Genomic DNA, 144,179 nt, shown 5'->3' with positions numbered 1-144,179 from the left:
CTGAGGCTTAAATGGGAAGTTGAAACTTGTGACTCAAGACCAACTGTGTAAGATGGTTGAAAAGATCAGGAATTTTGAAAGATAAATTCTAAACCCAGTGAACAAATAATGAGTCATAAGACAAAAACTTCAGGTTTTATGACTTTTACTGCAACAAACTAGAAGCAACAATGCCTAAACACTATTTTTATAGGGAGCGTATCCCTTAAACTACAAATAGAATGTTGCCCTTTTACTTTTAAGACAATCAAAAATCACACTCCATGGTTTTGTCGCTGAAGTTGTCACTCAATTCTCCTGGAACCAGCCCAATGTGATTCTTCGTTCCTGTGTTTACTTCCATTCTGTTCCTTTGCCTGATTGGCAATCCTTAACCCCAGAAGTGTATTTTGCAGTGATGGTTCTCCTGATGATATTCAGGTCCTGATAAACCAAGTGACTCTTCCAAATCCTGAAGTGGCGTTAGGTTTTTTTCTGCAAATCTTCATCTAATATCCTGTAAAAGGAATTTACAAATGGAAATTGAGATCTGGCAATTCTAGTTTCCATCCAACACACTCTCCCTCCATTCTCAGTCTGCTGTATGTAATATTCATCCTCCTAATTCTCTAAAGGTGCTGATTCAGGCTGACTGACAGATCCCTGCTTCCCGTTTTGGAGAGGCCTGAAAATCTCCATGCAGGCTGCCAGACAGAAATATGTCTATGTTACTGAACTCAAAATGTGTGCAACATACAGACTGGATTCACTTCCTTTCTCTTCAGCTGCTGCAAGTCACCAATGTCCCCTCAGAATGAGGAAAGAAATGGAAAGATAAAGTAGACTTGGAGCGGCTGCTGCCTCTTGTGGGGCATTCCAGAACGAGAGGTCATACATAGTCTTACGGTAAGCGGTAGCAAATTCAAAAGTTTTAATTTAAAAAAAATAAATACATTTAGAGTACCCAATTATTTTTTTTTCAATTAAGGGGTAATTTAGTGTGACCAATCCACCTACTCCGCACATCTTTGGGTTGTGGGGGTGATGTTGCCCAGAGGAGGAACTTTTAGTCTGAAAACCATTGATCAACCTCAACAGTGTGACATCACAAAGGGGCTCATCCTCTAAATCAGCCAATAGGAATCAATCCACTCCGCGGTGACGTCATTGCATGAGCGCGCACACGCCAGCGCGCGCACACGCGATCCCCCGCCCCCATCCTCTGTTCCCTCTTCCCCCAACACATTCTCGAGACGGTTTCCAGGGAACCGGCTGACAGTTCCGGCCGTCGGTGATTTCCCCTCCCCTGACCCGGTACTGCGCATGTCTCAGGGAGAGGGGACGCGGCGCATGCGCAGGGATGCTTACTTCCGCTGACCTGCCCGCTCAGGTGTTGACCAATGGGAAGACCTGGAGGACCGGAAAGATTCTGCCTCTCCACCAATCAGAGCTCTCCCATTGTCTCAATGCGGAAGCCGGACATGGAGGTTTTTGCCGAACAAAGCTGTTGTTCCTCCAACCCTGAATGAGCTGGAGCTTCACACAGACTCCTGTCACCAACATCTGTGAGTAAAACACTTTCTTTTCTCATTCTGACCGTCAATTGGTAACTTGCAGCAACTGAATGGAAAGGAAGTGAATCCAGGGAGGGTACAGACTCTGGAAAGGTTGGCCCAGGTCTCTCTCTCTCACTCTTAAAGACATTGACATCCTTTCCTCCCTCAGCTTGACACATTTATTTGTCTGGCTAAAAGGATGGTCTCTTTCCCAATGTTCACAATTAAAGGGCTGGTTTCTCCAGGAGATGGCTGACATTAAAGGGGCCAGTAAACAGGCCAAATCCAACCCAGCCAATTACTTCCCTGTCGGAATACTCTCCATCATCAGCATAGTGATGGAAGGAGTCATCAAATGTCCTATTAAGTGGCACTTATTCTACAATAACCTGCTCCTGGACGCTCAGTTTGGGTTCTGCCAGGGTCACTCAGCTCCTGACCTCATTACAGCCTTGGTTCAAACTTGGACGTAAGAGCTGAATGCCAGAAGTGAGGTGAGAGTGACTACCCTTGTCATGAAGGCAGCATTTGACTGAGTATAGCATCAAGGAGCCCCAGCTAAACTGGAGTCAATGGGATTCAGGGGATAACTCTCCACTGGTTGGAGTCATACCTGGCACAAAGGAAGATGGTTGCGGTGATTGGAGGTCAATCATCTCAGCTCCAGGACATCACTGCAGGAGTTCCTCAGGGCAGTATCCTAGGCCCAACCATCTTCAGCTGCTTCATTAATTATCTCCCATCATAAGATGAGAAGTGGTGATGTTTGCGGATGACTGCACAATGTTTAGCACCATTCTCAACTCCTCAGATAATGAAGCAGTCCATGTCCAAATTTAGTAAGACCTGGACAATATCCAGACTTGGGCAGATAAGTGGCAAGTTACATTCGTGCTACACAAGTGCAAGGCAATGACCATTTCCGACAAGAGAGGATCTAACCACCACCCCTTGACATTCAGTGGCATTCCCATCGCTGAAACCCGCCACAACCAACATCAAACCTTCCACATTCAAACCTTCCACCACCGACAAATATTAGCAGCCGTGTATACCATTTCCAAGATACACTGCGGTAACTCCTAAAGGTTCCTCAGACAGCACCTTCCAAATCCACAACCACTACCATCTAGAAGGACAAGAGCAGCAGATACCTGGGAACCTCACCACCTGGAGGTTCACTTCCAAGTTACACACCACCCTTACTTGGAAATATATTGCCATTCCTTCACTGTCTCTGGGGCAACATCTTGGAACTCCCTCCTTAACAACACAGGGGATGTAGGGCAGCATGGTGGAGCAGTGGTTAGCGCTGCTGCCTCACGGCGCCGAGGTCCCAGGTTCGATCCAGGCTCTGGGTCACTGTCCGTCTGTAGTTTGCACACTCTCCCCGTGTTTGCATGGGTTTCACCCCCACAACCCAAAGATGTGCAGGGTAGGTGGATTGGCCTCACTAAATTGCCCCTCAATTGGAAAAAATGAATTGGGTACTTTAAATTTATAAAAAACAAATTTTAAAAAAACAGCACGGGATGTACCAACACCTCAAGGACTGCAGCAGTTCAAGAAGGCAGCTCACCACTACTTCGGAAGGGCAACTGGGGATGGGCAATAAATGCTGGCCTGACCAGCATTGTCCACATCCTGTAAATTAATTTTTAAAAATTTACTATCAGACAGAGATATGTCTAGTGTTGTTATGTGGTATGTATTATATATATTATTGGTTCTGTAATAAAATACATGTATTATTATTTCTATTTTTGTAATATAGTACTGTACCTACATTATATATTTCCAGTCATACAGTCATTGCAGCACTGACAGAATCCATTTGGGAACTCAAGTCAATGCTGACTCTCTGTACAGCAATCCAGTCAGTCCCATTCCCCCTCGATATCCCTGTTCCCCTGCAAGTTTATTTTCTTCAAGTGACCATCCTATTTTATTTTAAATTATTGATCAACTGGACTTCCACAACCCTTGTGGGCAGTGAGTTCCCTGTCATGACCACTCCATGACTAAATAAAATTCTTCCTCAGAATTTCCCTATCTCTAATCAGTAAATGTAATTGTATGGAGATTCTCTACTCTTGTGCAGGTTTTAGTGAGTTTAGATTTGTTGATCAGCACCTTCAGGAACATTGTGAGGGAAAGTAAGTGAATACAGTCTGTTTATTACACACATTTTTCATCCAGTAATATAGACATATATCTGTCTGGCAGCCTGCATGAAGATTTTCAGGTCTCTGTGTCCAGGACAGGAAGCTCGGATCTGTGAATCAGCCTGAATCAGCGCCTTCAGGAGAATTGGGAGGGTGAATATTAGATACAGCAGAGTGAGAATGGAGGGAGAGTGTGTGGGATTGAAATTTAGAGCATTTCAGGGAAAGAGAGAGGAAAGAATGTTCGATATTATCTAGAATTGTCTGTTCTGAATTTCTATCCTGCACTGACAACGATTACTATTTCTGTTTGCAGGAAGTTAGAACGAGAGGAGTTTCAGGCCGATATCTCAAACTAAATATCATGTCAAGAACTGACTGAGTCACTCAATTCTTGGGAACTGAAGATCATCGGCCTTTGAATCTAGAAGGAGAAATGTTTGTCTATTCTGTCTGCTTCAAGATATTTTAAACATCAGTGTGTCTGGAAAAGCACTGAGACACACACACACACCCGTGTGAGACTATTACAGAGCACTGACTGTGGAAAGAGCTTTAACCAATGACACAGCCTGAAAAAATACTACACCGTTCACATCAGGGAGAGACTGTATAGGTGTTCTGTGTGTGGATGAGGCTTCAACTGATCGTCCAACGCGGTGAGATCACCCGGACCATGGAGAGACCATGGAAATGTGAGGATTGTGGGAAGGGATTCAAAGGCCCGTATGGGCTGGAAAGGCATCAATGCAGTCACACTGGAGAGAAGCCGTTCACCTGCTCTGACTGTGGGAAGGGATTCACTCAGTTATCCAGACTGCAGAGCCACCAGAGAGTTCACACTGGAGAAAGGCCTTTCACCTGCTCTCAGTGTGAAAAGAGATTCACTCAGATTGGCAACCTGCGGAGACACGAACGAGTTCACACTGTGGAGAGGCCGTTCACCTGCTCTGACTGTGGGAAGGGATTCACTCAGTTATCCAGACTGCAGAGCCACCAGAGTGTTCACACTGGAGAGAGGCCTTTCACCTGCTCTCAGTGTGAAAAGGGATTCACTGACATTAGCAACCTGCGGAGACATGAACGAGTTCACACTGGAGAGAGGCCTTTCACCTGCTCTCAGTGTGAAAAGGGATTCACTGATAGTGGCAGCCTGTGGAGACACGAACGCATTCACACTGGAGAGAGACCTTTCACCTGCTCTCAGTGTGAAAAGGGATTCACTGACATTGGCAGCCTGCGGAGACACGAACGAGTTCACACTGGGGAGAGGCCGTTCACCTGCTCTGACTGTGGGAAGGGATTCACTCAGTTATCCAGACTGCAGAGCCACCAGAGTGTTCACACTGGAGAGAGGCCTTTCACCTGCTCTCAGTGTGAAAAGGGATTCACTGACATTAGCAACCTGCGGAGACATGAACGAGTTCACACTGGAGAGAGGCCTTTCACCTGCTCTCAGTGTGAAAAGGGATTCACTGATAGTGGCAGCCTGCGGAGACACGAACGCATTCACACTGGAGAGAGGCCTTTCACCTGCTCTCAGTGTGAAAAGGGATTCACTGATAGTGGCAGCCTGTGGAGACACGAACGCATTCACACTGGAGAGAGACCTTTCACCTGCTCTCAGTGTGAAAAGGGATTCACTGACATTGGCAGCCTGCGGAGACACGAACGGGTTCACACTGGAGAGAGACCGTTCACCTGCTCTCAGTGTGAAAAGGGATTCATTGACATTGGCATCCTTCGGAGACACGAACGAGTTCACACTGGCGAGAGGCCTTTCACCTGCTCTCAGTGTGAAAAGGGATTCACTGACATTGGCAACCTGCGGAGACACGAACGAGTTCACACCGGGGAGAGGCCATTCATCTGCACTGTGTGTGATATGGGTTTCACTCAATTATCCAGCCTGCTGAAACACCATGTCACTCACACCAAGAGCAGGCCCTTTAAATGCTCTGACTGCTGGAGGGGTTTCAAAAGCTCACAGCGACTGATGTCCCACCAGCGCGTTCACTCTGAGGAGAGACCGTTCAGCTGCTCTCACTGCACAAAGAGCTTTAGAACCTCATCCAACCTGATGAAACACGAGCGAGGCCACACCGGGGAGAGATAGTTCACCTCTCCGACTGGGAAAAGATTCACTCGGTCATCACTTGCTGAACCACAATGTCACTCACACCAATGAGAGACCCTTTAAATGCTCTGACTATGGGAGTGGGTTTAAAAGCTCTCGGGTACTGATGTCAGACCAGCGCATTCACACTGAGGAGAGACCGTTCAGCTGCTCTCCCTGCACAAAGAGGTTTCAAACATCATCCACATTGCGGAGACACCAGTGAGTTCACACTGGAAAGAAGCCATTCACCTCTCACTGTGGGGAGGGATTCACTCAGTCGTCCAACATGCTGAGACACCAAAGGGTTCACAAGTGATGATGGTTAGATTCTGCTGTTATTCCTGCTGTTAATCACATCCAGGACTGAACCTGGAATGGGTGGAGAGATTTGTCTTCTCATCAACTCCTCCTGCTGCTAGGATGTGGCGATCCTGGCGAACTACTGCTCCCCGGACCTGGAATACCCGACTGTGAAGTGCCATCCAAACTACCTTCCATGGAGTTCACTTCTACCATCATCACGGCGGTTTACATCCCACCCCAGGCGGAAGTGAAGAAGGCACATCAAATAAAACATCAAAACATAATAAAGAGAGTTAAACAAAAACATTAAAAAATATTAGGAAATGAATAGATGGTTCAGAATTTCTTAAAGCATGAAAACAGAACAAACTTTAGTCATGAAACTTTATTCTTAAAGAAATTCTTATCAATGGTCTAACCCCTTATTGGTTTCAAATTCTCAGCTGAGGCTTCCTAATTTATTCAATTCTAGAAACTGAATTGAAGAATTTTACTGCACCAATTCTTAAAGGTACCAATAAAGCAATAAATCTGTAATCTATCAATGAGCCTCTTCCTTTGACCTAATGGAATCTTTAATTTTTCTTGTTACTGGAGCCCACTGGAGGCAAAGTCATGAGACTGCCAAGTCCAGCAGAAAGAAACCCTCCAACCCTCCCTCTTCACCAAGTGTCAGAATGAACAAAATGCAGTCCTGGATGTAATTGAAGCTGAAACAATAACAGCAGAATCCAACCCCTGGAATCAATTGTGAACTTGTTGGTGTCTCAGCAGGTATGAGGAAACACTGAATCCCTTCCCACACTGAGAGCAGGTGAATGACTTCTCCTCAGTGTGAACTCATTGGTGTGACTTCAGGCTGGATGATTGAGTGAATCCCTTCCCACACTGAGAGCAGGTGAACGGTCTCTCCCCAGTGTGAACTCGCAGGTGGGACGTCAAGGTAGATAATTGATTGAATCCCTTCCCACACTCAGAGCAGCTGAATGTCTTCTCCCCAGTGTGGATGATTCACAGAATCCCTTCCCACACTGAGAGCAGATGAACGGCCTCTCCCCAGTGTGAACCCACTTGTGCCTCTGCAGGCTGGATAATTGAGTGAATCCCTTCGCACACTGTGAAAAGTTCAATGGCCTCTCCCCAGTGTGAACCCTCTGGTGTGTTTGCAGGGTAAATGACTGACTGAATCCTTTCCCACACAGAGCAGCTGAATGGTGCCTCCCAGTGTGAATGCGCCAATGAGCTTCCAGTGCAGATGGTGCTTTGAATCCATTCCCACAGTCCCAGCATTTCCACTGTTTCTCCATGTTTTGGGTCTCCTTGTGTCTCCCTAGGTCAGACAATTGAAGCCTTACCCACACAGAGAACATTTGTACAGTCTTCCCCCGCCGCTGTGAATAGTGCGGTGTTTTTTCAGGCTGTGTAACTGATTAAAGCTCTTTCCATAGTCAGTGCACTGGAACATTCTCACTCGGGTGGGTGTTCTCCAAGGGATCAAGTGACTGTCAGATCAAGAGGTGATGTTTGAGATTTCTGTCTGTAATTACTCCTCTTCTAATATCCTGTAAAAACAATTTACAAAAGTTATCACTGTCTGTACAGGATAGAAACTCAGAACAGACAATTCTGGTTCCTATGGAACATTCTTTCCACTCATTCCCCACATGCCGTAAATCTGCATCCCACACACTCTCCCTCCATTCTCACTCGGCTGTATCTAATATTCACCCAATTCTCCTGAAGGTACTGATTCAGGCTGATTGACAGATTCATGTTCACGGTTTCCTGTCCTGGACACAGCGACCATAACAAATATGAGCTGCAGTCGGCCATTTGACCCACTGAACTTTGGCTCAACCCTGTATTGAGCCCAATCGCCGATTTAGCTCAGCACCATTTCCCCACATTATCCCCCATATCCCTTGGTGACTTCAACATCTCTCAACCTATCAATCTCAATCTGGAAAATATTTGATGACTGAGGCTCCACAGTCCTCTGGAGTAGAGAATTCCAAAGCTTCACCACATCCTCAAGTGAAGAATTCACTCCTCATCTTAACTTTTCAGTCCATTTTCCTACCTGTTCCCCGTGACCCTCAACTCTCTCATCAATCAGAAATCTATCTAGTTTCACAGCGCCGAGGACCCAGGTTCGATCTGTGTGGAGTTTACACAAAATCCCCGTGTCTGCGTGGGTCTTATTTCCACAACCCAAAGATGTGCAGGGTAAGTGGATTGGCCATACTAAATTGGCCCTTAATTGGAAAAAACATTATTTGGGTACTTTAAATTTAAAAAAAGATGTTTTGGTGAGGGGGGTGGGGGGGAGGTGTCACAATCAAAATCAATTACTAGCCACATGTACCTTGTCATGTTGGGGTCAATGTCCACCCCTTCACTTTTCATCCCAGTCCCAGGAGGTTGGAGACTGGGCTCTGGAGAAGTAATGGTGGCCGCAGCTCCCACAATTCCCCCGTGCTGAAGAAACTGCTCTATCCACCGCACGGGCGAGCGGATGACCGGAACTGCACATGTCCAAGAGAGAGAGGCCCTCAATTGAAAAAAAAAAGACTGGGCACTTTAAATTCCAAAAAATATTTCTGTCCAATTTCCTTGAATATATTCAATGAACCCAGACTCCACTGGTTCCTGTGGGAAAATAATTCCAGAGATTAACAACACTCTGAGGGAAGAGATGACTGGAATTATATAACGTAGCTACAGATTACAAAACTAGAAATAATAATCAATGTACTTTACACAACCATAAATAATGTATCTAATCTGTACCATATAACAACACTGGACATTTCTTGATCTGATATTAATTTGCTGTTCCCTTAATGGTCAGCCATCTCTGGGAAACCAGCCCTTTAATTGTGAACGTGAGGAAAGAGACCATCCTTTTAGCCAGACAAATAAATGTGTGAAGCTGAGGGAGCAAAGGATGTCAATGTCTTTAAGAGAGAGAGACCTGGGCCAAGCTTTGCAGAGTCTGCACCCTCCCTGGATTCACTTCCTTTCCCTTCAGTTGTTGCAAGTGACCAATTGAAGGTGAGAATGAGAAAAGAAATGGAAAGGGGGAGAAAAGAAAGTGTTTTACTCACAGATGTTGGAGACAGCAGGCAGTTTCAGTCCGTGTGAAGCTCAATTGTCATTCACACAAAACCCGCGCTCTGATTGGCTTAAGGACCAGAGTCTTTCCGGTCCTCCCAGTTTCTCATTGGCGAACACCTGAGCAGGAAGGTCAGAGGGTGGGCTCTCCTCTGCGCTGCGCAGTTCCCTGTCTCCCTTGGACATGCGCAGGTGGAGATGGAGAACACCGAGCGGCTTCTCGCTCTGGCCGGAAGCGTCAGCCGGTTGCCTGGAAACCTTGTCTGCTGATGTGCAGGGGGTGGGGAAACAACGACTGGGGGCGGGGCTCGTCTGCTCCCGCCGGGCCTGCGCACTGGAACCCGGAAACGTCTCCGCGGAGCAGTGATTCAGGCAGGGCTCCGTGGGACGTCACAATGACTCAGATGGGCGTTCCCAGCACACAGTCTCCCATTGGGAGCAACATCCCTGGTCACAGAAACAAAATATTGCGGATTGGACAACAGCTCAGCGTAAGGAGGTCAAATCCCTGTCCGCCCCCTCATTGTCTCCATGAGTGACATTGGCCAATAGGAACTTGTGGAGGATTGGATTGGCGCTGATCCTCCATCCAATCAGAATTTGGGGCCTGTGTCACTGGCTGCACGGAGTTTCCTTCACTGTCTGCCCAGCAAACCTGCTGCTCCTCTCGCTTCACACAGACTGAAACCTCCTCTAAACCCTGTAAGTAAAACACTTTCTTTTCTCCCCATTACATTTATGTTCTCATTCTCACCTTCACATGGTGACTTGTTTAAATCCTCAGGCCCAGATGAGATGTTTCCCAGGCTGCTGTGGGCCGCAAGAGAGGAGATTGCAGAGGCTCTGAGAATAATTTTCAAATCTCTGGTCACAGGAGCGGTGCCAGATGACTGGAGGACAGATAATGTGGTTCCATTATTCAAGAAGAGTAGGGAAAATCCAGGAGATTACAGACCAGTGAGTTTAACGTGAGTGTTAACACGTGGCTAAAGGAGTGGTGCGGGAAAGAGGGATTCCATTTCATGGGGCATTGGCATCAGTACTGGGGCAGGAGGGACCTGTACCGTTGGGACGGTCTTCACCTGAACCATTCTGGGACCAGTGTTCTAGCGAATAGGATAAATAGGTTGGTCACAAGGACTTTAAACTAGCAAGTTGGGGGGAAGGGAAGGGTAAAGCTATGGACAGTATAATGGAGTCTTACAACACCAGGTTAAAGTCCAACAGGTTTGTTTCGATGTCACTAGCTTTCGGAGTGCTGCTCCTTCCTCAGGTGAATGAAGAGGTCTTCATTCACCTGAGGAAGGAGCAGCGCTCCGAAAGCTAGTGACATCGAAACAAACCTGTTGGACTTTAACCTGGTGTTGTAAGACTTCGTACTGTGCTCACCCCAGTCCAACGCCGGCATCTCCACATTATGTCAGTATAATGGTTAATGGAGATCAAGGCAGCAGGTTACGTGACAGGTTATTATGTAGAGATATGGGTTCAAAGACGAGGAAAATTAGGAGAAAGGGTAAGAGGAAAAATAAATTGCGAAAAGTTACTGATCAAGGTGTTAGGATTCATAACAAAGACATAAAAAACAGCATAAGTGTACTTTACCTGAATGCTCGTAGTATACGAAATAAGGTAAATGAGTTGATGGCGCAAATCATCGTGAATGACTATGATTTAGTGGCCATTACTGAAACATGGTTAAAAGATGGTCACGACTGGGAGTTAAATATCCAAGGGTATCAGACTATACGAAAGGATAGAATGGACGGTAAGGGCGGTGGTGTAGCTTTGTTGTTTAAGGATGGCATCCGGGCAATAGTAAGGGATGATATTGGTGCCATGGAGGGCAAGGTTGAATCAATTTTGGTGGAAATCAGGAATAGTAAGGCGAAAAGGTCACTGAAAGGAGAAGTCTATAGGCCACCAAATAGTAACAGGATGGTAGGGCAGGCAATAAGCAAATAAATAACGGATGCATGTAGAAATGGTACAGCGGTTATCTTGGGAGATTTTAATCTGCATATCGATTGGTTTAACCAGGTTGGTAAAGGCAGCCTTGAGGAGGAGTTTATAGAATGTGCCCGGGATAATTTCCTGGAACAGTATGTAATGGAACCTACAAGGGAACAAGCGGTCCTAGATCTGGTCCTGTGTAATGAGGCAGGATTGATTAATGATCTCATAGTTCAGGATCCTCTTGGAAGGAGCGACCACAATATGGTGGAATTTGAAATACAGCTGGAGGATGACAAGGTAAAATCAAACACTAGTGTTTTGTGCTTAAACAAAGGCGATTACAATGGGATGAGAAAAGAACTAGCTAAGGTAGACTAGGAGCAAAGAGTTCATGGTGAAGCAGTTGAGGAACAGTGGAGAACCTTCCGAGCGATCTTTCACAGTGTTCAGAAAAGGTTCATACCGACAAAAAAGAAAGACGGTAGAAAGGGGAAAAATCGACCTTGGATATCGAAGGAGGTGAGGGAGAGTATCAAATTGAAGGAAAAAACATACAAAGTGGCAAAAATTAGTGGGAGACTAGTGGACTGGGAAGTTTTTAGGGGACAACAGAAAGCTACTAAAAAAGCCATAAAGAAGAGTAAGGTAGACTATGAAAGTAAACTGGCTCAGAACATAAAAGCAGATAGTAAAAGCTTCTACAAATGTATAAGACAAAAAAGAGTGGCTAAGGTAAATATTGGTCCTTTGGAAGATGAGAAGGGAGATTTAATAATAGGAGACGGGGAAATGGCTGAGGAGCTGAACAGGTTTTTTGGGTCAGTCTTCACAGTGGAGGACACAAATAACATGCCAGTGACTGATGGAAATAAGCATATGATAGGTGAGGACCTTGAAATGATTGTAATCACTAAGGAGGCAGTATTGGGCAAGCTAATGGGGCTAAAGGTAGACCAGTCTCCTGGCCCTGATGGGATGCATCCCAGAGTGTTAAAAGAGATGGCTAGGGAAATTGTAAACGCACTAGTGATAATTTATCAAAATTCACTAGACTCTGGGGTGGTCCCAGAGGATTGGAAAGTAGCAAACGTGACACCACTGTTTAAAAAAGGAGGTCGGCAGAAAGCGGGTAATTATAGGCCGGTAAGCCTAACTTCGGTTGGAGGGAAAATGCTAGAATCTATTATTAAGGAGGAAATAGCGGGGCACCTGGAGGGAAATTGTCCCATTGGGCAGACGCAGCATGGGTTCACAAAGGGTAGGTCGTGTCTGACTAATTTGGTAGAATTTTTTGAGGCCGTTACCAGTGCAGTAGGTAACGGGGAGCCAATGGATGTGGTATATCTGGATTTCCAGAAAGCTTTTGACAAGGTGCCACACAAAAGGTTGCTGCATAAACTAAAGATGCATGGCATTGAGGGTAAAGTGGTAGCATGGGTAGAGGATTGGTTAACTAACAGAAAGCAGAGAGTGGGGATATGGGTGTTTCTCTGGTTGGCAACCTGTAACTAGTGGGGTCCCTCAAGGATCAGTGTTGGGCCTGCAGTTGTTCACAATTTACATAGACGATTTGGAGTTGGGGACCAAGTGCAATGTGTCAAAGTTTGCAGACGACACTAAGATGAGTGGTAAAGCAAAAAGTGCAGAGGATACCTGAAGTCTGCAGAAGGATTTGGATAGGTTAGGTGAATGGGCTAGGGTCTGGCAGATCAAATTCAATGTTGCCAAGTGTGAGGCTATCCATTTTGGGAGGGATAACAGCAGAATGGATTATTATTTAAATGGTAAGATGTTAAAACATGCTGCTGTGCAGAGGGACCTGGGTGTGCTGGTGCACGAGTCACAAAAAGTTGGTGTGCAGGTGCAACAGGTGATTAAGAAGGCTAATCGAGTTTTGTCTTTCATTGCTAGAGGGATGGAGTTCAAGACTAGTGAGGTTATGCTGCAATTGTATAGGGTGTTGGTGAGGCCACATCTGGAGTATTGTGTTAGTTTTGGTCTCCTTACCTGAGAAAGGACATATTGGCACTGGAGGGAGTGCAGAGGAGATTCACTAGGTTGATCCCAGAGTTGAGGGGATAAGATTATGACGAGAGGTTGAGTAGACTGGGACTGTACTCATTGGAATTTAGAAGGATGCGGGGGGATCTTATTGAGACATATAAAATTATGAAGGGAATAGATAGGATAGATGCGGGCAGGTTGTTTCCACTGGTCGGGGAAAGCAGAACTAGGGGGCATAGCCTCAAAATAAGGGGAGGTAGATTTAGGACGGAGTGTAGGAGGAACTTCTTCACCCAAAGGGTTGTGAATCTCTGGAATTCCTTGCCCAGTGAAGCAGTTGAGCTCCTTCTTTAAACGTTTTTAAGAAAAAGATAGGTGCCTTTCTAAAGAATAAAGGGATTCGGGGATATGGTGTACGGGCCAGAGAGTGGAGCTGAGTCCACAAAGATCAGCCGTGATCTCATTAAATGGCGGAGCAGGCTCGAGGGGCCAGATGGCCTACTCCTGTTCCTAATTCTTATGTTCTTATGAGTGGTCAGGAAATAAATATTCTGAGGGACAGAATTAATCTCTGTTGCTGAGGCAAGAATTAATCAAGGATAGTCAGCATGGCTTTGTCAAAGGGAGATTATGTCTTATAAAGACCGACCCAAACAAAGGCTGTAACAGGTTTCTGAGCAGCAATAGCAGTGCCTCTGGTTCTGCACCAGAACAAGGAGATGGAGCAGAGGCTGTGGACAGGGCACGTTCTGCACAATGTCCTCTGCCAAATTGGAGACTTGGAGTCAGACCTCTACATGCTGCTTGACAGTGAAGGGACTGACTGTCTGACAAGCCTGCCAATCCACTCAGCATCTCAATGTTCACCCTCATCCGTGCCTTTAAAATCCTCATCTGAGTCCACCCATAGCAGAACCCATCTCTGACCTCACCATCCAATGAACTGGCAAGCAAACTATATTTCACCCTGACCTGGATCCAGTTCCAGTGTTTCACCACAGCTGATCCCAACTCTATCGTGGCTGCTAAGTTTGTGCAGTGTCATATCTGAGCTGGTGGCAGAGAGGGACAGATCAAATGGCTATGTGTCTTCATGAAGTGCTAAGCTGTTGCACTCTCTTTTCATCTTTGACCTGCTGTGGCTGAACAGGCAGCATTTTCACGATGGGCCGAAGGGCATCTTTCTGTGCTGTAAAACTCTCTGATTCTTAAGTTTTGAGTCTCTGAAAGCAGGAAATGAGAAGGAGAAAGTTGGTTTGAAGGAAGACGGTGGAGGGTTGGAAAGGAAGAGATCTATGGTCTACATTGTGTGGTGTTTGCTCGTTCTCCCCGTGTCTGCGTGGGTTTCCTCCGGGTGCTCCAGTTTCCTCCCACAGTCCAACGATGTGCAGGATAGGTGGATTGGCCATGAACAATTGCCTCTTAGTGTCCAAAAGGTAGGTGGGTTAAAGGGGATAGAGAGGGGGAGTGGACCTGGGTAGCATGCTCTATCGGAGGGTCGGTGCAGAAGGATTCTGTGGATTCTATTTCATTTGCATTTTCCGAGGAGGTGACTAGGTGTGTAGTTGAGGGGAGTGCAGTTGATAATAATATCTTTTGTCACAAGTAGGCTTACATTAACACTGCAATGAAGTTACTGTGAAAATCCCCCAGTCGCCGCATTCCGGTGCCTGTTTGGGTACATGAAAATGAAAATCGCTTATTGTCACAAGTAGGCTTCAAATGAAGTTACTGTGAAAAGCCCCTGGTCGCCACAATCCGGCGCCTGTTCGGGGAGGCTGGTACGGGAATTGAACCGTGCTGCTGGCCTTCCTTGGTCTGCTTTAAAAGTCAGCTCTTTAGCCCTGTGATCAGCCAGCCCCTGTATGTACATGGAGGGAGAATTCAGAATGTCCAATTCACCTAAGAAGCACGTCTTTCAGGACTTGTGGGAGGAACCCAGAGCACCCGGAAGAAACCCACACAGACACGGAGAGAACGTGCAGACTCCACACAGACAGTGACCCAAGTCGGGAATCGAACCTGGAATCATGGAACTATGGAGCAACAGTGCTACCCACTGTGCCGCCCACATGTAGCCCATATCGACTTCAGTAAGGTTTGTGACCAGGTCTGACATGGGGGACTGGTCAAGATGGGATCCAGGGCAAATTGATACCAAAATTGGCTTCCTGGCAGCAGGCAGAGGGTGATGGTCAAAGATTGTCTTTGTGACTGGAAGCCTGTGTCCAGTGGTGTTCCACTGCGATCGGTGTTGGGGTCCATGTTGTTCGGAGCGTACATCAAGATCTGGATGTGAATGTTGGAGATCTGATAAGTTAGCAGATGACACAAAAATTGGGGGTGTGGGAAATGGTGAGGAACGCCTCAGATTACAGGATAATATGGACGGGCTGGTTAGATGGCAGAACAGTGGCAAATTGAATTTAATCCTGAAAAGTGCAACAGGTCAAATTTGAGTAATCTCTCCTAACTCAGCAACTGGAGCTGTGTATATAGTTAATGTTAAATAAAATAAGTTTTGTTTTCTCTACAACTCGGTGTTATACTCTTCATTGTCCCGTATTAAATACCCATATCCCTGCACTCTCCTGCCACTCAACCAATTTCCTAACCGTGTCAATAATTTGCCCTCAACTCCAAGGGCTTCCACCTTAGCCAACAGTCTCTTGTGTGGGACTTTATCAAATGCCTTCTGGGAGTCCGTATAAATGACATCCATAAACATTCCCCTGTCCTCTACCCTAGTCACCTCCTCAAAAAATTCAGTAAAATAAGCTGTCCCTGATCGAACAAAGTTTTTAAAAGTGTTCAGTTACCCCATCCCTAATTATACACTGCAGCAGTTTCCCCATCATAGATTTTCATAATAATCTTTATTAGTGTCACAAGTAGGCTTACATTAACACTGAGGGAGAAGACAGACTGTCCGATTCACCTATAAGGACGTCTTTTGGGACTTGTGGGAGGACCAAGATAAAACCTACGCAGACACAGGGAGAACGTGCAGACTCCACACAGACAGTGACCTAAGCCGGGAATCGAACCTGGGTCCCTGGTGCTGTGTAGCAACAGTGCTAACCATTGTGCTACCATGCCGTGTTCGGTTCGTGGTCTGTAATTCCCTGTTTTTCCCCTTTCACCCATCTTAAAAAATGAATCCCTTCCCACACTAAGAGCAGGTGAATGGCCTCTCCCCAGTGTGAACTCGCTGGTGTATCCGCACTTCAAAAAGTGCAATTCTCCAATCCAGAGGGACTACTCCTGAATCTAGGGAACTCTGGACGATTATCGTTGGGGCATCTACAATGTGCTCCCCGACTTCCTTTAACACCCTCGGATGGAAACCGTCAGGTCCTGGGGATTTGTCACTCTTTAGTTCCATTAGTTTCCTAGTTAGTGATGGTATAGTTATGTTAATTGTATTAAGTACCTGTCCTCTATCGACTATTAATTTTTTGGGGACTTCTGGCAAGTTATCCTCCTTTTCAACTGTAAATACTGAGGCAAAGTAATTGTTCAACGTGTCTGCCATTCCCCCATTATCACTGACAATATCTCCATTTCCAGCTTTTACTGGGCCTACATTGCTCTTCACCACCCGCTTTCCCGTTACATAACTAAACATTTCTTCTCATTGATATTGATGTCGCTTGCAAGTTTCCTTTCATAATCCCTTTTAGTTGCGCTTACAAGCTGCTTTATGACCCTTTGCTGGTCCTTGTACCTATCCCATTCACCCGGATCTGTACTATGTCTTGTACATTTGTGCGCCCTTTCTTTTAGTTTTAAGCTGTCCCTAATCTCTTTATTTGTCCGTGGCTGTTTTCTTTTTGTGAAGTGGAAACTTTTCCTCTCAGGGGTATATACTTGCTCTGTATATTGTTAAATGTTTCTTTAAACATTCTCCACTGATCTTCAGTTGTTTGACCCATTAACAGATCTCCCCAGTTTACCGAGGACAGTCTCTGTCTCATCCCGTTAACGTCAGCCTTACCCAAGCCTAAAACTCTACTGTCTGTAACTTGCTTTTCACTTTAAAACACTACACTGAATTCAATCATGTTGTGATCACTATTTGATAAATGTTCATGCACAGTTAGGCTACTCATTAAATTGGGCTCATTACTCATAATTAAATCTAATATTGCCTGTCGCCTTGTTACATCTGGAACATATTGCAGCAGGAAACTATCTCGGACACATTCCAGAAATTCACTCCCTTTCTGACAGTTGCTTGTCTGCCTCTCCCAATCTGTGTCAGTTATAATCCCCCATTAATACTACTCTGCCTTTGCTACACACTTGCCTAATTTCTGCCTTTATACAATCTAGCGCCTCAGAACTGCCACCAGGGGGTCGATACACAACACCCATTACAGTTTTAGATTTTTTTGTTCCTCAGTTCCACCCATATGGGGCGGGATTCTCCATCCCGTCGGCCAATGGGGTTTCCCATTGTGGGCACCCCCATGTCGTCGGGAAGTCCGCGGGCGTGAGTGCACTGCTGGTGAAGCAGAGGATCCCGACGACGGAGAATCCAGCCCATGGTCTCCGCTGGATACTTCCCCCTCATTATCCTCCTTCACCATTAAGGTGATAGTATTTCTAATCAGTAAGGCTACTTCACCCCCTCTGCCATATTCTCTGTCCCTCCTGTAAACTTTATAACCGGTATATTTTGTACCCAGTCCAGACCGTCCTGATACTTGTTTTTGGAACTGTATTGAGTTCTCCTGAGGCCTTCCCCTCCCCCTCCATTTATTAGTTTAAAGTCGTTCTGACCTCCCTATTTATCCTTTCCACGTGGACACTGGTTCCAGATCGGTTCAGGTGGAGACCGTCCCAACGGTACAGATCCCTCCTGTCCCAATACTGATGCCAGTGCTCCATGAAATGGAACCCCTCGTTCCCGCACCACTCCTTTAGCCACGTCTTTACTTCCCTAATTTTCCTCATTCCTACACCAAATTACACGTGGCTCGGCAAATAATCCAGAGATTATAAGCCTTGAGGACCTGTTCTTTAATTTTGTTCCTAGTTCCTGATATTCCCCAAACAGGTCCTCTTTCCGAGTCTTGCTGATGTTGTTTGTCCCAACGTGGACCCCAACAACTGGATCCTCCCCTCCCTCTCCAATATCCTTTCAAGCCGGTTAGAGATGCCCCTCACCCTGGCACCGGGCAGGCAACATACCATGTGGGACTCTCGGTCCTGCTTCCAAAGGATGTTCTCAGTTCCCGTAATTATAGAATCCCCGACAACTACCACTTCTTCCCCCCTCTTGGATGGCCTCCTGTACCAGGGTGCAGTGGTTAGCCAGCTCATCCTTCCTACAGTCACTGCTCCGATACCCTGCCCCTCCGAGTCCACTCCCTGGAGACTCGGCAGTGAATCCCTGAGGTAAGGTTTTTGTCCTCACAGCTCCGAAACTCCATCCCTCCGAATCCGCTCCCTGGAGAGTAGGTCTGGGGAATAGGTATTGGAGACAGGTATTGGGGAATGAGAGGTAGGAATGTTCCATAGAAACTAGAATTCTCTGTTCTGAATTTCTATCCTGTACTGAGTGTTGACTTTTGTCAACTCCTTTTACAGATATTGCAAGAGGAGGAATTACAGACAGAAATCTCAATTGTCACATCTTGGTCTTACAGAGTCACCTTGGGACCTGAATATCATCGGCCCTTGAATCTAGAAGGAGAAATGTTTGCCCAATCTGTCGGCATGAAAAGATGTTAAACATCAGTGTGACTGGAAAAGCACCGAGACACACACACCCGAGTGAGAGTGTTCCAGAGCACTGACTGTGGAAAGAGCTTTAACCAGTTACACAGCCTGAAAAAGACATCACACCATTCACAGTGGGGAGAGACCGTACACGTGTTCTGTGTGGAGTGGACGAGGCTTCAACTGATTGTCCAACCTGGAGAGACACGAGGAGACCCAAAACATGGAGAAACCGTGGAAATGTGGGGACTGTGGGAAAGGATACAGATTCCCATCTCAGCTGGAGACTCATCGACGAATTCATACTGGGGAGAGGCCATTCACCTGCCCTGTGTGTGAGAAGGGATTCACTCTGTTCTCCAGCCTTAAGACACACCAGCAAATTCACACTGGGGGGTGGCCATTCACCTGCTCTCAGTGTGGGAAAGGATTCACTCAGTTACCCAATTTGCAGGCACATCAGCGAGTTCACACTGGGGAGAGGCCATTCACCTGCTCTCTGTGCAGGAAGGGATTCACTCAGTTATCCAACCTGCAGAGTCACCAGCGAGTTCACTCTGGGGAGAGACCGTTCATCTGCTCCCAGTGTGGGAAGGGATTCAGTAAATCATCCAACTTGCGGACACATCAGCGAGTTCACGCTGGGGAGAGGCCGTTCACCTGCTCTCTGTGTGGGAAGGGTTTCACTCAGTTATCCCACCTGCAGAGTCACCAGCAAGTTCACTCTGGGGAGAGACCTTTCATCTGCTCCCAGTGTGGGAAGGGATTCACTCAGTTCTCCAACCTGCGGACACACCAGCGAGTTCATACTGGGGAGAGGCCATTCACCTGCTCTCAGTGTGGGAATCGATTCACTCAGTTATCCAGCCTACAGAATCACCAGCGAATTCACACTGGGGAAAGACCATTCACCTGCTCCCAGTGTGGGAAGGGATTCAGTGATTCATCCAACCTGCGGATACATCTGCGGGTTCATAGTGGAGAGAAGGCAATCACGTTCTCTGAGTAAGGGAAGGCAATTAGTGTTCCATCCCGCCTGCAGACAGACCAGTGAGTTCACCCCGGGGAGTGAGCATTCACCTGCACTCAATGTGGGAGGGAATGTGGTGTTTCCTTGTACCTGCCGAGACACCAACAAGTTCAAAGTGATTACAGGGGCTATTGCTGTTATTGTTTCTGCTCTCGGTTACATCCGGGACTGCATTTTGTTCATTCTGTCAGTTGGTCACTGGGGAGGGTCGGAGGGTTTTGTTCTGCTCGACTTGGCAGTCCCATGGCTTTGCCTCCAGAGGGCTGACGCTCTTTGAGCCTTGTTGCGACTACCTTGGTTCAAATTTCACAAGGATCACAGAGTGAAGGGGTGTTTGGAAGTGAGAAGATATTCAGTTTGCATTTCTGTTTGGATCCCTCTAAATCCTGCCACATTACCATGAAGATGGGCATTGGTGGTTCCATGTTTTTGTTTAATTTATCTGGGTGAACATCCAATCAGGGTATGAGGGGCAAGTTGTCTGAGGTAGACTGGGAAACTGCATTAAATGGTATGGTGGGAGACAGGCAATAGCTAATATTTTAAGGCATTATTATTCATCTACGGGGGGTGTGGGGGGGGGGGGGGGTCAGTTAGCTCAGTTGGCTGGATGGCTGGTTCATGATGCGGAGTGACTCCAATAGCTGGGGTGCAACTGTCGTACTGGCTGAGGTTATCCATGAAGGGTCCACCTTCTCAACATTGCCCCTCGCCTGAGGTGTGGTGACCCTCAGATTAAACCACCAGTCATCTCGCTCTCGCTCCCTCTCTCTCTGATATCTTCAGTCTGGATAGGCCCAGTGGACCAGGCTATTCTGGGTCTGGATATTTTATTCTAATTGAATTCTCCCTTAAGCTTTGAAAATGGGAAAGTAACATGGTCAATCAGAACCATCAGGAAAGATCAGCTTTATGAACATCCAATGTGGCAAAAGATAAGAATGATTGTGGCCAATTACAGATGGAACCAGCATCATTCACTGGTAATGTTCCACCGTGTACCAAACAATACCCATCAACCCGTCCTCAACCGAAGCGATTTTACCCACAGTAGAGCAACTGGAGGAAAGAGGGATGTTAATTAAAACACGCAGTTCGTCAAATAGTCCAGTTTGGCAAATGGTACAGGGCGTCTGACCATTGACTACTGAAAGGCAAACCTATATCAATCTGGTCTCCACCTGTGTTCCAGTTAAAGTCTGGAATGTTTAGATGGGATGAATAAATTGATCACTTTCTCCTGGAAATATTTACATCCTGGCCCATGAATTTTGTTTTAAAGAAATCCACATTTGAAAGCCCGGCCACGACATGAAATATCAGCACCATAACAGGGGAGATAAGACAGACAGACACTCACTTTGATCTTCAGCGCATCTGAGAGTTAAGAATATGTGACATGATTTTGGGATACCGGTGTGGGTGTGCAGATGTGATTTGTTACATGTGAAAAATAACAAGCCTAAATTCATGGTGAAATGGACTGAAGACCGGGTCCCAAACACACACAGCTACTGGAGACACAGCAGGAGATGAAATGGTTAATGTGGCCAGGGGATTGAGACACCATTGTGACATCATCAAGACATTGACACACACTCCAGAGAGAAACTGACTTTAAAACAATCAGGATAGAATTAAACACACTGGACATGGGCAAAGAGGGAGTGAAATTAAAGTGATAATGGGACAATGAAGGGCTTGGGAGAAATAATGCTGAGTAAGAACTGTCCACAATTTGGCCGTGGGGTAGAGAGGGAGTTGGAAAATCTTTCACATCCATGTTTGATCTGTTGTTTGAAGCATCTATCCTTATGCACCAGTAACCTAGAACTCACCGCACAAGAAGAAATTATCGAGTAGATGTTACCCCAGGCGGAGCCAGAACTGGACAATAATGGAGTTAAATTGAGTGAGGGTTTGTGGAGAGAGTTTTGTAAATTCTTAATAGGATGTGGGAGTCGCTGGACCAGAATTTATTACCCTTGAACTGAGGGGCTGCTCGGACATTTCAGATTTTAACCGGGTCTCCCCTATTTCTAGTCTCTGCCACAAGGGGGAACATCCTCTCCGCATTCTCTCTGTCAATTCCACTCATGATCTCATGTGCTTCAATACGATCATCTCTCATTCTTCTCAACTGCAATGGATACAGGCCCAACCTGTCAAACCTTTCCTCAGAGGATAACCCCCTCATTCCAGAATCTGGGAGTCAACCTCCTCTGAACTGCTTCTAATGCAATTATCTCATTTGTGAATAAGGAGACCCAAACTGTACACAGTGCTCTAAATATGGGGCGGGATTCTCCATCCTGAGGCGCCCCCACCAACAGTGACCAATGGGGTTTCCCATTGTTGCCAGCTCGTCGTCTGGAAATCCCCGGGCGTGGGTGCGCTGCCGGCGCAACAGAGAATCTCGCCAGTGGAGAATCCAGCCCATGGCGTCACCAAGGCCCTGTACAACTGCAGCAAAACATCCCAACTTTTATATTCCAGTCCCTTTGCAATAAACAACAATATTCCATTCACCTTCCTCATCACTTGCTGTACCGGCTGTAAGGGCCCTTCCTTTTCATAACCTTATTTCCCCTTTCTTTTATTTTTGCCGTTACATTTTTGGTCCATGGATGATTAATGGACAAGTCATTTTAAGGCAAGCAGCCTGTATCTTTAATTCAAGCAGAAGAATCCAGGAGTCTGTGCTGGTTTAAACTGGAGCTGCAGACCTTTAGGCACCAGTGTAAGAATTGGGGTTGGGACTCGGTTTGATTGATTCGCTGGTGGCCAATGAATTGGCCCAAAAGGCTGTGCTCCGAGGTAACAGGTGGTGATTGGATCCTATCACACTGGGATGTTTTTCAGAGTCCCAAGCTTGCAGTTTGATTCTAGCAACACGAGGCAGAACTGACTAACTCTCTCTCCAGAAGGCAGCTGTGAGTGCTATCTCTCTTCCCAGATAGCCTGTGGGTGCTGTATTCCTGAAACCATGGAGACCCAAATACAAACCACAAACTGCAAGAAAAGTTTGAACAGAGATGAGGTGCCTCTCCAGAAAAGTGTGAGTACTGCATTTCTAAACTACAGAGCACCTGAACAAATTAATCTACAGAGATCAGTACAGGCTGTAAACTAAAGACTTTAATCTGCAGGTTTGCTGTGAAGAAAAGTGCACTAAAAACCATCATCTGAAAAAAATAATTTATTTCACTTTTGATTTTATCCCTTTCCACCCCTCTGTGTTTGTCTGTCTATGTGTGTGTATATATAGAGGCTGGGGGCAGGTTAAAGTGGGAATTAGGAATTGGCTTATAGTTAATCAGTTGTGTTTGCTGCATATTTTATTATTGTTCTTGTTATAAATAAACAGTAATCGTATTTACATTTGCAACAATGGTGACTGATTATTGGGCAGCCAAGGGCCAAAGACATAGGGTATTTTTATAAGAATTATTGGTTAATTCGCTTGTGCTGTGACTCCGGGGCACGTGGGGCTGGAATTGACCGCGCACTATCCCAGGGTGTCGTAACACGGCAAACTAACTTGTGATTCCTGTACCAGGACACCCAGATCCCTCTGTACCTCAGAGTTCTGTAATCTCTCTCCATTTAAATAATGTTTTATTTAATCCTTCCTGCCAAAGTGGACACGTTCACATTTTCCCAAGTTATACTCCATCTGTCAATTTGCTCCCACTCACTTAATCTATTTGTTGCACTTTGCATTCTCTTGAAGAGCACTTGGCAAATTAATTTCCAATCCCTCTTTGTGTCATCAGCAAATTTAACCCCATCCAACTCATTAATATAGATTGTAAATAGTTGAGGGCCCAGCACTGATCCTTGTGACATTCCACTTGTCACATCTTACCAACCCAAACATGACCCATTTATACCCACTCTCTGCTTCCTGTGAGCTAACCAATCCTCTATATGTTGGCCTCTAGTCTACACCATGAGCTCCTTTGTTGTGCAGTGACCTTTGATGTGGCACCTTGGGAAATACTTTCTGAAAGCCCCGATGCTTCGTTTGTGTGGCTGCCGGAAAGTCCTGGAAGAAGGAAATCCTCACTCCCTCATGGAGCCAGGTCCCACCTCACCTTACCTGTCTCCAGGACCGACTGGTGATCTTTCAAGTTGTGGAAATGAATGATTACAGGTCTGGGTTGGAAACTATCCCTCGGCGTCAAAGACAGGATCCAGAACCTAACGGGAACCTTACCCTCTACACCTATTCCGGCAGGCCGACGACTCGGATGTTCTTTCTCTGACCCTCAGTTCTCCAAGTCTTCCAGGAGTCCACCACAGCACTCGGCCGGTTTTCCAAGAATTGAGGAGATGCCGAGGAGGCATCTTGCTCAACGTTCAAGATTCTCTCCTCCGGATCATCGAGCCTCTTCATGGTGTTTTGCAGCTCGGCCTCATGAGCTCACAGCTATTGAGTCAGCACACTCAGCCTCTGGTCAGTAACACGGAGAATATCGGCAGTCATCATTTTCACCGCCTCCGAGAGAGTCCCGGAGAGCGCGGGGTCGAGGGTCCTCCTGAGGGTCAGGCCCCATGTTGAAAAGGTGGCTCCACCCCCACTGAATCCGCCTGCACTCTTTTATCAACGGATTCCTTGATGCTTTTCAGCATAATCTTACCAAACGTAATCCCGAAACGTTCCAGGGACATGACAACAAATATTAATTCAAGGATTAGGTAGATGAGTGCCGGGCAATCAGGATAAATGATGGATTATAGGCGAGTGACACTAGAACCTGTGGAATAGCAGCTACTCCCATGGCCGTATTACGGGATACTCTCCCCCCGGGACAGATTTCTGATTGACGAGAGAGTCGAGGGTTATGGGGAACAGGCAGGAAAATGAGGAGAAAGCTGAGATGAGGAGGGATTTCTTCACTCGAGGATGTGGTGAACCTTTGGAATTCTCTACCCCAGAGACCGTGGAGCCTCCGTCATCAATTATTTTCAAGACAGAGATTGATAGGTTTCTAGATATTAAAGATATCGAGGGATGTGGGGGATAGTTTGGGAAAATGGTGCTGAGATAGATCGGCCAATGATCTCGTTGAATGGTTGAACAGGCCCAAATGGCCGACTGCAGCTCCTATTTGATATGACCTCTATGCCCAGGACAGGAAGCAGTGAGCATGGATCTGTCAATCAGCCTGAATCAGCACCTTCAGGAGAATTGGGAGGGTGAATATTAGATACAGCAGAGTGAGAATGGAGGGAGAGTGTGTGGGATGGAGATTTACAGCTTTTAGGGAATGAGAAAGGAGAAATGTTGCAGAAAACTGGAATTTAATTGTCTGTTCTGAATTTCTATCCTGTACTGACAGTGATGTATTTTGTAAATTGTTTTTACAGGATATTAGAAGAGGAGGAATTACAGACAGAAATCTCAAATGTATGTCTCAATCTGACAGAGTCATTCGCTTCCTTGAGACCTGAATTTCATCAGAATTTAAATCTAGAAGGAGAAATGTTTGTCCGATCTGTCAGCTTCAAAGCTTTTAAACATCAGTGTGACTGGAGACACACACACACCCGAGTGAGAGTGTTCCAGAGCACTGACTGTGGAAAGAGCTTTAACCAGTTACACAGCCTGGAGAAACATCACACCATTCACAGCGGGGAGAGACCGTACACGTGTTCTGTGTGTGGACGAGGCTTCAACTGATTGTCCAACCTGGAGAGACACGAGGAGACCCAAAACATGGAAAAACCGTGGAAATGTGGGGACTGTGGGAAGGGATACAGATTCCCATCAGAGCTGGAAGCTCATCGACGCAGTCACACTGGGGAGAGGCTGTTCACCTGCTCTGTGTGTGGGATGGGATTCACTGAGTGATCCAGCCTGAAGACACATCAGCGGGTTCACACTGGAGAGAAACTGTTCACCTGCTCTCACTGTGAGAAGGGATTCAGTCGTTCATCCACTCTGCAGAAACATCAGCGAGTTCACACTGGGGAGAGACCATTCACCTGCTCTCAATGTGGGAATGGATTCTCTCAGTTATCTCACCTGCAGATTCACGAGCGGGTTCACACTGGGGCAAAGCCATTTACTTGCTCTCAGTGTGGGAAGGGATTCACTGATTCATCCCACCTATTGAGACACCAGCGAATTCACACTGGGGATAGGCCATTCACCTGCTCTCAGTGTGGGAAGGGATTTACTCAATTATCCAACCTGCAGAAACACCGGCGAATTCACACTGGGGAGAAGCCGTTCACCTGCTCTTAGTGTGGGAAAGGATTCAGTGATTCATCCCACCTATTGAGACACCAGCAAGTTCACACTGGGGCGAGGCCATTCATCTGCTCTCAGTGTGGGAAGGGATTCAGTGATTCATCCAACCTGCAGACTCACCAGCGAGTTCACACTGGGGAGAGGCCGTTCACCTGCACTCAATGTGGGAAGGGATTCTATGTTTCATCACACCTGCTGAGACACCAACAAGTTCACAATTGATTACAGGGGTTGGATTCTGCTGTTATTGTTTCTGTTCTCAATTACACCACAGATTGCATTGTGTTCAAGGTTGGTCAATGGGGAGGGTCGGAGGGTTTCGTTCTGCTGGACTGGCCGGTCTCACAACTTTGCCTCCAGTGGGCTGATGCTCTTGAGCCTTGTGGCAAATACTTGGCTTCAAATTTCACAAGGATCACAGAGTGAAAGGGTGTAAGAATATATTTAGATCACATTTCTGTTTGGAACCCCCTAAATTATGCTTGTTGCCATAGAGATGGACAATGGTGGTCACGTGGTTCTTTTGATTATTTTATCTGGGTGTTTCTCACAGAAGAAAACTGTCAAGCTGAGGGGCATGTTGTCTATGGTAGACTAGGAAATGACAATAAAAGATACAATGGCAGATATGCAATCGCCAGCATTTCAGGAATTATTACCTATTGACATTAAATTAGATTGCTTTGAGGAACAAAACTGTCAACAGGAAAAGTGGTGCAACCATGGCTAACAAGGAAAGTTTAGATCCATGGAAGAGACTCATAAAGTGGCCAAAATAGTAGTGAGCCTGAGGATTGGGAACATGTTTTAGAATTCAGCAAAGGACCAAGAAACTGATAAAAGAGAAAATAGAATGTGAGAGCAAACTGGCGAGAAACATAAAAATCAATGAATATTCTCGATCAGTATGTGAAAAGAAAAAGATTAGCGAAGACCAATGTGGGTCCATTCCAGGCAGAGACAGGAGAGTTTACAAGGGGGAATAAGGAAATGGCAAAGAATCTAAACAATGTGTCTGTCTTCATGGAGACAGAAATTGTCCCCAAAACACGAGAGAACTAAGGGACTAGTGAGCACGAGGGACTAAAAGATATTAGTATTAGTAAAAAAGTAGTACTGGAGAAATGAATGGTATTGAAAGTTAATAAATCTCCAAAAGCTGCTGCTCTACATCCCAGAGTGTTGAAAGAGGCGGCTGTAGAGATAGTGGATACATTGGTGGTCATCTTTCTAAATTCTATAGATTCTGGAGTGGTTCCTGCAGATTGGAAGGTGGTAAATGTAACCCCAATATTTAAGGAGGGAGAGAGAAAATGGGGAACCACAGACCAGTACCTTAAATCAAGGAGAGAAAATCAGAAATCTGTCCATGTGGCACAGTGGTTAGCACTGCTATCTCACGGCACCAAGGTCCCAGCTTCGATCCCGTCCTTGGGTCACTGTCCGTGTGGAGTTTGCACATTCTCCCCGTATGTATGGGTCTCACCCCCACAACCCAAAGTTGTGCAGGGTAGGTGGATTGGCCAGACTAAATTGCCCCTTAATTGGAAAAAAGAAGTGGGTACTCTAATTTTATTTTTTTTAATGAAAGAAAAAGACCCAGGGGTGGTTGATAAGGGGGTCTGGAAGATGTCATAAGACCATGAGTAACTCTCCACCCCCCCCCCCCCCCCCAAGTGTCCATGATATGATCACACAGGTCCTTGCTGCCCAATATCCAATTTAATTGGTTCTAAAGGTCAATATCTGTAATCTATAATCACTATGATTGGATTGAGTCCAGCCGAGATGGGCGGAGTAACTGTTTGAAATGGTATAAAGATCGCTGATTTTATTTGTTCGGCGGAGATGTATCTGTATCGCTCTGTGACTCGTTCCCTGCCGGTGTAACCTCAATAAACTGACGATTGGTGCAGACCCGAGTGTCGAGTGATTCTTTCGGATTCATTCCCACTAACATTTTCCCACTCATTTAACTGATCTATGTTACTTGGCAGCCTCCTTATGTCCTCTTCACAATTTACATTCCTGCCTATCTTTGTAATTTTGGAACATAGGAGCAGGACTTGGCCATTCAGCCCGTTGAGCCTGCTCCACCATTCAATACAACCACGGCTGATCATCCACTTCAATGCCTTTTCCCCCACACTATCCCCATATCCCTTTGTGTTATTGTTATTTAGAAATCTGTCAGTCTCTGCTTTAAACACACCATGACTGAGCTTCCACAGCCCTCTGGGGTAGAGAATTCCAAAGATTCATAACCCTCTGAGTAAAGAAATGTCTCCTCCGAGACCGATCTTAAATGACTTCCCCCTTATTTTGAAACTGTGTCCCCCGGTTCCAGATTCTCCAACTAGGGGAACCATCTCACCTGCACCCACCCTGTCTATTCCTTTAAGTATTTTGTAGGTTTCAATGAAATCCCCTCTCAGTTTGAAACTCCAGAGAATACAGGCCCAGTTTCCCCAATCTCTCTTCATAGGACAGTCCCGCCATTCCCTGAACAAGTCTGGTGAACTTTTATTACCCTCCCTCTGTGGCAATAATACCTTCCCTGAGGTAAGGGGAGTAAATCTGCACACAGTCCTCCAGCTGGGGTCTAACCAAGGTTCTATACAATGGGTTTATTCTGGTCGGTTTCACGACTTTCCTTCCAGTGGGCTGATGCTTTTTGAGCCTGGGAGAGCACATTTCCACTGAAATGATCTACAAGGGGAGCACGTTAGCACAGTGTGTAGCACAGTTGCTTCACAGCTCCAGGGTCCCAGGTTCGATTCCTGGCTTGGGTCACTGTCTGTGTGGAGTCTGCATGTTCTCCCGGTGTCTGCGTGGGTTTCCTCCGGATGTTCCGGTTTCCTCTCTCAAGTCCCGAAAGATGTGCTTGTTAGATGAATTGGACATTCTTAATTCTCCCTCGGTGTACCCGAGCAGGTGCCGGAATGTGGCGACTAGGGGCTTTTCACAGTAACTTCATTGCAGTGTTTATATGAGCCTTCTTGTGACAATAAAGATTATTATTATTTTAAAAATCTGATGAAGTACATTTCTTTGATCCTGGATAGTAAATAGTGTTTACCCCCACTACAAGTAGATCTAAAATAAATACATTTGTCTCTGTGCCATTGAGTCTGCAGGACCAGGCCAGATGATTCAATTGGTCTCTGTCAGTATTAATGCTCCACATGAGCCTCCACCCAGCCCTCTTCATCTCCCCCATCAGCATATCCTTCTATTCCTTTCTCCCGCATGTTTGTGTCTAGCTTCCCCTTCAATGTATTCATGCTGTTCACCTCAACCACTCTCTGTGGTATCGAGTTCCACATTGACACCACTCGCTGGGTAAAGAGGTTTCTCATCATATCCTGGTTGGATTGTTGAACTCCTGAAAATGGACTGGAAATATGCGCAGCATTTGTAACAAAGGGATGAATTATCAGTGTGGAAAGAGATAAATGTGCGTCCTGATAGACATTTCAGAGACTTGGTCAAAAGTTGACAAAGGCGGGAATCTAAATGTTGAAGGGTATTGTCGGAATGGCAGGAAGCTAGGAAAAGTTGAAGCGATCACTCCTGTCAATTAAGAATAACATTTTGTCAGTACTGAGTGATCACCTTAGCCTGAAAGATGAGGATGAGCAATCAATTTCAGTCAAACTAACAAATAGTAAATGTACGATGTATTTTTTGGGAGTAGTTAACGGGCCTCCTAACAGTAGTTATACTGCAGGTAGAATGAACAAGGAGTGATAAATAAGGCTTGTAATTAATGTGCCACAATAATCATGGGTGGCTTTAATCAAAGTAGATTGGGATGGGCTGAATGGTGGCGCAGTGGTTAGCACTGCTGCCTCATGGCGCCGAGGTCTCAGGTTCGATCCCAGCTCTGGGTCACTGTCCGTGTGCAGTTTGCACATTCTCCCCGTGTTTGCGTGGGTTTCACTCCCACAACCCAAAGATGTGCAGGGTAGGTGGATTGGCCACGCTAAATTGCCCCTTAATTGGAAAAAATGAATTGGGTACTCTAAATTTATAAAGAAAAAAAAAGTAGACTGGGATAATCAGATTGGCAAAAATATGTTGGGTTGATAAAGTTTTTGGGGGAGAATTTCTTAGAGCTGTTCCTTCTGGAGCCAACCAGGAAGCAGTCTATCCGAGACCTCAGTGTGCAGTGAGACAGGATTCATCAATAAACATGGTGATGGAGCATCTGGGTAACAGTGATCATAATATTCAAGGGAAGTCACTGTTTAGTCATTTTAATAGTTTTGGTTTAGTTATGTTCGGTTATCACAGAATCAAAGTGTATGAATCAATTCACTCAATACAGTATCGCACTCTGTGAGTTTCTGTATTCAGGTGCACTCCTCCTTGACAAGTGACTTGTACCATATTGTCTTAGCCCAAAGTAGGGTTACGTTTTATGGTTTTACCACAGGACTAATGCAGAATGAGAATCTCTGTTGTATGTGATGTTTCTTGTAGATTAATTGTGCGTGCCAATGCTGGAGAAATTATGTGTCGTCAACTGTATTCGCTTTTTAACTTAAAGCAAAATAATCACTTTCCTTCAAAGTATACACAGATTATCTGCATTAATTTGGGTTTTGTAATGTTTCTGTAATGATGTTGTCGTTATGCAGTTTCTGTGATTTGTATTTCTTATGAACACGTCATTTATTAATAGATAATGCTGTTTTGTAATGTGTATCTTGCTACTTGAACTTTAGTACACCAATCACCTTTATGGATTTATTTTCTATGTTCTGTAGTAGTTGCTGTGTTAGTTTAAGTTTGTGTATCTCGTGTACTTACAGCTATTTGTAGTTAAGTAACTTGCTTCAGGCATCAGCAGTCACTAAGTTACACATAACATCTGAGATGTATTAGGACGATGAGCCTGACGGACATCAATCATGAGGAATTGACACCACATATCCTCTTATTACAAGTACGTAGACACACAAATTACCTGTGCTGCCTTGCTATCTTAGTGCAAAAGCTAGAAACGTAATAAAACAGCAAGAGACAGCAATAAAAAAAGGATGTTACCACAAGTGACTGAGGTCCTGGGTAACTATTTAGTAGTTAATGGGAAGTGACAACAGCAAGGTGACTGGGTAAATGGGAAACAACATCAGCAAGGTGACCAACAACCTTCAGAGACCAATCAGACATTGATGTTGCATCATTTAATCAATCAGCGACTGATCATGTGCTGTTTGGGCCAATCTGAAGTTCAGGATACTACCGACCATGCATCGAGCTGGTTTCTAGAAAAGGTTAATGAGCTACAATTCTCTGGAGCTCGGTGCACAACACAACATGAAGTAAGAAGTTAGACATCGGTCAACAGGACAAGAGATAGCAGCAACATGGTGGCGCAGTGGTTAGCACAGTGCCAAAGTCCCAGATTCAATCCCAGCTCTGGGTCACTCTGGGTTTCACCCCCACAACCCAAAAGATGTGCAGGGTAGGTGGATTGGCCACGCTAAATTGCTTTTCATTGGAAAAATTTATTGGGTATTCTAAATGTATTTTAGAAAAAAGAACAAGTGACAGCCCACAGTCACTCGGAACTCGAGAGCTGGTGACCCAGAGTAAACAGACTGATCCACTGACGATGTTAAGTATTGTGATTTTATTACAATCAACTTAATGAATTCTGTGACAACATTCTTGTACCCGGAATGGTCTGTAACTAGTCAGGAGCAGCAGGTTCCATTTAGATAACGATCGCAACACATTCTGACATGTAATTGATTTGAGTGTTACAATTGAGATTGGAGCCAAACCCAGATCTTACAACAGGATCGAATTTCGCACTCCATTTGGGTATCCTGCACTAACAGCGATGGCTTTTGTAAACTCCTTTTACAGGGTTGAAGGGGAGGATTTACAGACAGAAATTTCACACCAAACATCACATCAAGATCTGACAGAGTCACACGATTCATGGGAGCTGAATATCATCGACCTTTGAATCTAGAAGGAAAAATGTTGTTTGATTTTTAAACATCACTCACTGTCCAGACACTGAGACAGTCTCATGCGAGTGAGAGGCATCACTGCAAACAATCTATTTTATACTCTTTAGCTCACCCAAAGATGGAAATTTCAGCTCACATTTCTCCATCTTGTATTTTTTAACGTTTTGTTCAACCGTTAAATGTCCTCGACCTTTGGACGTTTCATTACAGAACTCAGCTCGATGACATCAAAACTTGTGTCCGGCCTTGTCTGTGTGCCCAGCCAATCCAATTGGCTTCGACTTTGCAGCTGCTCAGTCCCAGCTTTGGAAACATCTAAAAGTGGTGCGAATGCAGGCAGTGAAGAGGAGGTAAAGATTTTACAGATGGATATAGGTAGGATAGGAGATTGGGCTAAAATTTGGCAAATGGAGTTTAATGTAGATAAGTGTGAGGTTATCCATTTTGGCCAAAAATAATAAAGGCAAATTATTATTTAAATGGAAAGCAGATTCAAGATGCATCTGGGCAGAGGGATCTGTAACAATATGAAAATTGTAAAGATGACAAAGGGTTAACAATTTTATGTTAATACTTCTCACCACCAGATGGAGATAAGGAGCAGTCAAATAAATATAAGGTGACTCCTGGGATTCTGGGAGAAGATGTTTCGGCATGAGAGATTAGTTGCATAGTTGAGAGATCAGTAGTTAGAGATATTGTTTCATTTAATAACTTTTACCTTGGAACTTGTTCGTATCTTATTTATGTAGTGTAAATAAATCAGCTTTGTTTGTTTACTTAGCTTGATGTTCTTTGTTCAACACCACGTACACAACAGAGAACATCACATGGTACCAGGTGTGGATCCTAAGATAGAATAGTTAGATTTAGAGAGGAAAAGAAAACAATCTCCCCCCACCAAAATACTTGCGAAGGTCAAAAAAAAATCTCATCCAGACTAATTGCAACACCCTCATGGAAGCCAGTCATTTTGAACAGAAGAGCCCAGTCGAAGCTTCATGGAGGGTTTGCAGGCTCCAAAGCAGTTCAGAACATTGGGTAAAGTAGATGTAAACTGGAGGAATTTCAAACCACAGTTTAAATTGTACCTCTCAGCCTCAGACCTCGAAGCGGGCAGTGATCAGTGAAAGATTGCGCTGTGCTTAACCATGGTTGGACCACAAGCGTTAGAATTGTATAACTCATTCCACTTCAAGAGTGAAGTTGATAAGAAAAAATATAATAGTCACAGAAAAGTTCAACAGACACTGTGAATTGCAGATTAATGAAATGTTTGAGTGCTATATATTCCGAAAAAGAGTCCAAAAGGCATGTGAAACACTTGACAGTTTCATAAGAGATCTCAGGCTCAAAGCGCAGCTCTGTAATTTTTCACTATTATCAGACACCCCTCTGTGTGATCAGATTGTATTCAACAAGAAAGTGCAGGTTCAGCATGTAATTAAAAAGGCAAATGGAATGTTAGCGTTTATTGCAAAAGGACTGGAGTATAAAAGTAGAGCAGTGTTGTTGTAATTGTCTGGGTGTTGGTGAGATCACATCTGGAATACTGTGTCCAGTTTGGGCCTCCTTATTTGAGGGAGGATGTGGTGGTATTGTAGGCAGTTCAGAGGAGGTTCACCAGATTGATTCCGGGGATGAACGGTTTGACGTGAGGAAACAGTTTGGGCTTATACTTGCTGGAGTTTAGAAGGATGAGAGGGATCTGATCGAGTTGTATAAAATACTAAATGGGATTGATAAGGTAAACATAGACCAAATGTTCCCCCTTGTGGGGAACAAGAGGTCACGGATATAAGTTGAGAGGCGGTAGATTTAGAACTGAGATGAGGAAGAACTACTTATTGCAGACGGCGGTGAATTTGCAAAATTCAGTAATTAAATGTTTTCAAGAAAGAGAGATATATTTTGATTTCAAAAACGGTTAAAGGGATATGGCCAACATGTGGGGAGGTAGATTTTAGATCAGGAAGAGATCAGCCAAGATCTGATTGAATGGCAGAACAGGGTCGAAGGGCTGAATTGACTACTGCTGCCCAATTCCTATGTTCCACTTTCTCTGAGACCCCAGCCCCATTGACTGTGACAGGGTTCATACTGTCTCTGTGAAATTGTTGATGTAAAGTCACATCAGACCCACACTGCTCGCTTTCCAATCCAATTTATTTAAAGGTCCCAGAAGCCTGATTCCAACCTTAAATGTTGTTCAGATCCTGTCAGTATCATTGTTTTGGAACTCACTCGTACCACCACATAGACAGTCATCAACATGCATCATAAAGATGCCCGAGAGTTTCCTACCATGTTACCAATAAAGCACGGCAGCTTCTGCCTTCTGGTGGAGACAACCCGACTTGAACAAAACTGATCCAAATGAAAAGTACCATATACTCTGAAAAAATAGACAAACTTATTTAACTTCCAAAGTCTTCCTTCTACATCTGGCACCTTCTTAGGAGGTTGCAGAAACACTGCCCTCGGGAGGTGACCCCCAGCACAAACGCAGCTTTTATGTTTCTTGAATTATATTCCCGAGAAAATGTTGTGAAGAGGACCAAAGGAATTTCAAAATTACCTTTCCTGCTGTGGGGGAGTCCACTCTGACCTCTTTATCTTCCAAGGGTCCTTCAAATCCCCGAGACACTAACCTCACCATGGACTTGTAAGTTCCGCCTGATTGGAGCTTTTCTGTGCAGATCCATCGATGTGATGATGCTGGCTGACCCCTATCTGGGACCTCGGAACACATGCCAAACTCTGTCCAACTGCCTAACTCTTTTTTTTTCACCTCCCTTACGGCTTTATCCCCTCATATTTTGGCAGCTACAAAACCCTCTCGGTTACGGGGACTTCAGCATCGCCCCCAAACATATCCTTGGTGTAAAACCGACAATTCCTGTCTGAAATGTTACAGTTATTGAAATTACATCGAGTGGATGTCACAGAAACAGACCAGAAACAGATCCCTGAGGTTCCGAGGAGGCCCCAGTTGTCAGTCAGACTGAACTAAACACGGGTGGTATAAAACAAACAACACCCCAGTGTCTGCTGTCCACGGGGACCTTCCTTTAATCAGAGCCATGATGTGGAGATGCCGGCATTGGACTGTGGTGGGCACAGCAGGAAGTCTTACAACACCAGGTTAAAGTCCAACAGGTTTGTTTTGCGATTCAAACCAAACCGTTGGACTTTACTCTGGTGTTGTAAGAATTCTTACTGTTAAATCAGGATCCGTCAGTGGATCCTGTTCCTGACACCAAGTTGTTGTGGGACAAATGTCACTCGGAGTCCAGAGTTGGTAAAAGTTTGGGAATCTTTATTACAAACATGCAGGGAATGCTTCGGCGAACCGAAGCATCTCAAGGAGTAGTTGCAATAACACACGTTTATACACAGTACAGTTGCTGCTGGTCAGGCTGTTGTTTCTGCAAATTAGTGGGAAAGTACAGGATGTCAAGGAAACAACTCGAAAACAGCTCAGAATTATCGGCTATAGTGATCTATATTCATCTCTCACAAAACAGATCTAGGAAAACAATAGCTAGACTAATAATCTAAGGACCCACGGGAATACAATAGGGATCCAGGTTCGGCAGATGGTGAATTTTGCATTCATTTATATCTGGAATTAAAGTCATTGATGACCATGAAGGAATTGTTGATGGTTGGAAAAAAAATCTGGTTCACTGATGTCCTTTGGAGAAGGAAATCTGCCATGCTGACGTGGTCTGGCCTATTTGTGACTTCAGACCCACAGCAATGTGGCTGCCTCTTAACTGCAGCCACTCAGTTCAAGGGCAATTAGGGACGGGCAACAAATGCAGCCCAGCCAGCAATGCCCACATCCCATGAATGAAACAACAGATGTGTAGGCCAATGGATCTGGTGGGGAAAAGTGTGTGAGAGAGACAGAGAGCTTTCATGAATATAACTTACTTTAATCACATTCACACTTTATTTCCCATATCATTCGATGGGCTGAATGTCCTCCTTCTGGGTACTAATGACTATGTCTGAAAAAGAACAAATTCAGCTGCTCCAGTCTCTCCAACTAACTGAAGTCCTTCATCCCTGGTGACATTCTCATAAACCTCCTCTGCACCCTCTCTGAGAACTTCACATCTTTCCTAAACTGTGGGGCCCATACAGAGGGTTCCATTCGAGAGGGATAGAATTGAAAAACAGGGAGGTTATGTTCAACTTGTTTAGACAACGGTTAGACTACACTGGGAGCACTGTCAACATTTGTGATCTCCATTTGGAAAAAGGAAATAGAGGCACTGGAGAAGGTGCAACTAAGATTTATAGAATCCCTATAGTGCAGGAGGCCATTCAGCCCCTCACATTATGTACCAGCCCGCTGAAAGAGTACACCACCCAAGCACACTCACTTGTCCCATCCCAATAACCCGTCAACCTAAACATCTTTGGACGCTAAGGAGGAATTTAGCATGGCCAATCCACCTAACCTGCACATCCGCCACACAGATACAGGGAGAAAGTGAAAACTCACACGGACAGTTATCCAAGGCCGGAATTGAACCTCCTGGGTCGCTGGTGCTGAGAGGCAGCAGTGCTAACCACTGTGGTACCGTGCTGCCCAGGAATAATATCAGAACTGAGAACATTAACCCACAGGAAAGGCTGGGGCTGCTTTTCTCTAGAAAAGAGAAGACTGAAGGGTGACCCGATGGAAGTCTTTAAGATGACAAAGGGGTTCAATAATCCAATAGGGATTTGCTGAGAAACCTCTTTACCCAGCGAGTGGTGAGAATGTGGAACTCGCCACCACAGCGAGTGGTTGAGGTAAACAACGTGAATACATTGAAGGGGAAGCTAGATACAAGTCTGGTGAACCTTTATTGCACTCCCTCTGTGGCAATAATACCTTTTCTAAGGTAAGGGGAGTAAAACTGCACACAGTACTCCAGCTGCGGTCTAACCAAGGTTCTATACAATGGGTATATTCTGGCCAATCTCACGACTGCTTCCAGTGGGCTGATGCTCTTTGAGCCTGGGAGAGCACATTTCCACTGAAATGATCCACAAAGTACAAGTGATTAGCACTGTGGCTTCACAGCACCAGGGTCCCTAGTTTAATTCCCTGCTGGGTCACTGTCTGTGTGGAGTCGGCACGTTCTCCCCGTGTCTGCGTGTCGGTTTCCTCCGGGTGCTCCGGTTTCCTCCCACAGTCCAAAGATGTGCCGGTTAGGTGGATTGGCCATGATAAATTGCCCTTAGTGACCAAAAAAGGTTAGGAGGGGTTATTGGGTTATGGGGATAGGGTGGATGTGAGGGCTTAAGTGGGTCGGTGCAGACTCGATGGGTCGAATGGCCTCCTTCTGCACTGTATGTCCTATATTCTTAAAAGCTGCTGAAGGACATTTACTTTATGGTGTTTTTCCTCCCACTACAGGTAGATCTAAAATAAATACATTTGTCTCTGTTCCATTGAGTCTACAGCACAGGGTCAGGCCAGTCGGCTCAATTGGTATCTGTCAGTATTTATGCTCCACATGAGGCTCTGCCCACCCTTCTTCATCTCCCCCATCAGCATATCCTTCTATTCCTTTCTCCCTCATGTGAAAGCAGGTGAATGGCCTCTTCCCAGTGTGAACTCACTGATGTCTCCGTAGGCGGGATGGATCATTGAATGCCTTTCCCTTATCAGAGTAGGTGAATGGCCTCTCCCTGGTGTGAACTCACTGGTGGACCAATAGGTTGGATAACTCCTTGAACATCTTCACACACAGAGCAGGTGAATGGCCTCTCACCAGTGTGAAGTTGTTGGTGTGACTTCAGGCTGGATAAATGAGTAAATACCTTCTCACACTGAGCGCAGGTGAATGGCTTCTCCCCAGTGTGAACTCGATAGTGTGACTTCAGGTTGGATAAATGAGTGAATCCCTTCCCACACTGAAAGCAGGTGAATGGCCTCTCCCCAGTGTGAACTCGCTTGTGTGTCTGCAGGGTCGATAATTGAGTAAATCCCTTCCCACACTCAGAGCAGGTGAATGGCCTCTCCCCAGTGTGAACTCGCTGGTGTGACTTCAGGCTGGATAACTCAGTGAATCTCTTCCCACACTGATTGCAGGTGAATGGCCTCTCCCCAGTGTGAACTCGCTGGTGTGAATTGAGGTTAGATAACTGAGCGAATCCCTTCCCACACTGAGAGCAGGTGAACGGCCATTCCTCAGTGTGAATTCGCTGGTGTGCCCGCAGGGTGGATGAATGACTGAATCTCTTCCCACACTGAGAACAGGTGAATGGCATCTCCCCAGTGTGAGCTCGCTGGTGTCTCTGCAGCTGGGATAAGCAAGTGAATCCCTTCCCACACACAGAGCAGGTGAACGGCCTCTCCCCAGTGTGAATGCGTCGATGAATTTCCAGCGTAGATGGGTATCTGTATCCCTTCCCACAATCCCAACATTTCCACAGTTTTTCCATGTTCATCGTCTTCTCGTGTCTCTCCAGGTCAAACAATTAGTTGAAGCCCGTCCACACAGAACACAAGCACGGTCTCTCCTCACCGTGAATGTTGCAATATTCTATCAGGCTGTGTAACTGGTTAAAGGTCATCCCACAGTCACTGCTCTCGAACACGCTCACTTGGGTGTATGTGTCTCGGTGCTTTTCCAGTCACACAAATGTTCAAAATCTTCTGAAGCAGCCAGAACAGACAAACATTGTTCTGTGTAGATTCAAAAGCCGATAATATTCAGGTCCCAAGGAATCCAAGTGACTCTGTCAGATCTAGACGTGATGTTTGAGATTTATCTGTAATTTCTCCTCTTCTAATATCCTATAAAAACAATTTTCAAAAAATATCACCTGTCTTAACAGGGAGAAATTCAGAACAGATAATTCTATTTTCCATGGAATATTCTTTCCTCGCTCATTCCCCAAAAGCTGTAAATCTCCATCCCACACACTCTCCCTCTATTCTCACACTGCTGCATCTAATATTCACCCTCCCAATTCTCTTGAAAGTGCTGTTTCAGGCTGATTGACAGACCCATGATCATTGCTTCCTGTCCTGGACACAGAGATCACAATAAAGAGTAAGCTAATGGCCCATCCAGCCTGCTCGACCATTCAATCATATCATTGGGTGATCTACATCAGCACCATTTTCCCACACTATTCCCCCATATCCCTTGATATATTCAATATCTAGAAACCCATCAACCTTTGTCTTGAAAATACCTGATGACTGAGACTCATCTCAGCTTTCTCCCCATGTTCCTGCCGGTTCCCCATAATCCTTGACTCCCTCATCAAATATAAATCTGTCCAACTCATCCTCAAATATATTCAATGACCCCAGACTCCACTGGGCCCTGTGAAAGAGAAATCCAGAGACTAACAACCTTCTGAGGAAAAAGATGACTGTAAATATATAACATAGCTACTGTACTAGATTACAAGCTTGAAATAATAATCAATGTGCTTTATTACAGAACCATAAATAATATGTCTAATCTGTACCATATAACAACACTCGACATATCTCTGTCTGATATTTTTAGTGTCCCCTAAATGTCAGCCATCTCCTGGGGAAACCAGCCCTTTAATTGTGAACATTGGGAAAGAGACGATCCTTTTAGCCAAACAAATAAATGTGTCAAGCTGAGGGAGCAAAGGGTGTCAATGTCTTTAAGGGAGAGCGAGACCTGGGCCAAGCTTTGCAGAGTCTGCAACCTCCCTGGATTCACTTCCTTTCCCTTCAGTTGCTGCAAGTGACCAACTGAAGGTCAGAACGAGAAAATAAATGGAAAGGGGGAGAAAAGAAAGTGTTTTACTCACAGATGTTGCAGACAAGAGTCGATTTCAGTCCGTGCAAAGCTCAATCGTCATTCACACAAACACGCGCTCTGATTGGCTGGTGGACAAAGTCCTTCCGGTCCTCCAATTCGACCCATTGGTCAATATGTCAGCTGGAAGGTCAGGAGGCGGGCTCTACCCCGCACACGCGCAGTCTCCCCGCTCCCTTGGACATGCGCAGTCCCGGGCCGAGAGGGTGATCACCGAGCGGCTTCTCGCTCTGGCCGGAGCCGGTTGCCTGGAAACCTTGTCTCGAGGAGGTGTGGCGGGAGAGGGAACAATTGGTGGGGGCGGGGATCCGGTGCCCGCGCGCCGGGCACGCGCACTGGAACCCGGAGATGTGTTTGGGGCCTTTCCGCGGATGTGGAAGAATGTGCGGGGGGGCGGGGGAGTGCGCACGCGCGGGCTCGCCTTCTGGCGGCTTCGTTTTATTGATTGTTTAGAGCTTTTTGTCTTTGGTGCAGCTGATGTGTTTTTGCATCGTGACTATTGTGTTTTGTGTGTTTACCCTGTCCTCTGCCTTGGTCTCTTGGGCAATGGAACCGCCTTTTGGGGCTGAACTGTGCCCCTCCGGGGAGGGGAGGGGTCTCTCTCGGTGTCGATGTGTCCTTTCCTGATGGTCGGTGCTGCTCATTCTCTCACACACACTCTCACAGACCGGCACATGCAGCATTCACTCAGATACTCCTTCACACACGCCTGCTCTTGCTGACATGCATGTACTGCATCCACACCCATGATTTACCCCACACACGTTTCCACTGATGTGGGGCTACCGCTGGGGAGTCGCTGGCCTTGTTTTCTTGCTGATTGTTCTGTATTCAGCGTTGTCCTGTTGTATTGTAGAATTGTTAACAAACCAAAAGATCTAAAACTTTCTCCTCTGTACAACATCTAGGAGGAAATCAATGTTTCCCCCTTTCCATTTCTTTTCTCATTCTCACCTTCAATTGGTCACTTGCAGCAACTGAAGGGAAAGGAAGTGAATCCAGGGAGGGTGCAGACTCTGCAAAGCTTGGCCCAGGTCTCTCTCTCTTAAAGACATTGACATTCTTTGCTCCCTCAGCTTGACACATTTATTTGTCTGGCTAAAAGGATGGTCTCTTTCCTAATATTCACAATTAAAGGGCTGCTTTCCCCAGGAGATGGCTGACATTTAAGGGGACAATAAATTAATATAGGCCAGAGATATGTTTAGTGTTATATGGTACATAATAGATATACTATTTATAGTTCTGCAATAAAGTACATTTCTTATTATTTCTAGTTGTATAATATAGTGCTGTAGCTATGTTATATATTTCCAGTCATGGAGTCATTACAGCACAGAAGAAATCCATTCAGTAACTCGAGTCCATATCGACTCTCTTTACAACAAACTAGTCAGTTCCATCCCCCCTCTATTTGCTCGTTCCCCTGCAAGTTAATTTCCTTCAAATACCTATCCAATTTTATTTTAAAATCAATATTCGTCTCCACTTCCACCTCCATCATAGGCAGAAAACTCTTAACCACTCGCTACCAAAATTAAACCCTTCCTCAGGGTGGCACGGTAGCACAGTGGTTAGCACTGTTGCTTCACAGTGCTAGGGCCCGGGTTCAATTCCCAGCTTGGGTCACTGTGCAGAGTTTGCAAGTTCTCCCAGTGTCTGCGTGGGTTTCCTCTGGTTGCCTCGGTTTCCTCCCATAATTCCCAAAACACGCGCTTGTTATGTGAATTGGACATTCTAAATTCTCCCTCGATGTACCCGAACTGGCGCCGGAGTGTGGCGACTGGTTGATTTTCACAGCAATGCCATTGCAGTGTTAATGTAAGCCAACTTGTGACACTAATAAAGATTATTATTAGACCCCCCCCCCCCCCCTTTATCGAATCAATAGACGCTTGGATGAAGATTTTCACCTCTTCAACAAGAAGCAGTGAGCCTGGATCCCTCATGAATCAGCCCCTCAGGAGAATTGGGAGGGTGAATATTAGATACAGCAGAGTGGGAATGGAGGGAGAGTGTGTGGGATGGAGATTTACAGCTTTTGGGGAATGAGAGAGGAAAGAATGTTCCAGAGAAACTAGAATTGTCTGTTCTGAATTTCTGTCCTGGGCTGACAGTGATGTCTTTTGTAAACACCTTTTACAGGATATCAGAAGGTTAGGATCTACATACTGAAATCTCAAACCAAACGTCACATCAAGATCTGGTGGAGTCGCTCCATTCGCTGGGATCAGAATATCATCAGCTTTTAAATTTAGAAGGAGAAAACGTTTCTCTGTTCTGACGGCTTCAAAAGATTTTAATCATCTGCGTGACTGGAAAACACACACACAGCGAGTGAGAGTGTTCCACAGCACAGACTGTTGTTACACAGTTACACAGCCTGAAAAAACATTGCACCATTTACAGTGGGGAGAGACCGTACCTGTGTTCTATGTAAGTGAATTTTCAACATACTGTTGAAACTGGGGACACATAAGGGACACCTTTATCATGCAGAATCTGTGGGAACACGGGAATTTTGGGAACAAATTTGGATGCCTGTCTGAAGTGGAAACTGATCAACATGGACAGACCGGGGAAATGCCCTTCACCTGCACTGAATGTGGGAAGGGATTCAGTGATTCATTCAAACTCCAGACACACCAGCGAGTTCACACCGGGGAGAGGCCATTCACCTGCACGGAGTGTGGGAAGGGATTCACTCAGTTACCCAATCTGCAGACGCACCAGCGAGTTCACACTGGGGAGAGGCCATTCACGTGCATGGAGTGTGGGAAGGGATTCACTCAGTTATCCCATCTGCAGAGACACCAGCGAGTTCACACTGGGGAGAGGCCATTCACCTGCTCTGAGTGTGGGAAGGAATTCATTCAGTTACTCAATCTGCAGACACACCAGCGAGTTCACACTGGGGAGAGGCCGTTCACCTGCACTGTGTGTGGGAAGGGATTCTCTCACTTACCCAATCTGCAGAGACATCAGCGAGTTCACACAGGGGAGAAGCCATTCACCTGCACTGAGTGTGGGAAGCAATTTACTCAGTCACCAGATCTGCGGGCACACCAGCGAATTCACACTGGGGAGAGACCATTCAACTGCTCTCAATGTGGGAAGAGATTCACTCAGTCATCTACCCTGCTGATTCATCAGCGACGTCACACAGGTGAGAAGCCGTTCAGATGCTCTGTGTGTGGGAAAAATTTTATTCAGTCATCCAGCCTGCTGCAACACCAGCGGATTCACACTGGGGAGAGGCCATTCACCTGCTCTGTGTGTGGGAAGGGATTCACTCGATTATCAACCCTGCAGACGCACCAGACAGTTCACACCGGGGAGAGACCGTTCACCTGCAGTGTGTGTGGGAAGGGCTTCAACCATTCAATCCACTTCATGACACACCAGCGGGTTCACACTGGGGAGAGACCGTTCACCTGCTCTGACTGTGGCAAGGGATTCACTCATTCATCAAACCTGCAGAGGCACCAGCGAGTTCACACCAAGGAGAGGCCATTCACCTGCTCTGTGTGTGGGAAGGGATTCTCTCAGTTATCCCACCAGCAGTCACACCAAAGAGTTCACAGATGATTACACGGGGTCAGATTCTGCTGTCGGTGTTGCTGTTAATCACATCCAGGATCAACCGTGTTCATTTATAGAATTTACAGTGCGGAAGGCGGCCATTCGGCTCATCAAGTCTAATCAACCCTTGGAAAGAGCACCTTACTGAAGCTCACACCTCCACCCCATCCCAGTAACCCCACCTAACCTTTTTGGATGCTAAGGGCAATTTAGCACGGCCAATCCACCTAACCTGCACATCTTTGGACTGTGGGAGGAAACCGGAGCGCCCGGAGGAAACCCACGCAGACGTGGAGAGAATGTGCAGACTCCACACAGCCAGTGACCCAAGCCTGGAATCGAACCTGGGACCCTGGAGCTGTGAAGCATCAGTGCTAAACACGGTGCTAACGTGCCGCCCATTCTGACATCCTTCACGCCCTCTCGACACATTTATTTGGGTAAAAGGACGGTCTTTTTCCTAATGTCCACAAATAAAGCAGCGGTTTCCCAGGAGTTGGCTGACATTTATGGGGACTATAAACTAACATAGGACAGAAATATTTTGAGTGCTATTGTATAATAGAGATTAAATGTTTAATACTGTGGTATAACATATGTTATTCAAGATTCTGTAATGAAGTAAATTTTTACTATTTCTACTCTTGTAATATAGTACTGTAGCTACGTTATATATCTCCAGTCATAGAGTCCTTACAGCACAGGGGGAGTCCATTCAATAACTCGAGTCCAGACTCTCTGTAGAACAATCCAGTCTGTCCCATCCCCCTCTCTATCCCCGTTCTCCTGTAAGTTTATTTCCTTCAAAAGTCCAAGAATTTAAATTTGGAAATTGTTGATTGTCTCCACTTCTATCATCCTCGTAGGCAGCGAGTTCCCGGTCATGACTACTCACTGTTTAATAAAGCTCTTCCTCACATCATCCTTGTATCTCTGTTCAAGTAACTGTGACTATTAAACGTATCTTTCGCTCAATAAATATACAGATATCTATATGTATTTAGACTAGCAGTCTGCAGGAAGATTTTCAGGTTTCTCTGTCCAGGATATATGTTGTGTTGCCCTATTATGTATTTTCTTTTATTCCCTTTTCTTCTCATGTACTTAATGATCTGTTGAGCAGCTCGCAGAAAAATACTTTTCACTGTACCTCGGTACACATGACAATAAACAAATCCAATCCAATCCAATTCAAACCAGGACAGGAAGCAGTGAGCATGGATCTGTCAATCAGCCTGAATCAGCACCTTCAGAATAACTGGGAGGGTGAATACTAGATACAGCAGAGTGAGTGTGATGTTGTACGAATTAAGTAATGGCATAATGGGAAAACTGGTCAACTATTCAGTACAATGTAAGAAAAGCTGACCTAGCCACTTCAATGTACCAGAGCCCTTTGTAAGGAATGCTAATTTAGCTATTCCAAAATGCCTGACCTCTGGAATTTCTGATAAGGCTAACCCGTCATAACCCAGGGCGGTATGAATAAGACAAGATAAGGAATGGATGAGTCTTCTCCAACCTTTTAATGTTCTATCAAAGGACAAGATAATGGTCTGAGGGATGAGACAAAGAGTCCGAGAAGATCAACAGGTCAGCAGGTTTATGACATTGCTTCCGTTTCTACTTCAGGTTGAATTCCTGACTAAGCTGTAGTCATGCAATCTTGATAATGTGTAAATACCGAGGTGATTCTCTGAAAGCGCGGACTTGGGAAGGAATCAGCAGTGGTACTAACTGCTCTCTGACCTCAAGTTTCAGCCATTACTGCATGCAGTCTTTTTGTAAATAAAGCCTTGTTATTTTGCCTTAACGAGCGTTGTTGAATCTGTCTACTACAGTCCAGAAGCAGGACATTACTAACTAATAACATTTGGCGCAAGCGAGCAGCTACGAATATCCTGAGTGAATACCGTGGGGGACTGAAGAAGTGATCGAGCCACGACCCGGAGGGAAGAGACGGACTCCGGCACAGGGTAAGATTCACCTTGGTCTCTCTTTCTCGGATCGTTGCTACGACCCCTCATCCTTGACGGAGGAAACTAGCAGGTGACGGTACTCAAAGCACTCGTAATTAAACAGCAACTGCACTGCGCGTATCACCCGCAGGCAGCAGGAATTGTGGAAAGAGCCAACGGGACTTTAAAAGAAAAATTATCTAAATTAACTGAAGAAACTGGGTTAAATTGGCTAAAGGTATTACCCTTGGCACTGTTTCACATGCGAGTGACTCCACATTCGCGGACCGGACTGTCAGCTGCAGAGATAGTCTATGGTCGGCCAATGAGGACTCCCTGGGATGCCCATGAAAAACCCCTGGAGGGAATAGACCTCCATGTGATGGGGGAATAGACCTCCATGTGATGGGGGAACAGATGCAGAACTATTTGAAGCTCTGAAGTTTTTCCACTCACAGGTGAAACAGGCACATCTCCCAGTGCCAGCAGGGACAGCCGTCCCTCGATATCCAGTGGTCGAAGCCGGAGACTACATATTGGTAAAGAATTGGGACAGAAAGAAACTAGGACAACGCTGGAGCGGACCTTTCCTAGTACTACTGACTACACCGACTTCTGTCAAGCTTGAAGGACGTTCAAGTTGGATACATCTATCCGATTGCAAGGAGATAGTCTCCAACCCAGACGTGAACACAGGATGATCTTCATTATAATTTTTGGACTCTCTGGACTATTTAGCCACTCGGTAGTAAAAAAAACGAACTACCCGGGAACTGCATTCCAATACCTATTTATATATGTCATATCTTTATGCTGAAAAATTGAATGTAAGCAAGTGTTGGGTTTGTACCCACATCCCCGTCCATTCGAGGGAAGGAATACCTCTCCAATCCATCCCCTTTCCATATCGCAGAGACAGTTGAATGGATTTTACGACAAAATCAAAAAGGGACCAGGGGAGATATGGAAATATGGAGTTTTGCTGGCTATGACATGACTAAATTTTCGGCTTCGTATCAGCCCGCTTATAATCATGCCTGGACTCCACCCTCCCTCACCATCCACTCGAATAATGTTCAAGGTTCCATGTGTTTTAATAAATCAGGGAAAGGAAAGTTGATGGGGCAAAGTAGGTGCAGCCTTACAGTTGACTGGCAAGGACCGGTACCAGGCATATCCAACAAGGGCATGTTTAACTGTGATTGGTCCAGGGTATGGAATATAACCTCTAACAGCTCATGGGGCCAAACCTCCCCAATCCCCTGGATGACGTTAGCTGATGATTTTACGGCCTATAATGGAACATATTTAATATGCGGCACTAAAGCATATCCGTGGCTCCCTACTGATTGGACAGGATCCTGCTTTCTGGGATATGTCGTACCCCAAATGCGTCACCTACCCTCCCTTAAGCACTCCCCCTCGCGAGCCAAAAGGACTATCACTAAAACGGAACAGTTCTTTATGATGGCCTTTCCATTGTATGGAATGGGCAAGGCAGCCAACAAACTGATCCACATGGCCACAGCATTGGAACAACTGGCGAACATAACGGCAGCAGAAGCCTGGGAAACTGGACAGGCACTGGCCGAGGTCTCAGCTGAGCTGTTGGCTGTCTGGACCGTGGCATTACAAAATCGACTGGCTTTGGATTATCTGTTAGCCTCGCAGGAAGGAACGTGTGCTATTGTCGGTCAGGAGTGCTGTACTTATATTCCAGATGGCTCTGAAAATATCACTAACCTGGCCGACCATATTAAGAGACAAACTGATCAAATTCAAGAGATTGGCAGTGAATTTCATGACTATAACCCGCCGGGTTGGCTAGGATGATTGGGTCATGGATTATTTGATTGGATCGTTAAGGCCTTCATGCTACTACTACTAATGCTACTAGGGATAGGATTGCTTGGTTGCTTGTGTAAATGCATTTTCAATCGAGTCATGGAAATCCCTATTTAACTAGTTGTCATGATATGACAAAAGGAGGGAATGTGATGTTGTACGAATTAAGTAATGGCATGATGGGAAAACTGGTCAACTATTCAGTACAATGTAAGAAAAGCTGACCTAGCCACTTCAATGTACCAGAGCCCTTTGTAAGGAATGCTAATCTAGCTAATCCAAAATGCCTGACCTCTGGTATTTCTGATAAGGCTAACCCGTCATAACCTAGGGCGGTATGAATAAGACAAGATAAGGAATGAATGAGTCTTCGCCGACCTTTTAATGTTCTATCAAAGGACAAGATAATGGTATGAGGGATGAGACAAAGAGTCCGAGAAGATCAGCAGGTTTATGACATTGCTTCCGTTTCTACTTCAGATTGAATTCCTGACTAAGCTGTAGTCACGCACCCTTGATAATGTATAAATACTGAGCTGATTCTCTGTGAAAGCGCGGACTTGGGAAGGAATCAGCAGTGGTACAAACTGCTCTCTGGCCTCAAGTTTCAGCCATTACTGCATGCAGTCTTCGTAAATAAAGCCTTGTTATTTTGCCTTAACGAGCGTTGTTGAATCATTCTACTACAGTCCAGAAGCAGGAAATTACTAACTAATAACATGAGAATGGAGAGATGTGCGGGACGGAGATTTACACCTTTTGGGGAATGAGAGAGGAAACAATGTTCCAGAGAAGCTAGAATGATCTGTTCTGAATTTCTATCCTATACTGTCAGTGATAACCTTTGTAAACTCCTTTTCCAGAATATTAGAAGGGGAGGATTTACAGTCAGAAATCGCAAGTCAAACATTAGGCCAAGACCAGACTGTGTCAGCCACTTCATGGGAGCTGAATATCATGGCCTTTGAATTTAGAAGGAGAAATGTTTGTCTGTTCTGCTAAAAGAGATGTTTAAACATCACTCAGTGTCCAGACACTGAGACAGGCTCCTGCCAGTGAAAGGCATCACGAAAAACAATCCATTTTATATTCTTCAGCTCACCCAACCACCTTGTATTTTTTAATGTTCTGTTCGCCCGTTAAATGTCCTCGACCTTTGGACGTTTCATTACAGAACTCAGCTCGAAGACATCAACACTTGTATCCGGCCTTGTCTGTGAGCCCAACCAATCCAATTCGTCAATTCAACTTTGCAGCAGTTCAGTCCCAGCTTTGGAAACATCTTCATCTTTCTGTGAGGCCCCGGCCCCATTGACTGTGACAGGGTTCATACTGTCTCCGGGAGATTGTTGATGTAAAGTGATGTCAGACCACACACTGCCCGATTTCCAATCCAATTTACTTCAAGGTCCCAGAAGCCCGACTCCAAATCTTAAATGTTGTTCTGCTGCTGTCAGTAACATTGTTTTGGAACTCACTAGCACCATCACATAGGCAGTCATCAACATGCATTATAAAGATGTCCGCGAGTTTCCTGCCATGGTACCAATAAAGCACGGCAGCTTCTGCCTTCAGGAGGAGACAATCCAACTTGGACAAAACTGATCTAACTGTGAAGTGCCATACACTCTGAAACATTGTTCAAAACAGAAACAAACTTATTTAACTTCCAAAGTCTTCATTCTACATCTGGCACCTTCTTATGATGTGGAGATGCCGGCATTGGACTGGGGTGAGCACAGTAAGAAGTCTTAGAGCACCAGGTTAAAGTCCAACAGGTTTGTTTCGAATCACTAGCTTTCGGAGCACTGCTCCTTCCTCAGGTGAATGAAGAGGTGGGTTCCAGAAACATATACATAGACAAAGTCAAAGATGCAAGCCAATACTTTGAATGCGAGTCTTTGCAGGTAATTAAGTTTACAGGTCCAGACTGAGCAACTGGAGAGAGGGATAATCACAGGTTAAAGAGGTGTGAATTGTCTCAAGCCAGGACAGTTGGTAGGATTTCGCAAGCCCAGGCCAGAGAGTGGGGGGTGAATGTAATGCAACACAAATCCAAGGTCCCGGTTGAGGCTGTACACGTGTGCGGGACTTGGCTATATGTTTCTACTTGGCGATTCTGCGTTGTCGCGCGTCCTGAAGGCTGCCTTGGAGAATGCTTATCCGAAGATCAGAGGCTGAATGCCCTTGAGTGCTGAAATGTTCCCCGACTGGAAGTGAACATTCCTGCTTGGCCAGATCATCAACATGGGTACCATTATTACACGTTAGAACACCACCCACCATGCAACTCAGCCAACGTTGTCTACCTCATACGCTGCAGGAAAGAATGTCCCGAAGCGTGGTACATCGCCGAGACCATGCTGACGCTGCAACAGCAGATGAACGGACATCATACGACAATCGCCAGGCAGGAATGTTCCCTTCCAGTCGGGGAACACTTCAGCAGTCAAGGGCATTCAGCCTCTGATCTTCGGAGGAAGATCTTAGGAAGTTACAAAAAACTGCCCTCTGGAGGTGATCCTTGGCAGAAAAGGAGCTTTTTAATCTATTGATTTACATTCACAAGAAAAAGTTGTTAAAAGGAATGATAAAACATTTAAATGACCTTTTCCGCTGTGGGCGAGTCCACTCTGACCTCTTTATCTCCGAAGGGTTTCTTCAAATCCCTGAGCCGCTAACCTAGTCTTGGCCTGATAAGTTCCATTCGGTATTATGATCCTGGACCAGACCACAACAGTTGCTGGGATACCGGACAGAAACCCCAATATTTTATTCAATTTGTAAGACTGCGAGGAAAGGATACTTCGCTCCAGGCGTGATTGATTTCACACACACGTAGCGATATTAAAACAAACTTTATTACGAACACACTATTACTAATTTTTGCATCACAAAGAAAATAGCTTACAATTACCCATTAAACAATGCTTAACAATACAATGAAAAAATAACCCTTAACTGCTATCTTTATCTGAACTCAAACAAACCCATCTCTGGTCAAAATCCACGTTTAAATACAGTTAGCAGACCAAGCATACTTGCTTAATATTGGATCGAGATCTTTTGAAGAAACTGGAGTACAGTCAGAATAATGCACAATTGCTGGCTGTATTCTTCAGAAAATGTTTCTCAGCTCACTTTCCAGCCAAAAAACGAAAACACTGCTGGCCTGCTAGATATCTGGTACCCTCACACCTCCCATTAGTTACAATACCCTTATGCCACTTCCCGGATATCAAGACCTGATTATTCAAGTTTAAACACAATTTATCCAATTATTTATTCACCAGAGAACCTTCTTTATATAAAAAAGTACATTTCCCAAGATTTTACGATGCCTCAATTGCACCTCTCTCAAAAATGCCGAGCTGCTTTACAAACCAGGATTTTTATAAACATGACTACAGCAGTCACACACTAACCAAGACTTTTAACCCTTAATGCACCAAATATATATAACACAATATTTCTGAAATTCCTGCATTGATCACACAATTTGGAGCTTTTCTGTGCAGATCCATCGAGGCAATAATGCTAAATGACCCCTTACTTGGGATCTCTGAACACGCCAAACTCTCTCCACCTGCCTAACTCTTTCTGGTTAGCCTCCCATATAGCTTTAAGCCTTAATTTGTCAGCAGCAACAAAACCCTCTCGATCACGGGGACTTCAACATCGCCCCCAAACACATCCTTGGTATAAAATCAACAATTCTCTGTCTGGAATGTTCCAGTCATTGAAATTACATCAAATGGACGCCAAAGAAACAAACCAGAGCAGATCCCTGAGATTCCAGGAGGCCCCAGTGGTCAGTCAGACTGAACTAAATCCGGGTGGTATAAAACTCACCCCGGTATCTGCTGTCCACGGGGGCTTTCCTTTAATCAGAGCCGTCAGTGGATCCTGTTCCTGGCACCAGATTGTTGTGGGACAAATGTCACTCGGGGTCCAGAGTTGGTTAAAGTTTGGGAATCTTGGGCAGCACGGTGGCGCAGTGATTAGCACTGCTGCCTCACGGCGTCGAGGTCCCAGGTTCGATACGGCTCTGGGTCACTGTCCGTGTGGAGTTTGCACATTCTCCCCAAGTTTGCGTGGGTTTCTCCCCCACAACCCAAAGATGTGCAGGGTAGGTGGATTGGCCACACTAAATTTCCCCTTAACTGGAAAAAATGAATTGGGCACTCTAAATCTTTTCTTTAAAAAAATTTTTTTTTTTTTAAATTCTCCTCCTTTTTCACATTTTCTCCCACATTTATACCCATCAACAATAAACAATAATCAACAAGATATGTCAATCCCCATAATAACAACGATCCCATCCGCCCACCAACCCCCAAACGTCAGCCCACATGTTTACATAAACAAATGACACAAAGGAATCAGGGATTATCCATAGTCACCCTTAATCTACACAGCCCCCCTTCCCCCACCCCAACTAATGTTCGATGTTATCCAGTTCTTGAAAGTGCATAATAAATAGTCCCCATGACTTGTAGAACCCCTCCGAGTTTCCCCTCAGTTCGAACTTAACCTTCTCAAGGGTCAAGTATTCCAACAGGTCCCCCCCGCCACGCCAGGGCACTGGGTGGAGAGGCTGCTCTCCATCCCAGCAGGATCCGCCTTCGGGCGATCAACGAGGCGAAGGCTATGATATCTGCCTCCTCTCCCGTTTCCAACCCTGGCTGGTCCGACACCCCGAATATGGCCTCCTGGGGACCCGGGTCCAGTTTCACACGCACCACCTTGGAAATTACCCTAAACACCTCCTTCCAGTACTCCCCTAGCTTTGGACAGGACCAAAACATATGAACGTGATTCGCGGCCCCCCCCCCCCCCCCCCCCGCAACGCTCACACACATCCTCTACTCCTTCAAAAAATCAGCTCATCCTCGCCCTCGTGAGGTGTGCTCTATATACCACCTTCAGCAGTATCAGCCCCAACCTCACACGAGGTGGAGGCATTCACTCTCCGGAGCACCTCACACCAGGCCCCCTCCTCTATAACCTCTCCCAGCTCTTCCTCCCACTTTGCTTTGATCCCTTCCAGTGGTGCCTTATCCTCTTCCAGAATAGCTCCGTACACCGCTGACACTGCCCCCTTCTCCAGTCCCCTTGTCGTCAACACCTCCTCCAGCAATGTGGAGGCCGGTTCCTCTGGGAAGCTCTGTATCTCCTTCCTGGCAAAATCCCGAACCTGCATGTACCTAAACACTTCTCCCTGCTCTAGCCCATACTTCGCTTCCAGCTCCCTCAATCCTGCAAATCGATCCCGAAGAAACAAATCTTTTAGCGTCTTAATCCCCTTCTCTTCCCATTTCTGAAAACTTCCATCCCACCTCCCTGGCTCAAATCTGTGGTTCCCCCGAATCGGCATTTCCCTTGACCCTAAACCCAACCCGAAGTGTTGGCGAAACTGCCTCCAGATTTTCAATGAAGCTATTATTACCGGACTCCCTGAATATTTCCCAGGATCTATTGGGAGCGGCGCTGTTGCAAGTGCCTTCAGCCCCGACCCCCTGCACAAACTCTCCTCCATTCTGACCCACTGAGAATCCACCCCTCTGACCCAGCTCCGCACTTTCTCCACATTCGCCGCCCAGTAGTAGTACAACAAGTTCGGGAGACCCAAACCCCCTGCCTGCCTTCCCCTCTGTAGCAGCACCTTTCTCACTCTGGCCACCTTCCCTCCCCATATGAATGAGGTAATCCCTCCCTCAATCTCCCTGAAAAAAGACTTTGGCAGGAAAATCGGTAGGCATTGAAAAATAAACAGGAATCGCGGCAACACATTCATTTTAATCGCCTGTACCCGACCTGCCAGTGACAGAGGAAGGCCATCCCACCTTGCCAGATCGGCTTTCACTCTCCTCACCAAACTAGTGATGTTGTACCTGCGAAGCCTCCCCCACTCCCGGGCAACCTGCACCCCCAGATACCTAAAATGAGTCCCTGCTCTACGGAATGGCAACCCCCCCACCCCTGCCCCCACCCCCGGCCGAGACACCACAAAGTACTCACTCTTGTCCAGGTTCAACTTGTACCCCGAGAAAGACCCAAATACCCGCAGTAGCTCCAATATTCCTCCTATCGACGCACTCGGCTCCGACACATACAGCAGCAAGTCATCGGCATATAAGGACACCCTATGCTCTATCCCCCACCCCACCCCCACCCGCACTATTCCTTTCCATGCTCCCGAACTTCTCAATGCGATGGCCAGCGGCTCAATCGCAAGTGCAAACAGCAGGGGGGGACATAGGACATCCCTGTCTCGTCCCACGGTGGAGAGAGAAATATCTCAAACTGATATTATTTGTGCGGACACTCGCCTTTGGATCCTTATATAATAGCTTTACCCAGTTCACAAACCTGGGTCCAATCCCAAACCGCTCCAGCACTGCCATCAGGTACCCCCATTCTACCCGATCAAACGCCTTCTCGGCATCCAATGCCACAACTACCTCTGTTTCCTTTCTTTCCACCAGTGCCATAACAACGTTCAAAACCCTCCTAATGTTCGAAAACAGCTGCCTCCCTTTCACGAACCCCGTCTGATCCTCCCCTATTACCTTCGGAAGGCACTCCTCCAGCCTACCCGCCAGTACCTTCGCCAACACTTTTACGTCCACATTCAGAAGTGATATGGGCCGATACGACCCACACTCCGTCGGATCCTTATCTTTCTTTAGTAACAGGGAAATCGATGCCTGCCCCAAGGTTTGCGGCAACACCCCCTTCCCTATCGCCTCCTCAAACATCCCCATCATCAGGGGTGCCAACCTATCCTTAAATTTTTTATAATATTCCACCGGAAACCCATCCGGCCCTGCCACCTTCCCCGACCGCATCCTCCCAATCGCATCCTTTATCTCCTGCTCCACTATTGCTCCTTCTAATGTAGCCCTGTCCCCCTCCCCTAGCCTCGGGTACTCCAACCATCAAGAAATTCCTGCATCTCACGGTCTCCTCCGAGTGGCTCTGACTTGTACAACCTCTCATAAAACTCCTCAAAAACCTTGTTAATCAGCACTGGGGCCACCACCAACTTCCCTGCTCTATCCTTCACCTGAAGAATTTCCCTTGCCGCTGCCTCCCTCCGGAGCTGACCTGCTAACATACGCCTTATCTCCATGTTCATAAACTGCACCCCTTGCTCGTCTCAGTTGGCGCACCGCCTTCCTGGTGGACAGTCGGTCGAAGCTCGCCTGTAGTTCCTTCCTCTTTTCCAGCTTCGCCGGGTCCCCATCCTCTGCATACCTCCTATCTACCTCCAACATCTCATCTATTACCCTCTGCCGCTCCAACCTCTCTTCCTTATCCACCCTAGCCTCAAACAAAATTACCTCACCTCTCACCACCGCCTTTGGAGCCTCCCAGACGACTGCCTTCGACACCTCACCCGTACAATTGAAACCTACATATTCCTTAATTACGTTTTCAATTTTCTCACAGAATACTTGGTTCCCCAAAAGCCCCACATCCAGTTTCCACCCGGGTCTCTGCGCTGTCCCCTTCTCTAGCACCATATCCACCCAATGTGGAGCGTGATCTGACACTGCAATTGCAGAGTATTCCGACTCCTTGACTCCAGCCAGCAAAGACTTCCCCACCACAAAAAAGTTGATCCGCGAGTATACCTTACGGACCGCTGAGAAAAACGAATACTCCCGTTCCCTTGGGTGCAGGAACCTCCAAGGAACCACCCCTCCCATTTCCACCATTAGCCCAGCCAGCGCCTTCACCCCCCCCTGATGGGACCAGCGAGCGCGGCCGTGATCTGTCCAACCTTGGCTCCTGCACCAGGTTCCAGTCGCCCCCCCCCCCCCACCACAATCAGCTACTCTAAATCTTTTTTAAAGAAGTTTGGGAATCTTTATTACAAGCACGCAGGGGAATGCTTCAGTGAACCAAAGTATCTGAAGGAGCAGTTACAATAACACACATTTATACACAGTCCAGTTGCAGCTGGCCAGGCTGTTTTATCTGCAAGTTAGTGGGAAAGTACAGGACTTACGGAAAACAAAATATAACTTGATAACAGCTCATGCTTATCGGCTAGAATGACTTCATCTCTCACAAGACACATCTGGGAAATCAAAAGCCGGACTAATAATCCAGAGACCCAGGGTAATGCAATAGGAATTCAGGTTCAGCAGATGGTGAAATTTTAAGTCACAAAAAATTTGGAATTTAAGTTGATGACCATGAAAGCATTGCCGATTGTTGTAAAAACCCATCTGGTTCACTGATGTCTTAGAGAAGGAAATCTGCCATGCTGACCTGGTCTGGCCTACTTGAGACTTCAGACCCACAGCAATGCAGTTGACTCTTAGCTGCAGCCCCTCAGTTCAAGGGCAATTAGGGATGGGCAACAAAAGCGGCCCAGCCAGCGATGCCCACATCCCATGAATGGAATAAACAAATAGAAGATGTGCAGGTCAATGGTTCTGGTGGAAAACACAGTGAGATAGAGTCTATGAATATAACTCACTTTCCTTATCTGGATGGAGCAAGGAAGTATGTGGGGTTGATCACACACTTCATGGTCAGGGATGTGGCCAAATACTGCCAACGATGAATATAGTGCACCCTGGTGGAACCAGGCCGTCCCTGCACGATCAAAATGGAAAGTCAGCCCCGGCCCAAACGACCCTGGGAAAACCTGCAACTAGATTTTCCTGGACCCTTGCCTGGAATACAGGGTAAAACATATTGTTTGCTGGTTCTACGTCAATTCACCGGTGGGTGGAAGCATTCCTGTATAAGGACGCCACCGCTGGCACCATGGCTTTGATATTGGCTAACAAAATAATACCAAGGTGGGAGGGTGCCCCTCCAACTGGATTCTGACCAAGGGACCCACTTCACGGGAAAAGCCATGGAGGAGGCCTGCAAAGTTTTGGAAATCGAGCAGAGATTCCACATCCCAGACCATCCTCAGAGTTCGGGAATGGTAGAGCGGATGAACAGAAGCTTAAAAAACAGCCTAGCCAAAGCCATGCTGAAGGAAGGGAATAATTGGGTACGGGCCTTGCCCGCAATATTGTTGTGTCAAAGAGCCACCCCAGCCCGGGGAACAGGATTAACCCCTTTTGAGTTAATGACAGGAAGAGCAATGCACCTCCTGGAGGAGGTGATAACCGGAGGGGTGGAACTTCAGATAAACACAGGAACTGTGCTCCAATGTATGAAAGATCTGGTAGACCGCCTGCTGGTCCTGAAAGGTCAAGTAATCACACAGCAACAGCATAGAGACTGGACCAAACTGACAGGAGAGGAAACTACCCATGCCAGGGGACAGGGTAATAGTCAAAGACATGACAGGTAAAAAGGGACTAGGGGTTTGATGGGAGGAACCCTATGAATTAATAGTCACTGGACAAACGTGTCCTAATAGATGAAAAACCCACTGGAGACAGTTAAAAATCATACCCCAATGAGTAGTCCCATAATCACAAACATTGAGAGACCCTCCGATAGGTCAACGAACCCACGGAACTGGGGGTAGACGTGGCTTTTGCAGCCGCTGCATTTGTGAAAGGAATCATCTGGATTTGTAAGTGGGCCACGAGTGCAGCCCAGGTTATGGGACAACGGAACCAAAAGGACAAAGAAGAGGAGGATTGGAAATGATACAAATGATATAATACTAACTGAGAACCGGAAGGCGTCTCTTTATACCTCCAGAATTGTATTGCTAGCGCGCTTTGGGGCCCCATCCCATATCTGGTTTCAACCACTGACATCGACCTCCTCACCATGGACACAGAAGGAGCCGGACATCACTGACACGAAAACCAATGATCACATGTATACTAATGTCACGTGGGTGCGTTGGGCCACTATAATTGCAATAAGAGACATAAGGGGAAGGAGCGGTATAGGTTTTTATTATGACGAGACCCAGGATGTATGTACCAATGGGACTTTATACGTCCTGCGGGGCAGCTTTTACCAATTACCTGCAGTTCTGAAATACCTCGGCCCTATATCAGTTGGGGAACCCAGGATCAAGGGAATTACAGGTAATAGGGAAAGCTGGGACAGAGGACCCTTCCTCCCAGGCAAGATGACAGTGTATTTTAAAATGACGGAGCAGAAAATACAGTGCCCCCAACAACCCCTATCGCTCTATTGTGAAATATAAAGTTAGAGGGGACTGTATAGAAATGTATTGTATAGACCCCTGCCAGGCACCTCAATGTACTAAGAATCAAGAGGTGAGATGTGAGAGACTGATTGCTTTGTACCAGGGAAGAGAATCAGAGGCAGAGCAGGCAGGGTGTGGTTGCTGATCAAAGCGGGTCTGGTGGACTGAAGTGCATTTGTTTCAATGCAAGAAGAGTAACAGGTAAAGCAGATGAACTTAGAGCTTGGATTAGTACTTGGAACTATGATGTTATTGCCATTACAGAGACTTGGTTAAGGGAAAAACAGGATTGGCAGGATTTCAGGCGGGATATAGAGGGATGTAAAAGAGGTGGGGGAGTTGCACTACTGCATAAGGAGAATATCAGAGCCGTATTGCGGGAGGACACCTCAGAGGGCTCATACAACGAGACAATATGGGTCGAGCTCAGGAATAGGAATGGTGGCTTCACAATGTTGGGGGTTTAGTATAGGCCTCCCAACAGCCAGCGGGAGAGAGAGGAACAGATATGTCAACAGATTTTGGCAAGGTGTAAAAGTAGCAGGGTTGTTGTGGGTGATTTTAACTTCCCTTATATTGACTGGGACTTACTTAGTGCTGGGGGCATGGATGAGGCAGAGTTTGTAAGGAGCACCAATGTTTGAAACAGTATGTTGATAGTCCAGCTAGGGAAGGGGGCGTACTGGACCTGGTATTTGGGAGTGAGCCCAGCCAGCTGATCGACGTTTCAGTAGGGGAGCAGTTTGGGAACAGTGACCACAATTCAGTAAGCTTGAAGGTACTGATGTATAAAGATAAGTGTAGTCTTCAGGTGAATGTGCTAAATTGGGGGAAGGCTAATTCCCACAACATTAGGCAGGTACTGAAGGATTTAGATGGGGGCAGGTGTTTGAGGGCAAATCAACATCTGGCTTTTGGGAGGCTTTCAAGTGTAAGGTGATAGGAATTCAGGACCGGCATGTTCCTGGAAAGGAGGAAGGATGAGTATGGAAAGTTTTGGGAACCTTGGATAACGAGAGATATTGTGAGCCTAGTCAAAAAGAGAAAGGAAGCATTTGTCAAAGGTAGGAGGCTGGGAACACACAAAGCAAGCGTGGAATACAAGGAAAATAGAAAGAAACTTAAGCAAGGAGTCAGGAGGGCTAAAGAGGGTCACAAAAAGTCATTCGCCAGCAGGATTAAGGAAAATCCCAAGGCTTTTTATACATATATAAAGAGCAAGAGGGTAGCCAGGGAGAGGTTGGCCCACTCAGGGACAGGGGTGGGAATCTATACGTGGAGCTAGAGGAAATGGGTAAGGTATTAAATGAGTACTTTGTGTCAGTATTCACCATAGAAGGGCTTGGTGGATGATGAGTCTGGGGAAGGGTGTGTAAATAGTTTGGGTCATGTTGAGATCAAAAAGAAGGTATTGGGGGTCTTGAAAGACATTAAGGTAGACAAGTCCCCAGGGCCTGTTGGGATATACCCCAGAATACTGAGAGAGGCAAGGGAGGAAATTGCCGGGGCCTTGAGAGAAATCTTTGTATCCTCACTGGCTACAGGAGAGGCCCCAGAGGATTGGAGAATAGCCAATGTTGTCCCTTGGTTTAAGAAGGGCAGCAAGAATAATCCAGGTATTTAAAGGCCAGTGAGCCTTATGTCAGTGGCAGGATTATTGGAGAGGATTCTTTGAGACAGGATTTACTCCCACTTGGAAATGAGTGGATGTATTAGTGAGAGGCAATATTGTTTTGTGAAGGGGAGGTCGTGTCTCAGTAAATTGATTGAGTTTTTCGAGGAAGTGACGGAGATGATTGATGACTGTAGGGCAGTGGATGTTGTCTACATGGACTTCAGTAAGGCCTTTGACAAGGTCCCTCATGGCAGATTGGTATAGAAGGTGAAGTTGCACAGGATCAGAGGTGAGCTGGCAAGATAGATACAGAACTGGCTCGGTCATAGAAGACAGAAGGTAGCTGTGGAAGGGTGCTTTTCTGAATGGAGGGCCATGGCGTTCCGCAGGGATCAGTGCTGGGACCGTTGTAATAGATATAAATGATTTGGAGGAAAATGTAACTGGTTTGATGGTAAGTTTACGGATGACACAAAGGTTGGTGGAATTGCGGATAGCGATGAGGACCATCAGAGAATACAGCAGGATATAGATTGGTTGGAGACTTGGGCGGAGAGATGGCAGATGGAGTTTAATCCGGACAAATGTGAGGTAATGCATTTTGGAAGGTCAAATACAGATGGGAAATATGCAGTAAATGGCAGAAATCTTAAGAGTATTAAAAGCAAATTACTGCAGATGCTGGAATCTGAAACCAAAAGAGAAAATGCTGGAAAATCTCAGCAGGTCTGGCAGCATCTGTAGGGAGAAAAAAGAGCGAACGTTTCAAATGTTTCAGATTACCCTTTGTCAAAGCTAAAAGGCTTAGAAAGTGGGAGATATTTATACTGTGGGGTGAGGGAATGAAAGATGAGTCATAGCCACAGAAACCAAGGGAAAAGAGTGCTAATGGCAGTCCCCAGCGAGAATAAAAGATGTGAAAGGCCAAACAGCAGAGAAACTAAAATCAGAGGGTAAAGTGTGACAGATGTAGGGGGGAAGCAAAGGGGAGAAAAGGTAAGGAGAGGGGGAAAAGATTGGAATTGAGGAAGTGAGTAGGGTAGGAGAAGAGCAATTAAAGGAGGCCATTGGGACCCTGTTTCTCGATGGGATCCGGCGGAGTGAATGAAGAGCCAAGAACAGGATGGGCGATAGTGGAACAAAGCGGGAGGGAATTAAAAGTGGAATCTATGTGATGGGTAATGAGAGCAATGATGGTGTAAAAAAAACATACAGTTTAGCTGCTGTTCATGGACAGAAGGACAAAGCCTCTTATTCAAGAATATACCAATGAGTCACTAACAACAAAGTCGTATTTCTGACACCTCCACCAACTGGACTACCGATTCTTATTCAAAGAGAAAAATAAGAGTCCCTATACCCATTATAAACTCTCCTGTCTCTGCCTGGAATAGACCCACATTGGTCTTTGCTAATCGTTTCCTTTTCACATTCCTTTAGGAGCTTTTCCAGTTCTCCCCAGTTTGCTCTCATATTCTATTTTCCATGATCAGTTTCTTGGTCCTCCTTTGCTGAATTCCAAAACAAGTTCCCAATTCTCAGACCTGCTACTATATTGGCCACATTATGAGCCTCTTCCTTTGATCAAATGTTAGCCACGGTTTCCTCACTTTTCCTGTTGGATTTTTGTTTCTTAAAGGAATCTATATTTGTTGTATAAATGTGAAGTGAAAGTCACCAGAGTCTGAGAGGCCTGTGGGCTGCTCTCCCCTTTGAGAGAGAGAGAGAGAGAGAGAGAGAGCTGGACTTCCAGTGATGGGGATGTGCTGAGAAGTCCCACATCAGGTGGCTCTCCTCCCACGAACCTGAAAAATAGGCTCTTTTTGACCGAAAAATGCGAACACCAAAAAACACCGCCACACCAGTTCCACAACACGGCAGAGAGAGAATAATACCAAACAGCAGCCAATCCAGAGGACAAGTGGAAACCAGGAGTGGAAAAAGCCTGGACAAGCAAACGACCGAACCGGCTGACACACGAGGCAGTGAAACGCAGGCTTCGCCAGAGCGAGAGGGACCGGCCTGCCACACGAGAAGCCCCCCCCCACTCCACACACCAGGGGATGGGTGGAGGATGTTTCTCTCAACAGAAATGAGACAACATTGGGAGGAAACTAAACTGGACATCCAAGCTGTGGTGAAGAGTATGGTTGCCAAAGCGATGGCGACCATGCAGGTGGACCTGGACAAGGCGGAAAGGCACCTGGAAGTCCAGGGGGAAATATCAAGGAGCTGGAAAGGGCTGCATCAGATCAGGGCGACCGGATCATTGCCCTGGAAAAGGAGGTGGTAAGGTTGGTCGCGACTCTGGGGAATTTAAAAGGGGAAATCAAGGACCAGAAGAACGGGTCGAGGTGGCAAAACCTACGAATCGTGGGCCTTCCGGAGGGGATTGAAGGTAGGAACCCCACAGACTTTGTGGCCCAATTGCTGGGTAACCTGCTGGGAAGGGACAGCTTCCCCAACCCACCAGAAATCAACACAGTGCACCGGTCGCACCGAACAAAGCCCAAAATCGGGGAACAGCCTAGGGCGATAATCGGCAAGATGCACCGGTACCAGGACTGGGAAAGAATCCTGCGCTGGGCCAGGCAGTCCACAAACTGCAGCTGGGAAGGCCACCGGATTTGGATTTATCAGGACATTGGGGCTGACCTGGCCAAGTGTCGGGCTGAATTTAACACAGTAAAGGCCGCATTGTACAAAAACAGTGTGAGGTTTGGGATGCTGGACCCAGCCAAGCTCTGGGTCACGTCCCAAGGCAGAGAGACTTCTTCACGGTCCCTGCGGATGCGGACAAGTTCGTCGCGGAGAATGGACTGGAGAAGCGACAGCAGGGACAGCGATGGAGAGCCCATAGAAAGACACTCTTAATGCTTAGTGTTTATTTGTTACATTCTGTACAGCCAACTGTGAACCATCACCACATCGGCCACGTGGTGCGGGAGAGTACTGCCTCGTTCTAGGGACCAAGGAGGAAAGAGAGGGGGGCATGAACGAGGGCAGCAGAGAGAAGCTGTGGGGAATGGCGGACAGGGAGCCCAGGGATCGGGCGACAGAGGATGCATAACTCACCACGGGAAAGGGGGCCACCACACTAAAGAGGTAGTTAGCACCGGGAAGCGTGCAGGGAAGTCTGTGGTGCGTCTCCTGCAAGGAGGAAAGCGCCTGGTGAGGGGGGCCAGACATCGTGAATTGGAGGACAATCAGGGGAAGTAACCACAAGGGAGAGACAGGTAAAGATTTAGGGCATTAGACCGGCTACATTAGGTCACACGTGGGGACTTGGAACAAAATGGCTCTGCAAGCAACCACTTTGGAGGGTCCCTGAACAAAGGGAAACCCCAGAGTTCAGGGGCTCACCCACGTGGAGAACTCACAGTTGGCGGCCATGTTCGGTGTCCCCTGGACAAAGGGAAACCCCGGAGCGCAGGGGCCCGACCTCATGGGGAGAACAGTGACCGCGGCCATCTTGGACGACCCCCAAACAAAGGGAAACCCCGGATGCAGGGCGCATCCACCAGGTAAGTATTGATCCCGCAGTAACGGGGGGAGAGAAACCCCCCACCAGGACAATCACCTGGAACGTCAGAGGATTCAATGGCCCAGTGGAAAAATCCAGAGTCTTCGCCCACGTGAAAAGTTTGAAAGCCGACATAGTCTTCCTCCAAGGGACACACCTGAGGGAGAAGGACTGACTGTGGGTAAGGAAGGGCTGGGTGGGACAGACCTACCATTCCTGCTAATCTCCGACCACCTCCCCCAAGGAGGTTGGACACGGCCCTCCTGGCCAATAAGGCTTTCTGCAAAAACATTTCACAGGCCATCGGCAAATATATGACTAATAATCAGAATGTGGAGGCTGTGGTCAGGGGTGAAATTATAGCTTACAAAGAATGAAGAGATAGTGGTGGCTAGGCAACAGCTAGTCGCCTCCAAACTGGAGGTAGACCGGCGATACTCCGGGGTCCTGATTGTAGAGCTCCTGGCAGAGAGGAAAAAGCTACGGATGGTCTTTGACCTGATCTCCACGAGAAAAGCAGTGCACAGGGGACCCTGTACGAACACGGAGATAAGGCCAGCCGCCTGCTGGCTCACCAGCTGAGAAAGCGGCAGCAATGAGGGAAATAGCCCAGATTAGGGACAGCAGAGGCAAATTAGTAGCGGAGTCGGTAAAGGTCAACAAGGCATTTGAGACCTTCTACTGGGGGCTGTACACCTACGAGTCCCCAGCAGGTGACTTGAGGATGAAGCAGTTCCTCGATGGACTGGACGTGCCCATTGTGGGGCAGGATAGGAGACGGGGCCTGGAAGCGCCGCTAGAACTGGGAGAGATCATGAGAATATTAGCTCCATGGAGGCGGGGAAGACACCGGGACCGGACGGTTTCCCGGCGGACTTCTACAAAAGATTTACGACAGCTCTGGCCCTGCAGCAGCCGGAGATGTTCACAGATTCACTGGCAAGGGGCACCCTGCCGCCTACACCAGCACCAGCCTCAATCTCACTGATACCCAAGAAAGACAAAGACCCAAAAGAATGCAGTTCCTACAGACCCATCTCGCTGCTAAATGTAGACACAAAAATACTGGCCAAGATCCCAGCCTAACGGCTGTAGAACTGCCTACCAGAGGTGGTATCAGAAGACCAGAGGGGCTTTGTTAAGGGTAAGCAGCGAACTCGAACATCAGGCACCTGCTGAATGTGATCATGACACCATCTGGGGAGAGAAAACCTGAGGTGAACATCTCCCTGGACACAGAAAAGGCCTTTGACACAGTCGAATGGAAGTACCTCATCGAGTTACTGGAGCGGTTCGGGCTTAGAACAGGATTCACCGCCTGGGTGAAACTCCTGTGCAACGCTCCCACGGCGAGCGTTCGGATAAACACCAGCAGCTCTAAGTATTTCCAACTGTACAGAGGCACAAGGCAGGAATGCCCATTGTCCCCGCTGCCGTTTGCATGAACGATCGAGCCATTAGCGATCGCGCTTAGGACAGCAAAGAACTGGAAAGGGCTCCGGAGAGGAGACACAGAGCACAGAGTCTCACTCTATGCAGATGACCTCCTCTACATCTCGGACCCGCGAAGCAGCATGGGAGGAATAATGGTGCTTTTGAAAGAGTTTGGAATCTTTTTGGGCGACAAACTTAACCTGAGCAAAAGCGGGATCTTCCCGTTGAACACGGAAGGGGGAGGAGCAGAGCTGGAGTGGCTGCAGTTTAAACAGGCCCGGCACAAATTCCACTACCTGGGGATCCAAATCGCTCATCACTGGACTGGGATGCACAAGTGGGACCTGACCAGCCTGGTGGAGGACCTGCAGAGATGGAACACATTCCCACTCACCCTGGCGGGCGGGGGGTGGGGGTGGGGGGGGGGGGGGGGGGGGGGAATGATAATGTCCAGACGATCAAAATGAACGTACTGCCCAGGTTCCTCTTCCTGCTTAGATCCATCCCAATTTACATCCCCAAGGCCTTTTTCCACTCACTGGACAAACTGATTATGGTGTTTGTGTGAGGCGGGAAGAACACAAGGATCCCAAAGAGAGAACGAGATCCATGGGGGGGCCTAGCCCTCCCAAACCTGCAATATTACCACTGGGCAGAAACCGCAGAGAGGGTAAAGGGGTGGATAAAGGAGCCAGAAGCTGAATAGGTGCTCATGGAGGATTCCTACAGAGGGACCTCCCTCTGGGCCTGAGCCACTGCGGCACTCCCATCCCCACCTAATAAATACTCAACTAGCCCAGTGGCAGCAACTCTCCAGTGATGGAACCAACCGCGACAGCATTTCAGGGTAACTGAGATGTTCGATAAAGCCCCATCTGCAACAACCACAGGATCGCACCGGCGACCATGGACTCTTCCTTCAAAAGGTGGGGACAGGACGGGGAGACACTGACAGTTAAGGACTTTTACACCAACAACAGGCTAACAACGCTCGAAGAACTGACTGAAAGATTCCAGCTGACAGGTGGTAATGAACTTAGGTACCTCCAACTGAAAAACTTCCTATGAAGGGAAACATGGACGTATCCACGACCACCACGACAGTCACTGCTGGAGGACCTGCTGGACACAGACAGCTGAGGGAAAGGGAACTGTGGTGACATGTACGGGCGACTGCTAATGGGGGCCAACATCCAACTGGATGAGACGGCACAAGTGGGAGGAGGACTTGTGGTTTGAAATAGGGTGGGGACTCTGGTGCGAAGCACTGCACAGGGTCAACTCCACCTCCACATGCGCAAGACTAAGCCAAATGCAGCTAATGGTTTTACACAGAGACCACTTAACCAGAACCCAAATGAGCAGCTTCTTCCCGGAGGTGGAGTATAGATGTGAACGGTGCCAAGGAGGCCCAGCCAACCACGGCCACATGTTCTGGTCTTGCCCCAGACTTGCTGGGTATTGGACAGCCTTCTTCGAGGCAATGTCCAAAGTGGTGGGGATGAGGGTGGAGCCATGCCCGAAAGTGGCAGTCTTCGGGGTATCAGAACAGCCAGATCTCTTCATGGGGAGGAGGGCGGTCGCCCTTTCCTTTGCCTCTCTAATCGCTCGCCGGAGAATCCTGCTCGGCTGGCGGTCAGCAGCACCACCCAAAGCTGCAGACTGGCTGTCCGACCTATCGGAATCTCTCCAAATGTAAAAAATTAAGTTTGCCATCCGAGGTGGGAAGAGGGCTTCGACAAAATGTGGGAGCCATTCACCCGACTGTTCCGAGACCTGTTAGCCAACAGCTTAGAAGACAAAGAACAGGAGAAGGCAGTCATGACACAGTAAGGAAGGGGGGGTTGGGATAGGGAATGAGAGGGGGGCAGGAGACATGGAACCCAACCACGCCCAACAAAAGAAGCATGAGAAACAAGGGGGGGGGCAGGAAAAGAGAAAGGGGGGGGTGCGCTGGGGCAACAGCCGGAACAAAAATAAACAGTGGGGAACGAAAACCAGGAAACCACAACCACCGTGAATAATGCGAGAGAAAGAACAACCGTGTCTGTACGTACACACTGATCCTTCTTCTGTATACCACAAAAAACTAGAGAGAGAGAGAGACCCTGGTAAATATGTAATCATTCCTTAAATATTGGCTATTCTATGTCTCCCATCAGTTTCCCAGTCCACCTCAGACAACTTGCCCCTCATACCCTGATGGCGTTCTTCTGTGAGCAACACTCAGATAAATTAAACAAAAAAAAAACCCATGTAACCATCACGGCCCATCTTCATGGCAATGTGGCATTGTTTTGGGGGATCCAAACAGGAATGCAAGCTGAATAACTTCTCTTGCAAAACATCCTTTTACTCTGTGATCCTGATGAAATTTGAAACCAGGTGTTCGCAACAAGGCTCAAAGAGCATCAGCCCACTGGAGACAAAGTCGTGAGACCGGCCAGTCCAGCAGAATGAAACCCTCCGACCCTCCCGATTGAGCAACTGACAGAATGAATGAAATGCAGTCCTGGATGTAACTGAGAGCAGAAACAATAACAGCAGAATCCAACTCCTGTAATCACTGGTCAATTTATTGGTGTCTCAACAGATGCAATGAATCATGCTTTCCCTTCCCACATTGAGAGGAGGTGAATGGCCTCTACCCAGTATGAATTCGCTGGTGACACTGCAGGTTGGATGACTGAGTGAATCCCTTCCCACACCGAGAGCAGGTGAACGGCCTCTCCCCAGTGTGAACTCGCTGGTGTTTCCGCAGGGTGGATGAATCACTGAATCCCTTCTCGCACTGGGAGCAGGTGAACGGCTTCTCCCCAGTATGAACCCGCTGGTGTGTCTTCAGGTTAGATAACCGAGTGAATCCCTTCCCACACTGAGAGCAGGTGAATGGTCTCTCCCCAGTGTGATCTCGATGGTGTGTCTTCAGACTAGATAAATGAGGGAATCGCGTCCCACACTGGGAGCAGCTGAATGGCTTCTCCCCAGTGTGAACTCGCTGGTGTGTCTGCAGGTGGGCTAACCGAGCAAATCCTTTCCCACACTGAGAACAGGTGAATGGCCTCTCCCCAGTGTGACCTCGCTGATGTGACTTCAGGCTGGATAACTGTCTAAATCTCTTCCCACACTGTAAGCAGATGAACAGCTTCTCCCCAGTGTGAATTCGCTGGTGTGACATCAGACTGGAGATTTGAGTGAATCCCTTCCCACACTGAGTGCAGGTGAACGGCCTCTCCCCAGTGTGAACTCGCTGATGTACCCGCAGGGCATATAACCGACTGAATCCCTTCCCACACTGACAGCAGTTGAACGGCCTCTCCCCAGTGTGAACTCGCTGATGTATCCGCAGGTCAGATAACCTACTGAATCCTTTCCCACACTGAGAACAGGTGAACGGCCTCTCCCCAGTGTGAATTTGCTGATGTTTCCTCAGGTCAGATAACCGACTGAATCCCTTCTCACACACAGAGCAGGTGAATGGCCTCTCCCCAGTGTGACTGCGCCGATGAGCTTCCAGCTGAGATGGGACTCTGAATCCCTTCCCACAATCTCCACATTTCCACGGTTTCTCCATGTTTTGGGTCTCCTCGTGTCTCTCCAGGTTGGACAATCAGTTGAAGCCTCGTCCACACACAGAACACGTGTATGGTCTCTCCCCGCTGTGAATGGTACAATGTTTTTTCAGGCTCTGTAACTAGTTAAAGCTCTTTCCACAGTTAGTGCTCTGGAACACACTCACTCGGGTGTGTGTGTCTCGGTGCTTTTCCAGTCACACTGATGGTTTAAATGATTCGATGGCGACAGATCGGGTAAACATTAATTCTTCTGGATTCAAAGGTCGATGATATTCAGATCCTAACAAATCAAGTGGCTCTTTCAGATCGAGAAGTGACGATTGAGATTTCTGTCTGTAATTCCTCCTCTTGTAATATCCTTAAAAGGAGTTTACAAAGTCAACTCAGTATCGGATAGAAATTCAGAACAAACAATTCTAGTTTCAGAATAACATTCTTTCCTCTCTCATTCCCCAATACCACGTCTCCAATACCTATTCCCCAATACCTCGTCTCCAAGGAGGAATGGAGTATTGGAGCAGTAAGTATAACAACCGTACCTCGGGGATTCGCGGCCAAGTCTCCAGGGAGCGGACTCGGAGGGGCAGGGTATCGGAGCAGTGACTGTAGGAAGGATGAGCTAGCTGACCACTGCACCCTGGTACAGGAGGCCATTCAAGTGGAAGGGGGGGGGGCGATGGAAGTGGTAGTTGTCGGGGATTCTATAATTAGGGGAACTGATAACATCCTTTGGAATAAGGACCGAGAGTCCCACATGGTATGTTGCCTGCCTGGTGCCAGGGTGAAGGGCATCTCAAACCGGCTTGAAAGGATATTGGAGAGGGAGGGGGAGGATCCAGGTGTTGTGGTCCAAATTGGGACAAACAACATCAGCAAGACTCGGAAAGAGGATCTGTTTGGGAATATCAGGAACTAGGAACAAAATTAAAGAACAGGTCCCAAGGGTTATAATCTCTGGGTTATTCCCCGAGCGGTGATGGGGAGTGTGCCTTTTGTTTCTCTTTGTTTGTTGCTGGTTGGCAGGGTTGGGGGAAGGGGTGGACTGGAAGGGTGAGAAGAAGTCAGAGGCCTTGGGCAGGGACCGCCATGCGAGCTGGGCAGGCTAGTTAATGGGAGTGAAGTGGGGGGTTGCTGGATGGAAGGCATTGGGGGGGGGGGGGGGGGGGATATTGGGTTGGTTCTTTGTTTGGTTGTGAGAGTGCGAAAGCGGGGGAGGTGCTGACGTGGGTGTGGTTGGTGTGGTAAAGGGAGAGATGACGGTGAACATCCAAGGGCGGGCCTGGAGGGGTGCATGCTGGGGGCTGGCTTAAAAGGGGATCTGGCTGATCGGCAGGGGAAGGGAGCGGGGCCCCCCTCCCTGACCAGGCTGGTCATGTGGAACATGCGAGGGTTGAATGGGCCGGTTAAACGATCGCGTGTTTTTGGTCATTGGAGGAACCTGAAGGCGGACGTTGTGCTCTTGCAGCAGATGCAGCTGAAGTTTGGGGATCAGACGAATGGGTGGGGCAGGGGTTCCACTCGGGGTTAGACACGAAGACGAGGGGTGGCAGTGTTGGTTAATAAGAGAGTGGCTTTTGAGGTGGGGGTGCATTGTGGCCGATCCGGAGGGTGGGGGTAGCTCTGGGATGGTCAGTGGGAAGCTGGAGGGAATGCCAATGGTCATGGTGAATGTTTATGCCCCGAATTTGGGACACTGTGGCCTTTGTGAGGTGGGTGTTAGAGAGGATCCCGACTCGGAGTACTCGGCCATTGTGTTTTTCGACCACGCGCTGCATTGGGTGGATTTGAGGATGGGGGAGGGGCAACAGTTGCAGTGGAGGTTGGATGTGGGGCTATTGGCGGATGAGGGGGTGAGTGAGTGGGTTACAGCTGCTATGTCGAGTAGAACGATATGGAGGACATCCCAGCCACCACGCTGTGGGATGCAGTAGTTAGGGAGGAATCCGGGTGGATAGGGAGGGTTCCCACCTCTCCCACCCTTTCAGGCAGTGAGTTCCAGATTTCAACAAACCTCTGGGGGAAAAGCTTTTCCTCACATCTCCTCTAAACGTCCTGCCCATTTCTTTAAATCTGTGCCCCTAGTTATTGACCAGCTGGGGTTTAAACCAGCATTTTATACAGCTCCAGCATAACCTCCCTGCTCTGATATTCAATGCCTCTGTTAATAAAGGCAAGAATCCCATTGGCCTTCTTAACCAGCTTATCCACCTGCCCTGCTGCCTTCAGAGATCTGTGGATATGCACACCAAGTCACTTTGCTCTTCTGTACTTCATAGGGTCCGACCATTCATTGTATATTCCTTTGCCTCGTTAGTCCTACCAAAATGCACAACATCACACTTTTCTTGTTTAAATTCCATTTGTCACTCTTCTGCCCATCTTTTTTTCAAATAAATTTTGAGCATCCAATTACTTTTTTCCAATTAGGGGGCGATTTAGCGTGGCCAATCCACCTACCCTGCACATCTTTTGGGTTGTGGGGGTGAGACCCAAGCAGACATGGGGAGAATGTGTAAACTCCACACCAACAGTGACCCGGGCCGGGATTGAACCTGTGCCCTCGGCGCCGGGAGGTGGCAGTGCTAACCACTGCACCATCCTGCTGCCCCCTCTTCTGCCCATCTAACCAGCCCATCTATATTGTCCTGTAATCTAAGGCCTTGTTCCTTACTATTTACCACACCATTTTTTGTGTCATCTGTGAACTTACTAATCATACCTCCTACGTTCACATCCAGATCATTAATGTATACAACAAACAACAAGTGACCCAGCACTGATCCCTGCAGAACACCGCTGGACACAGGCTTCCAGGCACAAAAACAACTTTCAAACATCACCCTCTGCCTCCGACCACTAAGCCAGTTTTGGATCCAGTTTGCCAAATTGCCCTGAATCCCCTGAGCTCTTACCTTCTGCATCAGCCTCCCATGTGAGAGTTTGTCAAAAGCCTTACTAAAGTCCATGTAGACTACATCAACCACATCGACAAACCTCGTCACCTCTTCAAAAGATTCAATCAAATTTGTAAGACATGCTCTCCCTTGTTTAATCTTTGCCTCTCCAAGTGGAGATTAATTCTGTCCCTCAGAATGTATTGCAGTAGTTTCCCTGGCAGTGAAGATAGACTCACTGGCTTGTAATTTCCTGGTTTGTCCCTACTTGCCTTCTTGAATAATGTCACCACATTAGCTGTCTCCCAGTCCTCGGACACCTCTCCTGTGACCAGAGAAGATTTGAAAATTCTCAGAGCCTCTGCAATCTTCTTCCTTGCCTCCCACAGCAGCCTGGGATACATCTCACCTGGCCCTGGGGATTTATTCACTTTCAGACCTGGTAAAACTGTTCATACCTTCTCCCTCTCAATGTTAAGTTGTTCAAGCAAATCACAATGTGCCTCTATGATTTCTATACCTATATCATCCTTCGCCATAGTGAACAAAGTGCTCATTTAACACCTCACCTGTGTCTTCCACTTTCATACACACATTGCCACATTGGTCCCTACTCTTACCCTGGTCAACCTGCTGCTCCAAATACACTTATAAAACATTGTTGGATTTTCCTGTATTTTACCTGACAGTGCTTTTCCATGCTCCCTCTTTGCTCTCCTAATTCCTTTCTTAAGTAATCCTTTGCACTTTATCTGTTCCTCTAGGACTTCTGCTTTGAGTCCTCGGTATCTGTGATAAGACTCACCTTTAATTCCTTATCCAACCCTGGATATCCCTTGACATGGGACCCTGGAGCTGTGAAGCAAAGCGCTAACCAGGGCGACCGTGCCGCCATGTGCGCTGATTCGGTCTTATGTTTTTTAAACCCCCCCCCCACCCACATTCTGTAACGTACGAGATCCCAACCTCAAATTCAGATGTTTCAATTTCATTGGCTTGCTCCTCCTGGGCTTTCCATGAGCGAATTCAATTTATCCATTTCAAGTTGACTATGTTGTTAGTCAGTTCCCCAATACTTTGGGGTGTGTGACCTGCATTGTTATCCTCCTGTTTTTATAGAATCTAACCCTCTTTCCCCACTCACTATGTGAACATGTTGACTGGTTGTTGAATTGCTGACATTTCACCTGGAGGCTGTGCTCCCTCAGATATCCTGTTCTGAATGAATTCCCAATGTCTGGTTGTATTTCTGCGGCAATATCTCTTGTTCTCGGGGCCCATTTCCCGCCAGTTTTTCTGCTGCTTTCATTGTTTGAAAAATGGTGAAAAGTATAAAAATATTGACATTTGCGGGTGTCTGGCGGGAGGTGCGCGGCTTCCCTTCCGACAGGGAGTCAGGGAGCCGCTTCAGCTCTTTCCGTGCAGCCTGGTCAAGCTGCCGAGAGCCTCGGGACTCACTGCTCGGTGTCGCCGGTAGGTGCTGCGGGTCTGACGGGAGGACAACCCCAGTCAGTGACCTTCCCCTCCCCCGGCCCGGGACTGCGCATGTGCGGTGGAGCCCCCCCCTCCTGTGACGTAATGGCCAATGTGAAGAGTTGGAGGACCGGAAGGTCGCTGGTCCTCCAGCTAATCAGCACGCGGGCTTTGTGTAAATGCTATTGAGCTTCACACAGACTGAACATTCCTCCTGTCTCCAACATCTGGGAGTAAAACACTTTCTTTTGTCCCCCTTTCCATTTCTTTTCTCATTCTGACCTTCAATTGGTCACTTGCAGCAACTGAAGGGAAAGGAGGTGAATCCAGGGAGGGTGCAGACTCTGGAAAGCTTGGCCCAGATCTCTCTCTCTCTCTGAAAGACATTGACATCCTTTGCTCCCTCAGCTTGACACGGGGAGAACGTGCAGATGCCGCACAGACAGTGGGACCAGGCTTTTGGACCGAGCCCCTGGTTGGTTCCAATGTGCTTGGCCCGGCGGTCGCCTGAAGGGTCTCCTGTCTCCGACCCACACTTGGGCCGAGGTGTTTATGTCCCTGGGTTAAGGGGGTCGCTCTGCCCACCTCATCCAGGTAGATTGTACTCGGGTGAGGCCTGAGGGAATCGGAGGTTGCAGATTCCTTGGCCTCCTGTAGGGTTACAATACTGGGGAAACTGGTGCTGAGGTAGAGGGGCCAATTATCTCATCGAATGGTTGAGCAGGCTTGATGGGCCTAATGCAGCTCCTATTTATTCTGTGTTAAAACGCATGAAAGCACAGTGATTAGCACTGTTGCTTCACAGCTCCAGGATCCCAGGTTTGATTCCCGGCTTGGGTCACCGTCTGTGCAGTCTGCACGTTCTCCCTGTGTCTGCGTGGGTTTCCTCCCACAAGTCCCGAAAGACGTGCTGATCGTGAAATGAAAAATGAAATGAAAATCGCTTATTGTCACAAATCGGCTTCAAATGAAGTTACTGTGAAAAGCCCCTAGTCGCCACATTCCAGCACCTGTTCGGAGAGGCTGGTATGGGAATTGAACCCGCACTGCTGGCCTTGTTCTGTTTTACAAGCCAGCGCTTTAGCCCTGTGCTAAACCAGCCCCTCAGTGATTTGGACATTCTGAATTTTCCCTCTGTGTACCCGAACAGGCGACAGAATGTGGCGACGCAGGGTTTTTCCACAATGGTAATGTAAGCCTACTTGTGACAATAAAGATTATTATTATAAAGCAGTGAGCGTGGATCTGTCAAACAGCCTGAATCAGCACCTTCAGGAAAATTGGGAGGTTTATATTAAATACAGCAGAGAGCGAATGGAGGGAGAGTGTGTGGGATGGAGATTTACAACTTTTCGGAACATAGGAACTGGAGCAGGCCATTCAGCCCCTGGAACCTGTCCCGCTATTCAATTAGATCATGGCTTATCTGTGACCCAACTCCATATACCTGCATTTGGCCCATATTCCTTCATACCTTTGATTTACAAAAATCTAACTATCTCATTTAAAATGAACAACTGATCTAACTTCAACTGCAGTTTGTGGGAGAGAGTTCCAAACTTCTACAACTCTTTGAGTAAAGAAGTTCTTCCTAACATCTCTCTTGAATGGTCCAGCAATAATTTTATTTTTTAATAAACATTTTATTGAGGTATTCTTGGTGTAGAAACAACAAAATAGAAAAGATACATGAAACCATAAACATCGTGCAAAAACCGTTTACCTTTTGTACAGGTCTCACCCTCATTGACCCCTGAGTCTAACTTAACCTACTCTCCCCCCCTCCCCCCGTCTGCTGACATTTAATTTTCTGCAAGGAGGTCGACGAACGGTTGCCACCTCCCAGTGAAACCTAACAGTGAACCTCTCAAGGCAAACTTAATTTTCTCCATACAGAGAAAGCTAGCCATGTCCAATAACCAGGTCTCCGACTTCAGGGGCTCTGGGTCCCCCTCATGCCAAAAGTATCCGTCTCCGGGCTACCAGGGAAGCAAAGGCCAGAACATCCGCCTCTCTCTCCTCCTGGATTCCCGGAACTTCCGACAACCCGAAAATCACCACCTCTGGACCTAGCGCCACCTGTGTTTTTAACACCGTGGACATGACGTTCACAAACCCCTGCCAGAATCCCCGAAGCTTTGGACATGTCTAAAACATGTGGACATGGTGCACCTATCCTCCACCTAAAAGAATCTGATCATCCGGGCCACTGTCATGTGAGCCCGGTGCACAACCTTAAATTGTATCAGGCTGAGCCTGGCACATGTGGCAGACGTGTTGACTCTAAACGCGTCTGCCCATAAACCATCCTCTATCTCACCTCCCAGCTCCTCCTCCCACTTACGCTTCAGCTCGTCGGTCTGCATCTCCTCCGACCCCATAAGCTCCTTATAGATGTCTGAAACGCTCCCCTTCCCTACCCACCCTCTGGAAATTACCCTGTCCTGAATCCCTCTCCGCGGTAGGAGCGGAAAGGTTGACACCTGTTTATGAAGGAAGTCCCGCACCTACAGATACCTGAATTTGTTTCCCCTCGCCAGCCCAAACTTTTCCTCCAGCACCCTCATACTCAGGAAACTCCCCTCTATGAACACATTCCCCATCCTCTCAATCCCCGCTCTCCGCCATACCCGGAACACCCCATCCATACTCCCCGGGGCAAACCGGTGGTTAGCACAAATTGGGGCCCAGACCGATGCTCCCACATGCCACGTCCACTGGCCCCAAACTCTCAGGGCCGCCACCACCACTGGACTCGTGGAGTACCGTGCCAGCGGGAATGGCAGAGACGCAGACTGGTGCTCTTACAAGAAGCCGCCTCCTTACGCACCCACGCCGACCCCTCCCCCACCACCCACTTCCTGATCATGGCTATGTTAGCTGCCCAGTAATAATTGCTAAAATATGGCAGCGCCAGCCCACCCTCTCCCTGGCTCCGCTCGAGCATTACCTTCCTTACCCGCGGAGTCTTGCCCGCCCAGATGAAGTCCGAGATCACCGTGTTGACCCGCTTAAAAAAGGAACGCGGAATAAAAATGGGGAGACATTGAAATACAAATAGGAACCTCGGGAGGACCGTCATTTTCACCGTTTGCACCCTCCCGACCAGAGACAACGGGAGCGCCTCCCATCTCCGAAAATAGTCCTTCCTTTGGTCCACTAGCCGGGCCAGATTCAAGTTATGCAGCCGGTCCCATTCCTGTCCCACTTGGATGCCCAGGTACCTAAAACTACTCCCTACCTACCTGAACGGCAGCTCCCCCAGTTGCCCCTCCTGTCCCCGCGCCTGAACCACAAACATCTCAGTCTTATTCATAGAACATACATTACAGCGCAATACAGACCCTTCGCCCCTCGATGTTGCGCCGACCTGTGAAACCACTCTAAAGCCCACCTACACTATTCCCTTATCGTCTATCCAATGACCATTTGAATGCCCTTAGTGTTGGCGAGTCCACTACTGTTGCAGGCAGGGCATTCCACGCCCTTACTAATCTCTGAGTAAAGATCCTACCTCTGACATCTGTCTTATATCTATCTCCCCTCAATTTAAAGCTATGTCCCCTCATGCTAGACATCACCATCCGAGGAAAAAGGCTCTCACTGTCCACCCTATCCAATCCTCTGATCATCTTGTATGCCTCAATTAATTCACCTCTTAACCTTCTTCTCTCTAACGAAAACAGCCTCAAGTTCCTCAGCTTTTCCTCATAAGATCTTCCTTCCATACCAGGCAACATTCTGGTAAATCTCTTCCAGTCTTCTTCCAGCTAGCCAATTTCTGATCCAAACTAAATCCCATGCTTCCGTATTTTCTGCAGTAGCCTACCGCGGGGAACCTTATCAAACGCTTTACTGAAATCCATATACACCACATCAACTGCTTTACCCTCATCCACCTGTTTGGTCACCTTCTCAAAGAACGCAATAAGGTTTGTGAGGCACGACCTACCCTTCACAAAACCGTGTTGACTATGTCTAATCAAATTATTCCTTTCCAGATGATTATACACCCTATCTCTTATAAACCTTCCAGGATTTTGCCCACAACAGAAGTAAGGCTCACTGGTCTATAGTTACCGGGGTTACTCTACTCCCCTTCTTGAACATGGGGACAACATTTGCTATCCTCCAGTCTTCAGGCACTATTCCTGTAGACAAAGATGACTTAAAGATCAAAGCCATTGGCTCAGCAATCTCCTCCCTAGCTTCCCAGAGAATCCTAGGATAAATCCCATCCGGCCCAGGGGACGTAACTATTTTCACACTTTCCAGAATTGTTAACACCTCCTTCTCATGAACCTCAAGCCCTTCTAGTCTAGTAGCCTGAATCTCAGTATTCTACTCGACAACATTGTCTTTTTCCTGTGTGAATACGGACGAAAAATATTCATTTAGCACCTCTCCTATCTCCTCTGACTCCAAGCACAACTTCCCACTGCTGTCCTTGACTGGCCCTACTCTTACCCTCGTCATTCTTTAATTCCTGACATATCTATAGAAAGCTTTAGGGTTATCCTTGATCCTACCTGCCAAAGACGTCTCATGTCCCCTCCTGGCTCTTCTTAGCTCTCTCTTGAGGTCCTTCCTAGCTAACTTGTAACTCTCGAGCACCCTAACTGAACCTTCATGTTTCATCTTTACATAAGCCTCCTTCTTCCTCTTGACAAGTGTTTCGACTGCCTTAGTAAACCACGGTTCCCTTGCTCGACCACTTCCTCCCTGCCTGACAGGTACATACTTATCAAGGACACGCAGCAGCTGTTCCTTGAACAAGTTCCACATTTCCATTGTGCCCATCCCCTGCAGTTTTCCTCTCCATCCGATGCATCCCAAGTCTTGCCTCATCGCATCATAATTGCCTTTCCCCCAGATATAACTCTTGCCCTGCGGTATATACCTATCCCTTTCCATCATTAAAGTAAACGTAATCGAATTGTGGTCACTATCACCAAAGTGCTCACCTACCTCCAAATCTAACAACTGTCCTGGTTCATTACCCAGTACCAAACCCAATACGGCCTCGCCTCTCGTAGACCTATCTACATACTGTGTCAGGAAACCCTCCTGCACACATTGGACAAAAAAGGACCCATCTGAAGTACTCGAACTATAGCGTTTCCAGTCAATATTTGGAAAGTTAAAGTCCCCCATAACAACTACCCTGTTGCTTTCGCTCCTATCCAGAATCATCTTTGCAATCCTTTCGTCTACACCTCTGGAACTTTTCGGAGGCCTATAGAAAACCCCTACGAGGGTGACCTCTTCTTTCCTGTTTCTGAAGCAGTATACTTGTTACTAAGGGGAACGACCACAGGGGATCCCTGTACTGACTGCTTCCTCCCAGCCCCTCTCACCGTCACCCATCTATCTTTATTCTTCGGAGTAACTACATCCCTGAAGCCTCTATCTATGACCACCTCTGCCTCCCGAATGATCCGAAGTTCATCCAGCTCCAGTTCCCTAACGCGGTTTCTGAGGAGCTGGAGATGGGTGCACTTCCCACAGATGAAATCAGCAGGGACACTGTCGGCGTCCCTCACCTCAAACATTCTGCAGGAGGAACATTGAACTGCCTTCCCTGCCATCCTATCTAGATTAAAAAAAGAAAACGAAAGAAAGAGCTTACCTGTTATTCACTCCCCTTCTCAGCAAGCACTCACTCAGCAACCTCTGCGCCCTGCACGATAACACCTGAGGGAAAAGAAAAGAAAAACTACTTACCAGTCACCAGCCAATCCCTTACCTGCAGGCTGTGATGTCACGGTTCAACTTCTTTCTACTTCTACCTGCCCTCGTGCCTTCCTCTTGATCTTTACAGCGGTTGGTTTTTTTTGATTAGAGGAGGAGGTAGGGAGGGAAACACTGAAGAAGTGTTTCGGGTTTAAATGTCACTTGACAACAGCTCCTCCACAAACCACCTTCAAGTTAGGGTGACCACAATGGAGGTATGCAAATTTCCCTTGCAACAGTCAATCAGCAGCACCGCTCTACTGCCCTCTGTTGGATGTTTAGCTTACACCCTGAAAACCGGCCGAATTCCCCGAAAATCTTCATGATTTCCTTCAAGCCCTCTACTGGGTCAGAAACGTATCAAAGATCATCCACATAGAGCGAAACCCGTCCCAGTAGCTCCCGCAGATAATCCCATTCTACCGCATGAAAAGCCTTTTCTGCATCCATTGCGACCACTACCTCAACCTCCCTACCTTCCGGGGACATCATGATCACATTTAACAGCCTTCTTACATTGGCCACCAACTGCTTATCCTTAACAAACCCCTTCTGGTCCTCCCCAATAACGTCCGGAACACAATCCTCAATCCTGGAGGACAAGATTTTGGTCAGTAACTTGGCATCCACATTCAGCAGGGAGATCAGCCTGTCAGACCCACACAGCTCCGGGTTCTTGTCCCGCTTAAGAATCAGCGAAATCATTGCCTGTGACATCGTTGGGCGCAGCACCCCTCTCTCCCTTGCCTCTTTGAACATCCGTAACAACACTGGCTCCAATATCCCTGAGAACATTTTATCGAACTCTGCTGGGTACCCGTCTGGACCCGGGACCTTACCCGCCTGCATGGCCTTCAAGCCGTCCACTATCTCTTCCAGCCCAATTGGGGCCCCCAGCCCTTCTACCCGCTCCACTTCCACCATTGGGAAATTCAGCCCCTCCAAGAAGCGCCTCATCCCCTCTGGCCCCTCAGGGGTTTCCGATCTGTAAAGCCTGCTGTAAAAATCTCTGAACGCCTTATTCACCCCTACCGAATCACCAACCAGGTTCCCATCTCCGTCCTTTACTTTCCCTATTTCCCTAGCTGCCTCCCTCTTCCTAAACCGCTGTGCGAGCATTCTACTGGCCTTCGCCCCATGTTCATAAATCGCCCCCCTCGCCTTTCTCAGCTGCTCCACCGCCCTCCCTGTGGTCAGCAAACTAAACCCCGCCTGCAACCTCCGTCGTTCCCTGAATAGCCCTGCCTCTGGGGTCTCCGCATACCTCTTATCAATCTGTAGTATCTCCTTTACCAGTCTGTCCATCTCTGCCCTCTCAAGCTTCTCCCTATGAGCCCGGATCGAGATCAGCTCCCCCCTTACCACCGCCTTCAGTGCTTCCCAAACCACCTCTGCCGAAGTTTCCCCCGTGTCATTGACCAGCAAGTAGTTCTGAATGCATTTCCTCAGCCGCTCGCTGACCCCTTCATCCGCCAAAAGTCCCACATCTAACTTCCAGTGCGGGCGCTGGTTACTGTCTTTGCTAACCTGCAGGTCAACCCAGTACGGTGCATGGTCTGAGATTGTAATCACCGAATACCCCGTGTCCACTACCCCAGTCAGAAAGACCCTGCTCAAAATAAAGAAATCAATCCGGGAATACACTTTATGCACGTATGAGTAGAAGGAGAACTCCTTCACCCTCGGCTGTCTAAATCTCCATGGATCCACCCTGCCCATCAGCTCCATGAACCCACTTAGTTCCTTTGCCATTGCTGGCACCCTGCCCGTTTTTGAGCTTGACCGGTCTAAGCCAGGGTCCATAACTGTATTGAAGTCCCCTCCCATGACCAACCTGTGCGAGTCCAGGTCCGGTATCTTTCCCAGCATCCTCCTAATAAACTCCACATTGTCCCAATTTGGCACATACACATTTACTAATACCACCTACATCCCCTCTAGCTTCCCACTGACCATCATGTACCGACCTCCCACGTCCGAGACTGTTCTACCTGCCCCAAACACCACCCGCTTATTGATCAGGATCGCGACCCCTCTAGTCTTTCAATCTAGTCCCGAGTGAAACACCTGGCTGACCCAGCCTTTCCCCAATCTAACCTGGTCCGTTACCTTAAGGTGCGTCTCCTGCAACATTATCACGTCCACCTTCAATCTCCTAAATTGCGCGAGCACACGTGCCCTTCTAACTGGCCCATTTAACTCTCGAACATTCCAGGTGATCAGCCTAGTTGGGGGGCTCATTTGCACCCCCCCCCCACCCCACCCCCTCCGCTGCTCAGCCATCCGCTTTTTTAGGCCCACCTCCAGCCCGTGTTCCGCGCCTCCACCGGTCCGCCCCCAGGCAGCCCCCGATCTCCTCTCTGTCCCTCAGCCCAAGTCCCTCCCTCGTCAGCAGAACATTCACCACCCCCCCCCCCTCCCCAGCAACAACACCCTGTAACCCAACCCCTTTCCTAAACCAAACATATGCACACCCCCCACTGCACTTCCGAGAGCCAGCCCTACCCAGCTAGCTTGGTAGCTTGGTGGCCCCCATCCCCAGCGGCAGATAGTCTTCCACCTATTGTTCTCTCTCCTTCCCCCCCCCCGCCCCCCCCCCCCACCCCCCGCCCATACAAACAAACTCCAGCATCAAACAATCCCCACATAATTGCCCAACAGAAAAAACACCAAGATCAAAACAAGCACACCTCCATCCCCCAACAGTGCAAATGAAAACCTTAACTCACTCAGCTCTACTCCTGGTTCCAAATCAATGCAAACGGCACCTCAAACCCATCTTCCATAAAACGGAGAACGAGAAACTTTTTACAAAAACAGAGAAACAAAAACATGAACATTGCAGCCAAGTTCAAAAGTTCTCAGTCCTTCGCCAGCCCTTTCTTTCTTGGAAAGTCCAACGCGTCCTCAGGTGACTCGAAGTAAAAGTGTTGATCCTCATGCGTGACCCAGAGACGGACTGGGTATAACAGTCCAAACTTCACCTTTTTCTTGAAAAGGATTGCCCTGATCTGATTGAAGCCTGCCCTCCTCCACTCTCAGGTCTTGGTAAACCCGCAGGATGCTATTGTCCGATTTACAGCTCCGTGTCTGCTTGGCTCACTGCAGAATACGCTCCTTATCTGAGTATCTGTGGAATCTCACCACCATAACCTTTGGGGGGGGCCTCCCATCCGCGGCTTGCTCGCGAGTGCTCTGTGAGCCCTATCCACCTCCAAGGGCCGGGAGAATGCCCCATCCCCCAGCAGCTTCTCAAACATGCCTGCGACGTATGCCCCAGCGCCGTTCCTTCGGACCCCTCCGGGAGCCCGACAATTCTTAGGTTCTGCCAGCGGGACCTATTCTCTAGGTCCTCCAACTTCTCCAGAAGCTTATTTTGCTGGTCCCTCAGCATCCCCACCTCCAGTTCCACCGCAGTTTGATGCTTCTCCTGCTCAGCCAGCGCCTTCTCCACCTTCTGGATCGCCCGATCCTGGGTGTCCAATCTGAGCTCCAACCACTCAATCGATGCTTTTATTGGGTCCAAGCAATCCCGTTTCTGTGTCGCAAAGCCCTCCTGAATGACTTGCATCAGCTGCTCCACAGACTGCTGGGTCGACAAGCCAGAGGTTCGCCCCTCCGCCATGTTGTCTCCTGTTGCAGCTTCAGCCCAAGTCTTCTCTGTCTTTTTGATTCTGCCCTTACGAACACTTCTAGTCCTTTTCTCCATGCACCGAAATGGGAATTCAGTAGAGAATTGCCACTAACATCCGTTCTACAATTCAACTCCGTTAAAAAATAGGGGGAAAAGGTCCAAAAGTCCGACCAGAGCGGGAGCCACCAAATGTGCGACTTACTCCTTCTTGCCACCACCGGAAGTCCTCCGGGGCGAGAACTGGCCACACACCAGGCCGGGGTTTGCAATATAACTTGGGGGCTCAGGTCCCTGATCTTTGGAATGGCAGAGGGCGATGATTGGGTTACAGTATAAATTAAAAAGTCACACCAGGTTTGTAGTGGTATAAGGACGGCTCTGGAGGCTGCTGAGAGTTTTTTCAGGCGGATGACCTGTCTTTGGTTTCTTGAAAAGGGTTTCAAAACGGCAAACTGGTAAATTGGCAGGTGAATGAAATTAGAGGTGCCAGCTAAAGCTAGGAAAGCAGAGATATGTGATGTATTGGTTGAATATGTGGGTCTGTTAGAAACACAGGAGAGCTCACATGGTTCTGAGACTCAGAGGGATCTGGTTGTCCAAGAGCATGAATCACAAAAGGCGAGTATACAGGTACAGCAAGTAATTAGGAAAGCTAATAGAATGTTATTGTTTATTGTGGGGGAATTGAATACAAAAGGTAGGGAGGTTATGCTTCAGTTATACAGGACATTGGTGAGACCACATCTGGAGCACTGTGTACTGTATTGCTCATTTACCGCCAGTCCAGCAGAACAAAACCCTCCGACCTTCCCCATTGATGAACTGTCAGAATGAACAAAATGCCGTCCTGGATGTAATTGAAGCAGAAACAATAACAGCAAAATCCAACCCCTTGTAATCACTTGTGAACTTGGTGTCTCAGCAGGCGCCATGAATCATGGATTCCCTTCCCAGACTGGGAGCAGGTGAACGGTCTCTACTCAGCGTGAACTCGCTGGTGTGACTGCAGGCTGGATAACTGAGTGAATTCCTTCTCACACTGAGAGCAGCTGAACGGCTTCTCCCCAGTGTGAACTCGCTGATGTGTCCGCAGGTTGGATAACTGAGCAAATTCCTTCGCACACTGAGAGCAGCTGAACGGCCTCTCCCCAGTGTGAACTCGCTTATGTTTCCGCAGGTTGGATAACTGAGCAAATCCCTTCCCACACTGAGAGCAGGTGAACGGCCTTGCCCCAGTGTGAACTCGCAGATGTTTCCTCAGGTTGGATAACTGAGCAAATTCCTTCTCACACTGAGAGCAGCTGAACGGCCTCTCCCCAGTGTGAACTCGCTGGTGTGTCTGCAGGGTGTATAATTGAGTGAATCCCTTCCCACACACAGAGCAGGTGAACGGCCTCTCCCCAGTGTGAACTCGCTGGTGTGTCTGCAGGGTGCATAACACAGTGAATCCCTTCCCACACACAGAGCAGGTGAACGGCCTCTCCCCAGTGTGAACTCGCTGGTGTGTCTGCAGGGTGCATAATTGAGTGAATCCCTTCCTACACACAGAGCAGGTGAACGGCCTCTCCCCAGTGTGGCTGCGTCGATGAACATCCAGCTGAGATGGGACTCTGAATCCCTTCCCACAGTCCCCACATTTCCACGGTTTCTCCATTTTTGTTTGGGTGTCCTCGTGTCTCTCCAGGTTTGACGATCAGTTGAAGCCTCGTTCTAACACAGAACACGTGTACGGTCTCTGTCCGCTGTGAATGGTGTGATGTTTTTTCAGGCTGTGTAACTGGTTAAAGCTCTTTCCACAGTCAGTGCTCTGGAACACTCTCACTCGGGTGTGTGTGTCTCGGTGCTTTTCCAGTCACACTGATGTTTAAAATGTTTTGAAGCTGACAGAAAAGACAAACATTTCTCCTTCTAGATTCAAAGTCCGGTGATACTCAGTTCCAAGGAATTGAAAGACTCAGTTAGATTGAGATGTGAAGTTTGAGATTTCGGTCTGTAATTCCTCCTCTTCTAATATCCTGTAAAAACAATTTACAAAATACATCACTGTCAGTACAGGATAGAAATTCAGAACAGACAATTCTAGTTCCTCTGGAACATTCTTTCCACTCATTCCCCAAACGCTGTAAATCTCCATCCCACACACTCCCTCCATTCTCACTCTGCTGTATCTAATATTCACCCTCCCAATTCTCCTGAAGGTGCTGATTCAGGCTGATTGACAGATCCATGCTCACTGCTTCCTGTCCTGATCACAGAGACCATTACAAATAGGAGCTGCAGTTGGCTATTGGGCCCATCGAGCCTGCTCGTTTATTCTGTGGGATCATTGGTCGATCTATGTCAGCGACATTATCCGTGTTATTGACCAGAGGCAGAGTGAGCTGACTCAATATCTGTGAGCTCATGAGGCCGAGCTGTAAAACACCATGAAGAGGCTCAATGATCCGGAGGAGAGAATCCTGAACGTTGAGCCTTGGCGGAGGCAAGAATTCAATCCTTGGAAAACTGGCTGAGTGGCGTGGTGGACTCCTGGAGAACTTGGAGAACCGAGGGTCAGAGAAAGAACATCCGAGTCGTCGGCCTGCCAGAAGGTGTGGAGGGTAAGGCCCCCGTTCGGTTCTTCGAGGACCGGCTGCCACGTTTTCTCAAGCGGGATGTGAAGCCTTGGCGTTTCAAATTAGAAAGGGCATCGGATTCTGTCTTTGAGGCCGAGGGATAGTTTTCATCCCAGGCCTGTAATCATTCCCTTCCACAACTTGAAAGATCACCAGAGGGTCTTGGAGACGGGTAAGGTGAGGTGGGACCTGGCTCCCATCTCACCTTACAGTAAATTATGTCACTTTATCCTGTGACCCTGAAAATTGAATCCGACAACTCCGTCAAGTCTTTCAATAATCCTAATACTGCCTTAGTCTTCGCTAATATCCAACAAAAGCTCAGGATTGGTGCAGCACAGCAGAAATGTCTCAGCAGTACAGAAGTACAGGAGAGGACAGGAGGACGACAATACAGATGGATCAGTATAATCATTAAGCTTGGTGCAACCGTGTGTACCAATGGATATCCTGGAGAACAAGGGAGAAGAAGAAAAATGCCATGAAAACATGGTGAAACGGTGCACACCTTCCCACGTAGCGAGTGCTCGCATCGCCCACCAGAATCCAGGATAAGATCACCGTGCCAGGTTCAGGCGGGTGTCAGAACACATCTCCCCCAGCTCCAGTCATACCAGAGGCATCAATAACACATCCATATCTCCCCTTCTTGGGTACAAGACCTGTCTATACCTTTGCAGGAACCTTTCCCAACTCTTTCCCAACTGCATCCTGTTATTGCAAACTCTCTAGTGCAAAAGCAGAAGTGATTCATCTCGAAAGTCACGTACACAGTTACAAAGCTCCAGTCAACACCAAGCTCTATTTGACATTCCATTTCCCATCAAGCTCTATTCCTCTTGAGCCAAACTCTCATTCCCCCCTTTTATCATTTCATGATAACTTCTTCTAATCCATAGCCACTTGTCTCATTCTCTCCCATTCTATCTGCACTTCTATCATTTTCCTACGTACCTCTGCACCTTTTTTCACATCCATTAGCTATTCGAGGCTCACTTCATGTTGCTGTACTAACTGTTGGGAAATTACTGCTGCACCGACACTTTTACACAAGCATTTCATTAGGAAGCTAAGCATGATTATTACAAGTATTACAACTACCAGGATTATTAATCCATGCACCAGGTAAGACCCCCATGATCCGTCAAACAACCAATCTAACCACCCATCTCTTGATTTTTCATGCAGTTTCTTAACCTTTTTGCGGATATAATCCACGAGGTGGGTGATGTTCTCCGAACTATCGGGGATGTAAGTGCAACATTCCGAACCGATCACGGCACATGTCCCACCTTTGTTTTCAAGGAGGTAATCGAGGGCCATTCGGTTTTGTAGGGCTACGGTTCTTATTGCCACCATTTCATTATTTATCTCAGTCAATGCTTCAGTGGTGTCGTTTGCTACCTCTTCCAGGATTTTTGCTATCTTCCTTATTTCCTTTATTGCAAGAGCTACCCCGATAGGGGGAAGCAGGATCCCAAAGTATCGCTGCGTTTCAGTTATTGCTCTCTTTTCTCACTTCATCATTTGGTAATGGTCGCCTAAATTGGCGAGGTGGTGTATAAAGGGGACTACATACCCCAGATAACAGGATCCCGTCCAATTCTCTGGCAGCCAGGGATATGCCTTGTGGCAACAAATAAAGTACGTCCCATTGTATGAAGTGAGTTTGTCCACGTCAAACCCTTCAGCCATCAGGGAGTACTTGAAGGTACCTGTCCCGTTAGCGTATGGGACGTCCAGTGTACACCCATAAAACTGAGGAGACGTATATACGGGATAGACCTTGGATATGTTGGCCACTACAAATCTGTGCTCACATTGACTCGCATCTACGAATATCCCTTTAACCACATTCCTTACTAAACATATTATTCCCAGTGGTCTTCCCATGTTGGTGGTATTAGTGAGGGTAAGAAACGGAGGCTGGTGGGATCGGTCATAACTTGGTTGGTACCACATCTCAAAGGTATTCATTGGATAGCCCCCCTCTTTCCAAGGTCTTGGGGATATGGGGAGAAACGATAAACTAGAAGCTGCCCCGCCGTCTGGGTGTCTTACCACAGTTGCGATTCTTATTGTCCTCGGGGATTGACGAGTACCATTCTGGTAAATATACCATTCTACGGTTTCTGACAGGTGAAGGGGAACAAGTCTGAGGGGATCCCTCCCTTAGCATGGGTCGGGATATGTGTACATACCCAGCAACCAGAAACATTCATATCCTTTGCGTACACATATGACATATACAAATAAGTGTTCACATGCAATTCTCGTTTAGCCCGGGATGGTTGCTTCTGCAAGTCACTGATTTAGGGGCTGGTTTAGCACAGGGCTAAATCGCTGGCTTTGAAAGCAGACCAAGGCAGGCCAGCAGCACGGTTCAATTCCCGTACCAGCCTTCCTGAACAGGCGCCGGAATGTGGCGACTAGGGGCGTTTCACAGTAACTTCATTTGAAGCCTACTTGTGACAATAAGCGATTTTCATTTCATTTCATTTTCATTTCATTTCACATTGTAACGGCATTGTTCTGTCTTTGTGCCTGCATTCATAATCTCATTTGCAGGCATGTTGGTCGCAGGATAGGTGATGTGTCGTATCCAAGGGCCAGTTTTGACCCTGGCGCAGGAACTGAGCCGAACATCGATCAACGGGCATCATGGCCCATGATCTCCTTTGCAGGACCCGACTGGCACAATGCAGGGTGTCCCCTTGGCAAAGATGGTGAGGGCTCCTCCTCTGGGGCTCACAGACTTTTCGTCTAGTTTCCCCTTTCAGGATTATGAGGCCAACCAAGGTCAGGGCGACAAGAACGATATTCATGACTGTAGTTCAACTTTATCGTTCCCCTAGAACTTAAGACAAAGAGTTTTAATTCCTACGACATTTTTACACTCTTACAATGATGAATATGAATCCAAGCATTCCGGCCTTCCACTTTCACGGCCGTGGGGGTGGTCAGGAGAACCTGAAACGGTCCCTCCCATCATGGCTCCAGCCCTTTCCGAACCCAGTTCCGGATCATAACGTACTCGCCGCGGTTAATAGTGACAGTACTGGCAAGGGGGGGTACTTCCCCACGGGCCGCTCAGACCCACGAGTGGAGACCTTTTAAAACCTTTGTCAGAGTTTTAACGTAATTGGCCATTTCCGTGGTCATGTGGTGAAAGTTTACATCTTTTGGCTTGTCTTGACCCCAGGGAGTGTGAAAAGGCCTTCCGTACAATATCTCAGCAGGGCTTAATCGAGTTTTTCCAGCTGGTGTAGCGCGAATTTGAAAAGGGCAATGGGCAATAGCTTGAGCCAAGTAGCACCTGTCTCAGCCTGTAATTTGGCTAGTTTGGTTTTCAATGTCTGGTTGGCGCGCTCTACCATTCCTGCTGCTTGTGGCCTATATGCACAGTGCAACTGTTGTTTTATGCCCAGCTGAGCACAAAATTCTTTGTTAATCTGTCCCACAAAATGGGGGCCATTGTCTGAACTTAGCCGATACGGGATCCCAAACCTGGGAACAATTTCCCGCATCAAGACCTTCACCACCGTGGTGGCTTTGTTGTCCACGGTGGGGTAGGCCTCTATCCATTTACTAAATACATCAACGATGACTAACACATGCTTATAACATTGACATCTTTCCAACTCAATGTAGTCCATCTGGAGGGTCTCAAAGGGACCTTCTGGTAGCGGGGTTTTACCCATTTCACAGGGTATTGCTTTTCCAGGGTTATACTGCTGGCATACCAGGCAACGGCTGCTAATATTTTGCGCTATACCTTGCAGTCTCGGATGCCACCATGTTTTGAGCAGCAAGTCACCTGTTGCACGTGCACCACAATGAGTTGCAAAGTGAACACACTCAGTGACCCAGGCTGCTAATGCGTCGGGCATACAGGTTTGCCCTTCCGGGGTGACCCACAATTTGTTTACAGGATCATAACAACATCCCAATTCTTCCCACAATCGTTTTACACAAGCAGGAGCGTCCTCCTGTAATTGAATGACGTCAGTGATGGTCGGCATTGAATTTTCAGAGGGAGACTGACTTTTCCAGTTTTTAGTCTGACTCATCATTTTGGGCACCACCACGTCTTTTAGTCAAGAGGCCTCTTTGGCTTGGTGGTCCGCCTGCCGGTTGCCCACGTCCACCAAACCTTTACCAGTTGTGTGGGCTGCGCATTTTATCACGGCTATTTGTTTAGGGAGCATTAAGGCCTGCCATTGTTACGGGGGCCATGGGCGGGGACTGTGGAACGGGGACCGGTATTACGGCAACAGGAACAATCGAGACAGGGACCGGTCCCATTGCCACAGGGGCATAGTATGGTGGAGGCGATGGCTGAGGCAGGGGTGCAGTCGGCTGCCTCCTTCCCACTGGCCAATTTTCTAAATCGCTCTCGTCGTCTCCCTCGGTTAAGGCAAGGCCGGCCATTTGTCCGCACGGATTGGGTTGTGGTGGTTTAGACCTAGGAGATCGGGCCCGTTTCTTGTGGGCACACTCCTTCTTTAAGACCTCAGCGGTCTTAACAATCCCACCCTCCATCAACTCTATTCCCAATTTTAGAGCATTCGCTTGCCAGCAGAGATGCGTCTTTTAATTTTTGGCAGTACTCTCGCCATAGGACAATCAATTTTTTTTGCCTTGGAACTACGGTTATGCTGCCAAATAAGTTGTTGTGCCTCGAGAACAGTGGGTAAATCCTTTGGTCCTCCTAGGGGCCATTGTCCTTTTCCTAAGATCTTATGTAATTCTCCGGAGAGCTGTCGTAATTGTTTGGAATGTTCCGGATACTGCTCGCAAAGAACCTGAAGCGCGCTTCCACTATCAGAGGTTCCAATCAGGGTATTACCCATTGTCTCCTATCCTTGTGGTTACCTACTTAATTTTGATAGCGATCCTAAATCACTTATTCAATCAAGAATTTAAACAGGGTTATCCTGCCCCGTTACCCAATCAGGAGGCTTAGTCAAATTGTTTGAGTGTTCCGACAGGGCACGCAACGGTCAAACCCTGTTTATTGTGAAGCTTAAGGCGTCATCCGCACCTGGTGAGAAGTACTATAACTTAGACGGAGTTATCCATTCTCCGCTGTAGCCAATAGTCAACCCGGAGTGTCGAACAAGTCAAGACACGGGTTGACAATCATTTGTTTTAATGCCAACCTTTTATCGCGAAGGTATCAAGCAACCAGAAGGATCATCATTCCCTACGTATCTCTTTTGGGCCGAGGGTCTCCTACCCTCGCGCACAGGTTTCCAACCCAGAATTCGAAGAGGACTCTAACCTCTTACGGGACTCCAAGCCTTCCTGTAACAGGTTCGCCGGACTAACCTGGATCTCCTAAGAGTCTCTTCAGAAACAGACAGCAGGACCTGGTTGCGCTCGGTACAGCGGAGGGGGAAACCAAAGTGGTAATAAGGGTACTCACATTTGGGGGCCCAATTCCTCCTCGGCGTCCAGGCATGATCAGTCAGTTACGCCGTCTGTCTCCGGCGAGGCTCCTTGAGATCCCACCGCTGCCACCAAATGAGGATTCGCTATTGTCAGTCCGGATGAAATGATCAATCGAACACCAAGTCACTTCAACGTGTACCTTATTTCACGGCCGGGACCAAGATGCTATATCAGTAACAGCTACAGCACTCAGTCAGTCTTCAAACATTATACAGCAGGTTATATACAGCATCAGGGACAGCCCCTTTGGTTCCCAAAATTGGGAGGCCTCACTTGTGACATTCTGTTGCTCTCAGCTAAATTATAATTATCTTTAGAATGAGGAACCCATTCCCAACTGCATCCTGTTATTGCAAACTCTCGAGTGCAAAAGCAGAAGTGATTCATCTCGAAAGTCACGTACAGTCACAAAGCTTTGACACTCCAGTTAACACCAAGCTCTATTTGACATTCCATTTCCCATCAAGCTCTATTCCTCTTGAGCCAAACTCTCACAATTACACAGAGAAGACCAGCAAATATTCATACAATTGGTTCAAATTCTAATTGCTGCAGCTTCCAAGAGATTAACAATAACAGGATTTTTTAAAAGTACGACCAAAAGCAGAGGATCTCAGGATAACAGGGACCAAGATACAGCTCTGAGCACAGGGTCCCCTGACGTACGCCCCTCACAACAAGCTCATTTGAAACCTCACTCAGCCTCTCAGGACACCCTGGCCAAGAAGGAACCTCCCAAGCAAAAGAGGGCAACAGGAAAGTGACCACAGTACAAGACCTGGCCCGGCCCTGTACACCCTCGTACACAGGAGTCAGGCAAGCAAGGATAGCCACACTGTGCAGGACACCCAACCTCACTCCTCTCTCACCACATCCGAGGGCAGCACACACAAGAAGATTCATACCGTCCTCCACCAAGGAGATTCCACCCACAAGGAGAGGAAAATTCGTCAAGGCACCCAACAACTCGGCATCTCGGGAGGGGTGCGATCCTCCAACCCGCTCACGGCAAAGGAAACCCCCGAGATACAATGTACCAAATCGGGGCCTACATCAGTACGCTACCGCCTCAAGGAAAAGTAACTTCAAAAGAGAGGAACACCAGGATTGGCCAAAGGAGGCCAGACAAGAACCAGCATCGTATGTGATAAGTAGATTGTCATCTATATTATCATCTGTACATAAATAGTAATATATGTATAACTGTTGTAGTTCCAGCATCCGACCATCAGGTGGTATGAGTATGCAGACACATGACCCGGACACACCATGTGTTCCAGGAGAAGGTGTTGGTAAGGAGTTTGCAGCAGTCGCATATTCGAGTAGCTCTGTAGTATCTTAGTGTAAGTTAGCGTTAGACCATTATTTCCAACTGTATTAATCTTAGACATTTTAGTAATTCGTTAGTGTAGTGTTAGTAATAAATAACTATGTTTATGAAACAAAGTCTAATGTTCTTTATTCCACGACAATATCAAGATTCAGCATCAGCCCAATGAAAGAACATTGCACCGTGCACCGTCACAAAACGGATACTCGGGGCAGAGCTGCGTAGCCTCATTGGCGTCAAAACACTGCCTCCCCACGGGAGACCCTGCTTCAACAAGGAGGGCATTCAGGAAGTCACTATATAATCCCACTTGGAATAAGGGGATTATTCCCCTTATTCTCCCCCCTCAGCCTCAATGAGGGCTCAAACATCATTGATCCACAACACTCAAACTCTCACTCAAACCCTCCAACCCACAGGTTACTACCTCTCCAGTGGAACCTATCCCGAGAGGATTGATTGATGATTTGATTGATTTGTTTTATTGTTACGTGCACCGAGGTACAGTGACAAGTATTGTTCTGTGTACAGTTCATACAAATCGTTCCATACATGAAAAACAAAACATAGGACATAGATAAATACACAATGTAAATACATAGACACAGGCATCGGGTGAAGCATACGGAGCGCAGTACTACTCAGTGGAGAAGGTGTGTGAAGAGGTCAGGTCAGAGCATAAAAGAGTTATTCAGGAGTCAGGTGACAGTGGGGAAGCTGTTTTTTATCTGTTAGTGCGTGTTCTCAGACTTCTGTATCTCACTGCCCGATAGAAGAGGTTGGAAGAGAGAATAACCCGGGTGGGAGAGGTCTTTGATTATGCTGCCCGCTTTCCCAAGGCAGTGGGAGGTGTAGACAGAGTCAATGGATGGGAGGCGGGTTCGCATGATGGACTGGGCTGTGTTCACGACTCTCTGTAGTTTCTAATGGTCTTGCCACGAGCAGTTGCCATACCAGGCTGTGGAGGACCAGAGGAGGAGCAGACCAGGGACCTCCATAGGGGACAACACAGGGAGGGAAACTCACTCCACCACCCATCAGACCCTCTGCCCGACCCAATAAACACAGTTACTCCTGCCTTGCCCTAGTCAATCAAGTGACCACTGCCACTCCCAGGCAGCCAAGAGAATATTGAAGAAGACAAGTGGAACAAGGATTAACTGACCACACCCAGTTCCTCGTGCTCACTAGTCCCCTTGGTGTTCTCGTGTTTTTGGGACGATTTCTGTATCTTCCTCCGTGAAGACAGACACACATTGTTTAGTTTCTCTGTCATTTCCTTATTCCCCATTATAAACTCTCCTGTCTCTATCTGGAACGGACTCACATTGGTCTTGGCTAATCTTTTTCTTTTCACATTCTTATAGGAGCTTTTCCAGTCGGTTTTTATGTTTCTCGCCAGTTTGATCCCATATTCTCTTTTCTCTTTATCAGTTCTTGGTCCTCCTTTGCTGAATTCTAAATCAATTCCCAATCCACAGGCATACGGTTATTTTGGCCTCTTTAGGAGCCTTTTCCTTTGATCTAATGGAATCCTTAAATTTTCTCGTTAGCCACAGTTGTACCACTTTTCCTGTGGCTGTTTGTTCCTTAAAGGAGTCAACATTTGATGCCAACATGTAATAATACCTTAAAAATTAGTGATTGCCTGTCTATTGTCATACCTTTTGTTGTAATGTCCCAATCTACCACAGACAACATGCCTTTCAAACCTCGACAGTTTTCTTTGTGAGAAACACGTGGATAAATTAAACAAAGGAACCATGTAACCACCATAGCCCATCTTCATGGCAACGTGGCATGCTTTCAGAGGTTCCAAACAGAAATGGGAACTAAATATCTTCCAACCACTGTTGCTATATTTACTTGCTATAAATATGGCAGCTAATAAGGTTGCCCGTCTTAATCTAAATATGAATAGGATATGCTTTCAGTCGCCAGGCATCAAATGATACCGCCACAAGGTTCAACCGGATATCGATCAAAGCCCCAAACAACCAGTTAGTTAGTTCAAGAACAATAATACTTTATTTATACACAAGATTAACTTACACATGCAACATAAAAACTAAGAGCTAAATTATACCTATCACTATGACAACCTGTACTTAACTTCAGGCACCCGGCTTAGGTCAGAGGAACAGTGGCCTTTGTTCGAATCTGGATCTGCTGGGTCTGGAGAAGTAACTGTGGTTCAGCTAGATTCATCCGCCTGGTAGCGAACATTGAACTTGACCGTGCTTCTGGTCGTGGTGCTGCAGATGGAGTCAGACGTTGCCAGAGCGCCAGGTCCAAAAGAGACCGAACACATGGCAGTGTCTCTCTTTATCCTTGGGAGGTTTCACGCTCTTTTGGGTGGTCCTTGGGTTTGGACCCAATAATTCGGCAGTCCTCGATCACTGCTTTCGATCTGAGCCAATAAAGGGGCGGGTGCTTTGATGGCTGGGCGGGTCCTGAGCGGTCATTGACCTTGGCTGTTTATGCTTCCTGAGTAAAGGGAGTGGCGCCGATGTGTCTGGAATTGTATCGGATACCCGAGTACCAGTTCCTTTGTCTTAGGGAAATGGGTCATTAGCATGCAAATCGGCTAGGGGTTTCGATCCTGTCTGGTTCTGCTTACAAATATACATTTAGGCTCTGAGCCTGCCTGAATCTTACATTGGCCATATTTCCCTTGAGGCTTTGTAAATGTCCATGTTTCTTTGTAAGTGGCCATCCCAGATGGCTACACCACCAAACACACGTTTGCTCTGTGATCCTCGTGAAAGTTGAAGCCAGGAATTCACAACGTGGCTCAATGATCATCAGCCCACTGGAGGCAAATTTGTGAGACCAACCAGTCCAGCAGGAAGAAACCCTCCGCCCATCCCTATTGATCAACTGACACAATTAACAAAATGCAGTCCTGGATGCAATTGAGAGCAGAACAGCGGAATCCAACCCCTGTAATCAATTGTGAACTTGGTGTGTGAGCATATGTGATGAAACACAAAATCTCTCCCACACTGAGAGCAGATGAACGGCCTCTCCCCAGTGAGAACTCGGCGGTGTTTCCATAGTTGGGATGGATCACGGAATATCTCACCTACTCAGAGCAGGTGAATGGCCTCTCCCCAGTGTGAACTCTCTGGTGTGTCCGCAGGCTGGATAACTGAGTGAATCCCTTCCCACACTGAGAGCAGGTGAACGGCCTCTCCCCAGTGTGAACTCGCTGGTGGCTCCGCAGGTGGGATAACTGAGTGAATCCCTTCCCACACTGAGAGCAGGTGAACGGCCTCTCCCCAGTGTGAACTCGCTGGTGTGTCTGCAGGATGGATAACTGAGTGAATCCCTTCCCACACTGAGAGCAGATGAACGGCCTCTCCCCAGTGTGAACTTGCAGATGTTTCTGCAGGGCAGATGAATGTTTCAATCCATTCCCACACTGAGGGCAGGTGAATGACCTCTCCCCAGTGTGAACTCGCTGGTGGCTCCGCAAGTGGGATAACTGAGTGAATCCCTTCCCACACTGAGAGCAGGTGAACGGCCTCTCCCCAGTGTGAACTCGCTGGTGTCTCTGCAGGTCAGAGAATTGAGTGAATCCTTTTCCACACTGAGAGCAGGTGAATGGCCTTTCCCCAGTGTGAATGCGTCGATGAACCTCCAGCACAGACGGAGCTGTGAATCCCTTCCCACAGTCCTCACATTTCCATGATTTCTCCATGTTTTGGGTCTCCTCATGTCTGTCCAGTCCGGACAATCAGTTGAAGCTTCGTCCACACACAGAACACGTGTAACGTCTCTCCCCGCTGTGAATGGTGCAATGTTTTTTCAGGCTGTGAAACTGGTTAAAGCTCTTTCCACAGTCAGTGCTCTGGAACACTCTCACTCGGGTGTTTTTCCAGTCTCAATGGTGTTTAAAATCTTTTGCAGTTGACAGATGAGGCAAACATTTTTCCTTTAGATTCGAAGGCCAATGATATTCAGGTCCCAAGGAATTGAGGGACTGTCAGATCCAGACAACATGTATTAGATTTCGGTCTGTAATTTGTCCTCTTCGAATCTCCTGTTAAAACAATTTACAAAAGACATCACTGTCAGTACAGGATAGAAATTCAGAACAAACTATTCTAGTTTCTCTGGAACTTTCTTTTCTCTTGCATTTCGCAACATCTGTAAATATCCATCCCAAACACTCTCCCTCCATTCACTGTATCTAATATTCAACCTCCCAATTCTCCTGAAGGTGCTGATTCAGGCTGATTGACAGATCCATGCTCACTGCTTCCTGTCCTGGACACAGGGACCATAACAAATTGGAGCTGCAGTCGGCCATTCGATCCTGCTCAACCATTCAATGAGAGCATTGGCCGATCTACCTCAGCATCATTTACCAACACTATCCCCCATATCCCTCGATAACTTCACTCCCTTGAAATGTTAGCAATCTCTGTCTTGAAACTCTGAGGTTCCACAGTCCTCTGGGGTGGAGAATTCCAAATGCTGACGGGGGAGTGAGGGGAAGATGTGTTTGGTGGTGGAATCATGCTGGAGTTGGCAGAACTGGCGGAGGATGATTTCTTCAGTGCGGAGGCTGGTGGGGTGAAAAGTGAGGTGGTGCTAATTTTGCCTTAGTTCAATTGCTGTGTTTTATTACCTTTGCTCTTGAGTCGCCAGGTATCTTTATGATACCGCCACGTGGTTCAAGTCCGAGTAATGATCAATAATCCAATACACCGCTTAGTAAGATTTAAATCAAAGCACAGTTATTATACACAGTAATCACTACTCATGCACAAATTCTATGTTTAAGCTACTTCCACAACTAACAGGCCTATACTTAACTTGGAACTGGCCCACCAGGTCAGGGAAACGAATGGCCTTTCATTCGGGTTCTGAGCCTGCGGGATTCGAAGTTGGTACAGATTGGTAGCTAGGAGCGCCTATCTCGTAGCGAGCATTGAAGTAAGACTTACAGTTTCGACCAGCTGCTGAAGAGTGAAGAGCTGGAGAAGTGGTGGAGAAGAGAGAGACTTGAACTTGGGCTCAATTCTTATAGTCCTCGGGGGCTTCCCGCCTTTTGGGGAGGACCCTGTACCTGGTCCCAAGTGATTGGACTTTGTCCCAATCGCTTGGTTCGATTTTCTCCAATGCTGGAGCGGTTCCCTGATCGATGGGCGGTCTTCAGGTGGTCGTTCACCTCATTTTGTGTAGGCTTCTGCTGGCGCCGAAGAGTCTGGTTTTGCTTTGTGTGTCTAAGTGTTGCATATTGTTCACAGGGAGTTCTCATTAGTATGCAGGTGGCTGGTGTTTTGTTATGCTGATGGTTGCTGGTATCGATCTTGTCTGGCCTTTCCAGAGGTAAATACACAGCCAACCTGCAGCTGCTCATTTGTGTCTTGTTGGCTGACATTCCCATCAGCCTCTGCCATTCGCCATTTTGATTTGGGAGTTGGCCATTATAAGTGGCTACAGAGGACAGTGGGAATTCTATCCTGGTTCTGGGAGAGAGGAGCGAGGGGGAGGGCAGAGGTGTGGGAGATGGGTCGGACACGGTTGACAGCCCCGTCGACCACAGTGGGTGGGAAGCCACGGTTAAGGAAGAATGAAGACATGTCAGCAGCACCGTTTTGGAAAGTGGCATCATCAGAACAGATGTGATGGAGGTGAAGGTACTGAGAGAATGAGATGGAGTCCTTACAGGATGTGAAGTGCTGGAGTCGACGTAACCGTGGCAGTCGGTAGGTTTGTAATGGATATTAGTGGACTGCCTATCTCAGAAATTGAAATAGAAAGGTCAAGGAAGGAAAGGGAAGTGTTTGAGACAGACCATGTGGAGGTGATAGAGGGGTGCAAACCGGAAGCAAAATGAATATATTTTTCCAGGCTTTGCAGAACACCTTCAGTCCATCCGCAAGCAGTTCCCAGACCTTCCTGCCGCTTGCCATTTCAACTCACTGCCCTGCTCTCAATCCACATGTCCGTCCTTGGCCTGCTGCAATGTTCAGGTGAAGCCCAGCGCAAACTGGAGGAACAGCACCTCATCTTCCGATTAGGCTTGTTACACCATTGAGTTCAACATTGAGTTCAACAACCTCAGACTCTCCACCACCTTTACCCCATTTTTATCTATCAATTTATTTTTGTTTTAGTTTCTTCCATTGATCGTTTTTTCCCTCCCCATTATTCTCCTCCCCTCCCCCCATTCCAACTATTTCAAGTTGCCCTTTACACACTGCTCACCTTTATTCTGCCATTCACACATTCTAACCTTTTTTATGTACCACTATCAGCCCTTCTTAGCCTTAATTACCACCCTTTGCATTCCTTTTATCTTCTGTTCTCGACATCTTTGTCTATATCTCCACCTATTGCTGGCCCTTATCCAGCCCCAGCGCTCCATTCCACCCCTCCCCAATACAGTACAAATCTGACCCCATTTCCAGTTCTCTCTAACTGTCACAAAGAGTCATCCAGACTCGAAACATTAGTTCCCTTTTCTCTCCACAGATGCTGTCAGACCTTCTGAGATTGTCCAGTATTTTCTGTTTTTGTTTAAGATTCCAGCATCCACAGTAATTTATTTTCATAATATATCTAATCTGTACCATGTAAAAACACTAGACATATCTCTGTCCGACATGTATTTACTGTTCCTTTAAATTTTAGCCAACTCCAATAATAATAATAATCTTTATTGTCACAAGTAGGCTTACATTAACACTGCAATGAAATTATTGTGAAAAGCCCCGAGTCGCCACATTCCAGCGCCTGTTATAGAATTTACAGTGCAGAAGGAGGCCATTCGGCCCATCGCGTCTGCACCGGGTCTTGGAAAGAGCACCCTACCCAAGGCTATACCTCCACCCTATTCCCATAACCCAGTAACCCCACCCATCACTAAGGGAAATTTTGGACATTAAGGACAATTTAGCATTACCAATCCACCGAACTTGCACATCTTTGGATTGTGGGAGGAAACCGGAGCACCCAGGGGAAACCCATGCATACACGGGGAGAACGTGCAGACTCCGCACAGACAGTGACCCAAGCCGGGAATCGAACCTGGGACCCTGGAGCTGTGAAGCAATTGTGCCAACCACAATGCTACCGTGCTGTTCCGGTACAGAGGGAAAATTCAGAATGTCCAAATTACCAGACATACGTCTTTCGGGACTTGTGGGATGAAACCGGAGCACTTGCAGTAAACCGCATAGACACAGGGAGAACTCTGGGGAAACCAGCCCTTTTAATTGTGAACATTAGGAGAGAAACCACCCTTTTAGCCAAACAAATAGATGTGTCAAGCTGAGGGAGCAAAGGATGTCAATGTCTTTGAGAGAGAGAGGGACCTGAGCCAACCTTTCCAGAGTCTGCACCCTCCCCGGATTCACTTCCTTTCCCTTCAGTTACTGCAATTGACCAATCGAAGGTGATAATGAGAAAAGAAATGGAAAGGGGGAGAAAAGAAAGTGTTTTACTCACAGATGTTGGAGACAGGGAGACGTTTTAGTCTGTGTGCAGCTCAAGCTCATTCAGGGTTGGAGGAACAACAGCTTTGCTCGCCAGAAACCTCCATGTCCAGCTTCCGCATTGAGACAATAGGGGAGGTCTGATTGGCGGAGGAGCAGGGTCCTCCCGGTCCTAACTCTATCCATTAGCCAACACCTCACAGGAAGGTCAGGGGCTGGGCTTTCCTCCACACATGCGCAGCTTCCCCTCACCCTTGGACATGCGCAGTACCTGATCACCCGCCCGTGCGGCGGATAGAGCGGGTTCCCCAGCGCGGGGGATTGTGGGAGCTACGGCCGACACTGTCCAAACTCCTGGGGTGAAAAGTGGAGGAGGCTTGGGCGGTTGTGTGCGAGCTTGGTGTCCGCCCCCGGGCCGATTCGAAAGGCAGGCCGCCTCTGGGAGCTTCCTGGATGGGGTGAAACAGCAACTCGGCGCCCATTGCTCCTGGTCCCCGAGGGAAGGGGAGAAGACCGGTTTGGGAGTACTGCGACCAGTCGTGTTTCAAGTCAGCGTTTGAGCTGCGGAGACGCTGCTTCGGACTGCGAGGTTTGCTGTCGGCGGTTTTGAGTTCGCCCAATGGAGGACGAAGGAATGGAGGAAGGATGGCAGCTGGATAGGCTGCTGGAAGCGGCGGGTCGGAACCGGGAGTGGATACCCGATGGGCGGCCCGCGGCCTGCAGCCCGGGGTGGGTTGCTGCCGTTCCTGGGGTCTCCGGGGGTTCGGCCCCCCTGGACGCCCTGTGGGCGGTTGGGACTGACTCTGGGACTTTCTTCCCCGTTGTCGACTGTTGCCAACATTGGAGCGACTCTGGCCGCTGCCATTGGAGGACTTTGAGGACATGTTGTTCCTTGTGAAATTTCGGCTGGAGCGCCGGGGTCATGATGTGGAACGTGCAAAATTAATGGACTCTTTTTTATGGACTTTTCTATGAGTACTAAGGGATTTTGTTTTCATGTTTTCTTTGCTTTCGTTTTCTTTAGCAGCCTATGACATTCAACTCATTTCGGGTTTCCCTGAAATGGTAATTAGTAATTGTGGTGGAACGCTAGTTGGTGTGAAACTGCTCTCCCTCCGAATGGTCCCGTGCCTTTGGGCGGGGTCCAGGAGGGGGGAGCCCTCTCTCCTCCGCCGCGCCCGGGTCTGGCTCTCCGGAGGTCTGTGCTCTTAGCGAGGAGGGGCCTTTCCCCCGGGGTGTCGGCTGCAGGGCGGGGTGAACGGGGGTGGGTGAGCGGGGATTAGTGTTCGGTGATTGATTCTATCCTGTTAAATCTTTTCTGGGGTGAATTGAGGCCTGGTGCCTGGTGATTGGGTTTGATATGACACTGTTAAAATGTATCGAGCCCTGTGGGTCATATTTGTTTCCGAAGCGGCCGTATTGTATCGGGGCCTTGTGCCTCGCGACTGCTTGTCTTATGTGTTTAGAGGTCGTCACCTTGAAATGTACTTGTGTTTTGTGGATTTTATTTTTGGTTTTTTATTTCATCTCTTTTGGAGTGGTCGTATGGTTCCGAGGCCTTGTGCCTCGCGACTGCTTGTTCTGTGTGTTTAGAGGCCATTACCTCGAAATGTACTCGTGTCTTGTGGTTTTTTGTTCCTTTTTTCTTTGGAATGGTCGTTGGGTTTCGAGGCCTTGTGCCTCACGACTGTTCGTGTTATGTGACTGTTCGATTGTTACTTGAACTATGCGTAGGGCCTGTGCCTTGCGGCTGGTTGCGATAAGTGACTGGTTAATTGGTATCTGGAAACGTATTTCGGCCCTGTGCCTTGCAGCTGTTTGTGTTCAATGACTGTTACAACGTTATTGTGAAATGTAATTGGGCCTTGTGCCTTGCAGCTGTTTTGTGTTAAGTGACTGTTTAATCGTCAATTTGAAGTGTGTTTAATCGTCAATTTGAAGTGTAATGAGGCCTGGAGCCTTGTAAATTGTTTTCTGTAATAATTGTGACAATAAAAGAGTTACTCACAGATTTGGGAGACAGGAGGAAGATGCAGTCTGTGTGAAGCTCAATCTCCGCTCAGACACAGAAGCAGCAGCTTTGCTCATTGTCCAGCTTCCGCATTCAAACAATGGGGAAGCTTTAATTGGTTGGAGGAGCAGAGTCCTTCCGGTGCTCCCGGTTTCCTATTGGTCAGTCCCCCGCTGACAGATAATGAGGGGCGGAACCCCACGTGGGGGTGGGAGTGACTTTTCCCTCCAGCCGCGCTGAGCTGGTGTCCAATGGGAAAGGCTGGAAGACCCGGACACACAATTGACAGTGCACCGCTTTGTCCCGGCCCCCAGCCAACCTGCACATGCGCATCACCCCCAAAATATGCGCGCGCCTTCAATTCAGAGCTTCTGCCCGGCTCAGGTCAAAGGGAAGACTTGTAGGACCGGAAGGACTCTGGTCCTCCAGTGAATCAGCGCGCGGGCTTTGTGTGGCTGGATATTGAGCTGCACACGGACTGAAACTCCCTCCTGCCTCTGTGAGTAACTCTTTTATTGTCGTCACAATTATTACAGAAACCAATTTACAAGGCTCCAGGCCTCATTACACTTCAAATTGACGATTAAACGCACTTCAAATTGACGATTAAACAGTCACTGAACACGAAACAGCTGCAAGGCACAAGGCCCAATTCCATTTCACAGTAACGTTGTAACAGTCATTGAACACAAACAGCTGCAAGGCACAGGGCCGAAATACGTTTCCAGATACCAATTAACCAGTCACTTATCACAACCAGCCGCAAGGCACAGGCCCTACGCATAGTTCAAGTAACAATCGAACAGTCACATAACACGAACAGTTGTGAGGCACAAGGCCTCGAAACCCAATGACCATTCCAAAGGAACAAAAAAAAACACAAGACACGAGTACATTGAGGTAACGACCTCTAAACACATAAAACAAGCAGTCGCGAGGCACAAGGCCTCGGAACCATACGACCACTCCAAAAGAGATTAAACAAAAACCAAAAATAAAATCCACAAAACACAAGTACATTTCAAGGTGACGACCTCTAAACACATAAGAGAAGCAGTCACGAGGCACAAGGCCCCGATACAATACGGCCGCTTCGGAAACAAATATGACCCACAGGGCCTCGATTCATTTTAACAGTATCATATCAAACCCAATCACCAGGCACCAGGCCTCAATTCACCCCAGAAAAGATTTAACAGGATAGAATCAATCACCGAACACTAATCCCTGCTCACCCACCCCCGTTCACCCCGCCCTGCAGCCGACACTCCGGAGGAAAGGCCCCTCCTCGCTAAGAGCAAGACCTCCGGAGAGCCAGACCCGGGCGCGGCGGAGGAGAGAGGGTTCCCCCCTCCTGGACCCCGCCCAAAGGCACGGGACCATTCGGAGGGAGAGCAGTTTTGCACCAACTAGCATTCCACCACTAATACTAAATACCATTTCGGAGAAACCGAAATGAGTTAAATGTCATAGGCTGCTAAATAAAACGAAAGCAAAGAAAACAAGAAAACAAATCCCTCAGCACACATAAAAAATTCTGTAAAAAGAGTCCATTAATTTTGCACGTTCCACATCATGACCCCGGCGCTCCAGCCGAAATTTCACAAGGAACAACATGTCCTCAAAGTCCTCCAATGGCAGCGGCCAGAGTCGCTCCAATGTTGGCAACAGTCGACAACGGGGAAGAAAGTCCCAGAGTCAGTCCCAACCGCCCACAGGGGGGCCGAACCCCCGGAGACCCCAGGAACGGCAGCAACCCACCCCGGGCTGCAGGCCGCGGGCCGCCCATCGGGTATCCACTCCCGGTTCCGACCCGCCGCTTCCAGCAGCCAATCCAGCTGCCATCCTTCCTCCATTCCTTCGTCCTCCATTGGGCGAACTCAAAACCGCCGACAGCAAACCTCGCAGTCCGAAGCAGCGTCTCCGCAGCTCAACCGCTGACTTGAAACACGACTGGTCGCAGTACTCCGAAACCGGTCTTCTCCCCTTCCCTCGGGGACCAGGAGCAATGGGCGCCGAGTTGCTGTTTCACCCCATCCAGGAAGCTCCCAGAGGCGGCCTGCCTTTCGAATCGGCCCGGAGGCGGACACCAAGCTCGCACACAACCGCCCAAGCCTCCTCCACTTTTCACCCCAGGAGTTTGGACAGTGTCGGCCGTAGCTCCCACAATCCCCCGCGCTGGGGAACCCGCTCTATCCGCCGCACGGGCGGGTGATCAGGTACTGCGCATGTCCAAGGGTGAGGGGAAGCTGCGCATGTGTGGAGGAAAGCCCAGCCCCTGACCTTCCTGTGAGGTGTTGGCTAATAGATAGAGTTAGGACCGGAAGGACGCTGGTCCTCCAATCAGCGCGGGCTTTATGTGAAAGGAGATTGGGCTTCACACAGACTGAAACGTCCTCCTGTCTCCAACATCTGTCAGTAAAACACTTTCTTTTCTCCCTCTTTCCATTTATTGTCTTCAATTGGTGATTTGCAGCAACTGAAGAGAAAGGAAGTGAATCCAGAGAGGGTGCAGACCCTGGAATGCTTGGCCCAGGTCTCTCTCTCTCTCTCTCACTCAAAGACATTCACATCCTTTGCTCCCTCAGCTTGACACATTTATTTGTCTGGCTAAAAAGATGGTCTCTTTCCTAATGTTCACAATTAAAGGTCTGGTTTCCCCAGGAGATGACGGACATTTAAGATGACAGTAAACAGGGCAAATCCAACTCAGCCAATTACTTCTCTGTAGGTCTACTGTCCATCATCAACAAAGTGATGGAAGGAGTCATCAAAGTTGCTATTAAGTGGCAATTATTCTGCAATAACCTGTTCCTGGACGCTCAGTTTGGGTTCCGCCAGGGTCACTCAGCTCCTGACCTCATTACAGCCTTAGTTGAAACTTGGACGAAAGAGTTGAATGCCAGAAGTGAGGTGAGAGTAACTGCCCTTGACATCAATGCAGCATTTGACCGAGTATGGTATCAAGGAGCCCTAGCTAAACTGGAGTCAATGGGAATCTCCACTGGTTTGAGTCATACCTGGCACAAAGGAAGATGGTTGTCGTGATTGGAGGTCAATCATCTCAGCTCCAGGACATCACTGCAGGAGTTCCTCAGAACAGTTTCCTCAGCCCAACCATCTTCAGCTGCTTCATCAATGATCTCCCTTCCATCATAAGGTGAGAAGTGGTGATGTTTGTGGATGACTGCACAATGTTCAGCACCATTCTCAACTCCTCAGATAATGAAGCAGTCCATGTCCAAATTCAGTAAGACCTGGACAATATCCAGGCTTGGCCTAATAAGTGGCAAGTTACATTCGTGCTACACAAGTGCCAGGCAATGACCATCTCCTACAAGAGAGGATTAACCACCACCCCATGACATTCAGTGGCATTTTCATTGCTGAATCCCCCACAACCAACATCCTGGGGGTTACCATTGATCAAAACTGAACTGGACTAACCATATTAATACTGTAGCTCCCAGGGCTGGGAATCCTACAGCGCGTAACACACCACCTGATGCCCCAAAGCTTGTCTACCGGACATCTACAAGCACAAGTCAGGAGTGTAATGGAATATGCTCCACTTTGCTGGATGAGTGCAGCTCCAACAACACTCAAGAAGCTCGACACTATCCAGGACAAAGCCGCCTGATTGATTGCGTCGCCTTCCACAAACATTCAAACCGTCCACCACCAACAAACAGTAGCAGCTGTGTATACCATCTACAAGATATACTGCAATAAATTATAAAGGTTCCTCAGACAGCACCTTCCAAACCCACAACCACTACCAGCTAGAAGGACAAGAGCAGCAGATACCTGGGAACCTCACCACCTGGAGGTTCACTTCCAAGTTACACACCACCCTGACTTGGAAATATATTGCCGTTCCTTCACTGTCCCTGGGGCAACATCCTGGAATTCCCTCCCTAACAGCACAGGGGATGTAGGGCAGCATGGTGGAGCAGTGGTTAGCGCTGCTGCCTCACGGCACCGAGGTCCCAGGTTCGATCCCGGCTCTGGGTCACTGTCCGTGTGTAGTTTGCACACTCTCCCCTTGTTTACGTGGGTTTCGCCCCCACAACCCAAAGATGTGCAGGGTAGGTGGATTGGCCACGCTAAATTGCCCCTTAATTGGAAAAAATGAATTGGGAACTTTAAATATATAAAAAACAATATTTTTTTTAAAACAGCACAGGGGATGTACCTACACCTCAAGGACTGCAGCAGTTCAAGAAGGCAGCTCACCACTACTTCGGTAGGGCAACTGGGGATGGGCAATAAATGCTGGCCTAACCAGCATTGTCCACATCCCGTAAATTAATTTTTTAAACTTTAATATCGGACAGAGATATGTCGAGTGTGTTTATATGGTCTGTATTATATATATTATTGATGGTTCTGTAATAAAATACATGTATTATTATTTCTAGTTTTGTAAATAGTACTGTACCTACATTATATATTTCCAGTCATACAGTCATTGCAGCAATGACAGAATCCATTTGGGAACTCAAGTCAATGCTGACTCTCTGTACAGCAATCCAGTCAGTCCCATTCCCCCTCGATATCCCTGTTCCCCTGAAAGCTTATTTTCTTCAAGTGACCATCCTATTTTATTTTAAATTATTGATCATCTCGACTTCCACAACCCTTGTGGGCAGTGAGTTCCCTGTCATGACCACTCCATGACTAAATAAAATTCTTCCTCAGAATTTCCCCATCTCTAATCAGTAAATGTACTTGTATGGAGATTCTCTACTCTTGTACAGGTTTTAGTGAGTTTAGATTTGTTGATCAGCACCTTCAGGAAAATTGGGAGGAAAAGTAAGTGAATACAGCCTGTATATTACACCCATTTTTCATCCAGTAATATAGACATATATCTGTCTGGCAGCCTGCATGAAGTTTTTCAGGTCTCTGTGTCCAGGACAGGAAGCAGTGAGCATGGATCTGTCAATCAGCCTGAATCAGCACCTTCAGGAGAATTGGGAGGGTGAATATTAGATACAGCAGAGTGAGAATGGAGGGAGAGTGTGTGGGATGGAGATTTAGAGCATTTCAGGGAAAGAGAGAGGAAAGAATGTTCGATAGAAACTAGAATTGTCTGTTCTGAGTTTCTATCCTGTACTGACAATGATTACTATTGTAAAATCTGTTCACAGGAAGTTCGAACGAGAGGGGTTTGAGGCCAATATCTCAAACTAAATATCACGTCAAGAACTGACTGAGTCACTCAATTCTTGGGATCATTGGCCTTTGAATCTAGAAGGAGAAATGTTTGTCTATTCTGTCTGTTTCAAGAGATTTTAAACATCAGTGTGTCTGGAAAAGCACTGAGACACACATGCATACCCGTGTGAGACTGTTACAGAGCACTGACTGTGGAAAGAGCATTAACCAGCGACACTGCCTGAAAAAATACTTCACCATTCAGAGCAGGGAGAGACTGTATAGGTGTTCTGTGTGTGGACGAGGCTTCAACTGAACGTCCAACAATAGGAATTCGGTGTGTGGACGAGGCTTCAACTGATCGTCCAACGTGGCGAGAAGCAAAATGATCCGGACCACGGGGAAACCATGGAAATGTGAGGATTGTGGGAAGGGATTCAGAGCCCCGTGCGAGCTGGAAAGGCATCAACGCAGTCACACTGGAGAGAGGCCGTTCACCTGCTCTCAGTGTGAAAAGGGATTCACTGACATTAGCAGCCTGCGGAGACACAAACGAGTTCACACTGGAGAGAGGCCGTTCACCTGCTCTGACTGTGGGAAGGGATTCACTCAGTTATCCAGCCTGCAGGGACACCAGCGAGTTCACACTGGAGAGAGGCCTTTCACCTGCTCTCAGTGTGAAAAGGGATTCACTGACATTGGCAGCCTGCGGAGACATGAACGAGTTCACACTGGAGAGAAGCCTTTCACCTGCTCTCAGTGTGAAAAGGGATTCACTGACATTGGCAGCCTGCGGAAACACGAACGAATTCACACTGGAGAGAGGCCTTTCACCTGCTCTCAGTGTGAAAAGGGATTCACTGACATTGGCAACCTGCGGAGACACGAACGAGTTCACACTGGGGAGAGGCCGTTCACCTGCTCTGACTGTGGGAAGGGATTCACTCAGTTATCCAGCCTGCAGGGACACCAGCGAGTTCACACTGGAGAGAGGCCTTTCACCTGCTCTCAGTGTGAAAAGGGATTCACTGACATTGGCAACCTGCAGAGACACGAACGAGTTCACACTGGAGAGAAGCCTTTCACCTGCTCTCAGTGTGAAAAGGGATTCACTGACATTAGCAACCTGCGGAAACACGAACGAATTCACACTGGAGAGAGGCCTTTCACCTGCTCTCAGTGTGAAAAGGAATTCACTCAAATTGGCAACCTGCAGAGACATGAACGAGTTCACACTGGAGAGAGGCCTTTCACCTGCTCTCACTGTGAAAAGGGATTCAATGACATTGGCAACCTGCGGAGACACGAACGAGTTCACACTGGGGAGAGGCCGTTCACGTGCTCTGACTGTGGGAAGGGATTCACTCGGTTATCCAGCCTGCAGAGACACCAGAGTGTTCACACTGGGGAGAAGTCGTTCATCTACACTGTGTGTGATATGGGATTCACTCAATTATACAGCCTGCTGAAACACAATGTCACTCACACCAAGAGCAGGCCCTTTAAATGCTCTGACTGCAGGAAGGGTTTCAAAAGCTCTCAGCTACTGATGTCCCACCAGCGCGTTCACTCTGAGGACAGACCGTTCAGCTGCTCTCACTGCACAAAGAGCTTTAGAACCTCATCCAACCTGATGAAACACGAGCGAGGTCACACCGGGGAGAGCCTGTTCACCTCTCCGACTGGGAAAAGATTCACTCGGTCATCACTTGCTGAGCCACAATGTCACTCACACCAATGAGAGACCCTTTAAATGCTCTGACTATGGGAGTGGGATTAAAAGCTCTCAGGTACTGATGTCCCACCAGCGCATTCACACTGAGGAGAGACCGTTCAGCTGCTCTCACTGCACAAAGAGGTTTCAAACATAATCCACATTGCGGAGACACCAGCGAGTTTACACTGGAAACAAGCCATTCACCTGCTCTGACTGTGGGAAGGGATTCACTCGGTTATCCAGCCTGCAGAGACACCAGAGTGTTCACACTGGGGAGAAGTCGTTCATCTACACTGTGTGTGATATGGGATTCACTCAATTATACAGCCTGCTGAAACACAATGTCACTCACACCAAGAGCAGGCCCTTTAAATGCTCTGACTGCAGGAAGGGTTTCAAAAGCTCTCAGCTACTGATGTCCCACCAGCGCGTTCACTCTGAGGACAGACCGTTCAGCTGCTCTCACTGCACAAAGAGCTTTAGAACCTCATCCAACCTGATGAAACACGAGCGAGGTCACACCGGGGAGAGCCTGTTCACCTCTCCGACTGGGAAAAGATTCACTCGGTCATCACTTGCTGAGCCACAATGTCACTCACACCAATGAGAGACCCTTTAAATGCTCTGACTATGGGAGTGGGATTAAAAGCTCTCAGGTACTGATGTCCCACCAGCGCATTCACACTGAGGAGAGACCGTTCAGCTGCTCTCACTGCACAAAGAGGTTTCAAACATCATCCACATTGCGGAGACACCAGCGAGTTTACACTGGAAACAAGCCATTCACCTGCTCTCACTGTGGGGAGGGATTCACTCAGTCGTCCAACATGCTGAGACACCAAAGGGTTCACAAGTGATGACGGGTTGGATTCTGCTGTTATTCCTGCTGTTAATCACATCCAGGACTGAACCTGGAGTGGGTGGATGGGTTTGCCTCCTCTTCAAATCCCTCCCCGGGCCTACTTTCTGGCACGGCCGGCCCCTGAACACCTACTCCATCTTGAGTCGGGGGCGGCGTGCTAAAGAAGTCCCCCGCGCATGCACAGGATGGCGCGGCCCAACTGCGCATGCGTGGGTTGGCGCGGCGCCCATTTGGCACCGCGAAAGGAGGCTGGAGCAGCGTGAACTGCTCGAGCGCCGTGCTGGCCCCTATGGGGGCCAGAATCGTACGTAACCGGGCCCGGTTTGCGACGGCATTCACAATGGCGCGAACTCTTGGGCCCAATATTGGAGAATCGCCCCCAAGGTGTTCTGCATTAACCTTGCTTGTTGCTAAGGCTTTGCTACATTTTGTGAATGTTTCTGTTAAGGCTGCAAAACTTTTTCATTACTAGATGTATTTGTAGAACAATGGTTTATTCATTACGAGGGCTTTTATGCAACTTTTCTTGAAACCGTGTTAGATTCTGACACATATTAAGTTGCTGTACAGCAATTCTCATATTTTTATCTGAAACAATGACTTTGCCTTGTGGATATTCCATTTTCTCTCTGTATGTATACTGAATTTAAGAATTATACTGCATCGATTCTTCAAGGTACCAATAAATCAGTGAAGCAATAAATCTGTCATCGATTAATGAGCCTCTTCCTTTGACCTAATGGAATCTTTAATTTTTCTTGTTAACCATGGTTGCGTCACTTTTCCTGTTGGATTTTTGTTTCTTAAAGGAATCTATATTTTATGTAAATATGTGATAATTCTTTAAATGCGATTGTATCATTACACATTTTATTGTAAGTTCCCAATCAACTTGCCTCTCATAGCTTGACAGTTTCCTTCTGAGACAGAACCATGTAACCACCAAAGCCTATCTTCATCTAAACCTGCTTTCTTTGGGGTTCCAAACAGAAACAGGAACTATCTGTCATCTACCTTCCAAACACCCTTTCACTCTGTAATCTTGTGAAATTTGAAGCCAAGTATTTGCCACAAGGCTCAAGAGCATCAGCCCACTGGAGGCAAAGTCGTGAGACCGGCCAGTCCAGCAGAACGAAATCCCTCCGACCCTCCCCATTGACCAACTGACAGAATGAACACAATGCTGTTCTGGGTGTAATTGAGAGTAGCAACAATAACAGCAGAATCCAACCCCTGGAATCACTTGTGACCTTGTTGGTGTCTCAGCAGGTACAAGGAAACACAGAATCCCTTCCCACATTGAGTGCAGGTGAATGTTCACTCCCCGGGGTGACCTGGCTGATGTCTCCGCAGGGTGGATAAATGTCTGAATCCCTTCCCACACTGAGAGCAGGTGAACGGCTTCTCCTCCGTGTGAACTCGCCGGTGGGACGTCAGGCTGGCTGATTGATTGAATCTCTTCCCACACTGAGAGCAGTTCAATGGCCTCTCCCCAGTGTGAACCCTCTGGTGTGTTACAGGGTGAATGACTGACTGAATCCTTTCCCACACTGAGAGCAGCTGAATGGCCTCTCCCAGTGTGAATGCGCCGATGAGCTTCCAGTGCAGATGGGGCTTTGAATCCCTTCCCACAGTCCCGGCATTTCCACTGTTTCTCCATGTTTTGGGTCTCCTTGTGTCTCTCCAGGTTAGACAATTGAAGCCTTACTCGTACAGAGAACATGTGTACAGTCCCTCCCCTCTGTGAAGCTCTGTAACTGGTTGAAGCTTTTTCCACAATCAGTGCTCTGGAACACTCTCACTCGGGTGTGTGTGACCCAAAGAATCAAGTGACTCTGTCATATCAAGATGTGATGTTTGGGATTTCTGTCTGTAATTCCTCCTTTTCTAATATCCTGGAAAAACAATTTACAAAATACATCACTTGTCAGTACAGGATAGAAACTCAGAACAGACCATTCTAGTTTCCATGGAACATTCTTCCCTCTCTCATTCCCCAAAAGCTGTAAATCTCCATCCCACACACTCTCCCTCCATTCACTGTAGCTAATATTCACCCTCCCAATTCTCCTGAAGGTGCTGATTCAGGCTGACTGACAGATCCCTGCTCACTGCTTCGTGTCCTGGACACAGAGATCAGAACAAATAGGAGCTGCAGTCAACCATTTAGCCCATTAAACTTGCTCAACCCTTTATTTGTTGTATGAGGAACGGTTGAGGACTCTGGGTCTGAACTCATTGGAGTTTAGAAGGATCGGGGGGGGATCTTATTGAAACTTACAGGATACTGCTAGGCCTGGATAGAGTGGACATGGAGAGGATGTTTCCACTTGTAGGAAAAATGAGAACCAGAGGATACAATCTCAGACTAAAGGGACGATCCTTTAAAACAAATGTGAGGAGGAATTTCTTCAGCCAGAGGGTGGTGAATCTGTGGAATTCTTTGCCGCATTTGAGTTTTCCTCATTTGGGAAGGCCCATGTGCCTCGGACACCAACGACATGGCCGGTAGGGACAAGCCCCGCCATCAAGGTAGCGGATTTAGTTGGACATTATCGATCAAGGCCAAATCACTGAGTGTCTTTAAGACAGAGATAGATAGGTTGTTGATTATTAAGTGGATCAGGGATTATGGGGAGAAGGCAGGAGAATGGGGATGAGAAAATATCAGCCATGATTGAATGGCGGAGCAGACTCGATGGGCCGAGTGCCTAATTCGGCTCTTATGTCTTATTAGTGTCACAAGTAGGCAGACATTAACGCTGCAATTAAGTTTCTGTGACAATTAAGGCTGAACCTATCCAACCTTGGCTCCCTTACACAATTGAAATCCGGACCACCCCCTCCCATAATCAGCTGGTGAGAATCCAAATCCTAGATTTGACTATTTTGAAGGCAGTGCTGGATAGATTCTTGATAAGCAAGGGAGTGAAAGGTTATTGGGGGGTTGCTGGGAGTGAGGAGTTGAGGTTACAATCAGATCAGCTGTGAACTTATTGAGGGAGCTGCTCCACAGTTTGGTTGTGGGATGCAGAATGTATTTATCCCATAACCCGACTCATTCCACTTCCCTTTCTCTTTCCTCTTTTTCGGAGGTCATGTTTGGCTGATCCCACATGCTATTTACACTTCTGAACCTTTTGGTGTTTGCTGCTACACAGAATCGGGCTGCCCTAAAATTCGGCCCCTTCAGTGAACCTCTGAGCACCTGGGACAAAACTGAATAGAAACGACCCCCTCTAAAATATGGATGGTTCAGAAAGCCTCAATCACTGTATGGTTGTGTTAAAAGATGGCAGTGTTCGAAGACAGTTTCCGACCACTCCAAGCCTCAGTCATTCTAAGGCTGTTTGTGTTCTTTGAAATAAGAACAAAAAGAAAGGGGGGTTTACACATAGTGACACTATAAAAGGCAGAGATTAAGCAACAGATAATAACAAAAATTATGCTTGATCTCCCCAGGGCACCAACGGACGACAACACAGGATGAAACCTGGTATTCTCATCATTCTCATCACCGGACTCAAAACGCAGGACATTATGAACCTTTTATACCCCGGCTATCTGTGGTTTTCTCCACCTGACGCAGCGGAATGTGAGGATGGCGGGATATGGATACACCCGAATTAAGAGTATTATGTTCAGGAGCAATAATCAGAGGCTTATTTACCAAAAGCCAAAGAGGACCTCGAATGAATGCTATCTGAGTGTCACCACAAAAGGGGATTGGTGGGGATTTTCAAATAATGGGTGTCCTGAAATTGGATGTCTTGCTTATAGCCTCGAAAAAGGATTAGAACTTGGACAAAAGTGCCCTGGGACACTCCTCGAGGGTCATTTCGCCCTAGGTGAGATCAGGACAGGACTAAAGTCAGCACGAGACAATAAATTAAACCCCCGACCTGAGGAAGTGCACTAGATTCGGTTAAAATTGGCTTTTACGCACAAAAACTTCACTAACCCAGGAGGTAACAAGGCAGATTAAGACAAGTGGAGCCACCATGTGGTGGGGTGAGGTTTTGGACTCAGATGTACAGTTACACTCGACCATTCACCTCATTTTACCCCTGGCTGCAATCCTGATCCTGTTCACACTAATGTACCTCATCATTCTCACAGTCCAATTCCGTAGGTGGGAAGCCAAAATAACCACACATCGGGACTTGGGACCCATGTTTGTGACACGGGCCCCCCAAATAGCACCAAATTAGAGGACCCTCTGGTACTCCTACTTGTTAGCACCAGTAACTGGAATTACTGTATTTACTTGAATGTTTATTGGTGTATTTGTTTTTTCGTTTTCCCTCTGTTTGTATTTTGTACGGGCATTTTTCATGTTTCTATCACTTGTTTTGTATGTCATTTCATTATCATTTTACCTGTATATAGAACATACAGTGCAGAACGAGGCCATTCAGCCCATCGAGTCTGCACCGACCCACTTAAGCCCTCACTTCCACCCTATCCCCGTAACCCAGTAACCCCTCCTAACCTTTTTGGTCACTAAGGGCAATTTATCATGGCCAATCCACCCAACCTGCATGTCTTTGGACTGTGGGAGGAAACCAGAACACCCGGAGGAACCCCACGCGCATGGGGAGAATGTGCAGACGACGCACATACAGCGACCCGACAGGGAATCGAACCTGGGACAGTGCTCAACACAGTTTCAAAAACAAGTAGCAGGATGGTCTGGACTGGGTACCAAATATACCGGTTATAAAGTTTACAGGAGGGACAGAGAATATGGCAGAGGGGGTGGAGTAACCTTACTGATTAGAAATACTATCACCTCAATGGTGAGGATTGGATTTGTTAATTGTCACGTGTATCGAGATACAGTGAAAAGTATTGATCTGCGTACAGTTCAGACAGATCATTCCATACATGAGAATACACAGGGCAAACATCAATACACAATGAAAATACATAGTCACAGGCATCAGGTGAAGCATACAGGAGTGTAGCACTACTCAGTGGAGGAGATGTGTGAAGAGATCAGGTCAGTCCATAAGAGGGTCGTTTAGGAGTCTGGTAACAGCGGAGAAGAAGATGTTTTTGAATCTGTTAGAACATAGAACATACAGTGCAGAAGGAGGCCATTCGGCCCATCAAATCTGCACCAAACCACTTGAGCCCTCACTTCCACACCATCCCCATAACCAATAACTCCTCCTAACCTTGTTGGTCACTTAAGAGCAATTTATCATGGCCAATCCACCTAACCTGCACGTTTTTGGACGTGTTAGTGCGTGTTCTCAGACTTTTGTATTTCCTGCCTGATGGAAGAAGTTGGAAGTGTGAATAAGCCGGGTGGGAGGGGTCTTTGATTATGCTGCCCGCTATCCCAAAGCAGCGGGATGTGTAGACAGAGTCAATGGATGGGAGGTGGGTTCGTGTGATGGACTGGGCAGTGTTCACGACTCTTTGTAATTTCTTACGGTCTTGGACCGAGCAGTTGCCAGGCCAGGCTGTGATGCAGCCAGATAGGATGCTTTCTATGGTGCATCTGTAAAAGTTGGTAAGAGTTAATGTGGACATGCTGAATTTCCTTAGTTTCCTGAGAAAGTATAGACACTGTTGTGCTTTCTTGGTCGTAGCGTCGACGTTGGTGGACCAGGACAGATTGTTGGTGACGAGCACACCCAGGAATTTGAAGCTGTAGTCTCTCTTTCCCACATTTTCCATGATGCCTCCGATGCTGCCCACCGAGTCTGAAATATATAACGGGTCGAAGGGGAATGGCAATGGAGAGCGCGGACACCCCTGCCTCGTCCCATCACCCCCGGTACACAGTCCTCAATTTGTGAGGCCAACATCTTCGCCAATACCTTGGCATCCACATTCAATAATGATATCGGGCGGTATGACCCACACTGCTCCGGGTCCTTGTCCCTCTTTAAAATCAGAGAGCTGGAAGCCTGCGACAATGTCAGGGGAATTCCCCCACGCTTCATTATATACCATCACCAGGAACCCATCCAGCCCCGGGGACTTCCCTGCCTGCATCGCCCCCATACCATCCAATATCTCCCTCAGCCCTGCCTGCATCGCCTCCATACCATCCAATATCTCCCTCAGCCCTGCCTGCATCGCCCCACACCATCCATCACCTCCCTCAGCCCTGCCTGCATCACCCCCAGACCATCCATCACCTCCCTCAGCCCTGCCTGCATTACCCCCATACCATCCATCATCTCCCTCAGCCCTGCCTGCATCACCCCCATACCATCCAATATCTCCCTCAGCCCTGCCTGCATCGCCCCACACCATCCATCACCTCCCTCAGCCCTGCCTGCATCACCACCATACCATCCATCACCTCCCTCAGCCCTGCCTGCATCGCCCCCATACCATCCATCACCTCCCTCAGCCCTGCCTGCATCGCCCCCATACCATCCATCACCTCCCTCAGCCCTGTCTGCATCACCCCCACACCATCCATCACCTCCCTCAGCCCTGCCTGCATCACCCCCACACCATCCATCACCTCCCTCAGCCCTGCCTGCATCGCCCCCATACCATCCATCACCTCCCTCAGCCCTGCCTGCATTGCCCCCACACCATCCATCACCTCCCTCAGCCCTGTCTGCATCGCCCCCATACCATCCATCACCTCCCTCTGTCCAATTGGGGTCCCCACCCTGAACCAGTCCCTCCTCCACATTGGGAAACTTGAACCCATCCAGGAACCGCCGCATCCCCTCCTCTCCGGTCGGGGGCTCCGACTCATAGAGCCTCCTCTCAAAAGCCTCAATCACCCCATTCACACCCTCCCGGGTCCATCACCATCTGATCCTTATCATCCCTCACTCTACCAATCTCCCTTGCTGCCTACCGCTTTCTCAGCTGATGGGCCAACATCCTGCTCTCCTTTTCCCCGTATTCATACACTGCCCCTCTGGCCCTCCGCAATGGTCCCATTACCTTCCCCGTGGAAACTAGCGCAAACTCCATCTGCAGCATCTGCCTCTCCTTCAACAGACCTGCCTCCGGCGCCTCTGAATATCTCCTGTCCACCCGCAAAATCTCATCCAGCAGCCTTGTCCTCTCCTCCCGCTCCATTTTCTCCCTGTGCGCCTGAATTGATACAAACTCCCCCCTGATTACAGCCTTAAGTGCCCCCTACAGCATGGTGGCTGTGACCTTCCCCGTGTCTTTCAGCTCCACATAGCCCCAAATAGCAGCCCTCACCCCAGTCAATCCGGAGTATACCGAGTGCACATGGGAGAAGCATAAAATCTCCATCGCTCTCGGCCTCCAAAACCTCCAGAGGTCCCCCCTCCCCTCCCTTCCTCCCCCAGAAACCCCCTCAGCTCCTTGGCCACTGTCGACACCCTCGACGACTTGGGATTTAACAGGTCCAAGCTCGGATCTATGACCACAATTTAAATCACCCCCTTAATCAACCGACGGGAGTCCGGAACCTTCCCTGACATCTGCCTCATAAAATCCACGACATCCCAATTCGGGGCATAAACGTTACCAGAACCACTGGCATCCCCGCCAACTTCCCGCTAATCCTCACATATCTCTCCCCCCCCCTCCCCCGGATCGTCTACAATACTCCCCACCTCGAACACAAACCTCTTATTAACCAATACTGCCACCCCTCTCGGCTTCATATCCAGACCCGAATGGAACACCTGCCCCACCCACTCTTTCCTCAGTCTTGTCTGGTCCCCAGTTTCAGGTGCGTCTCCTGCAAAAAAAGCCACGTCCGCCTTCAGACTCCTCAAACGCATGGACACACGCGACCGTTTAACCGGCCCATTCAACCCCCTCACGTTCCACATGACCAGGAAAGTCGGGAGGCTCCCCGCCCCCTTCCACTGCCGATCAGCCATATTCCTTTTTTGGGCCAGTCCCCAGCCCATATCACGCACCCCTCCAGGCCGTCGGATGTCACCGCCATTCCTTCCCAACTGCGGCAAACCAACCACACCCATGTCAGCAATGCTCCCCCCCCCCCCCCCCCCCACCCCCAAACAAAAAACAACCCCATCCCCCCCTCCCACGCCATCCCCCTACTTCACTCCTACTAACTGGTCCGCCCAGCTAGCATGGCGGCCCCCGCCCAAAGCCTCCAACCACCCTGCCTCCCTCCAATTCCCCTCCCCCCCGACCATCTCACCTGTCAACCCCTAAAGAGTAACAAAAGGCACACTCACCATCACTGCCCTCCTGCCAAGACCTGCCCCAGAATACCCACCCCCAGACACTTCAGAAACCACTCACAACTCCTCCAAAGTTCAATGTCCTCGCATTCCTCTCAGTCCATAGCCTCTCATAAATTCTATCTCCTCCTCTGGCATGTCGAAATAAAGCTCTCGTTCTTGGAAAGTCACCCACAGGTGGGCCAGGTATAATACCCCAAACTTCACCCCCTTTTCAAAGACGGCAGCCTTAATCCGATTAAACCCGGCCTTCCTCTTCCCTAGCTCCGCACCCAGGTCCTGGTACACCTGCAGCTCAGTCCCTTCCCAGGTACATTTTCTGGTCTGCCTCACCCATTAAAGGATCTTCTCCTTCACCAGAAGGCGGTGCAACTGCACCAGCATTGCCCTCGGTGGCACGACTGCCTGCGGCCTCCTCCTTATGGCCTGTGCACTCGGTCCACCTCCAGAGGCCATTCGACGGCCCTCTCCCCCATCCAGAATCCTTGTCACATACACAGCGACCTCTGCACCTTCAATGCCTTCAGGCATCCCTTAAATTTTGCCTGCTAGATTGATTCTTCAGATCCTCCACCTTCTCCCTCAGCCTCTTCAAACTCTCCAGCATCACTCCCACCTCCGGCACCAACGAGGCCAACTGCTCCTCGTGCTTCCCCCACCGCCTCCTCCACTTTCTGGTTCGCCTGGCCCTGGGACTTCAGCCTTTGCTTAACTCGCTCGATCCCAGATGTCAGCAGTTCCATCACCTTGGCCAGGTCTTCCAGGGCCTCTTTCCTCTGTTGTAGGAACTTATTGGTCAGAAACTCTACCAACTGCTCCATCGACCGCTGGGCAGGCAACGCGCCCCACTTGTCCTCCGTCATCTTTTCCTGTGGCACACCACACAGACTCTCCTGCACCACTCCTTGTCCGCAGATCCATCCACCAACCACACCAGAGGAGTATTACCTTCCCCGGGCACTCCTGTACCTGTTGCCTTCAAATAACAAGCCCTTCAAGCAGGAAAAGACAACAACAAAAAAAATCTTGAGTGGGAGCCACCAAATGTGTGACCACTCACTCCATGGCCTCCACCGGATGCCCCTGGTTGGAGATTCTAAACCTAAGGGCCATATTCTAAAAATTAGGGCAAGACCGTTCAAGAGAGATGTTAGGAAGCACTTCTTCACTCAAAGAGTTGGAGAAGTTTGGAACTCGCTCCCACAAACTACAGTTGAACATAGATCAGTTGTTGATTTTAAATGAGACAGATAGATTTTTGTAAATCAAAGATATTAAGGGATATGGGCCAAAGGCAAGTATATGGAGTTCAGTCAAAGATAAGCCATGATCTCATTGAATAGCGGGACAGGCTCCAGGGGCTGAATGGCCTACTCCAGTTCCTATGTTCCTAAAAGTTGTAAATCTCCATCCCACACACTCTCCCTCCATTCTCACTCTGCTGTTTTTAATATTCACCCATCCAATTTTCCTGAAGGTGCTGATTCAGGCTGTTTGACAAATCCATGCTCCCTGCTTTATAATAATAACCTTTATTGTCACAAGTAGGCTTACATTAACATTGCAATGAAGTTACCGTGAAAAGCCTCGAGTCGCCACATTCCGGCGCCTGTTTGAGTACACAGAGGGAGAGTTCAGAATGTCCAAATCACCTAAGAGCACGTCTTTCGGGACTTGTGGGAGGAAAAAGGAGCACCCGGAGGAAACCCACGCAGACACGGGGAGAGTGTACGGACTCCGCACAGACAGTGACCCAAGCCGGGAATCAAACCTGGGACCCTGGAGCTGTGAAGCAACAGTGCTAACCACAATGCTATCATGCGCTTCAAGACAAAACAAATAGGAGCTGCATTTGGCTCATCAAGCCTGCTCAACCATTTGATGAGGTACTTGGGCCCTCCACCTCAGCACCATTTCCCCAGTGTTATAAGGCCAAAGGATCTGCAACCTCACATTCCCTCAGGCCTAACCCGAGTACAATCTACCTGGATGAGGGGGTGGCAGAGCTACCCCCTTAACCCAGGGGCCTTTGTGACATAAACACCTCGGCTCAAGTGTGGGTCGGGAACAGGATAACCTTAAGGTGACCGCCGGGGCAAGCACATTGGAACCACCCAGGGGCTCGGTCCAAAAACCTGGTCCCACTGTCTGTGCGCCGTCTGCACGTTCTCCCCATGTCAAGCTGAGGGAGCAAAGGATGTCAACGTCTTTCAGAGAGAGAGAGAAAGACCTGGGCCAAGCTTTCCAGAGTCTGCACCCTCCCTGGATTCACTTCCTTTCCCTTCAGTTGCTGCAAGTGACCAATTGAAGGTCAGAATGAGAAAATGATGTGGAGATGCCGGCGTTGGACTGGGGTGAGCACAGTAAGAAGTCTTACAACAGGTTAAAGTCCAACAGGTTTGTTTCAAACACGAGCTTTCGGAGCACTGCTCGTTCCTCAGGTGAAGGAAGGAGCAGTGCTCCGAAAGCTAGTGTTTGAAACAAACCTGTTGGATTTAACCTGGTGTTGTAAGACTTCTTAGAATGAGTAAAGAAATGGAAAGGGGGAGAAATGAAAGTGTTTTACTCACAGATGTTGGAGACAGGAGGACATTTCACCCCGTGTGAAGCTTAATCTCGCATTTACACACAGCCCGCGTGCTGATTGGCTGGAGGCCCAGAGTCCTTCCGGTCCTCCAAGTCTTTCTATTGGTCAATACCCCATCTATCCGGTCATGAAGAAGGGGGGGGAAGCTCAGCCGCACATGCGCAGTCCGGGGGAGGGGGAGGGTCACGGACTGGGTTGTCCCCCCGTCAGACCCGCAGCACCGACCGGCGACACCGAGCAGCGAGTCCCGAGGCTCTCGGCAGCTTGACCAGGCTGCACGGAAAGAGCTGAAGCGGCTCCCTGTCGGAAGGGAAGCCGCGCACCTCCCGCCAGACACCCGCAAATGTCAATATTTTTATTACTTTTCTTTTCACCATTTTTCAAACAATGAAAGCAGCAGAAAAACTGGCGGGAAATGGGCCCCGAGAACAAGAGATATTGCCGCAGAAATACAACCAGACATTGAGAATTCATTCGGAACAGGATATCTGAGGGAGCACAGCCTCCAGATCAAATGTCAGCAATTCAACAACCAGTCAACATGTTCACATAGTGAGTGGGGAAAGAGGGTTAGATTCTATAAAAACAGGAGGATAACAATGTAGCTCACACACCCCAAAGTATTGGGGAACTGACTAACAACATAGTCAACTTGAAATGGATAAATTGAATTCGCTCATGGAAAGCCCAGGAGGAGCAAGCCAATAAAATTGAAACATCTGAATCTGAGGTTGGGGTCTCGTGTTACAGAATGGGGAGGGCAAATTTAAAAAAATAAGACAGGATCTGTACAAAATCAACTTGGAGCCGCCACTTGTCAAAAAATCTACATTAGAGCAGTGGGATTCATTCAAAAAAGAAATAGGGAGTGCACATAGCGGCACTGTAGCACAGTGGTTAGCGCTTTGGTTCACAGCTCCAGTGTCCCAGGTTCGATTCCCGACTTGGGTCACTGTCTGTGCGGAGTCTGCACGTTCTCCCCATGTCTGCGTGGGTTTCCTCCCACAGTCCAAAGATGTGTTGGTTGGGTGGATTGGCAATGCTAAATTGCCCTTTGTGTCCAAAAAGGTTAGGTGGGGTGACGGGGATAGGGAAGAGGTGTGGGCCTCAGTGGGGTTCTCTTTCCAAGGGCCGGTGTAGACTCGATGGGCCAAATGGCCTCCTCCTGTACTGTAAATTCTGTGATTCTATGTTCCCATGATAGTGAAGGATGGGAGCAATATGTCAAGGGATATCCAGGGTCGGATAAGGAATTAAAGTGTCTTAACACAGATACCGAGGGCTCAAAGTGGAAGTTCTAGAGGAACATAGAAAGTGTAAAGGATTAATTAAGAAAGGAATTAGGAGAGAAAGAGGGAGCATGGAATACCACTGTCGGGTAAAATAAAGGAAAATCCAACAATGTTTTATAAGTATATTTGGAGCAGGAGGTTGACCAGGGTAAGAGTACGGACCAATGTGGCAATGTGTGCATGGAACTGGAAGATACAGGTGAGGTTTTAAATGAGTACTTTGCATCTGTGTTCACTACGGAGAAGGGTGATGTAGGTATAGAAATCATGGAGGCACATTGTGATTTGCTTGAATAACAACATTGAGAGGGAGAAAGTATGAACAGTTTCACCAGGTCTGAAAGTGAATAAATCCCCAGGGCCAAATGAGATGTGTTCCAGGCTGCTGTGGGAGGCAAGGAAGAAGATTGCAGAGGCTCTGACAATTTTCAAATCTTCTGTGGCCACAGGAGAGGTGGCCTGAGGACTGGAAGACAGCTAATGTGGTGCCATTATTCAAGAAGGCAAGTAGGGACAAACCAGGAAATTACAAGCCAGTGAGTCTATCTTCACTGCCAGGGAAACTACTGCAATACATTCTGAGTGACAGAATTAATCTCCACTTGGAGAGGCAAGGATTAAACAAGGGAGAGCATGTCTTACAAATTTGATTGAATTTTTTGAAGAAGTGACTAGGTTGTAGATGTAGGTAGTGCGGTTGATGTAGTCGACATAGACTTTAGTAGGGCTTTTGACAAACTCCCACATGGGAGGCTGATGCAGAAGGTAAGAGCCCAGGGGATTCAGGGCAATTTGACAAACTGGATCCAAAACTGGCTTAGTGGTAGGAGGAAGAGGGTGATGTTTGAAGGTTGTTTTTGTGCCTGGAAGCCTGTGTCCAGCGGTGTTCTGCAGGGATCAGTGCTGGGTCACTTGTTTGTAGTACACATTAATGATCTGGATGTGAATGTAGGAGGTATGATTAGGAAGTTCACAGATGACACAAAAATTGGTGGTGTAGTAAATGGTGAGGAACAAGGCCTTAGATTACAGGACAATAAAGATGGGCTGGCTAGATGGGCAGAAGAGGGGACAGCAGGGTGGTCCAGAAACTATCACGGACACATTGCAGAAATTCACTCCCTTTCTGACAGGTGCTTGTCTGCCTCTCCTAATCTGTGTGTCAGTTATAATCCCCCCATTAATACTCATCTGCCTTTGCAACACACTTGCTTAATTTCTGACTTTATACAATCTAGCGCCTCAGAACTGCGACCAGGGGGTTGATACACAACACCCATTACAGTTTTAGATTTCTTTTTCTTCCTCAGTTCCACTCCTATGGTCTCCACTGGATGTTTTCCCCTCATTGTTTCCTCCCTCACCATTGAGGTGATAGTATTTCTGATCAGTAAGGCTACTCCACCCCCTCTGCCATATTCTCTGTTCCTCCTGTAAACTTTATAACCGGTATATTTAGTTCCCAGTCCTGACCACCCTGCAGCTAAGTCTCTGTAATAGCGACAACATCATAATCTTCAACTTGCATTTACGCCTGCAGCTCGTCTAGTTTATTCCTTACACTCCGTGCATTTGTCTATAGAACTCTTAATCGGACTGTTCCCCCTGACCGCTCCCTCAGCACTGCTTCTTTGTTATTTGCTTGTTTGTTATTTGCTTGTTTATTATTTACTTGTTTTTTACTTTTCACTTTTGCTTTAACCAGTATAGAATCACAGAATTTACAGTGCAGAAGGAGGCCATTCGGCCCATCGAGTCAGCACCTGCCCTTGGAAAGGGCACCCTACCCAAGCCCATACCTCCACCCTACTTGTAGTGAGCTGCAGTTCCTGACGTTAGGTTCCTGACTACCTCCCTGTTTATCCTTTCCACGAGGACACTGGTCCCAGATCGGTTCAGGTGGAGACTGTCCCAATGGTACAGATCCCTCCTGTCCCAATACTGATGCCAGTGCCCCATGAAATGGAACCCCTCTTTCCTGCACCACTCCTTTAGCCATGTGTTTACCTCCCTAATTTTCTCATCCCGATGCCAATTTGCACGTGGCTCGGGGAATAATCCAGAGATTATAATCCTTGGGACCTGTTCTTTAATTTTGTTGCTAGTTCCTGATAATCACCAAAAAGGTCCTCTTTCCGAGTCTTGCCGATGTTGTTTTTCCCAACGTGGACCCCAACAACTGGATCCGCCCCCTCCCTCTCCAATATCCTTTCAAGCCGGTTAGAGATGCCCCTCACCCTGGCACCGGGCAGGCAACATACCATGTGGGACTCTCGGTCCTGCTTCCAAAGGATGTTATCAGTTCCCCTAATTATAGAAACCCCGACAACTACCACTTCCTCCCCCCGCTTGAATGGCCTCCTGTACCAGGGTGCAGTGGTCAGCCAGCTCATCCTTCTACAGTCACTGCTCCGATACCCTGTCCCTCGGGGCCCGCTCCCTGGAGACTCGGCTGCGAATCCCCGAGATAAGGGTTCTGTACTCACAGCTCCGAAACTCCATCCCTCCGAGTCCACTCCCTGGAGACGAGGTATGGGGAATAGGTATTGGAGACGAGGTATTGGGGAATGAGAGGAAGGAATGTTCCATAGAAACTAGAATTCTCTGTTCTGAATTTCTATCCTGTACTGAGTGTTGACTTTTGTAAACTCCTTTTACAGATATTACAAGAGGAGGAATTACAGACAGAAATCTCAATTGTCACGTCTCGGTCTTACAGGCTCACTCGATACCTTGGGATCTGAGTATCATCGGCCTTTGAATCCAGAAGGAGAAATGTTTGCCCAATCTGTCGGCTTCAAAAGATTTTAAACACCAGTGTGACTGGAAAAGCACCGAGTCACACACATACCCGAGTGAGAGTGTTCCAGAGCACTGACTGTGGAAAGAGCTTTAACCAGTTACACAGCCTGAAAAAAACATCACACTATTCACAGCGGGGCTGTGTGTGGACGAGGTTTCAACTGATTGTCCAAACTGGAGACACACAAGGAGACCCAAAACATGGAGAAACCGTGGAAATGTGGGGATTGTGGGAAGGGATATAGATCTCCATCAGAGCTGGAAACTCATCGACGCAGTCACACTGGGGAGAGACCATTCACCTGCTCTCAGTGTGAGAAGGGATTCTCTGAGTTATCCAGCCTGAAGAGACACCAGCGAGTTCACACTGGGGAGAGGCCGTTCACCTGCTCTCAGTGTGGGAAGGGATTCACTGAGTTATCCAGACTGAAGAAACACCAGCAAGTTCACACTGGGATGAGGCCATTCACTTGCTCTCAGTGTGAGAAGGGATTCACTACTTCATCGAGCCTGCTGATACACCAGCGAATTCACACTGGGGAGAGGCCGTTCACTTGCTCTCAGTGTGAGAAGGGATTCACTACTTCATCGAGCCTGCTGACACACCAGCAAATTCACACTGGGGAAAGGCCGTTCACTTGCTCTCAGTGTGAGAAGGGATTCACTACTTCATTGAGCCTGCTGACACACCAGCGAATTCACACTGGGGAGAAGCCGTTCACCTGCTCTCAGTGTGAGAAGAGATTCACTTCTTTAAAAAGCCTGCGGACACACCAGCGAGTTCACACTGGGGAGAGGCCGTTCACCTGCTCTGAGTGTGAGAAGGGATTCACTACTTCATCGAGCCTGCTGATACACCAGCGAATTCACACTGGGGAGAGGCCGTTCACCTGCTCTGAGTGTGAGAAGGGATTCACTACTTCATCGAGGCTGAAGAAACACCAGCGAGTTCACACTGGGGAGAGACCGTTCACCTGCTCTCAGTGTGAGAAGAGATTTACTACTTTAAAGAGCCTGCGGATACATCAACGAGTTCACACCAGGGAGAGGCCGTTCACCTGCACTGTGTGTGATAAGGGATTCACTCACTTATCCCCCCTAAAGATACACCAGAGCGCTCACACGGGGGAGAGGCCATTCATCTGCACTGTGTGTGATAAGGGATTCACTCAGTTATTCAACCTGCAGAGACACCAGCGAGTTCACACAGGGGAGAAGGCGCTAACCTGCTCTTAGTGAGAGAAGGGATTCAGATATCCATACACCCTGCAGGAACACGAGCGAGTTCACACCTGGAAGAGGCCATTCGCCTGCTCTGAGCAGGGGAGACATTCAATTGGAAGATACAGAAATCGTCCTAAAAACACTAGAGAACCAAGGGAGTAGTGAGCACGAGGAACTGAAAGAGATTAGTATTAGTGAAAAAGTAGTACTGGAGGAAATAATGGGATTGAAAGTTAATAAATGCCCAAAAACTGATGCTCTACATCCCAGAGCGTTGAAAGAGGCGGCTGGAGAGATAGTGGATACATTGGTGATTACCTTTCAAAATTCTATAGATTCTGGAATGGTTCCTGCAGATTGGAAGGTGGTAAATGTAACCCCACTATTTAAGGAGGGAGAGAGAAAACGGGGAACCACAGACCCATTAGCCTGACATCAGTCGGAGGGAAAATGCTACAATCTATTATAAAGGATGTGATAACATACGGATTAGGAGCAGGAGTAGGCCACTCGGCCCCTCGAGCCTGCTCCACCATTCAATAAGTTCCCGGCTGAGGACTTCCGGTTGCGGCTATGCCTAGGTAGGTCATACGTTCAGCAGCTCCCGCCGGGAACGGACTTTTGGGCGCTCCAGATGAGCCCCAACGGCAATTGTTCGACGACTTCCAGTGTGGGAAGGTGATAGCAAGGTCCCCCCGACAGTATATGGATTGGACCAGGAGTGGAGCGGTCAAAAAAGGGTTCTTGGAGCAGCAAAAAGTGCGAGGGAGGAAAAACAAGATGGCGACGGGTGGAGATCAAGCAGCGTGGTCGCAGGAGCAGCAGGGGTTTCTCAAACGCTGTTTTGAGGAGCTGAAGAAAGAAATGCTGGCACCAATGAAGACGGCGATCGAGAAGTTAGTGGAGACCCAGAAGGCCCAAGGGGCGGCGATCCGGGAGGTGCGGCAAAAAGCCTCGGAGAACGAGGATGAGATCTTGGCCCTGGCGGTGAAGGTGGAGGCACACGAGGCGCTGCACAAGAGGTGGGCGGAAAAATTTGAGGACCTGGAGAATAGGTCGAGGAGGAAGAATCTTCGGATTCTGGGTCTCCCTGAAGGAGTGGAGGGGGCCGATGCCGGGGCAGGCATGTGAGCACGATGCTCAATTCGCTGATGGGAGCGCGGGCCTTCCCGAGTCCCCTGGAGCGGTAGTGGTGAGATTTCACTGCTTCATGGACAGAGAGTGTGTCCTGAGATGGGCCAAGAAAGAGCAAAGCAGCAGGTGGGAGAATAGGGAGATCCGAATATACCAGGACTGGAGCGCAGAGGTGGCAAAGAAGAGAGCTGGTTTTAATCGGGCCAAGGCGGTGCTCCATCGGAAGGGGGTGAAGTTCGGTATGCTGCAGCCAGCACAATTGTGGGTCACATTTCAAGATCGGCACCACTATTTTGAAACGCCGAGGAGGCTTGGACCTTTATACAAACTGAAAAGTTGGACTCAAACTGAGGGTTTGTGGTTGTGGGGGGGATGTCTGCTGTATATAGGGTTTTAACTATGTGTAGGGAATGTTCCATTGGTTGGGTGATGGATGGGGATGGGGGAAGGGATCTGATGGGGTGACTGTGAGAGAGAGTGGGCGCCGGCGCAGGAGGGAGGGGAGGCCCAGGGATGGGGGAATTGAGATAAGGCCGCAAAATGAGCTGCGCCAGAGGGGGCGGGGCAGGCTCAGGAAAGCGCGGGCTTTTTCCCACGCTAGGGAAGGACGGGGGGGGGGGGTGGAGGAGCGCACACTGATTGATGGGGAGGAGGGGGTATTCCTACACATGGGGCGGGGGGGGGGGGGGGTCAGCAGGAGTCAGCTGACTTATGTTAGTGTTATGGGGGGAGAAAAAGAGCTAGATATGGATCTAGCGGGGGGGAGGGGGGTACAGGGTTGCTGCTGCATTGGCCAATGGGGAACTGGAAACAGAAGAGGTGGTCGGGACGAGGGTCCGCCGTCTGGGGGACTGGAGGGTGCGGGAGGCGCGGGCACGGGACTGGCCTAGAAAAGGAGATGGCTAGTCGGCCGGGGGGAGGGGGGCGGTTGGGAAGCCCCCCAATCCGGCTGATAACTTGGAATGTGAGGGGCCTGAATGGGCCGGTTAAGAGGGCCCGAGTGTTCGCACACTTAAAGGGACTGAAGGCAGACGTGGTCATGCTTCAGGAGACACATTTGAAGGCGGCAGACCAGGTCAGGTTGAGAAAGGGATGGGTGGGACAGGTATTCCATTCGGGGCTGGATGGAAAGAACAGAGGGGTGGCAATACTGGTAGGGAAGCGGGTGTCGTTTGAGGCCAAGAATATTGTAGTGGACAATGGAGGTCGATACGTGATGGTGAGCGGTAGGTTGCAGGGGGTGGGGGTGGTATTGGTAAACGTATACGCCCCGAAACTGGGATGATGCCGGATCTATGAAGTGCATGTTGGGGCGGATTCTGGACCTGGAGGCAGGAAGCTTGATAATGGGGGGGGGACTTCAACACGGTGTTGGACCCAGCATTAGATCGCTCCAGATCTAAGACTGGGAAGAGGCCGGCTGCGGCCAAGGTGCATAGTGGGTTTATGGACCAGATTGGGGGGGGGGGAGTAGATACGTGGAGATTTGCCAGACCCCTGGCCTGGGAATTTTCCTTTTTTTTCTCACGTACACAGAGCCTATTCCCGGATAGATTTTTTGTTTTGAGTAGGGCGCTGATCCCGAAAGTGGGGGGAACGGAGTACTCAGCCATAGCCATCTCAGACCACGCCCCGCACTGGGTGGAGCTGGAGTTAGGAGAGGAGAGGGACCAACGCCCACTGTGGCGTCTTGATGTGTAATTACTGGCGGATGAGGAGGTGTGCGGGAGGGTACGGGGGTGTATCGAGAGATACTTGGAGGCAAATGACAACGGAGAGGTGCAGGTGGGGGTGGTCTGGGAGGCGTTGAAGGCAGTGGTTAGGGGAGAGTTGATCTCCATAAGGGCTCACAGGGAGAAGAGAGATGGCAGGGAAAGGGAGAGGTTAGTGGGCGAGATCTTAAGGGTGGACAGGAGATATGCAGAGACCCCCGAGGTGGGACTACTTAGGGAGCGGCGGAGCCTCCAGACGGAATTCGACCTGTTGACCACAGGGAAGGCAGAGGCACAGTGGAGGAAAGCACAGGGGGCGGTGTACGAGTATGGGGAGAAGGCGAGCCGGATGCTGGCACATCAGCTCCGTAAGAGGATGGCAGCAAGGGAGATAGGTGGAGTCGAGGATAGCAGGGGGAATACGGTGCGGAGCGCGGTGAGAGTAAATGAGGTATTTAAGGACTTTTTGAGGAGCTGCACAGATCTCAGCCCCCAGCGGGGGAAGAGGGAATGCGACGGTTTTTAGATCAACTGAGGTTCCCGAGGGTGGAGGAGCAGGAGGTGGCTGGTTTAGGGGCGCCGATTGGAGGAGCTGGTTAAAGGACTGGGGAGCATGCAGGCGGGGAAGGCCCCGGGGCCAGATGGGTTCCCGGTTGCGTTTTATAGGAAGTATGTGGACCTGTTAGGCCCGTTGTTAGTGAGGACTTTCAATGAGGCAAGGGGGGGTGGACCCTGCCCCCGACAATGTCCGGGGTGCTGATCTCGCTGATACTGAAGCGGCAGAAGGACCCACTGCAATGCGGGTCGCATAGGCCGATTTCGCTCCGTAATGTGGATGCTAAGTTGCTGGCAAAAGTGTTGGCTGCGAGGATTGAGGACTGTGTTCCGGGGGTGATCCATGAGGACCAGACGGGATTTGTAAAGGGCAGGCAGTTAAACACCAATGTGCGGAGGCTCCTAAACGTGATTATGATGCCATCGGTGGAGGGAGAGGTACAGATAGGGGCAGCTATGGACGCGGAGAAGGCCTTTGACCGGGTGGAGTGGGAGTATCTCTGGGAAGGGTTGCGGAGGTTTGGGTTTGGGGAGGGGTTTATCAGTTGGGTTAGGCTCCTATATAGAGCCCCGGTGGCGAGTGTGGCTACGAATCGGCGGAGGTCGGAGTATTTTCGCATGTACCGAGGGGCAAGACAGGGGTGCCCCCTGTCCCCCCTGTTGTTTGCATTAGCAATTGAGCCTTTGGCCATGGCATTAAGGGAGTCCAGGAAATGGAGGGGGGTGGTCCGAGGGGGAGAGGAGCATCGGGTGTCGCTGTATGCGGACGACCTGTTGCTGTACGTGGCAGATCCAGTGGAGGGGATGGTGGAGGTCATGCGGATCCTAAGGGAGTTTTGGGACTTCTCGGGCTATAAGCTCAATGTAGAGAAAAGTGAGCTCTTTGTGGTGCATCCAGGGGACCAAGGAAGAGGGAAAGGGCGGAAAGGAACTTTCGATACCTGGGGATCCAGGTAGCTAGGGGGCCCTGCACAAACTTAATTTGGCGCGGTTGGTGGAGCAGATGGAGGAGGACTTCAAAAGATGGGATGTGTTGCCACTCTCGCTAGCGGGCAGGGTACAGCCGATTAAAATGATGGTCCTCCCGAGGTTTCTTTTTGTGTTCCAGTGCCTTCCTATTATGATTACCAAGGCCTTTTTTAAGCGGGTAGGTAGGAGCATCATGGGTTTTGTGTGGGCAAATAAGACCCCGAGGGTAAAGAGGGTGTTTCTGAAGCGTAGCAAGGACAGGGGAGGGTTGGCGCTGCCAAATTTGTTTGGCTATTGTTGGGCAGCCAACGTGGCGATGATCCGTAAGTGGGTAATAGAGGGAGAGGGGGGCGGCATGGAAGAGGTTGGAGATGGCGTCCTGTAAAGGCACGAGCCTGAGGGTGCTGGTGACGGCACCGCTGCCGCTCTCGCCGACAAGGTACACCACAAGTCTGGTGGTGGCTGCAACGCTAAAGATCTGGGGGCAGTGGAGATGACATAGGGGTGAGATGGGAGCCTCGGTGTGGTCCCTGATCCGGGAGAACCATCGGTTCGTCCCAGGAAGGAATGACGGGTGGTTTCGGAGCTGGCATCAGGCAGGGATCAGAAGGATGGGGGACCTGTTTATAGAAGGGACGTTTGCGAGCCTAGGGGCGCTGGAGGAGAGGTTTGGGCTACCCCCGGGAAATGCGTTCAGGTATATGCAAGTGAGGGCGTTTGTGAGGCAGCAGGTGAGGGAATTCCCATTGCTCCCGGCACAGAGGATCCAGGACCGGGTGATTTCGGGTGCATGGGTTGGAGAGGGCAAGGTTTTGGCGATATATCAGGAGATGAAAGAAGAGGAGGAGGCTTCGGTAGAGGAGTTGAAGGGCAAGTGGGAGGAGGAGCTGGGGGAGGAGATTGATGAGGGTCTGTGGGCTGATGCCCTGAGTAGGGTTAACTCCTCTTCCTCTTGTGCCAGGCTCAGCCTAATACAATTTAAGGTTATTCAGAGAGCGCATATGACCGGGGCAAGACTGAGTAGGTTCTTTGGGATGGAGGACAGATGTGGGAGGTGCTCGGGAAGCCCGGCGAATCACGGCCACATGTTCTGGTCGTGCCCGGCACTGGAGGGGTTTCGCGAGGACCATGTCCAAGGTGGTGAAAGTCCAGGTCAAGCCGAGCTGAGGGCTGGCGCTATTTGGGGTAACGGACGAGCCGTGAGTGCAGGAGGCGAAAGAGGCCGGTATCCTGGCCTTTGCGTCCCTGGTAGCCCGGCGGAGGATCTTGCTATTATGGAAGGATGCAAAACCTCCCAGTGTGGAAGCCTGGATAAATGATATGGCAGGGTTCATTAAGTTGGAGAGGATAAAGTTTGCCTTGAGAAGGTCTGCGCAGGGGTTCTCCAGGCGGTGGCAACCGTTCCTAGACTATCTCGCGGAGCATTAGGAGGAGGTCAGCAGCAGCAACCCAGGGAGGGAAGGGGGTAGGGGGGGTGTATCTTTCAGGGGGGGGATGGTATTTGGGCGGGGGGGGGTGTTTCCCAGGGGTACTTGTAAAAAACATAAGGGAGGGTTAATATATGCGAGAGAAACCCACTAGAAAGTTCTGTGTTATTTTTGATTGACATGTTTATGTTCTGTTCTTTTCTTTTTCTTTTGTTCCGGGGCGGGGGGGGGGGGTTAATTGTTGAAAAATTTCTGTTGGAAAAATTTTGAATAAACATATTTTTAAAAATAGTAATAACTTCCCGGCTGATCTGATTGAAACCTCAACTCCACAGAGGCTCCTTAGAAAATAAATCTTGGGAGAGCGTAATAATATTCTTTATTATAATCATCTTTATTATTGTCACAAGTAGGCTTACATTAACACTGCAATGAAGTTACTGTGAAAATCCCCTAGTCGCCACACTCCGGCAGCTGTTCAGGTAACGGAGGGAGAATTCGGAATGTCCAACTCACCTAACAAGCACGTCTTTTGGGACTTGTGGGAGGGACCCGGAGGAAACCCACGCAGTTTTGGGGAGAACGTGCAGACTCCGCACAGACAGTGACCCAAGCCGGGAATTGAACCCAGGTCCCTGGAGCTGTGAAGCAACAGTGCTAACCACTGTGCCTCCATGCCGCTGTGTCAGTTATGGGGAACAAGAAAATGGCAGAGGAGTTAAACAGATATTTTGCATCAGTCTCTACGGTGGAAGATACTTCGAATATCCCATTAATACTAAAGAATACGGAGGAAGCAATTAAATACCAACGTTGGAGAGGTTGTATTGGACAAACTAATGCGGATAAGGTAAGTCCCTGGATGGCTGCATCCTAGGATCCTAAAAGAAATGTCTACAGAGATAGTGGATGCATTGATTGTAATTTCCCAAAAATCCTTGGATTCTGGAGAAGTACCAGAGGATTGGAAAACTGCCAATGTGACAACCCTCCAATTCAAAATGGGAGGGAGGAAAAAAATGAGACATTATAGGACGATTAGCCTAACATTTATTGTTGAAAAAATGTTGGAATCAATTATTAGGAAGTAATAGGCAGCACATTCAGAAAATCATAATCTAATCAAGCAGTCAACATGGCTTTGTGAAAGGGAAACCGTGTCTGACTAATTTATCAGAGTGTTTCAAGGAAGTCTCAAGCAGAGTGGATAGAGGGGGACCAGTAGATGTGTTGTATTTAAACTTCCAGAAGGCCTTTGACAAGGTACCTCACAAAACGTTAAGTCATGAGATAAGAACCCATTGTGTTGGAGGTAGTATATTGACATGGATAGAGAATTGGCTAATGAGCAGGAAACAGCGAGTGGGGATAAGGGGTTCTTTTTCAGGTTGGTGACCTGTAACCAGTGGGGTTCCACAGGGATCAGTGCTGGGACCGCAACTGTGTACAATTTATATTTGACTTGGAGGAAGGGAGCAAACGTACTGTGCCCAAATTTGCAGACAACACAAAAATAGGTGGAAAGGCAAGTTGCGAGGGGGATATAAACAGTTTGAAAAGAGATATTGAGAGGTTAAGCAAGTGGACAAAAAGTTGCCATATGGAGCATAATGTGGGAAAATGTGAAGTTCGTTTTGGAAGGGAGAACAAAAGTACAGTATTATTTAAATGGAGAAAAACTGCAGAAAGCTGCAACACAAAGGGACTTGGGGGAACTTGTGCACGAAACACAGAAAGCTAGCAGACAGGTGCAACAGGTAATCAGGAAGGTGAATGGAATGTTGGCCCTGATTCCAAGGGGGTTGGAGTATAAGAGTCGGGAAGTCTTGCTGCAGATGTGGACCAGAGGGACCCGTCTCAGAATAAAGAGGTGCCAATTAAGACTGAGATGAGGAGGAATTTCTTCTGTTGCGGATTGAGAGTCTTTGGAACTGAGAGCTGTGGGGGCAGAGCCCTTCGCCCTGATTTCAAGAGGGTTGGAGTATAAGAGTCGGGAAGTCTTGCTGCAGCTGTACAAGGTGCTGGTGACACCACACCTGGAGAACTGTGAGCAGTTTTGGTCCTCTTATTTAAGGAAAGATATTTTATTGCAGGAGGTTCAGTGAAGGTTCACTAGGATGATCCCCATTATGGGGGGATTGTCTTCGGGGCAAAGGTTAAACAGGTTGGGACTCTACTCATTGGAATTTAGAAGAATGAGAGGTGATCTCATTGAAACATCCTGGATTCTTAAGGGGTTTGACAGGGTAAATGCTGAGAGGATGTTTCCCTCATGGGAGAATCTAGGACCAGAGGGCACCGTCTCAGAATAAAGAGATGTCAATTTAAGACTGAGATGAGGAGGAATTTCTTCTGAGAGTCTTTGGAACTGAGAGAGTTGTGGGGACAGAGTCCTTGTGTATATTTAAGGCTGAGATAGATTCTTATTTTTTTGGGTTTTTTTAATGTAAATTTAGAGTGCCCAATTCATTTTTTTCCAATTAAAGGGCAATTTAGCTTGGCCAATCCACCTACCCTGCACATGTTTGGGCTGTGGGGGCGAAACCCATGCAAACACAGGGAGAATGTGCAAATTCCCAACGGACAGTGACCCAGAGCCGGGATCGAACCTGGGAACTCGGCATCGTGAGGCAGCAGTGCTAACCAATGCACCACCATGTTGCCCGGCTGAGATAGATTCTTGATCAGTCAGGGAACCGAGGATTATGGGGAAAGGGCAGGAAAGTGAACGTGAGGAATGTTGGTTTCAGCCATGATCCTCATTGAAAGGTGGAGCAGCTGGATGGGCTGAATGGCCTCCCTTATGGTCTTTGTATGGTCTTGTTCCCACCTACCCCTGGTAAACTTTCACCCCCTTGCTTTTCAAGAATCTATCCAGCTCTGCCTTCAAAATATTCAAAGACTCTGCTTCCACTGCCCTTTGAGGAAGAGAGTTTGATAGAAACTAACCTTTTATTATAGGTAAAAAGGGTTAAAGGAAGAATTTATATAAAGAAGTTATAATTCCAAAAATTTTAAATTATTATGTATTAACCATAACAGTAAGAAATGGATAACTGCTTGTGAAAGGATCAGATCAGCAAACTGCAAGATTTTGCAAGGCCAATCTGACAGAAAGACTGTTGGAGAGCTGGGATAAGATCCAGTTCCGTGTCCATGGTAATCACAAATCACCCCATGCAAAGATGTTTTGCTGTGAAAGCTTTTCATCAAGTGGAAAATTACAGAAATGTTTATCTCTTAATTTAACAGACAGACACTTCAGCCAAATTAAACGAATTACAGATTAGTTAAAACCATTCACAGCTGTAAAGAGGACAAAACTTTATAGATAGTAATCTTCATAAAAGTTCAGGTATCGGGATGGAAAGCCATTCTAGAATCAATTCAACCTATCCTCTGAAACCTATTCTGTCCGCTGGCTTTGCAAAACTGCTATTTATTCTATTTTAAACTGCACAGTCCTTTGTACTGTGTATCTTGATTTGAAGAAATTACTACAAGCTGTCATTGTATTTTGAATTCAACAATCTGTATTTGTGAAAGACAATCATTCTGATTAGCTTCCTGCAGGGCTAGTCGGAACATCCTAAATTCTGTACATGTGTGAAAATTGAAACTAACCATTAGATTCTACTCGCTTACAAAATAAAAGTGGCAAATTGCCTTTAACCCAAGAAGCCAGACTTGAATCTCTGTTTTTTGGTACATGCTATGGTGTTACAAGTATATGAATAGACGCAGAGATCCGACAGAGTGCCAAAGACTCCCAACCCTCGGAGAGAAAAAAGTTCCCCTCTGCCTTAAATGGGCAAGTTATTACTTTTAAAGTGACTCCAATTTCTAGATTCTCCCACAAGAGGAAACATCCCTTCCACATCCACCCTGTCAAGGCCCCTCAGGATCTTATACGATTCAATCAGGTCACCGAAACTCCATCGGACACAAGCCCAGCCTGTCCCATCGTTCCTCATAAGACCAGCCTCCAATTCCAGGTATGAGTCCAGTAAACCTTCTCTGAACTGCTTCCAACACAGTAACATCATTCCTTAAATGAGAGCAATACTGTACACAGTGCTCCAGATGTGGTCTCACCAATGTCCTGTATAACTGAAACATAACCTCCCTACTCTTGTATTCAATTCCCCTCACAATAAACAATAACATTCTATTAGCTTTCCTAAGTACTTGCTGTACCTGAATACTCGCCTTTTGTGATTCATGCTCTTGGACACCCAGATCCCTCTGAATGTCAGAGCTCTGCAATCTCTCACCATTTGGATAATAAGCTTTTTTATTCTTCTGGCCAACATGGACATTACACATTTTCCCACATTATTCTCCATTTGGCAGATCTTATTCCACTCATTTCAACATCTATCTTTTTAACCTCCTTATGTCCTCTTCACAATTTACTTTCCTGCTTATCTTTGTATATTGGAACATAGGAGCAGGAGTTGGCCATTCAGCCCGTCGAGCCTGCTCCACCATTCAATACGATCATGGCTGATCATCCACTTCAATGCCTTTTTCCCCACACTATCCCCATATCCCTTTGTGTTATTGGTATTTAGAAATCTGTCAGTCTCTGCTTTAAACACACTCAATGACTGAACTTCCACAGCCCTCTGGGGTAGAGAATTCCAAAGATTCACAACTTGTAGATCTTTGCAGATCAAACCATTCTATCCCCGTTTCTCTGTCAGTTTATTTCCCTCAAAAGCCCAACCAATTTCCTTTTGGAAACATTCCATCATCTCTGCTTCTACCCCCCTCGTAGGAAGTGTGTTCCAGGTATTTCCCAATTTCGTCAAATGCAAACGAGTCTCAGAGAGCACAGAAAGACGCCATCCCGCTCATCATTCCCATGCTAGCTCTCTGAGTGAACATCAAATTAGTCCCATCGCCCGGCAAGTTTCTTTTCCCACAGAATCTGTCCAGTTCCCTTGTGCAAGTTACAGTTGAATTTACTTCCTGCACCTTTGTCAGGCAGTGAATCCCAACAACTCGTTCTGTTTTAAATCTAATAATTTCACGATACGCTGTGTTTGGATTTTCACAGAGGATTTGAAATGGAGAAAAAGACATGGTTGTTGCACAAAATCAAGACTCAGTCTTTATGAGTGATCTTCAAGAATGGGCAGAACGTGAAATACCCAGTTTGTAGTGCCAAAGTGCAGTCTGGCAGTGCCAAGGTGCACACGTTCCAGGGGCTGGGCCAGGGAGACCACTCTGACCTATCCCTGACCACTTGGGGGGCCTCCAATGGCCCGGGAAGCCCTCAGGTACCCTGATGCCTGGCCCATGTCTGCGTGGGCCAATACTAATCGGCGTCCATGTGACCGGCTGGGGAGTTGCTTAAATCAAGGGAGACCTTTAGATAGGGAGTCCTTCCCGATGGAGATTGGCCTTAATTGTATCCAGATCTCGCCAATGGGAATAGGCCGGTTAGATTGGAAATCGATTGGCGCTTGGTGCAGTGCCCGATTTCAGACTCTCCTTCGATCTAACTGGCACTCTTGGTTTCGCGCATTGCACATCCGTATAAAGAATGTGCAATGAGGATAAATGTACTGGCAAGAGAGATCTTCAATCTCTGATTAGCCTCAACATTTGAAGTTGTATGAATAAGGGATTGTATAGAATCAGATAAAGGGATAGTATGAAATAGTTCTATTGTATTACTGTTTAAGATAATGAGAGAAGGTGGAGTCAGTAATTGGGGATCTAATTAAATTAATCTAGTGACCAAATTGACCAATTATCATGCTATAACAGGCCTAACTCTGACGTGAGGTAATGGTCACTTTGGGGATAAAAGTAGAGGTTCTGAAGGTCTTCCTTGCTGGCCAAGTACTGAAGATTCCCGAGGCTGAGTTCCAAGAAATTACTGTCAAACAAGGAGCCCGACTCCTGAGGCTGAATTCCACAAGAATTACTGTCAAAGGAGCCAGAGAGGGTTACACTTCTACAGACTGATTATCCGCATGAAGTTGTAAAAGTAAATGTCTTAAAACTGATCAGTAAACCTTTTTCATTGAATAAGCTTTTTAAATTTGCTATCCAGAGAATTCTGCATTTGCCTTAATTGGTTAAAGTCTTGTCTGAACCAAAGTGAATTTATTAAAGGTAAGTTGGGGGTGGCTGAAATCAATAAAATTCCAGATAACAAGATCGGATAACATAAATCTTCAATTAAAAAGTGGTATAGCACCTTTCACAACCAGAGGACATCCCAAAGTGCTTTACAGCCAATGAAGTACTTTTGAAATATAGTCACTGTTGTAATGTATGAAATGCAGCAGCCAATTTACACACAGCAAGATCCCACACACAGCAATGTGATAATGAGCAGATGATGTGTTTTTAATGATGTTGATTGAGGGATAAATATTGACCAGGACACCGGGGATAACTCCCCTGCTCTTCTTCAAAATAGTGGCTGTGGGAACTTTTACACCCACCTGAGAGGGGCAGACAGTGCCTCAGTTTAACATCTTATTTGAAAGTAGGCTGTTCTGACAGTGCAGTACTCCCTCCGTGCTGCAACGAGGAATGTTGGAACTTTTTGTCCACAGTTCCCTGACTGGGTCTCAACCTTCTGACTCAGAGGTGAGAGCTGCCCACTGAGCCACGGCTGACACTGTAGACAATACAAAGTTAGTAAGGGAAAGTTACCCTTTAAACCCCAACCCTTTGCCTCCAGTAAATCCAATAATAAACACCCCAGTATAAATAACATGGATTTGACTGACAAATGTTGAAGTGTTGGTTTAGAGCCACAAGTTTCAACTTCCCATTTGAGCCTCGGGCACCTTCCTGTTTCTATTGCTCGTGTCAAAATTAAGGTGTTTACTTTGGCAGGAGGAATAGAGAAGCAGTACCATACTTGAGGAGAACGTTTTTCTCTCAGATGGTGTTTAGTCTGTGGAATTCTGTAACCCAGAGAGCAGTGGGGGCTGGGTCATTGAATATATTCCCAGTTTCGATTCCCGGATTGGGTCACTGTCTGTGTGGAGTCTGCACGTTCTCCCCGTGTCTGCGTGGGTTTCCTCCGGTATCCTCCCACAGTCCAAAGATGTGCAGGTTAGATGGATTGGCCATGGTAAATTGCCCTTAGTGTCCAAAGGTTGGGGTGGGGTTACTGGGTTACGGGAATAGGGTGGAGGTTTGGGTTTGGGTGGGGTGCTCTTTCCAAGAGCCGGTGCAGACTCGATGGGCCCAAAGGCCTCCTTCTGCCTTGCAAATTCTATGATTCTATATTCAGGGCGGAGTTGAACAGATTTTTGACAGATAGTGGAGTCGGGGGTTATGGGGGCCAGACAGAAAAGTGGAATTGAGATCACAACCTCACAGGTGAGGGGCTGATTTAGCACAGGGTTAAATCGCTGGCTTTGAAAGCAGACCAAGGCAGGCCAGCAGCACGGTTCAATTCCCGTACCAGCCTCCCGGAACAGGCGCCGGAATGTGGCGACTAGGGGCTTTTCACAGTAACTTCATTTGAAGCCTATTTGTGACAATAATAAGCGATTTTCATTTGGGGCAGCATGGTAGCATTGTGGATAGCACAATTGCTTCACAGCTCCAGGGTCCCAGGTTCGATTCCGGCTTGGGTCACTGTCTGTGCGGAGTCTGCACATCCTCCCCGTGTGTGCGTGGGTTTCCTCCGGGTGCTCCGGTTTCCTCCCACAGTCCAAAGATGTGCAGGTTAGGTAGATTGGCCACGATAAATTGCCCTTAGTGTCTAAAATTGACCTGAGTGTTGGGTTGTGTATTAGGGATAGGGTGCTCTTTCCAAGAGCCGGTGCAGACTCGATGGGCCGAATGGCCTCCTTCTGCACTGTAAATTCTATGATAATCTATGACAACCAGATCATCCATGATCTTGAAGAATGGGGCATAAGGCTCGAAGGGCTGAATGCCTACTCCTGCTCCTCTGTTCCTGTCTGCAAATTTCACAGGATGTTCAATTCAAACCTGTTTCAGTTGATCTAAACCCAGAATTTATTCCAGCCCAGTTACAGTAACCTCACCTACACATCTTTGAATACTAAGCGGCAATTTAGCGTTGTCAATTCACCTAATCTGCACATCTTTGGACTGCGGGAGGAAACCGGAGCACCCGGAGGAAACCCACGCAGACACAGGGAGAACGTGCAGACTTCACACAGACAGTGACCCACGTCGAGAATTGAACCTGGGACCCTGGAGCTGTGAAGCAGCAGTGCTACACACTATGCTCCCGTTCTGCCCACAAGGGAGTTAAGGGTTATGGGAAACAGGCAGGAGGAGGGATTTCTTCACTCAAGGACGTAGTGAAGCTTTGGGAATTCTCTACCCCAGAGGATTGTGGAGCTTCAGTCATCCAAGTATTTTCAAGACTGAGATTGATAGGTTTCTAAATATTGAAGATATCAAGGGATGTGGGGGACAGTGTGGGAAACTGGTGCTGAGGTAAATCAGCCAATGATCTCATGAAATGGTTGAGGAGGTTCGATGGGCCTAATGGCCGACTGCAGCTCCTATTCTGATCTCCCTATCCTGGAGAGGAAGCATGGATCTGTCAAGCAGCCTGAATCAGCACCTTCAGGATTAGATACAGCAGAGTAAGAATGGTGGGAGAGTGTGTGGGATGGAGATTTACAGCTTTTGGGAATGAACGAGGAAAAATGTTCTATGGAAACTAGAAATGTCTGTCCTGAGTTTCTATCCTGTACTGACAGTGATGACTTTGTAAATTGTATTTCCAGGATATTAGAAGAGGATGTCTTTTCCAAAATGTTTTTACAGGATAGTAGAAGAGGAGAAATTACAGACAGAAATCTCAAAACATCATGTCAAAATCTGACACAGTCACTTGATTCCTTGGGACCAGAATATCATTGGCCTTTGAATTCGAAGAAATGTTTGACTGCTCTGTCGGCTTCAAAACATTTAAACATTCGTGCGATTTGAAAATCACAGAGACAACACACGATTGAGAGTGTTCCAGAGCACTGACTGTGAAAAGAGCTTTAACCAGTTACACAGCCTGAAAAACATCACACCATTCACAGCCGGGAGAGACCATACACGTGTTCTGTATGCGGTTAAGGCTTCAACTGATTGTCCAACACTGAGAGATACAAGGAAACTCAAAGCATGGAGAAACCGTGGAAATGTGGGGACTGTGGAAAGGGATTTAGAGTCCCATCAGAGCTGGAAACTCATCGGCACAGTCACACTGGGGAGAGGCCGTTCACCTGATCTCAGTGTGGGAAAGGATTCACTCAGTTATCCAGCCTGCAGACACACCAGCGAGTTCACACTGGGGAGAGGCCGTTCACCTGCTCTCAGTGTGGGAAGGGATTCACTCACTTATCCCACCTTCGGGTACACCGGTGAGTTCACACTGGGGATAGGCCATTCTCCTGCTCTCAGTGTGGGAAGGGATTTAGTGATTCATCCACCCTCCAGACACACCAGCGAATTCACACTGGCGAGCGGCCATTTCTATGCTCAGTGTGTGGGAAAGGATTCACTCTTTCATCCATCCTGCTGACACACCATAGAGTTCACACCGGGGAGAGACCATTCATCTGCTCTGAATGTGGGAAGGGATTCATGCATGAACGCAACCTGCGGAAATACCAGCGAGTTCACATCTTGGAGATGCCATTCGCCTGCTCTGAGTAGGAGAAGAGATTCACTGATCCATCCCACCTGCAGAGACACTGGCAACTTCACACTGGGTAGAGGCCATTCACCTGCTCTCCATGTGGGAAGGGTTTCCGTGATTCATGGCGCCTGCTGGGACACCAACATGTTCACAAGTGATTACAGGGGTTGGATTCTGCTGTTATTGTTTCTGTTCTGAATTATATCCAGGACGGCATTTTGTTCATTCTGTCAGTTGGTCAATGGGGAGGGTTGGAGGGTTTCTTTCTGCTGGACTGGCCGGTCTCACGACTTTGCCTCCAGTGGGCTGATGCTCTTTGTCTTGTTGAGAGTACCTGGTTTCAAATTTCACAAAGATCACAGAGTGAAGGGGTGTTTGGAAGTAGAAGATATTTCATTCCCATTTCTGTTTGGGAACCCCTAAAATTATGCCACCTTGCCATGAAGATGGGATATGGTCGTTACGTGGTTTATTTCTTTAACTTATTTAAGTGTTTTTGTCTGTGAGAAACAATCAGAGTATGAGGGGCAAGTTGTCTGAGGTGAACTGGGAAACTGATAGGAGACAGGGAATAGCTAATATTTATGGAATTATAACATATTTACCAGGGAGTCAATTTGCTCAGTTGGCTGGATGACTGCATCATGATGTGGAATGACACCAATGGTGCGGGTTCAACTCCCATACCGGCTGAGGTCATCCATGAAAGCCTTCTCAACATTGCCCCTCGCCTGGGGTGTGGTGATCCTCAGGTTAAATCACCACCAGTCAGCTCTCCATCTCCTAAATACATACATAGATACATCGAAAATAGAAGCAGGAGGAATCCATTCGCCCTTCGAGCCTGCTCTCCCATTCATTATGATCTTGGTGATCATCAAGTTCAATACCCATCGCAAGACACTACCCGCAATCCCAAATGCTTTAACTTTACACAGTAATCTGCTATGGGAGACCTTGTCGAAAGCCTTCTGAATAAACCACATCCATTGGGTCTCCCTGGTCAAATCTAGTTACCTCACGGCGCTGAGGTCCCAGGTTCGATCCCAATGCTGGGTCACTGTCTGTGTGGAGTTTGCACATTCTCCCCGTGTTTGCGTGGATTTCATCCCACAACCCAAAAGATGTGCAGGGTAGGTGGATTGGACATGCGAAATTGTCCCTGAATTGGAAAAAATGAATTGGACACTCTAAATTTATTTATTTCTAAAAATCTACTAGTTACATCTCAAAGAATTCTAGTGGATTTGTCAAGCATGATTTCCCTTTCATAGATTCTTTGGTTCTTCGGCAATTTCAGTTTCTGCTGATTGACCTGAAGTCGCAGTCACATGATCGGGTAGTATGGATGGCGGTTCATCCTGAGGTAGTTCTAGCACACATGGTACTGGCACATTGATCTGTGTCGTCGCCACACTCGCTCATCTTCAGTTTGTACAATGGGGCACGGTGGCGCAGTGGTTAGCACTGCTACCTCACAGCACCAAGGACCCGGGTTCGATCCCAGTCCCGGGTCACTGTCCGTGTAGACTTTGCACTTTCTCCCTGTGTCTGCGTGGGTCTCACCCCCACACCCCAAAGATGTGCAGGGTAGGTGGATTGGCCACGTTAAATTGCCCCTTAATTGGAAAATAAATAATTGGGTACTCTAAATTTATATTTTTTTAAATGTTCAGTTTGTACAGTATAGGAATCAGGGTCCGTTTCCATGAGACTAGGGATGGGCAATAAATACTGGCCCAACCAGCCCGTATCCCGTAAATGAATAAAAAAAGATTGAAGCAGAATTAGGCCATTCAACCCATCTAGTCTGGTCTGCCATTCAATCATGGCTGACATGTTTCTCATCCTTATTCTCCTGCCTTCTCCACATAACCCCTATCCCCTTATGAATCAACAACCTATGTGTCTGAAAGACACTCAGTGAATTGGCCTCAACAGCCTTCTGCGGCAATGAGTTCCTCAGATTCATCCCCCTCTGGCTGAAGAAATTCCTCATCTCAGTATTGAGATTTTCCCTTAAGTCTGAGGCTGTGGCCTCAGGTTCTAGTTTTTCCTACTGGTGGAAATATTCTCTCCGTTCCACTCTATCCAGGCCTCTCAGTATCCTGTAAGTTTCATTAAGATCCCCCCTCATCCTTCTAAATTCCAACAAGCGAAGACCCAGAGTCCTCAACCGCTCCTCATATGATAAGCTCTTAACTCCAGGGATCATTCTTGTGAACCTCCTCTGGACTCTTTCCAAGGCCAGCACATCCTTCTTTAGACACGGGGCCCACAATACTCCAAATGGGGTCTGACCAGAGCCTTATACAGCCTCAGAAGTACCTCCCTGTTCTTGTATTCTATCCCTCACGACATGAATGCTAACATTACATTTTCCTTCCTAACTGCTGACTGAACCTGCACATTAACCTTAAGAGAATCGTGAACAAGGACTCCTAAGTCCTAAGGACTCCTATTTTAGAAAATAGTCTATGCCTCCATTCTTCCTGCCAAAGTGTATGGCGTCATACTTTTCCACATTATATTCCATCTGCCACTTCTTTGCCCACTCTCTGAGCCTGTTCAAGACCTTCTGCAGCCCCCTGCTTCCTCAATACTAACTGTCCCTCTGCATCCAACAAGAGGCGAGGCCACGTTGGATTTGGTTTTGGGTAATGAACCAGGCCAGGTGTTGGATTTGGAGGTAGGAGAGCACTTTGGGGACAGTGACCACAATTCGGTGACGTTTACGTTAATGATGGAAAGGGATAAGTATACACCGCAGGGCAAGAGTTATAGCTGGGGGAAGGGCAATTATGATGCCATTAGACGTGACTTGGGGGGGATAAGGTGGAGAAGTAGGCTGCAAGTGTTGGGCACACTGGATAAGTGGGGCTTGTTCAAGGATCAGCTACTGCGTGTTCTTGATAAGTATGTACCGGTCAGACAGGGAGGAAGGCGTCGAGCGAGGGAACCGTGGTTTACCAGGGAAGTGGAATCTCTTGTTAAGAGGAAGAAGGAGGCCTATGTGAAGATGAAGTGTGAAGTTTCGGTTGGGGCGATGGATAGTTACAAGGTAGCGAGGAAGGATCTAAAGAGAGAGCTAAGACGAGCAAGGAGGGGACATGAGAAGTATTTGGCAGGAAGGATCAAGGAAAACCCAAAAGCTTTCTATAGGTATGTCAGGAATAAGCGAATGACTAGGGAAAGAGTAGGACCAGTCAAGGACAGGGATGGGAAATTGTGTGTGGAGTCTGAAGAGATAGGCGAGATACTAAATGAATATTTTTCGTCAGTATTCACTCAGGAAAAAGATAATGTTGTGGAGGAGAATGCTGAGCCCCAGGCTAATAGAATAGATGGCATTGAGGTACGTAGGGAAGAGGTGTTGGCAATTCTGGACAGGCTGAAAATAGATAAGTCCCCGGGACCTGATGGGATTTATCCTAGGATTCTATGGGAGGCCAGGGAAGAGATTGCTGGACCTTTGGCTTTGATTTTTATGTCATCATTGGCTACAGGAATAGTGCCAGAGGACTGGAGGACAGCAAATGTGGTCCCTTTGTTCAAAAAGGGGAGCAGAGACAACCCCGGCAACTATAGACCGGTGAGCCTCACGTCTGTAGTGGGTAAAGTCTTGGAGGGGATTATAAGGGACAAGATTTATAATCATCTAGATAGGAATGATATGATCAGGGATAGTCAGCATGTCTTTGTGAAGGGTAGGTCATGCCTCACAAACCTTATTGAGTTCTTTGAGAAGGTGACTAAACAGGTAGACGAGGGTAGAGCAGTTGATGTGGTGTATATGGATTTCAGCAAAGCGTTTGATAAGGTTCCCCACGGTAGGCTATTGCAAAAAATACGGAGGCTGGGGATTAAGGGTGATTTAGAGATGTGGATCAGAAATTGGCTAGCTGAAAGAAGACAGAGGGTGGTGGTTGATGGGAAATGTTCAGAATGGAGTACAGTCACAAGTGGAGTACCACAAGGATCTGTTCTGGGGCCGTTGCTGTTTGTCATTTTTATCAATGACCTAGAGGAAGGCACAGAAGGGTGGGTGAGTAAATTTGCAGATGATACTAAAGTCGGTGGTGTTGTCGATAGTGTGGAAGGATGTAGCAGGTTACAGAGGGATATAGATAAGCTGCAGAGCTGGGCTGAGAGGTGGCAAATGGAGTTTAATGTAGAGAAGTGTGAGGTGATTCACTTTGGAAGGAATAACAGGAATGCGGAATATTTGGCTAATGGTAAAGTTCTTGGAAGTGTGGATGAGCAGAGGGATCTAGGTGTCCATGTACATAGATCCCTGAAAGTTGCCACCCAGGTTGATAGGGTTGTGAAGAAGGCCTATGGAGTGTTGGCCTTTATTGGTAGAGGGATTGAGTTCCGGAGTCGGGAGGTCATGTTGCAGCTGTACAGAACTCTGGTCCGGCCGCATTTGGAGTATTGCGTACAGTTCTGGTCACCGCATTATAGGAAGGACGTGGAGGCTTTGGAGCGGGTGCAGAGGAGATTTACCAGGATGTTGCCTGGTATGGAGGGAAAATCTTATGAGGAAAGGCTGACGGACTTGAGGTTGTTTTCGTTGGAGAGAAGAAGGTTAAGAGGAGACTTAA

At 47.8% G+C, this 144,179-nt stretch overlaps 3 protein-coding genes, 3 long non-coding RNA genes and 1 pseudogene across 9 annotated transcripts; 4 read left to right on the top strand and 3 right to left on the bottom strand.

Moving 5' to 3' along the window:
• Positions 1-128: 128 nt before the first annotated feature.
• Positions 129-9,527, bottom strand: LOC140420541 (uncharacterized). Of its 2 annotated transcripts, none has more exons than XR_011946432.1 (3): positions 9,230-9,524; positions 8,488-8,771; positions 129-496 (listed from the first exon to the last, which is right to left on the bottom strand). It is a non-coding gene; the product is annotated as an uncharacterized lncRNA (long non-coding RNA). The 2 variants fall into 2 exon arrangements; XR_011946433.1 differs by lacking the exon at positions 129-496 and adding an exon at positions 6,818-7,684 and having other exon boundaries at positions 9,230-9,527.
• On the top strand, positions 1,387-6,663 carry LOC140420534 (uncharacterized). The gene is made up of 2 exons (XM_072504530.1): positions 1,387-1,544; positions 4,017-6,663. The coding sequence occupies exon 2, from the start codon at positions 4,332-4,334 to the stop codon at positions 5,814-5,816; it is 1,485 nt and encodes a 494-aa protein (XP_072360631.1). The 5' UTR covers positions 1,387-1,544; positions 4,017-4,331; the 3' UTR covers positions 5,817-6,663.
• An 11,008-nt stretch (positions 9,528-20,535) lies between the features above and the next one.
• Positions 20,536-28,129, top strand: LOC140420538 (uncharacterized; annotated as a pseudogene).
• A 7,370-nt stretch (positions 28,130-35,499) lies between these two features.
• LOC140420542 (uncharacterized) lies at positions 35,500-40,368 on the bottom strand. Its single transcript, XR_011946434.1, has 2 exons — positions 40,012-40,368; positions 35,500-39,007 (listed from the first exon to the last, which is right to left on the bottom strand). It is a non-coding gene; the product is annotated as an uncharacterized lncRNA (long non-coding RNA).
• Positions 40,369-40,900: 532 nt separating this feature from the next.
• LOC140420539 (uncharacterized) lies at positions 40,901-107,359 on the top strand. Its single transcript, XM_072504540.1, has 2 exons — positions 40,901-43,501; positions 106,006-107,359. Exons 1-2 carry the CDS (start codon positions 42,513-42,515, stop codon positions 107,198-107,200), a joined length of 2,184 nt encoding a protein of 727 aa, XP_072360641.1. The 5' UTR covers positions 40,901-42,512; the 3' UTR covers positions 107,201-107,359.
• Positions 92,843-98,668, bottom strand: LOC140420545 (uncharacterized). The gene is made up of 2 exons (XR_011946436.1): positions 98,302-98,668; positions 92,843-94,882 (listed from the first exon to the last, which is right to left on the bottom strand). It is a non-coding gene; the product is annotated as an uncharacterized lncRNA (long non-coding RNA).
• On the top strand, positions 100,442-125,677 carry LOC140420537 (uncharacterized). Of its 3 annotated transcripts, XM_072504538.1 has the most exons (3): positions 100,442-100,798; positions 111,501-111,633; positions 122,755-125,677. In XM_072504538.1, exon 3 carries the CDS (start codon positions 123,098-123,100, stop codon positions 124,130-124,132), a length of 1,035 nt encoding a protein of 344 aa, XP_072360639.1. In that variant the 5' UTR covers positions 100,442-100,798; positions 111,501-111,633; positions 122,755-123,097; the 3' UTR covers positions 124,133-125,677. The 3 variants fall into 3 exon arrangements, with proteins under 3 accessions (XP_072360639.1, XP_072360638.1, XP_072360640.1); XM_072504537.1 differs by lacking the exons at positions 100,442-100,798; positions 111,501-111,633 and adding an exon at positions 119,011-119,354; XM_072504539.1 differs by lacking the exons at positions 100,442-100,798; positions 111,501-111,633 and adding an exon at positions 119,013-119,147.
• The last annotated feature ends 18,502 nt before the right edge of the window (positions 125,678-144,179 follow it).

This window comes from Scyliorhinus torazame, chromosome 5 (assembly GCF_047496885.1).
Source record: "Scyliorhinus torazame isolate Kashiwa2021f chromosome 5, sScyTor2.1, whole genome shotgun sequence".
NCBI classification, from domain to species: Eukaryota; Metazoa; Chordata; class Chondrichthyes; order Carcharhiniformes; family Scyliorhinidae; genus Scyliorhinus; species Scyliorhinus torazame.
This window is presented reverse-complemented; position numbering and strand designations above follow the sequence as displayed.

Bases quoted from the DNA above. Each gene is read 5' to 3' on its own strand.
- LOC140420534 (XM_072504530.1), top strand. From the start codon at position 4,332: ATGAGGCTTCAACTGATCGTCCAACGCGGTGAGATCACCCGGACCATG.
- LOC140420539 (XM_072504540.1), top strand. From the start codon at position 42,513: ATGCAGAATCTGTGGGAACACGGGAATTTTGGGAACAAATTTGGATGC. The intron at 43,502-106,005 runs GCACCAGCGAGT...CAGCCTGCGGAG, and splicing joins CATTCATCAAACCTGCAGAG to ACACAAACGAGTTCACACTG.
- LOC140420537 (XM_072504538.1), top strand. From the start codon at position 123,098: ATGGAGAAACCGTGGAAATGTGGGGATTGTGGGAAGGGATATAGATCT.